This window comes from Platichthys flesus, chromosome 24, assembly GCF_949316205.1.
Source record: "Platichthys flesus chromosome 24, fPlaFle2.1, whole genome shotgun sequence".
Lineage (NCBI taxonomy): Eukaryota > Metazoa > Chordata > Actinopteri > Pleuronectiformes > Pleuronectidae > Platichthys > Platichthys flesus.
In genome coordinates, this window is record NC_084968.1 from 954,910 (window position 1) to 1,099,088 (window position 144,179).

The 144,179-nt window shown below is 40.5% G+C and overlaps 7 protein-coding genes and 1 long non-coding RNA gene across 11 annotated transcripts in view; 1 reads left to right on the top strand and 7 right to left on the bottom strand.

Annotated features, from left to right (window-relative positions):
• Positions 1–479: 479 nt before the first annotated feature.
• Positions 480–3,346, bottom strand: LOC133949799 (uncharacterized). 3 transcript variants are annotated; one of them, XM_062383789.1, is made up of 6 exons: positions 2,782–3,346; positions 2,204–2,362; positions 1,874–1,960; positions 1,643–1,748; positions 979–1,126; positions 480–748 (listed from the first exon to the last, which is right to left on the bottom strand). In XM_062383789.1, exons 2-6 carry the CDS (start codon positions 2,234–2,236, stop codon positions 601–603), a joined length of 522 nt encoding a protein of 173 aa, XP_062239773.1. In that variant the 5' UTR covers positions 2,237–2,362; positions 2,782–3,346; the 3' UTR covers positions 480–600. The 3 variants fall into 3 exon arrangements, 2 of the variants coding, with proteins under 2 accessions (XP_062239773.1, XP_062239772.1); XR_009920187.1 differs by lacking the exon at positions 1,643–1,748; XM_062383788.1 differs by lacking the exon at positions 2,782–3,346 and having other exon boundaries at positions 2,204–2,739.
• Positions 3,347–6,954: 3,608 nt separating this feature from the next.
• On the bottom strand, positions 6,955–46,131 carry ehbp1l1a (EH domain binding protein 1-like 1a). Its single transcript, XM_062383663.1, has 25 exons — positions 45,896–46,131; positions 38,629–38,686; positions 38,274–38,369; positions 38,112–38,165; positions 37,826–38,004; positions 37,521–37,666; positions 36,152–36,220; positions 35,689–35,916; positions 34,228–34,410; positions 33,391–33,588; positions 33,135–33,278; positions 32,496–32,576; positions 32,232–32,291; positions 32,044–32,149; positions 16,615–16,789; positions 15,556–15,722; positions 15,429–15,477; positions 14,805–15,317; positions 14,659–14,710; positions 14,434–14,477; positions 13,454–13,565; positions 12,458–12,557; positions 11,796–11,869; positions 10,302–10,416; positions 6,955–9,366 (listed from the first exon to the last, which is right to left on the bottom strand). Exons 1-25 carry the CDS (start codon positions 45,997–45,999, stop codon positions 9,273–9,275), a joined length of 3,201 nt encoding a protein of 1,066 aa, XP_062239647.1. The 5' UTR covers positions 46,000–46,131; the 3' UTR covers positions 6,955–9,272.
• A 9,651-nt stretch (positions 46,132–55,782) lies between these two features.
• On the bottom strand, positions 55,783–58,224 carry kcnk7 (potassium channel, subfamily K, member 7). The gene is made up of 3 exons (XM_062384428.1): positions 57,871–58,224; positions 57,128–57,523; positions 55,783–56,163 (listed from the first exon to the last, which is right to left on the bottom strand). The coding sequence occupies exons 1-3, from the start codon at positions 58,205–58,207 to the stop codon at positions 55,889–55,891; spliced, it is 1,008 nt and encodes a 335-aa protein (XP_062240412.1). The 5' UTR covers positions 58,208–58,224; the 3' UTR covers positions 55,783–55,888.
• Positions 58,225–58,353: 129 nt separating this feature from the next.
• On the bottom strand, positions 58,354–66,698 carry taf6l (TAF6-like RNA polymerase II, p300/CBP-associated factor (PCAF)-associated factor). The gene is made up of 12 exons (XM_062384427.1): positions 66,583–66,698; positions 65,418–65,586; positions 65,189–65,275; positions 64,928–65,078; positions 64,760–64,810; positions 63,867–63,961; positions 63,710–63,784; positions 62,921–63,141; positions 61,434–61,566; positions 60,791–60,919; positions 59,567–60,063; positions 58,354–59,475 (listed from the first exon to the last, which is right to left on the bottom strand). Exons 2-12 carry the CDS (start codon positions 65,562–65,564, stop codon positions 59,127–59,129), a joined length of 1,935 nt encoding a protein of 644 aa, XP_062240411.1. The 5' UTR covers positions 65,565–65,586; positions 66,583–66,698; the 3' UTR covers positions 58,354–59,126.
• Positions 66,699–70,443: 3,745 nt separating this feature from the next.
• On the bottom strand, positions 70,444–72,295 carry cth1 (cysteine three histidine 1). The gene is made up of 2 exons (XM_062384240.1): positions 72,134–72,295; positions 70,444–71,763 (listed from the first exon to the last, which is right to left on the bottom strand). The coding sequence occupies exons 1-2, from the start codon at positions 72,140–72,142 to the stop codon at positions 70,759–70,761; spliced, it is 1,014 nt and encodes a 337-aa protein (XP_062240224.1). The 5' UTR covers positions 72,143–72,295; the 3' UTR covers positions 70,444–70,758.
• Positions 72,296–77,146: 4,851 nt separating this feature from the next.
• On the bottom strand, positions 77,147–106,619 carry mta2 (metastasis associated 1 family, member 2). The gene is made up of 18 exons (XM_062384154.1): positions 106,477–106,619; positions 97,713–97,780; positions 90,127–90,220; positions 83,724–83,844; positions 83,384–83,447; positions 83,161–83,278; positions 82,918–83,020; positions 82,332–82,431; positions 80,672–80,860; positions 80,483–80,557; positions 80,318–80,376; positions 80,125–80,225; positions 79,546–79,685; positions 79,203–79,431; positions 79,006–79,095; positions 78,776–78,894; positions 78,348–78,490; positions 77,147–77,341 (listed from the first exon to the last, which is right to left on the bottom strand). Exons 1-18 carry the CDS (start codon positions 106,502–106,504, stop codon positions 77,188–77,190), a joined length of 1,995 nt encoding a protein of 664 aa, XP_062240138.1. The 5' UTR covers positions 106,505–106,619; the 3' UTR covers positions 77,147–77,187.
• Positions 106,568–108,255, top strand: LOC133950008 (uncharacterized). Its single transcript, XR_009920217.1, has 2 exons — positions 106,568–106,709; positions 108,165–108,255. It is a non-coding gene; the product is annotated as an uncharacterized LOC133950008 (long non-coding RNA).
• Positions 108,256–108,574: 319 nt separating this feature from the next.
• Positions 108,575–144,179, bottom strand: part of eml3 (EMAP like 3) — a 51,158-nt gene continuing 15,553 nt past the window's right edge. Inside the window, exons 2-24 of one of the 2 annotated variants that reach the window (XM_062384152.1) lie at positions 136,034–136,210; positions 134,276–134,390; positions 133,593–134,099; positions 131,339–131,449; positions 131,057–131,085; positions 125,467–125,502; positions 124,831–124,951; positions 124,324–124,473; positions 121,896–121,965; positions 121,639–121,749; positions 120,898–120,993; positions 119,289–119,423; positions 118,289–118,427; positions 116,474–116,625; positions 116,187–116,312; positions 115,101–115,232; positions 114,896–114,963; positions 114,307–114,395; positions 113,296–113,393; positions 111,728–111,815; positions 111,546–111,644; positions 111,328–111,458; positions 108,575–110,217 (exon numbers count right to left, since the gene is read on the bottom strand). In XM_062384152.1, the coding sequence (XP_062240136.1) occupies positions 110,011–110,217; positions 111,328–111,458; positions 111,546–111,644; positions 111,728–111,815; positions 113,296–113,393; positions 114,307–114,395; positions 114,896–114,963; positions 115,101–115,232; positions 116,187–116,312; positions 116,474–116,625; positions 118,289–118,427; positions 119,289–119,423; positions 120,898–120,993; positions 121,639–121,749; positions 121,896–121,965; positions 124,324–124,473; positions 124,831–124,951; positions 125,467–125,502; positions 131,057–131,085; positions 131,339–131,449; positions 133,593–134,099; positions 134,276–134,390; positions 136,034–136,210 (2,987 nt within the window). In that variant the 3' untranslated portion in view covers positions 108,575–110,010. The remainder of the gene's footprint in view (positions 110,218–111,327; positions 111,459–111,545; positions 111,645–111,727; positions 111,816–113,295; positions 113,394–114,306; positions 114,396–114,895; positions 114,964–115,100; positions 115,233–116,186; positions 116,313–116,473; positions 116,626–118,288; positions 118,428–119,288; positions 119,424–120,897; positions 120,994–121,638; positions 121,750–121,895; positions 121,966–124,323; positions 124,474–124,830; positions 124,952–125,466; positions 125,503–131,056; positions 131,086–131,338; positions 131,450–133,592; positions 134,100–134,275; positions 134,391–136,033; positions 136,211–144,179) is intronic. The other variant, XM_062384153.1, reaches the window with a different exon arrangement.

A 144,179-nucleotide genomic window follows, 5' to 3' on the forward strand; every position in this document is an offset into this window, starting at 1 on the left:
AGTGTAGTATTAATGTGTTTGAAGAAGTCAGGCTGCCGATTACCAGCTACTGATTTAGGTGAAACATCTATTGCTATCGTCTGTGTTCATTTCTTTAATGTTAAGAATGTTTCTCATAAGACCTTATCAGATTGCATTGTGAAACATCTAGGTCACCTAATTTTAGTGTATTTTGCACTGATACACAAACTTGATGTTACACATCTTAAACAATATGATATGGGTGTCCCTAGACAACCAGACCTGTGTGCTTTGCTGTGACTATAAATGACTGGAACCTCAGATAAAGAAAGTTATTTTCTGACTTCAATAACTGAGGCATGCTCTAAAGAATGTAATGGGCCCATTCTACTTCAGATCTATTGGATCATTGTGTGTTTATGTTGCTTAAAGCAGAGCATTCACTGCTTTAATGTAATCAGCATCTTATCTGCCAATATCATGGTGTAGAAGTGCAAGGAAATACCATTATGTTATGATCAATGTCATTTATTGTGCAGAAACATTACATTAAGGCATCTGCTGGAAATGTTATGATCAACAATTCTCATGCAAATAAGACTTAAAAAACGACACAATAGTTTTTTGGAGAGGGGGGTTTCAGAGGGAGGGGGCAGCTCTGGAGAAAGGTCTGTCAATCCAGGTCTGCTGCTTGGTGTGGTGTAGACATGAGGTTAGCATCAGGAGTGGAGGCTGCAGGAGGGACCTAGGAGCTGAGGCACACCCATACCGCTTCTCTTGAGAAGAACTGAAGGACACACAAACAAACCATAGTGTTAAATTATGAAGATGGTTCCCTCTGATTTGTTTTTTTAAACATAAACGTCAGACAGGCCGCTTAAAAAATGCTGAAGTTAACAGATACCCAACAGCGAGCTAATGCCTTCCTAAGGCTGCCAGGGAGTAGCAAGAGTAGCCTTGTAGCAAGAGAGTGTAGCTAATCACAGCCCTTACAGTTCTTCATCAGTTGAGAAGTACCTCGCCATGTTTTCATCTTCAGAGGAGTCATCCAAAGACTGTTCTGCTGTTCCAGAATATGTCAGGCCTGCTGCAGCCTGCTGGGCTTGAACTCTGAGCACGCAGAGTAGGCCCTCACGTCCCGTCTCGGTCAATACCTCAGTGCTCTCTGAGAATATATGATAAAAAACAAAACGTCTCAATAGTGCGTATACATACACACATACAGGGCTTGCTTTTCTACAGAAATCCTTTTCCTGAGTTGATGTCTCTGCTTATTGACATCTAGAATGTGAAACCAAATATATATTTTTGGTGTACCCATACAAGATGTCCAATGTAACACCAATAAAATCCAATCTACTACACTAACGTTTTAATGCCTCTGCAATAGCGAGTCGTCGGAGGCATTACTGTTTGTTTTCGGATTGTCTAACTGTGTATTTGTCTTAAAGTCAAAAGGTCAAGGCCACACTGACCTTATCTTATGGTTTCAGTTGTCAAGAGATTACAGTGTCATTTATATGAGAGAAAATATGTAGAAATATGTAGACGGACACTGCACTGGTTAGCGGAGTCATACAACGCAGTGCGGTAATTCTAGTGTCGTTTTTTTTTAATAAATGGGTTATCTATTTTTACAATCTACAAAAAGTTATCTATACATTTGGTCACAGAATGTTACCCAAATAAATTGGCATTGAAGTTGGCATCTTGCTGTCTCGCCAGTCTGACGATGCAGCTGAAGCCTCCATCAAGGGCGTTCTACAGGTAATTTGGATTGTTTGTTTCTTGTGAAGAGGAGAATAACATGAATTCATACCAATATCAGTTTACAATCAAACCTTTTTGTGTTAACCTTGTATAAACAGAGTCAAAGGACATTGTACAACAATGACAAATTTTTCCACAGTACCTGTCGTTCACTACTGAACTTCTGACACCCATTACTGGACTGTCTCTTCCTGTAGAGTGGTGATGTTCTCAACGCTCTTATCACAGTCTGTCAAAACAAAATTAGAGTTACAAATGTTAATGCCCCACAACCCATTGCAGATACAGTTGTATTTGCACACCACATCGGATCAAAACAAAACTGCAGTCTGTGAAACAAGCAGTTTTGGTAGATATAACTTTCTGTGTGATATTAACTTGTATTTCAGCAAGCGTACTTTGGGGATTTAATAAAAAATTATATTTAGCACATTATATAAAATGGTGTTTCTGGTATGTAACTTAAAAATACCTCTTTAATGGTAGGATCATTTCTCTCCCTCATCTTCCTCGTGGTACCCGGCTTCTCTTTCTCTCCAGGCTGCCCTTCCTGCTCTTCATCAAGCAAAACAAACTGGTTGGTCCAAGTTATTGACGTTAATGAAACTCCTGTCGCTTCACTTGGATCATCCTTGATTAAAAAACAGAACATAGCAATTGTTTTATAAAATGAATCGCAACTCCATAACATGGAAACATTATTGTCATATTGCATACTATACATTAAACCAAATTGATCTGATATTGTGGAGTAATGGTAGAGAAATACATTCCTTATTAATCTAAAGCATTCAAAAATCAAATTCATGTTTATATTTATATTGTAGCGTTCCTCAATGATGAGCTAAGCGTCTTGAACTGGTTTCAACAACCATGTTTTCACCTCCCAGGTAGCACAGGCTACCGTGGGCTGAATCATGTAGCTAACAATGGCGTATTAGCTGATGAATAGCATCCATCGTGTGTATCAACGGACTCCGCATCCGCTGTCTCAGCACTCGGACTGTAAATCTAGATCGTAACGATCTTTAAAAACATTAAACTACTTACCTGACAGAACGAAGCGCACCTTGTTATGACGCAGCGCAGAGTTAAAGGACCGGATGTTTTGTTTACAAGCCACACGTCATGTCCGCTCGCAAACTCGGTCCGTGGAGATCTCGGTCCGTGGTGCTCTCGGTATGAACTGTCTCATGCAGGATCCTTCGCATTAGAGGTGTAATCTAGCCTCAAATATTAATATTATATAACGTGAATAACATTCACGATCATTGAAGGACACCATGCAGGGACGGTGATTTTAACAGCACGCTACGCCGTGGTGTTATAGCAGCGTCATAGCAACCATCATAGCAACGATAAAAACATTCGTAATAACTATTAAATATTTATCATAAGCACGAACTGGCTGAAGACTGTGGAAGCAAAGAGCACATTTCTCGCTAGAAATGGTGTCAGAATGTATTTTTATGCCCAAACTAAGTTTCAAAATTATATTTTTATCTGAAAAAACAAGGAATATCCGCCATGTTTTCCTCTCCGCAGACGGTAGCTTGTGAGTCACGTGACGTGAGAACACACCAATGCAAAACAATGGGAGGACTAAGTGTTACCATCTCACAATCTGAGAGTCCAGATTGTGAGATGGTAACGTCGTTCCAAGTGGACCAACGTTGCCACTGAACGTTTTCTGATGAGACTGGGTTGCAACAAACTGCACAGGTTGAAGGTGGCAAACAACCGCAGGATGGAAGTTTATATCGAAGTTGCTTGTTTTTTTTAATTGTCAGACAGGCCTGATCAAAGTGTCTTGTGGGAAACATGCAGCCTGGAGACCAGAGGTTCCTCACTGTGTTGTGAATAAAATCCAAGTACTTCTTCACAAAGCTAGTACCACTGTAAACTGGTATTTTCTTTCTCTCCTCGTTCTTGAAGTGAAGCTGCAGGACTCGTCTGGACCTGAATGACCCTGCTGTGAAAGCAGACATTCTGAAATCAGCAAGTTTCCATAATCCACCCTGAAACACATTCATAGACACAGGGAAAATAACATACAGGGTTTGATGACATCAAATAACCCTGAGGGAGTTGAGTGAATACAAAGAACTGCTGCCAGAGAGGATTTACAATGCAAAGCAGCCAGAACACTGGAAAGAAGAGTTATCCTGTTGACTCCTTTGAATTATTTTTATAATTCTTCCAGGCATTGCTGCTGTAGAGCTGCTGTTTTTGGTTGAGATCAGGAAACACACAACATGCTGGGGCTGAGTTGGTGCTCGGGTCTAGAAGGACTGGATCTGAGACATGTGGTGCAAATTGTAACTCCATGAACACATCCGTGTTGTGAAGATGAACACTGGATACCTGAAGGCAGGCTTCAATATCCAGTGGGGTTAATTGTCAGAATGGTTGTTGTAATGATGGCATTATATTAATAATACAAATAATAATAATATTTTGAATAATACCCCTCATTTATTGTTCTTCTCTTTTCATCTGATCTACATTATGGATGGAATTAGATGTTGTTTGCATCTTTGCCTTTTTGCATAAAGAGTTCAACAGAACACTGTCTATTGTCAGTAGAAGAGGAGGAGCTGCTGTTACATTTCCCTAAAGCTGCACTAGAACTAGTTAAGTTAGGTGTTAGTCGTGAACACTGGCACGGACAGTCCACAGAGCAGCATCAGGATGGAAGGGATCTTCATTGGTGTCTTGTGTCTCTCAGGTCAGTGAATATCATTGTTTGTATGATGTCTAACAGGAAATCTGAATATAGAGATTAATTTGAGTTCTCATACATTACAAAAATAACTGGTTTCATCCTCAGGGTGCCTCACCTTCTCCACATGCCTCCTCCATCAGTACCACTTTGTGTCTGAAGCAAAGACTTGGATTGAAGCTCAGAGCTACTGCAGAGAGAAGTAAACAGACCTGGCCACTATTGAAAACACTGAAGAAATGAAGAAACTTAACGACACAGTTTCTGCCGCTGGTCACAACTCTGAGGTTTGGATTGGCCTGTACAGTCATATTGACTGGAAGTGGTCAGATGGGTTCAACCATAGCGGAGCTGAATATAGGATCTGGAGCCATTCTGACCCAAACAATTATGCAGCCAATCAGCTCTGTGTGAACATGACGAACCTTGGAACCTGGTTTGATGCTTACTGCCATAGAAATAATCAATTTGTCTGCTACAGAGGTAATGATGTGCTTTATATTGATTCTTACTTTACAACATAATGTCTAAGATATGATTTTGAAAACCATTGTGTGATCTCAAAAATCTCTCTTTTGATCTCAAACTTAACTGCAGGAACAATTGAGGATTCTGACTTTGTGCTAGTGAATACAAAAAAGAATTGGTCTGAGGCTCAGAAGCACTGCAGAGAACACTACACAGATCTCGCCACTATGAGGAACGACGCTGACAACCACAAGATATGGAAGTTGGAAGAACCTTTCAAATGGGCATGGATCGGTTTGTACAGAGATCCTCAGATTTACTGGTCCGACAGGAGTAACTACTCATTCAGCTCCTGGTTTCAGGGTCCACACCCACTTGGCTCGATGAAAGTCGTATGTGGTGTTGCAGATTTGGAGGAGGGAGGAAACTGGAGGTTATTTTCCTGTGAAGAAAGAAAACTATTTGTCTGCTACAGCATGCGTGGATGGTGCTTCCTTGAGTGAAAGAGAGAGAACACATCCTGACATTAGAAAAACAGTTGTTGTCTCAATAATGATTCTTATAACATTAATGCATTTATTAATATTTGGATGATGGTGGTTCTGTCAATTTGTTTCTTTACAGTGAGAGAAATTAGAAATGTCTTGTGATGTACTTGTATGTTATCACATCATTAATCTGCTCTGTGATGGTTCTTCAAGACAAACCGACACTTTGGAACATTTTGACTCTGTCTGGTTTCAGACTCCTTAACCAATTCTCCTTGTGAATGATATTTCAGCTCTTAGTTCCCAGCAGTTTTTTTTGTCAAATTTAAAAACAAAATTACAATGTCTCCATGAACACATCCAGTTGTGTATAGAGTATTTGAAAACCAAAACAGTCTAGTTTTGCTCCATGCCAAATTTCAGACTGAATAACAAAGACTGAACTGAACGAGCTCCTGCATGAGCAACTGGATAATTCTAAAGGAAATAAATGGATGGGGAATGCGGTTTAGTGAGGTCCCCGGTCGACCACGGCAGCCCGATCTTAATTACTGACAATAACTCCTCAATTGTCATGGCTGCTCCCTTCCTCTCTATCAGACATTTTCCTGAAAATACGTTAAATATGGAATGGAATGGCGCTTTTCTAGTCTTGATGACCACTCAAAGCTCTTTACACTACAGTTTCACATTCACCCAGTAACACACACATTCATATAGTGCATCTACTTGCATCACTTTTGTTATACTATGGGGGCCATTCAGGGTTCAGCATCTTGCCCAAGGACACTTCGGCATAGAGATGGGGATCGAACCGCCGACCTTCAGGTTGGAGGACGACCACTCTACCCCTCAGCCACAGCCGCCCATAACATGACTTCCATTATGTTACAAATTTTTTCTTCTAATCGAAGTTGTAAATACTGTTATATTGTTGCATTTTCCCGGAGTTACACATGGCATCTATTACACTTTTGTCCGTCCTGGGCTCTCTCTGAGGTTTCTAAATGTTTAACTCTTGTTGAGGATTAAGAACAGAGGATTTCGCACCTTGTTAAGCACTATGAGACAAATGATTAATTGATTGATACCAAAATGCATAATCTGGAACACCCCCATTTTGTCATGAATTAATCAATAAGATTACAATACATTGATTGTCAACTTTCATGTTTCAAAACATCAACAGTGAGGAGTGTTGCGTTTTGTATGTATTTTTAGTGATTGACTTCTCTGGACACTATATAACCTAAACACAATCAAAATATTTCAGGTAACAAAGCTTCTTTTCCAGCTTCTAATGTGCCTCTGTTTTGCAGACAATGTGGCCTGAAAAAGTGCAATCGATCAATTATAATCTAAGTCACGTTATGCAAATTAACCCTCATCATTTGACCTTCCTCCAAAATCAGGAAGTAGATCAATATAACTTCAAAGTTTTGCTTTCAGAAACTAACATAAGCCTTTAAATCCTACATGAATTAATATATTCATCGAAATATAAGAAAAGATTTTACAGAAAGAAAAATGCACAAGATGTGTAAAGCCATTCAAAATGTTTGTATTTGTAAAGGTTTACAACAGTCTAAATATAACGTTGAACCACAATCTGCAACAGCAATCCTTTTGACAAACTGTAACTAATTCACACAGGTGATGGTCAAAGCTAAGACAACCAGCAGTATAACAACAGGAGAACTGCAAACTTTTACACACAAAAACATTAACATCCAAAAATGTCAGTGTCTGTCACATTAAAAGCTTTTTGGAAAAACCTTTCATTGCAAAGACAAGGACATGTACTTTATTTATTCATCGATGTGCTGGAAACACCAGTTCCCTTTTTTAGCTGATGTTTATTTTGGCTTTCACCATACACCAATATTCACATCTTCACCTTTGTGAAATGCATCTTCCACAATATTGTCATTACTCAAACAGGAGAAGAAATCCTACCACACATGCATTATCTCAAGGCACTTTACATAGGTTGGGCGGAGACCAGCTAATGTTACATAGAAACCCAAAAGTTTCCAGAACAAGCAAACCCTTGCAACCGTGTCTCTTTCCTACACAAAGTATCTCCACAAAATCTGGTTAGTTAAAACCTCACTTTTCAATGTAATTTTGAATATAGCACATCTTAGAGAACTGCACAGAAGCCGGGGGCGTGGAAAGAGAGATTTCTTGCCAGAATCATTTATTTAAGTTTTTTCCATCAGTGAAAACAGGTAATTCAGTCATATTTTAAACTTATCATCTCTGGCAGTGTTTGTTTTTGGCCCATACCCCACTCTTCCTCCAAGTTTCAATAATCCACACAGACAAACATTAATTGGAAACATTACTTCCTTATTCATGTTGTCTTTGGGATTTTGAAAGACTAAAAACAGTATATATTATGTTATAGCAAATTCTACTTAAAACATATTGCCTAGTAATGTATTTCAAAGATAGCTTTCTGTCGGAGAAGTCAAGTGGGATAAGATAAAGAGTGACTAAGAGCATGTTGTGGTGGATAAGTGGGTCAAACATGGGTATTTACCTAAGAGACAGGGCTTTAAACCCGACAATACTTATCCATTTAGTTCACTTATTATTTTTGGTTTTTCTCTATTTTTATTCTGCCATACATCCTTGAAGACAAACCTTGTGAGAGCTACCCACTGTGCAGTCACACATGCAGACCAGTAATGAGATAGACAGGGATGGTAACCTATGAATCACAAGAATTACAAAAAATCTTTTGCGAGAGGCACAAAGAAAGATTATACAATTTTTTTTAAATGATCCTGGACAAAAATAAAAGTATGCTTGCCTTTCACGACTTCTGTGGAAAGACAATTGTGCTTATTCATTTTATGTTCAAAATGTGTCACTAATATTTTTGGTTTACCACCTACAACAACATTGGTTTTAACCAGGACCAAAACCTATAACCTTATCCAAGTATACAAGCCACAGTCTTTCGTTACCTTTACTCCAACACCAATAAAGCAGTTTCAGCCCAACAGTGAAACCTTTTTGATGGTGTAACGCTGGAAGCACTGGTAGATTATTGTCCTGCTGATAGGAACAGTAGCTGCAAAAACATTTACACATTATATTCATATCAGAGGAAGACAGTGGCAGAGCATATGTCTTTACTTGTTGGGTCCTTTCTCATCCTACCATGAGTAACAGTCATCAGAAAACAATTAACTCTTGTTGGTTATTAGCAGGTCCAATCCAAACATGTGAATATTGGTGTGAGGCATTAAGAAACCACAACGTCATCCCTCCTGTTTTTGGCAGCTTGTATCTTTACGGAACTTTCAATCAAACAAACTTCACATTGACAATCAGTAACAGGCACTACAAACACAACACAGGAACAGCAAAGCAAACAGTCAAAAGGCACAGGCAGCTCTCTGAGGCACCAAGCCTCTTTTGTAGAGTGGGTAAGAATCTTGGTGATGAAACATCTGTTGGGGTTTGTTAATGGAAGTGACACTAAGCGCAGATCAACCACCTCGATCTTCATCGACATGCTGACATGCTCTAAAGGAACACTTGAGTTGATTCAGAGCCTAAACATAGCTGATATTTCTCAGAGCCTCACTCCAGTTTTGGACCCCCTGAGCCTCAATTGGAAAGGCAACCCCACCTCCCATTGCTTCAGTGGGCTTTCTTGCAGGAAGGCCTATCCTTGGATCAGCTATGTTGGTGGTCTTGGCCTAATTGGCTCTTCCTGCTGCCTTAAAACCACGCAAATCCATCTGACTGCAGGTGGAAGAGGACCAAACACATCTGTCCCATTCTTGAACATTCTGTGCCCATCGTCTCTCAGAGAAATGACCCAGCGTTTCATGGCTTCTTTTCAATCACTGCATCACACACTTCTCTTTCTGCTGCTTAGCATATTTCCTCCTCCGCTGCTCCAGGCCTCGTTCCAGACGCTCGTCCTCCTCCAGGGCTCTGAAGACAAGAGGACGAGTCTCAGGTTTCAAGAAGCAAATGATGTTTGTCTATCTTTAAAAAAAAGTGTCACAGAGCACATATACTTCTACTTCCAGATATCGACACACACAGCATAACAATTCACATATTCATTATGTAATTTGCATCCTCAGGAAGGAAGGGGTCGTTAAAGAAGTTAAACAAAACCTCAGGAACCCATCCATCTAACAAAGCCTTCACCACTGAAAGCAGAGTCCCTCACTCTCTGTAACAATTAATTAATCTATTTTAATACAGTTAGGACATGGACAGTCACATATTTAACATTTAGGCTGACTTTCCCAATATCTCACTGTGGGGATTAAACAGCGGCAGGAAAAAGGTTACCCCTTCGGAATTATTTGTGTCTTCATATAAATGTGTTTATTTTTGTGTTTGTTTTGCATGATGGTGGAATCGTGTATAGTGGTGGGAGCTGAACAAGACTCATTATACACATTATGCCTATTGTGTACTTTACCAGTACTGGCAATACCTCCTACATTTCAATTATCATTGCTGCTCATCTCTATCTTTTCTTTTGTATAAATACTTTAAACAATTATACACCTCTCCATTACGTTGCAAACTGTTTCTTTTTATCAATGTTTTAAATATTATCATTTTGTTGATGTGTTCAGCAACAGGTGGCATCTACTGCGCTTCTATCCATCCTGCGAGAGGAATCCCTCAAATGTGGCTCTCTCTGAGGTTTGTACGTTTGTTCCCCTGTTAATAGGTTTTTAGTTTTTCCTTACTCTTGTTGAGGGTTAAGGACAAAGGATGTTGCACCTTGTACACAGTGTTCTTCAGAACTATAGGTAAATAAACTACTACACCCTCAGTTGTAGAGCAAATAAAAGAAACAGACAAATTTGAAAAACACTCCAACCAGCAAAGGGACTGTATCTCACCCTCTCTCTTTGGCGTCCATATTGTGAACCAGTTCGTCTCTCTGGTTGACCAGTGACACCAGCTCCTGTAGCAGTAACTGCTCTCTGTGTTTATGGGCCTGCGTTTTCTGCCACTCTGCACCAAAAGGACAGCAGAGGCATACAAAGGAAAAGAGGTGAGAGGGATTAGAACGTTCTGGAGAGCTGAAGAGTAAAACAGTAGTGTGAAGGATTAACCTTTAGAAGCTATAAGGAGGGATTTGGAGGTTCAATTTGTATATAAAAAAAACCCTCAACAAATCATTTTATATTTACCTACACTGTCAAGTTGATTTTGCATGCTTGGAGCAGCACCAGACAATAAACAAGCAGCTTATGTATATCCTGCAGAGGCCTAAACAATAAACCCCACAAATATGTGTAAAATATCTTATATAAATCAATAACTACATTTATCCTGCACAGTGATACATCTTATATAACAGCATAATCCACAGTGTAATTCCAGTCAAGGACCTTCATTTCACAGTCTAACATAAAAATGGCATATGAATGTCTAAAGATACAGCCAGAGGGTCCCAAATGATCTCATGGTATTTCACCTCCTGTTAATATCTGATCAGATAAGTACTGCATCGTGCGGAAAAGTTGTTGCTGAATATGTAGAAACAGGTCAGTTCTCCGGTACAGATCAAACCAACAGTTCGCATGTCAGTATGGTTCAAACCCCTCCCTCCCTCTCTCCCTGCACTGTTCCACCTGTTCACTTAGAGGGCACAGTCAGGGAAGTGAAACAATCCAGGCTTCCACTAAGGAAATAAATAATAGTCTCTAAGCATGTACATCTTGAAATCTGCATTTAGCGAATAGCACTTTCAACACCTCACGCCTTTAATAAAAATACTTTTTGTGTTTATTGTCCAATATGTCATCACTTGCCACATGCAGTGAGCAGATTTGTGAAAGTACTTTGTGAAAATAAATTTACTTTGAGTAATTATAGTTGATTAAATTACAAAGTGTTCTGACAAGAAACAATAATTCAATATATGCAATGCAATGTATTATTGTTTTCCGATTTTGATGACACAGCCCACCTTATGAGTATCTCACACTGAATCACTCTATACTTTAAATATTATTATATCAAAGTCACAAAATTGGATTTATTCTCAAAGTATGCAACCAACAGTGAACGCTGGTCCATTCCCCATAGGCTGCCTATTTCACAGATTACACTCACAAAAGAGTTTCTGTTGCTATTGTTAGAAGGAGAAGTTAAACTGTATGTCTGAGCTATGTCCTTCAGGAGGAAAGCTGCAGTCACGCATATTTTTAAAGGCACTTCCTCTTGGCCTTCTGTGCTTTCATTGTATGTGATCTTATTCAGTGCATTGAGAAAGCAGGTCCTGAGCCCTAGACTGAAATCCCAGTATTCAACCACAGTGTTTTAAGGGAGTACGACTATGATATGGACCATGTTGAAGCGGAGTATGTTTAGAGGCCAAGTTGTACCTTCAATCGCCATCATGTCTCTCAGCTCTTCATTTAACAGCTCAAATTTCTTTTCCAGGTCTTGTTCTTCCAGCCTGTCAATCAGAAGAGATGCATTTCAATGTGATACTGGACATTTATGGATGGGGGGTTGCATTATAGTTTAAAAGTGAATATAGGTTACAGGTTTTCAAGATTATGTTATGGAATTTCACCAAATTCGTTTGGTTTATATCAGTTTGACCTTCAACTCCACCTGTATTCGGACTAAGATGTGTATGCCTCTGTATGAGCGTGACACATGTATGACTGTATAGTGTTGCCTCTTGAATTCTCTTCTGAACTCCAAAATGCACAACATAGAGACACTTACACTACATATAAGCAGGTGCATCCCACAGTTTTAACACATGCTAAAGTATCTCCCTACCAATTTAGAACACTCTACTTGTTGATGAAAATTATGTAAATTTGAAAGGGGGAACTCTTCAGGATTGTTAAATAATGTACATATAAATCTTGTATAGCTCAGCCTGTCTTCCATTCAGTAGCTGGTCTGGTGCTTTTGTATCACACATTTCTATAAAGCGATGACAAGGGGATAACAAACAAACACTAAATACTACTTAATGGAAAGTACATTCTACAATTTATACATGTGTCCATCAGTGTGGATGTCTTACATTAGCTGCAGATGGTCTTGCCTCCTGATTAATGCATTCTTCTTATTAACCAGTGTAAACCATTCCTGAATCAACCTCTCCTCCTCAACCTTGTCACTACCTGTGAGAGAAAATCACATCATTATATAAATCCTTTCAGTTTTCAGTTAGGTAAGTGTTGAGGGGAGTTACATTTTTCCATCAATATAATAATCAATGTCCTGAAATCAGAAATTACTTATTTTTTTTCAACTCAATAGGCTTTATTGGCATAACATTAAAATGTTTTGACAAAGCACAATAACAATAATAACATTAAAACTACAATAATGTATGAAGATAAAAACTAAAGAAAAATTAATGAAAAACATTGAATAATGACATTTTTAAACATTGAATGTTTAAAAATGTTTAAACAAAGAAGGAGATGTTGGTAAGTAACAATATATGACATGTCCCACTGGTGTCCCTTTTCTTGTGGCAGGAAGTGGCATATTTAGCTGCCAGACCTGCACATTCTTTTTTTCCCCCCTACAATGCAGGGTCATTTCTCACGTTCCATCTTACTTTGGAATTCTGAGATTTTTTCTTTGAATAAAATGTCACTGTATTTATGACACTGTGTGATAAAGTGTAGTTCTGTCTCTACAGTTCCGACCTCACACTGAGAGCACAGCCTCTCTATTGCCAGGCTGTGCTCAATGTCTTCTTCAGGTTTGTATCACTTACTGTGTCTGCCACAGTTCACTGTCTGTTTAGGGCCAAATACATTTCTAATTTGTGCTTATCTTGTAATTTCCGGCCAATGGGTGATTTTTATTTTTATTTAGTTATAATTTGGTTAAAGGTCAGATATTTTGAATGATGGTTTGTCTGCTCCTAGGCTGGTTGGGGTTTGTCATGTCATAAGTTTGACTCCTTTCTAGGTTTAGCTCCTGCCTACTGTGCATCCACCTGTGACCATGAACTCCTTCAACGAGATTTCTTTAGTTCCTGTTAGACATTCGACCATCTTACCTGTTTCCAGTAGTTGTCTGAGTTTCCTCTCCACCACACCTGCTCTGGTATCAATATGATTTTGTTCTGCTTCAAGGGCTTCCATCTGACTCAGAACATACTGACTGGGGTCCTGGATAAATTGTTACACACAAAATCAGTTGAAAGCATTACTTCATACAACATTGTATTAACAAGAGCAGTGCCTGGCAAAGCCTGCCCAATTGGAATGGGCTGATTGATGGCCTTTGGTAATGATGGCTGCAGTTTTATTTTGCACAACTTGTATAGTTAGTGTATATCATGAAATTAAACAGATTTTGCATTCCTTCTGTGCACATTTGTGATTTTTAGTTTGAATAATTTACTGCTGATATTTTTTGATCACTTTATGTCAGTGGTGCTTTTACTTTGTAGATGAATTGCTAAAGAGGAAGTGATTCTGTAAATGTTGCTGCCATGATGGAGACCAGCAACTGTGATTCCTGTGAATGTCAGTCAGTACAATATGGTGAAAATAAAAATGCTCTGGTGGGATGATATTACTGCTGGCAGGCGAGTTTTGAATTACAACAGCGGCTGACAACTGCTAGTGTTTTATCTGATTTATCTGAGAATGTATAAGAGGACTTTTTCAACTCAGTCCACATCTAAGCCCGCCCCCCCCTGACTGCAGAGATGTATGCCTGTTTAATGAAATTGTATTAAAATTTAACATATCATGTGTCAAAATCAGACCAAATTTGAAACTGCGCTTTCTCAGGCAATTTATCGTCAACATTCCTAGTGTAAAGCTGATAAGATGAACAGTTCGTGAGAGGCATTCGACATACAGTTTATTTTAAATGGTTAAAAAAAAATACTACCACAACTACTTCATGTGTGACCAAAGAGAAGAGTTTCAAAAACTACTTTCCTATGGAAACCCGAGTTCATACAAATTTGGACCAAGTAAAGGAACAGTTCTAGAGATTCAATCCGACAATGGCACAAATGGTTACCTGGCCTTCGGGTCTTCCTTCTTCAACTACTGTGTCTGCTTTCTCTGCAAGACAAACATATAAATTCACTGTATTTCTTTGTATACTTCACTAATTAGATTGTTGTAAACAAATGAAATTATTCCAAATCATCAGGTCAAATGTTGACAAAAACAAATGCCAGTTTTGTAAAGGTTTAGTCAGTAGTGATAATGTTTTTGAGTCCCAAAAACAACAAGAATTTACCCGTATCCAACTTTCTCTGGCTAATTACACTGTCTTCTTGGCCTGCAATGACCTACAAAGACAAAAGAGATAAAGGTTGTCCTAAATAAGTAAAAGACAAATGTAAAATTAAAAGTATCAATGACCTAGGCAATAAGGCATCATACCACTGATATCTCTCCTTCATCTAGCGACCCACTCCTCCGCTGTGACCTTCGTTTCTTGACCAGGTCAGCATCTTTGACATGAGAGAAACCTGTCTTGGATAAAATACTTGTTCTTGGTGGTGCTACGGGAGACTGAGCCCCACCTGCCCCAGCAACCTGCAACCGTTTCGTTCTTGGCGGTGGAACCACATCCCGACTGGTTTTACTCTCCTTCTCTGTAGTGCATGATGTCCCATTCGTCTCAAGACTTATACCCTCTTCCTGGAGCCTTTGGGTACAGTAGCGAACAGTTGCTTCTGGGTCGTCTTGGGTGTCCCGGTCCCCTGCTACTGCATAGCTGGACTCGCTGCTGTCTTTCTCTATGTGAATCACACTGAGCTCCTGGCCTGTGAAATGGGTGCGTATCTGGTTCAGGTAGGTCATGACGATAAGGCGGTCAGGCACTGCTAGCATGACCATGTCTGACGGCTCCATCAGCCTGGAAATTCCAAGTTCAGCAAAGCCATCAAAAGCCTGTAAGATGTTCACAAATTCAAGAATGAATGAATATATTATCAACATATCTTTGTTGGAATATAATATGCTATTACTGTAATGTAATCAACAAATAACTTGATTAATTACCTTTCTGTTGTTGTGCTTGATGTCATATGGGTCAAGCATTTCATAATTACTATAAAAAGAAAAAGAAGATAAAATGAATATATAAATCAGTTTATGCAGTGAAAGCAGGATTTAAATTGTTCCTTACATCTTTTCTGGTTGAAAGTGATGTAATATGGCACAAAATGCCAGACCATTCCTCCAAGAGGTGCTAAAGTTGGTGATCTTCATGCCTTTGTGACCCTGCGTGGCTTCTTGACACCATTCCAGTAGAGACTGGCTCGACATCACTAAGGTGGGACTGGCCATTAGGCTCTATAAAACACAAAAGACTTCTGTTATTATGTGTTATCCATTTCGGTAGGAGTACGGTAACAGAAAAATAATGTTTTATAAACACTGAACAAGCACTTACATAAGAACACTAGTACACCTATTTATGCAATTATCCAACCGGACAATAATGTGGCAGCAGTAGTAAATCATGCAGCACCTAGGTTGATGGCTACATCAGAATGAGGAACAATGGGATATCAGTGACTTTGACTGTGGCATTATTGTTGTTGAGAGGTTTGACTATTTCTGAAACGACACAACAGTCTTATGAGTTTAATCAAAATGGTGGAAACAAATTTGGGAGGTAAGGAGCAGTTCTGTGGACAAAAAAACCTCGTTGATGAGAGAGGTCAAAGTATTATTGGTCAGAATTTGCTGGAGCTGACAGAAATGCTATGGTAACTCATATTACCATTGTTGATAACTGTGGCAAGCAAAAAAACATTTTTTAGAATATGCTAGGTTTGGTCAGAATTAGGCGTCAACAGCATGAATTCATGGAACAAATCTGCCTTGTGTCATAAGTCTACACTACTGATGGCGTATTAATGTCGAGAAAGTTACTTGATGCAATCAGTCCTGGGTAAAATGTGATTCATGTGCACCCTTTGATTGCCACCAGCATGATACTGCACCAGGTCACAAAGAAATAGTATAATAATTACAATGAAAATTAAGATGATAAGAGCAAAGTTCACCAAATCAAAAAATAAGTTGAAAGAGGCTACAAAGCTCGTTAAAACTGAGGGGAAGTGCAGCACTGGTGATAGCTCTCTGGAGGCTTCTTTGTTCCAAGCATTATCATGCACACAGTTATTAGATCAATTACTAATACACAAATATTGAAAGGTTTGGACAAACTGTAACATACCTCCGAACAGGCAGCCCCATCTACAGGTCTTTTTTGAGGTGTCGTCAGTTCTCTGGTTTGGTGAAGGCCAGCATCTTGTGTCTTGCTGTCATCTAGATTAGACCCACTCAAACGCTTCTTGCCACGAGTCACAGGTACAGGCTGACCTAAAGAGTCTTCTGCTCTCTCCCTTTGCCTAAAAGGACAAACAGAAAGTTTCTTTCAAAACAAGTTTATCCTGAAAAAACAATCTGGTGTTATTGATTTTCCAAACTATTTGGTTTATGTAACATCATTCAAGGACAATATTAAATATTTTGTAATAAGGAAATGGCAATGCTTATTATAATATATCGAGAGGATATTCAATCAAATAAACACACATTACATAACCTATCTTCCACTAATCTTACCTTTCATCCTCTAAATAACCAGCCGCTACATCTACAGACACAAATCCAAAGTCCAACTCTTCATCTCTCATTTCCTTCCTTGGTGTTATTTCCATCGGTTCACTGTATTTACCATCCTCTACATGAAGCCAGTCATCCTGAGAAGATGCAGCATCTGTACCATTTGCTGAATAATACGAAACAACATGCTTATCTGTAAAAGTCCAGCCTTCACTGATTTCATCCAGTGGCCCCTCAGTATCCTCTGCGGAATCTGGCTTTGAAAAATGGTCTTCTTGCATTGCTGCTAGCACATCCTGCTCTACCTCTGATGCCACGTAATTTTCACCTTGGATTGTGACAAAGCCTCCTTCAGAGCCCAAAGCTAGATCCAGGGATGGTGACCATTCCTTTGTCTCCTTGCATGTGACAAATGTATCTTCTGGCTTACTTAGACATGATCCTAGGGAGGGATCCACAGGTGGCGTGCCGTCTAAATCAGGCAGAGGAAGAGACAAGCTTGACTGTTCATTCCGTTGGACTGTTTCTTGACCAACCAAGTCAGCTATTGTGTCTGAGACACAGGGAGGTGGTGAGCCAGAAATTGAAATGTCATCTGGGAAGGAATCACTGAGACGCTTCTTTATTCTTGGTTTTGGTATGGGCAAGCTTAAGGATACCGTGGTCTTCTGTGAAGCATAACCATCCTCTACTTGAACACTGCTGTCAGTGTTCGATCGGATTTTCCTCAAACACACACCGCTCACTTCTTCTATCGATGAAGAAGGCTGATGAACCAGAGGAAGAAGGTCTTTGCTGTGTTGAACCATTGATGAAATGAATATGGGTCCACCTTGCCTTGCTGCCTGTGCCCCCTCTGCCTGAGATGTTCTCACTGTAGCTGTGAAGTCATCTGGGAAGGAGCCACTGAGACGTTTCCTCGCACGAGGCCTTGGGATAGGTTGACTTGTTTGTTTGTCTCTATCTGCCTCTGCTATCTCTGGGGCATTTTCTGATTTCTGAGAAAATGCGATGTTGAATGTATCACCAACTATCTGACCTGCTATTTTAGACTGATTTATCTTTTCTATATCACCCATCACAGTGTTGCCAATCTCCACTGGTGTTGTAATGTCCATGGTTGCAACGATAGGTACATTTTGATCCAAAACTCCCTTGTCATTGACAATTTTGCTATAATTGCTTGAAGGATATTTCTTTCCACGTTGTGGAAGACGTATCATCTTGATGATTGAGAGACTAGCAGTTTGCTCAACCTGAGATATCTCTGGTTCTGGCTTTGGGGTGATGCTGTCAATTCCCTTTGTTTCCGAGGAAGTAATTATTTGAGTTAAGACCTGCAAAGATGTGGTATTGCTTTTCTTAGGCCAATCTGGGTCGCAATAGATTTGTTTGTTGTCCTTTGAACAGACCAATTCTTTCTGTGCCGATGTACTCCCAAGAGATTCTTGTTTAATACTTTGTTCTTTTTTTTCTGCAGGTTGTGCAGAGATCATTTCAGTGGCAGTTTGACATGGTTTGTCAATGATCTGTAAAGGCTCAATTACTCCACAGACATCAGAGCTTCTCTGACATGCTCTCTCAGTGGTAAAAGGAACATACGTTTCTAAAGCAGGACCAACTTGATCTATAATATCTTGTTGGTGATGAGTTATTTCAACAAATTTCTCTCTCGTGACAGAGGTTTCTCTCCTTTTCGGCGGAGGTTCAGGTGGCAAACTCCTATCTCTTCTTTTAATACGAGGAGGAGCAACATACATGGATGTTGGCACAGATTCTGCTTCCTCTTTGTGTCCATGTTTACCTGTGGATATTATCTGAACACTTTCTGGGTCATGGCATTTCTGAGATACAAGATTTATGCTGCAAGATGGCGTAAGGTCAGTGGTCTGTTTTGCAGGATCATCAGTAGAGTATTTCCGAACAGACTTGATTGGAATAGCTTGATGCTTTTGTTTTCGGTCTGGTGTTAAGCTATCCTTTCTTCTAAGTGGCCGTATTGGAACAATGCCTTTTTCTTGTTTAGATCCTTTCTGTTGAGGCTCTGGAATGCCACGCTTTTGCTTTCTGCCACGCTGAGGAACCACAATGTCAGTTTGTGGTCTAGCTGGACTTATGTTTTGTTCATCCAAGGGTTGGCCTTTAAGTACCCCTCTGTGCTCATCTGCACCTGTAAAAGACTCATTTGTTCCACTGCACTGCAGGGAAGTAGCAGACATTTCCTCCAAGCTTGCTTGTTCAGGTCTTAAGGAAGAGAAAGAAAAGACTTTAGAATATGCTGTTTTTGACTTCTTCGGACAGTTGTTCCATGCACTCCATCCCCATCAAATTCATAATCTCCATTAATTTGCTCCACTTAAAAGACAGCAACTAAATCTTGTTTTGCATCACAAAACAAAAATTATATAATTTTGAGTATTCTAATTTAGTTACTGTATGTACACACAGCATGACACAGGAGCACATACAGGACAAATAAACAACGTTGACCTTAGTTTACAACACCTATATATAAGACAAAAAGAAAAAGCAGCTTGACCATACCACATCACAATGCCAATCCATACAGCTATTACAAAGACCTGACACCCAATTTCCTGACAAGTAAGCGCTCCTCGGCAGAACAAGAGACAATGTTACGAAACAAAATGCCGGACGTGTATATTGTCACGCCATGCAACCAAATACTTGCATGTCATAGTCCACCAGCACTCACCCTTTATCCAGCTGTGAAGAAGTCAACACCGTTCTAACCTCATCTTGTTCTACCGGAGTCTCATGCCTTGGTAATAAACTTTCTATGTCCTCTGATGTTTGAGCAGAGTCCTGCCCTGTGAGTGATCTCTCATTTGTATGCCATTGATCATCAGTGACACCTCGTACATCTATTTGTTCACCATCTTCTGATATTTCAGTGATATCTGCCTCCGTCAATGGTGGCCATTTCTTCATGCCTGCACAAACTAAATGCCAGTCGTCACTGTCCGTAGTTGGCGATGGAGATGCTGATTGATCGCATATTAAGTTCCTCATATAAGGTTCCGGACTTGTTGGATATTCAATGTTTGAGTCATTGTCAATTTCTTCGAACTGTCCCTCTATCTGCTGCGTAGGAGTAGTTTTGTCTGCCACATGGAGAACGATCTCATCTGAAGGGGTGTCTGTCTTCTCCTTCAGGTCCATAAAGGAGTTACCCCTGGGTTGATGATTGTCTTCCACTACAGTTGAACTAGATGGCCCCAATATGGATACTACTGTTTCATAACTGTGAGAAATGGATAGTGAAATTTGTGAGTGAATTCTGAAATCATGCAAAAACAACGTTTTCAATGATCATGTAGCAAATTATAGCAACCACTGAGTATTGAAATATAGAAATAAATGCGATCCAGTTTTTAATTTGTTTTAACTTATACAACAACAAGCCCGATAAAGCAATGGCTATAACGTGTAATGAGCAATATAACCTTAACATTTGTATAACATCCATTCATTATTAATAAAAGAGATAAATAGGGGAACGGGGAGGTTCCAAATTCAGATTTCATAAAATATATTTTTGACCCTTTGATGCTGCAGGTGCCAAAATGTTTTATATCGGGGATTACTAATATTTGATGCACACACCATGTTGCATGCTATATTAATGTAATACTAGTCTCACACTTACCCCTTATGGAAAACACCCACAATAGCCTTTACTAATCCTTGGGTCTCTTCCTTATTTGCTGACATAGAGTTTTCTGCCAGTTTTTCTGTTACTGTTCCCTCTGCCTCCAACACTTCCCAACCCAAGACTCCTACTGGCTCTGATGTGTCCAACGTTTCCTTCACTGTTCGGGTCTCTTCTGCTGCTATTCTGTCTACTTGCGATACGCTGGGGACCCAAAGGTAAAAGATTATAAGGCATGAGCCACATAAATAATACTGCAATGTAATACAAAAAGGGATGAAATACAGATTTAAGAGATGCTGATATTCACCATGCACTCTATAATCAAGATACTAAAGCTACGGTTTAATAGTTCACAAAGTCCATGTTAGGCAAGCACTAGATGGACCCCTTTCACAGCAAACAATGCCAGATTACCGGGCTCTTACACTTACCCTTTTTGTATAGAAAGGTCTACGGTTTGCTTGGCACCATCTTTGATTTTTTTCACTGTCATAAGAGCAAACATAATCAAAATGACAAAAGAAAAGACACAGAAATAAATTGATCCTTCAATTTGACCATAACACTGTAAATCTCACCATGTATAAGTTCTGTGCTTTGGCTGCTGACAGATGTAAAGGGAACATCAGGAATTTGTGTGTCTTTAGGGCATGACTCGGCTGACTCTCCAATAGGCAACTCTGGAGATGTAAGCTTTTCAGTAGACAAAGACAATGGAGTAGCCATGGTTTCTTCCGCTGTTTGATTACATTGCAAAATGCTGGGGAAACCAGGAGTTTTAGTAAAATCTGGACATGATGGCGCCATTGCTACCATTGTCTTAATTTCATCTTGTATAAGTTTAGCTGGAAACATAACAATAAGAACAATCTTCTCATTCTGCAGCTTATTAAACAAGACCTTTTGGTGTGGTATCCTTGTTTGTATTGCGTTATGTTCATAACTAAGCATCCTTGCTGAGGGAAAACCTGGGACAGATGAAACACACGGGGTAGATGTGTATAAATCGACCATGTTTGGTGGTCTGTTTACAACTTGAGCGGAAGGAAAACCACATGCTCTGGCCTCTTTTGGGCAGGATGTCACTAATGTTACCATGCTTCTTATATTGGGGCAAACTAGCTGGTCCTGTCCATCAAGTGTCATAGTCACATCTGTCTTCTTCTGCTGAGGTATTTTCCAAATTGGCTTTGCTTCATGTAGCCATTCTGTGCTTGGGGTTGTCGTCATTGATGCAAATCCTTTGAGACTCGAAACACTGGGGCAGCAAGGTACCAAACTTGTTATATTGGGTTCAATCTTGGATTTGGTTTGAGGTGCAGAGGGGAACCCAGGGATCCTTGACGCCTGTGGGCAAGATGTTGCTAAGGCCAACATTTTTTGCAAAGTTGCCCCATCTTGATTTGGCGTATTTATCAACAAAATTGTCTCCTTTGTAAGAAAATCACACAAAGGGTGGGGATCTAAAAGCCAATGGAATTCTGAGGCCCCTTCACCGGATGCACAGCCTGGGAAACTGCATACTTTTGGACAAACAGGTAAAAGACTCAGCATATTGTATCTGGGGTTGGATGGGAAACCTGGAATCTTTGACGCTCCTGGGCAACATGGAACCAAAGAATGCATGTTTTGTTTGTCTATTTTTGTTGGTGAGCTGTTAATCCTAAACAGAATTTTCTTTTGCGGTGTGTTCATCAATGAACCCAGTTCAGAAACCCATCCTTTTTCCTCATGACCTTCAACTGATGGCCATCCTGATATGGTAGAAACTGCAGGGCACAAAGGAAGGAGGTTGACTATATTTAGGCTATAATATACTGTTTTTGGATTTGGGATAAAGGGGAAACCAGGAATATGTGCTGCCTTTGGACAAGATGGTACAAGGGAAATCATATTCGTCATTATCTTTTTGTTGTTGTTCGATTTGTCAAATATGACCCCCTTCGTTGGTAATCTCTTTAACAGTGATCCCTTTTCTGTTACCCATCTTAAACTCATATCCCCAACAACTGATGGGATTCCAGGTATTCCAGAAACTTGGGGACACAGCGCAGAAAGGCTGATGATATCTGGTGCGCAATACACACTTGGCGGATTTGGATGAGAGGGGAATCCTGGCATCCGTGCTGCTTTTGGACAGGATGGTACAAGGGAAATCATACTCATCATTATCTTTTTGTTGTCGTTTGATGTGTCAAATATGACCCCCATCGTTGGTAATCTCTTAAACAGTGATCCCTTTTCTGTTACCCATGTTAAACTCATATTCCCAACAACTGATGAGATTCCAGGTATTCTGGAAACTTTGGGACACAGCGCAGAAAGGCTGATGATATCTGGTGCACAATACACACTTAGGGGATTTGGATGAGAGGGGAATCCTGGCATTCGCGCTGCTTTTGGACAGGATGGTACAAGGGAAATCATAGTTTTAATTGCTCTCTTGTCTCTTTCATATACGTCATTCAGTGACACTTGCTTTACTTTCATTCTTGGTTCAAAAAGTGGCTTCTTGCAGATTTTCCATTCTTTTGAATTATGAGATGATGAAAATCCTAGTATTTGCGACTCTTTTGACATAGAGCATGAAAGACTGATCATATTTGTCATGTCAATACCATAACTCAATCTTGGTTTTGGTACAGAGGGAAATCCAAAAATGATGGATTTACTCGGGCAACTTTGTGCAAGAGAAACAATTCCTGTCATGTCTTTGTGTATTCCATTGCCCTTAAGTATAAAGACAGATTCCTTTTTAAATGGCTTCGCCCGTAATGGATGACGAATAATATTCCAATCTTTGCTGTCAGCTTTCTGTATTGATGGAAAACCAGCTATAAAGGAGATAGATGGGCAAGATTGAAGGAGACTGATGCTACTAGACCATTTACAGATTACTGTAGGTGGCAGATCAGATGGAAATCCATGCACTCGAGTCTCTTTTGTAAACGTTTGGCCTACTGACATGGCCTTCATTTCTTCATTGTGAGGTATATCTTCAATTGTGGCAATGTTTATTTTTGTCAGCGTTTCCCCAAATGGTTGGTAATCTGGAGCCCGGCTTTTGTTCAACTGATACTTCATTAATGATGGAAAGCCTTCAACACAAGAGGTTTCTGGACAATACCTTAAAAGGCTCATCATATCTGATTCATGATTTACTTTAGTAGAAACTGCCATGACAACCAGCTCAGTTTTAATTTTCTTATCTATAAGTGGTTTCTGTTGGGATATCCACGATCTGTTATTAGCTCCGCTGATAGATAGTACGCCAGGTATACTTGATACATGTGGACAACAGGGATGTATGTCCACCATACTTTGTCCACGGAAAAGAAAACTGTAGTGTGATAAAGATGGGAACCCTAGAGTTCTGGTCTCTCTGGGACAGGACGGCACCAGTAACACCATTTCTTGCATGTTCATTCCATCCTCAAAAAATGCACATCCTGCAAAGATTCCCTCTACTTTTGATTGTTTCTCCCAGATTGGCTTATGTTCGATAAGTGAATGTTTTTCTTTAACAGATAATTTAGATGGCATGCCAGCAATGTTTGACATACTGGGACATATTAGCATGAAAGAGGACAGTTTGTTCTCAATTTCAGTCTCAACATAATATGGCATACACTGTGGACTAGGATTGGAGGAAGTCTTATCAACCGTTTGTTTATCTAAATCTGCCTCTTCTTTTAAATGAAGAGCACAGTCACTGATTAGAATTCCCTTATTCTTTGGTGGCTTATTCCTTGTAGACTGGCTGTCCAATGGGCATTCCTTCATTTTTTCAGCAGTAGCAGAAAATTCAAATATGCCACTAACTGCTGGGCATATCGGTAACAGATCTGTCATCTCAGTTTCTGTCTTTGTCGTCAGTTCATCATCAGTGTTTAACATCATGGCAGCACCAGGGAAAATTGGCAACACCTTTGGCAGCTCTTCCCACAATATGGTCCTGTTTGTAGGATGTTTTTCTAACATCTGCTCAGCATTAATTATTTGGGTCTGGGATTGGGGTTCTGCTGCACCAGCAACAACTGGGCATGATGGTTGTAGTGAAACCATTTGTGGAGGTCTAAAGAGAAGGTAAATACAATGCTTTAGTCAAAAGTTAACAAAAGGAATGTGCCAAAAGAAATGCCATACCAGCAATGTAATTCTACATATTTTCATTCCAATTGAGTTGTACATTGCACACCAGTCAATCAATGACAAAGCAATTAGTGCTCCATGGTAAAAATACAACAAATGTGTATATGATAGCAAAGATATAAATTACAACTATTAAAAATTATTGTTTTAGTATCATGCATGCAAATAAAAACCACACCACACTTGCTCAAGTCTGTATTAAGAACTCTTCCCAAGAGCTAAAAGCTGCATTCCTGCAAGCAAAACATCATGCAACATTTGCTTAGGTTGAATCACCTACTACTGCTTTACAGCCAGTGCTGTAAAGCCCATGGGTGAGCTGAAAAAATACTTCCTATCAAGTCCTTCATAGCCAATTCCTCAAACACTTGCTCAAAAGTTGTACCGCATATGCTCTATATAAAAAGCTCAGAATAAATATAAAACTGTAGCTTTCAATTAACATTAATTGTGATAATTCTTTAAATTAAGATTTTCCCCCACACAGATGCAGAGGATTATTTTATACACATCTTTGTTAAGTTAGTACCTCCACTGATTCGTTAAAAAATAATTTTTCCCAAAAATCAAATGTTTCTTCTGATACTGCACCAAGCATGGTGTCTTTGTTACTTTTTACTTGCGCTCGTGCCTGTTTTCTGCAGTTGTTTTGTTATTATATTTGTTCTATATATAAGTCCAGTGTTAACATAAAAATGAAGTCTACCTTAAGAGGGCATTATCATCATGCAACACATAATAACAAATAAATTATTCTGACAGAAACAAATGTCACGTGTTATTCTCTCTCTCACTTACTGACTCTCTCAAGTATTGCACATACCCTTGGTTCACAATGCCATGGCATGTAGTGAAAAGGTTTCAATTAGCTCTTCTACAGGCATGAAACTGTGACCCTCCACAATGACCCGTGCACCCTCTCCTAAGTCCTCATTTCAGTATATGTTCTCATTTATTGATATATTTGTTTTTCCGGACTTTCTTTCTGACCCATAGGGTTGAAGCAATGACAAGGGACAAGACAGACATCGTTGTATTAATTTGGGGACCGCACAGCAATTTAAATCTCCACAGATGACACGCACGACAAAAGCAAATGCAACACGTAATTGCACCACTGTGCAAACCAAGGCAACCCACCTCTTTTTAACACTCAAGAATAGTGGCGTGTCAGGAATGGAGTGCCACATTCTGCAATGCAAGTTTCTGAAAACAGAGTCAGAAAGCAAATGTTTCAATTTCCACTGACTTCGCAGACAGATGCCAACTCTCCAATTCCAACCCACTCACCCTTTTTCTAGAAGAGCTACTCCTTTGGCTTCTGTCCAAAAGCCCTGATCATCTTTATCCATCTCTAAAGGTGAGCACACATCCAATCTTGTTTTCTTTGCGTCAAGATCTAATCGGGCTGGAATTGCCTCACCATCTAACATCACAATCCCATCAAATCTTGAGGATGGCTGATCCACTTGAATTTGCAAACTTGATGTTGGTAACTCTCTGACAATGGCCTCAATGGGACGGGTTGATGACTCAACTGTCCTTCGTTGCACATCCTCCTGTTCATCTTGGATGGGGAATATAAACTGCATTGATCTCTCTCTGACATTAAACCTACTAAGGGATTGTTCTTCCAACGCCAACTGATTACTCATCAATATAGATTTTTTGACTAGCCACCCTTGTCCTGACTGGTGCACATGTGTTGATGGTGCATCGAGAACAGAAGCTTTCTTTGGGCAAGAAGGCACAATATTCACCATATTGGGAAGCTGGTCTATACCAGGCAGTGGACAAGAAGGTTCAGGAGAAAGAACTGCCTGTATTCTATCTTTGTAAAGACAGTAATGCTTTTGGTGAAATTGAAGGCAGCCTTGTGTCTTTACTGTCGCCACGGGCCAGCCCACTTTAGAATCAGAAATAACTGATGCTCTTGAAGCAAAACCAATGATACTTGACTGTGTCGGGCAACATGACGTCAATTCTACAGAGTTGAGATTTCTTTCTAGAATGGCAGCAACAGCTTGGGGTTGTGGAGCAGATGGAAATCCAGGATTCAGGGCTTGTCGTGGACATGATGGAAGCATACTCAGCAGTATTTCTTTGTCCCAGGGTGGAAGTTCCCTAACTGTAAGATCTTGGTTAACAAACTTATGTCCTCTATTAAATGGGGTTTCCCAAATTGCATCCCTGCCCTTAAACCAGCCATCAAATTCATTTGTACCATACTTTGAAGGCTGACCTGGAATTTGACTGTGTTTTGGTAAAGTGGCAAATGATTTGAACATGCTCGGGGCCTCTTTAATTAAAGTTTCCACTGGTCTCGCTCCTAACTTAGAGGGAATACCATGAATATTAGAGTGTTTGGGACAAGATGGTAACATGGATACCATTATTCTGACCACCCCCCTCTCTCTGAAATACATATTTTGGTCATGTATTACTGACATCTTTCTGGGGTTTGTTAATGGGGTTTTCAACACTGGCATTTTGTCCACACTCCATTCTACTTCATCAGACTCATTGTAAAATCTAGATGGAATTCCACAAACTCTGGAATGTCTTGGACAAGTAGGCAGCAGATTGATTATGCTTGGCATATAAGCCAATGTATGACATTGTAGTGATGGAAAGCCAGGTAAACAGGCTGTCCGTGGACAGGAGGGCATTATGGATACCATAGATATGTCACAGTCACCATCATGATGGAACACATTAAAATCATTTGAATGTGACAGTGCAGACCTTGTTTGTTGCAGCCACTTTGACGTCATTGGCCACGTAATTCTAAGGTCTAACCTCCTATCATCTGGCCAAGCTGTAACTTGGGATTGCTTTAAGGATGGCATTCCAGGAACTCTGGATTCCTTTGTACAACTAGGCAACAATTTTACCATAATTGGGCCATTAGCTAATGTCAGTGTTAGAGCAGAGGGAAACCCAGGTACAATAGCAATCGGAGGGCAAGAGGGTAATAATGCACTCATTCTTTTTACAGTGCTCTTATCAAAACATGAAGCTGCATTTAGAATCTGCCCTTCCCTTTGGACAAATGGACTATTCCATTGCAGACTTTTATAAGCAAACCATTCCTTGCAGGTGGAGGGACAAAGTTGTTGTCCAGTCTTTGAAGGCAAACCAGCGATTGCACTATATCTGGGGCATGTGGGCAATACATTAACCATACTAGGCTCTTGCCTTGGAGCAGAGGGTGAGCCAAAAACCTTGGCCTTTTTAGGGCAACTCATTAACATATCAACCATTCTACCATATTTAAAGGTGTCAGTATCTTTCTGTATCCACTGAACAATGTAAACACATATATTCTTCTTCGGTCTCTTGTTAATTAATATCCTCAAGGAATGCCAGTCTTTGTAATCTGAATCGTTCTGGTCTTGAGATGGCATACCAGGAGTTTTGGTCTGTTTAGGGCATATAGATACAATACTGACAATATTTCTTGTCAGCTTATGCGGTGCTGTGGGCATACCTGCATAGCACGATATCGCCGGACATGATGGCAACAATGCCACTGAACTGCAAAAGTCTCCTTTGCCTAGATCTTGAGCAACACTTGGGGAAATATCATGAATCAGGACATTACGTTTACAAAATGGTTTTGCCATCACAATATGCCCGGTTACAAGAAAACCTTCATCTTGAGTACTAACTGGCTCCCTAGAGGGAAAACCAGGGACTCTGGTTTTTCTTGGGCAAGTTGGAAAAATATCAACCATGCCAGGATATTTCCTTGATGGTACACAAGGTTCTTTTTTCTGTGGCACAGATGCAAATCCAGGAATGGTTACCTTACAGGGACAAGATGGTAACATATTAACCATATGTTTTATGTGTTCCTTATCCTCCTGGGACTTTTCCAGGACAAAGGACAGATTTGAAACCAATGCTTCTTTTATCTGCAACTTCTTTGTCCATAGAGAACATCCGTCCCAAACATTTGTATCATATCCAAGCACTGGTCCAACAGAGGCTAAACCTGGAACAGTGCAAACTTTGGAACATGTAGGTAAAAGCAGAGCCATATTAGGTTCACATTTCAGAGCAGATGGGAATCCAGGTATACTTGCAGACTTTGAGCATGATGGTGTCAGGTCCACCATTTTTGAAATTCCTACACTACCTGCATAAATGAAATTAAAATGATCTATTAACAGGAGCACTGGCAATATCTTGCTGGGTAACGTCTGAAAAAGTAAACTGTTCTCATCTGGCCAAGCTAAAACTTGTGACTGATGTAAAGATGGCATACCAGGAATCTTGGAATATTGTGAGCAACTTGATAGTAAATTAATCATTCTTGGCATTCTCAAAGTTCCTTCAATCTGAGCTTCATACAGTATATTTGATGGTAAATGAGAAACAGAACTCCCTCTAGTACCCAATAGACCAAGTTCTACCTTGGAAATGAACACACATTGTTCCTCTATACTGACTGTAGAGCTTTGTAACCCAAGCTCTTGTTTAACTCTACAATCTCTTTCACACGATAGCCTCTTATTTATCGACTGAGCCACATTTTCAGTTTTCCCTTCCTCCATACAGTAATCTGAATCCAAACTACAGACAACAAAGTTACTAGTAGGAGGCAATGCCATAGATTCTTCTGTTTGATTTGATAAATCCTTTGTTGTGGTCTGCTGTCCAGAGAGATACCCAACATGAGAGTCCAATCTTGAAGTGACTTGGTCCAAGGCAGCTGTGATGCATGTGATTTTCTCATCTACAGCAAGTACTGAAACAGTAGGGTTGTTTCTTAGAGGGCCTCTTTGTGGCTCCTTCCACAGTGAGTTTGTTGTAAAGGACTGTTCTCCAGTCTGAGTTTCTTGAATTTTGTTCACTTCCATTGAAGAAAAAGTAGAACTGGTGCCTCTGAGACAAGATGGCACTGAGACATCAATACTCTCATTTCTGAAGGAGTAGAGTATACCAAAGATTGATGTCAGCACACAAATTTGGACTTAAGAAAACTTTGAAGGAATATCTACGTGTTGATAATTTACTTGATTTTATAGGAGCTCAGAAGCATTTATGAGACTATATCATGGGCAGGCATTAACTGACAGAACACCATGCCACACTTACCCAAAATCCTTAGTTATAGGTTCTTTTTTGTTGGTCACTCCTACCCTTAATATTGGTGTTGTGTCAGAAGTTGTAGCAGTTTCAGGCAAGTGCAACAAAAGTCTCTGAAGGGATTTGGAATATGCTTGGGGATTAGTAGGAGAATGGGGTATATGCTGAACAGACTCATGTTGAGCTATTGGACTCCCTAACTGAATGGACATCTGAGACAGGTGACTCCTTGATGTAACCAGAAGCTCCTTGATTGAAGTGGATGTTGGATCATGAAAATCAGGGTTTTGCTTAGTTCCAGACAAGTGGGGAGGAAGCCTTTCCTGGATGTTGGGGTTTATCCTTGTCACCCTTGATTCTGTCTGATCCGTCTGTGTTTTTGGCATCTCAAAATATTTTAGCCCTGGGGCAATGGGTGATCTGGAGCTAATGGTCAGAAGGGAAGCAGTGCTCTTAAGTCTGAGGGATAAATAGACAGTAGGTTGTAAGGAAAGTCTCCATCACAGGAATTATGTCACACCCAGGCCATAGTCACAATGCTGAACAGCATACAAGTCTGACAATAATATGGCAAAACAATACTACAGGAGATTTAAAACAGGAAGTTATCAAAGAAACATAAACTTTATCATAAACCACGGAAGAAATTACCAGGTCTTGGCAAGCTGCAGAGTGCTAAATATAATAATACAAATATAATTTCCATACAATGAAGGAAATCTACCAGATCTGACACTTGCTTCATCAACATGACTTGGACTAAGTTATTTTTTGATCAAATTTGAATGCAAAAATAATTACTATATGCAGAGGATTTTTCATGCACAGCCAAAGAATATATTTTTTCTGCAACTTACAAACATAGACATAAGCTGTGGAGGCTGCTCAACAGAGGGCACCAAGGTCTTATTCTACAAGATTTTCAAGTGAAAATAAAGGGGTATTTCATATACACGTGACATCAATTGCACTTGTGTCCGTCCTGGGAGAGGGATCCCTCACATGTGGCTGTTGGCAATATGGCAATCCTGGCTTTTTACTTTTTCCCTTGAGTCCTGAATTTAACCTATAATGTTTTGTAACATTCCTTGAACCCCTTCAAGCTAAATAAATGAGTTTGTTTGTAGGCTAAAAATGAACAGGTTTTTTTCCAGGTTTTTCAAGATGGCTGCCACTGGCTATACCAGCTCAGAAAGTCCCTACAAACTATTACTAGTTCCCTCTGTTAAAAAGTCAATCATTGCCAATTAATTGCAAAATATTAATGTTCTACTATTACCCCATAATGTTTTCCATCCTTTAAAAGTTTTTTGTCATGTTTTTTTTTTTCAGGCCTACAATTGTTTTATTGTGAACCTCAAGATAAAGAGAGATTACATTTTATTATTTTCTTCCACACTTTTTATACAATTTGGGGGTGCAAATTATTGAGCTCATTTCAAAGAAACTAGAAACAAAGAAATTAAAAGGATGTTGAAATTGTGATACATTTTTAGTGTACCCTGGAATATTACAAGGGGTGGAGGAATTTGAGGGTCAATAAGATTTTCATTCTCTGGTAATAGATAGATGGGTAATATTGATAGTTTGACAATTGAGATTTATTCTACAAAATGTTATATACTCTGTATATTGTGTGTATGTGTTTGTGTGTGTGTGTGTGTGTCGATGTCGGTCTCGGTTTGAGTGCTCGTCTCTTGACATTAACTGAAGATCACACTTATTCATTCATTTATTGATGATGTCTGATTATGAATCCGGATTTTTCCTGTCACCTTATCCGGATTTTTCCTGTCACCTTATGTCTGTGTTCTATATATATATATATATATTAAAATATAAAGTAAAAAGTATCAAAGTCCCCCTATTAACAAATTTTTAAAAAGTGTTAAGCTTCACCCACTGATTAGAGCTTCCTCAGTTGTCCAAAGCTACTTCACGAAAAACACGAGATTCATGCTGAAATATTTCTCTTAAATCATGAACCGCAACTCATTGAAAATATTTGCCGCCACAAATTCTGGTGTGTCAAAAGTTTCTGGGGTCAGTAATTCTATAGCAGCCATGCCAATCACACCATTCCTGATAAAACAACGTAGCCTCATATTTACTCACCCTGCTGTTGTCTTATGAACCTCAATTCCAAAATGCAGATCTCTTTTCTGATCTGAAGCCCTGGATGTCTCAGTCATCCGGCTGGTCGGAGCCCTTGGATCAGGCGCTGAGCAACGTATTATGAAGTTGTAGTCATTCTATGTAGGTATCACTTATTCTAATTTACCTCATTTTGTGTTCATGCTCACCTGTAGATGTTGTGCACTGCTTACCCTCTTCGCTCAGTGTGCTCAACTGTCTTTTGAAATCTAAAAGAAAAGGAAATGTTATAAATTATAACCTGTAAATTTGTTCATATGCCACTACAGAATGAACAGTGCATAGTTTTACCAGCAAATATAAACAGCCAGCAGAGGGAGACGTGAGCTTGCATGTCAGATGGATTTGGTCAATTATTTTATTGCTGGTAAACATGCAGGAACAATGAATCTTGTTCCTTTTTTATTCTGTACCTGTATCTTGGTCACTGGGGGAGACTATCACAGTTTGTGTTTTTTTCTCCAAAGACTGATCAATGGGCAGAGAGGATGAAGCTGACGAGGAGGAAACAGTGGGCATGACAGGAAGGAGAGGAAGAAAGGAGACAGGAGGGAAAGAACGGATGAAGGGATATAAATAAGCAACATTTTGAGTATGCTTTCCAAAATCAGTTCAGTGGGCATTTTCTCCCATGTTTTTGCATTGATGTGTCAAGTAACAAAGAGCAAGAGTAAAGGACAGTTTAAAAAAGTTAGCAATTTTATCAAATGTTAGCCGATGTGATTATTAATGTGGTTGTTCAAATGGAGCTTTTTTCGATCTGCGATCACACTTACATACTGACATGCATGTCTGGGGGAAGCTTGACAACAAAACCAATATAAGTTGTCAAGAGACTGATCTCGGGTCAGATCATTTTTACGAATTTAAAAGCTGAAGTAGTGAGAATGAACCAAGGCAACATACAGTATTGGTTAATTACATGTAGGAGCAGGAGACGAGGTAGTGGGTTTAGGCTAGAGCAGACAAAATAATGAAAGGGACAAAAGTAAAACAGGGAGGCTCAGGTGGATCAGTAAGGAAGGATGTCAGGGTTGAAAAAGCAGCATTACATGGCATCTCTATTCTCTGCTTTTTCGGCAGCACTGCAGGCTCTCTGGGATCATTAGCAGAGACGTGAAGAAACTTTGGAGAGAGGTTTTTCTGTGCTAGAGGGGCCTGAGATTTAGGAGGCCTCCATTCACTCTGCCAGGGAGCTGGAAAATAGATGAGAATGAAAAACATGGGAGGATAGAGAAACTTACAGGTTTGTGAAATTAAAAGTATGAACTACTGTAGTAGGGCCACACTGTATCTCTCTCCCTGTACCTGTCTCAGGGGCAGATGGTAGACTGGTGGGTCTGGTGAGGCCTGACCCTAGCCCTCCCCCAGAGGTGGGATGAGATTTGGGGTGTGGAACAGGAGGTGGTGGAAGTAAAATAGGAGAGAAGGTGGGAGTAGCTGATGAGGAGGAGGCGACAGAAGAAACAGAAGGAACGCTTTGCGCTCTCCAGATAGTAGGACATGCTGAGAGAGGAAGATGGGAACAGATGGTAAGACTACAGCTGTTTAAAACTTTTCATTTGAATAGTTATAAGCTTAAAATCACATTAAATAAAAAATGTTGGTTTGTTGCATTAAAAGCTCTCGAGACCTCCAAGATGCAGGAGAAGCAGCTCCTCCATTTGGTGTAAGGAAGCTTTAAATCTAGCTCAAGCAACTTAGGAACAGAGCTGTCATCAGATATCGAAACGTCAAATATGCAACCGTAGCCTTTCATGGTTTCACCACGATTGCTAAATAAAGGCAATATAGTTAAAAATGTCTTACGAAGAACTCACTAGTTCAGCATGTTCTCCAAAATAACAATCTACATTTATTTGTTTGACTATTCTCCAATTGACTGGCCCAAGTAGGACCTCTAAAACAAGTTTACGATAATGTTTTGCAAAAATATGTTGCATAGAAAATAAACTCAATGTAATACCTAATGCAAGTATGCAAAACCAACCTGCACCTAGAAAATTAAATAGTCTCTGGCTACAGCTATCAACGGTGCAGACGCATACATTTGGAACTGTCTCTTTTAATAGAAGCTCGGGTCTCTTTTACACTGAACATTAACACAGAATTAGTGTTTACTTTAAATTTGGAAATACAAAATACCTGTTTGTGAAGCACCAGAGAAAAAAGGGGGATGAAGAGATTTATCAGAGGGTGTAGTAGAGACAGAAGAGATGGAAAGGGCTTCAGGAGAACTGCAGGTAGAAAAGAGTTGGGCCTCCGAGCCCTCAGCTGGACAGGAGTCACTATGGAAGCTATGGGGCCTACGAGGAGCTGAAATGGGAGCTAAAAAGAAAGGAGAGGCAGGAAATGGCAGAAAGGGGAGGGCAGGAAGGAAAATTGAAAGATATGAAAATTGCGAAATAAACTAAAAATACATAAAATGCTAGCAGCCAGTAAAACTGCAAACAGAAACAGACAGATGCAGAGAAATACATTAAATCCTCCCAGAGTGCTTTCTCACACTAATTAGAATTATAGTGTGGCATTGCAATTGATTGATGCACTTTCTAGATAAGCTGGTGTCCTTTATGATACATTTTTTGAGTCACATAAATAGATAATAAAAAAGTGTATTTGACAAAACATCAAATTCTATTGCCAAAAAAAATTCACAATTTGCTTAAATTATTGACAATTAATGTAATTGTAAATACTACCAACAGTTAACAAGAGACAAGGCTTACAATATAGCTATTTTGTCATGGGGAGGATAAGGGACATTGGACATTTAACATTTGAGATTAACATCTGATTAAACACCTACTTAATTCAGGTGATGTAGAAGAAAGTGTTATTTAAAACTGTTTGTAAAGAAACTGTACAGTAAATGTGAAAGGTCTAAGCTAGCTTCTAAAGTAAGCTTGTATTGAACTACTCTGCAGGGCTGTGCAATGTTTAAAGTCATGGGAAGGTTATAGTCAGAAGAATAAACATGAAAGGAAAAAAGAATTACGAATATATCAGCCTTATACTGTACGTACTATTTACTACATACATATAATCAGTATCCCTAAAATAAAATGACTCATGGCTGTTTCCCTAGAATATAAACATTCTCAATCATTTGCAGCCACTTGACCCCTCCAACAGAGATCAGAGCAACAGCACTGTCTGGCTGCCATTGGAGACACATTCCTGAACACACAATTACAGTGACTGTGGAACACTGCTGTGTAAATGGAACATTCAGAAATTAGCCAGTAAATCTCACATGATGAGGAATCATTTGTCGGCCTGGTGGAAGCTCAAGGATTAAAAACAAGGACATTCAATTTGTTCCTTGGCGGAGATATGATGCACACAGCAGAGGGTGGCATGTTCCAATTAAACATGAGGATCACATTAAATAACTACACACCATAAGTTTCACTGAACACATACACTGACTTCTTTTTTTTATATAAGCCTGATTGAAGATTGACCACACTTTACTGTAGACACTTTGTCCAAACCTCAAGTGTAACTCTACAATACAAAAAGGTAGTTATTTAATATCTACCAAAACAGTCTGATCCGAAAGTAACAAGGGACAAAGGATGAGTAATATCTGCTCACAGATACCTGATCCAGCAACTGGCTGGAAGATTTTCGGAAGCGCAGGAGGGTGAGCACGTGTAAAGGCCGGTAATGAGTAGGGGGAGGGCCGGGCCTGCTGGTTAGTGCTTGGTGGTCGTGTATGGGTTTGCAATAAAGAGGATGGAACAGAGGGGTGTGGGGGTTCAGGCAGAGGAGGATAGAATGGGGCCGAGATGGTGGAGGAAATGCCTGAAGATGTTTTGCAATCCATCACTGGTTCAAAGATAAGAAAAAAAGAAGAAATGAACGAACGGACGACTGAAATGGACAGTGATCATCAGACTAGTGTTCTCCACAATAATACAGACAAGAGAAAAAAATCTTCACATTACATATCTGATTTACATTCTATATGTCAATATAATAAGTCTTCAAGAGGGAATACTGTGACCAATCAGGATCCCAACGAAAAGGTGGGAGAGTAAATCTGGAAAAATAAAAAAAATACCTGTGGGGCCTGATTCAATTGCAGGCCTCCAAGCCAGGTCATGTATTCTTGCAGTAGAAAGAGCAGAAGCTGTTAGAGGAAGATAAAAGGTTACAGGGCACAGAAAGATTGAAGAAAATAGAGGTAAATATGAAAATAGGAAGCATGAGAGGAAGCAGCAGTTTGAGAAAAAAACTTCAGTAGAATCATTGTTTTCTAACTCGTTAATCAATACAGAGGTGAGGCTGAAAATGACCCCTATTAATTATAACCTAGTGTGTACGTTGCAAACCGTACTGAGTTGCTGTGCTGTATTCAATGCAGCAGCACTTTATATAAGACCAATCTCTAAAATCACATGTTCAAGTTAATGCTGGTGATCTTATGCTACTGGCGATGTCTATTGCTACATCCATACTACTACGTTTTCGTTTGCAAATACATCAATCACGTCTGACGTCCACACTACTCCAGAGTTCTAGAGCCGTTACAATGGAGATGTTTGGAAATTATGCTTTCCCCATTTTAGTTTGACAATGGCGGTGCTGCATTTTAGTCTGGACGAGCAGAAACAGATGTTTGGAAATGATGACACAGACACTCCAGAATGCTTGCTGATTGGGTCTTTTTAGTCCCAACATAGCCTTCACTGATTCGTCAGGCTCATATCACATGACCCCTTCCTCATTAGCCAATTTAGTAAACAGTCAATTCAGTTGATTAATTGTTACCTTCCAATCATAGGAAATATTGATCAATGTCTTTTAAGGCACGTTTTCCTCAACTCAATCACCTCACACTATTAGTCACATTCATATAGCACACACTAACACATGAGGTGTTCTGGATATGGAGGAATAGGGAGAATTGAGCCAGGGATTGAACCTCCAACCTTATCATAACTGGATGATTCGCTCTACCTCCTGAACCACAGACGGTCCGATAGTTGTCCATTTGCCCACTAAATATATGATAGCGAATCCACAAGACCATTCAATTTCAGTTTTAATTGTACAGCGCCGAAGCACAAGATATATTATTTCAAGGCACTTTAGGTCAAGACCTTATAAGAGAGAAAGCTAACAGTTCCCACAATGAGCAAGCACTGTGGAGAGAAAAAAACTCACACTTGTCGAAGTGTCCTTGAGCAATATACTAATGTACCATCAATGTGTGAGTGTGTTTGCTAGTGAAGAGCAGTATGAAAATCTATCACAATGTGAGCACTGATGCAAAGTGCTCTGTGTGGCCATTAAGACTCTAAAAGACATAATCTGCCAGTCATTACTTTTAAAGTACTAATCTCCCAGATTAAAACAGTTTGATCTTAGAGTGTTTGTTAAGTTAATGTCACCATCCAAATGATCCTCAAACGTGTTCCTCTTCTTACCAGAAACGTGAGCAGCATGTCCAGTTCCAAAGCTGGCCCTTCGCTCCTCTCCCGCCTCATCATCGCTGTCAACAAAGTCATCCAGGTTGCCAATGTCGCTCTGTTTCATACTCATTAGACTGGCCAAACTCTGCATGTCCTCGTCCCTGTGGGGGTAGAAAAAGATTGATCTTAAAACTATTTTGATAAAATATCATTATTGGTCGCTAAACCTTTTCTGGGCTTTAACTGCTGATAGAAGTTCTTAAATACAACTACACAGCTTTGAGGTACAACTGTTTCCAATAGATGAGTTGAGGACATACGTGGCCTTCCCCTCTTTGAGAAAGATACAGGACAGGTTGAGTTTCAGCGTGGCTTCCACCACTTTGACGGACATTGGTTTGAGCTTCAGTGTTACATCATACTGGGCCGAAGTGGCACTGGCATACTTCTTCATATTGACATCAACTGATGCCAGCACCTTCCTGCAGCCTTTTGTCTCCTGTAGAAGAAACCAACTTTGTCATCATCTGAGTCTACCAATTAAAAGTTCATTCAATAAATTATATGAAACCACAACTAAGGATATCACGGACGGACCAGACTCACATTTTCAATGACAAAAGTCCAATCTTTGTCTTCAAACTCCTCAGCAGTGGGTTCCTGTTGAAGAACATGATTGCTTGGTGTCTTAGCCATGCCATTTCCTGTCAAGAATAATAACTTACCAATTTCACATTAGGAATCAGCCACAACTAAGAAGAGACTTGCCTTGAAGAGTGTGACAGAGACGTCTAAACTCTCTGGAACCTGCCAAATCACCAGACCTCTGTAGGGGTTCTGAATCCCTGGCTGCCAACTGTGGAGCTTGCAGAACATGAGAACAACAGAAACAAAGGATTCAATCTCAGAAAAACGTAGGCTAACTTTTCAATGAATTGTCGTTTAACCTCTGCACACTTTAAATTACAAAAATAAAGAATTTCAACCTCTTGATCCATCAAAATCAAGAACAGATTTCACAGTATTTGAGAGTACTTTCTACTCCGAGAGCCATGAAAAGTAAATGAGCTATTGAATGAAACTTGAATTCTATTGTATGTCTCACTTTTCTTTGCTTTCTTACCTTTGTGCTGTGACGTCGACTCCTCCTGATCCACACCACTCTCAGTTTGTCTGGTTGCCTGAAACCACAGAAAGGCACAAATGTATATCCATTTCTCTATCTTTGTTCACTGCCTGCTGTATGCCAGTGTGTCCGTAGATTACTCTTCTGCAAGTTGGAATATTATGATTTTTAAATTTTTTTGTAAATAGTTTTTCACACTGACACACTGAGTGTCAGCAAATAGCAATGTACCACTGATGGTACATTTCCATTTCCATTAGGTAGTACAACGATTATAAAAGTCCAAACCAAGAAACAAAATAAAGTAGGACAAAGTAAATGTAGTATATTAGCAAACGGTTTGTGAATTTGGATGGACAGTTTGACCACTGAGACTTATTGGACAAATCATATGTTATTTGAATACAAGAGAGTCACAAGTACTGCCCTTATGAATATATTGGTCTATTATTTGATTTACTCATTGTCTTAGGAAGCATCGCACATCTACTGAACTTTAAAGAAAAATAAATAATTTCTGCGCCCATGTTACATAACAGACTAGAGTGGGCAGGGAAGAGTGTGTGTGTGTGCGTGTGTCTCTTGACATAAACTGCCGATCACATATTCAGTTATTGATTGATTGAGTGATAATGAATCAAGATTGTAACTGCCACCTTATGTCTCCTGTGTGGCAGGTGAACATCGTGAACGCAAAATGTGTTTAAATACCTGTCTCATAAACTCCAAAGTGAATTAGACAAACTCAAAGTAAATTGCAAGTACTATAGGTGTCTTTAAAACTTCTGAATAGTGATGGTGTTTATTGTTAACATGTTAAAGTGAGGACAGATCAGCGGGGGTGGCAAGAGTAAGAAAGGAGGACATGCGGCAGGGTAATTCAGCACAGTACTAGGATACCGTGCCTATAATGTGGATCTGCCGCAATCCTGAAGCAGCGGCAGCAACAATTTTACAGCGGGGGGTCACTGTAGTGCCCTGGCATATTTTTGAGTGCATAACGTTTATTCAAGGAAATACAATTGTTTTTATGTAGAGTGCACCAACCAAACCATGGCAATTTCCAATATATGCAAATAGACGTGGCAATAAAAATAATTCTGATTCTGATTCCGGTTAACCAGAAAATTACAATTTGTCTCATAGGGCTTAACAAGGTATGACAGCCTTTGACCTTAACCCTCAAAAAGAGTAAGGAAAAACTAGTATAACATTTTTTACATGCAGTATTTTGGTAATTCATAATAATAATAATTCATAATTAATTAATAATATATCATATTAGTAACTAATATGATCCATCACCAGTATCAGCAATCAGGATCCACCATCAGGATCCACAATCGACCATTACGATCCACCATCAGCTGCCATCACGATCCAATGTCACAATCTCTGATTCAGGACCAATCTTCATGATCTATGTTCCATGATCACAATCTACGATCCGACCATGACGTCATTGAAATTGAATGAATCACCCAGTCCTACCTGCGAGTATGAGGATCACCTATCTGCATCTACTGTGTTGAGTGAGTGGCATAATGGTGGGGCAGCAGCTGTTTGTGACACAGATAGAGACAGTGCAGCCTGCGGCAATACTTTTGGATACGCACGGCCATTTTGAAAGTATAACTCAGGGAGAGGTGTAGGTGAGAACATAGATGTCCAAACTAGCTGGAACAGACATTAAACAGACTACAATGGGAGACATCCCAGTGCAATGTCAATAGAGACTGTTTTAACATAAATAACTCCATACATATTGCAAATATCTGTAATTAAATTATTCCTAATCAAAAAGAACATTTCAGATATGAATATAATAATGTTCTACTTGCTGCCAGAGACTGCAGGACTATTGTATTAATGTGCAAGACCTTTCTACAAAGACAATTTTTTCTGCTGCATAAAACCACCACTTTTTCTTTCTCTCACTCATACGACACATGTACAACAACAAAATAAGTTCCCTACTTCTTCTGTTTCAATCAATTCTTACTCAGCAGCAGCAGCAAAACCTGGTGGCGGGAGCCACTTGTAATAAATCAATAAATATAATAAAAAATGATTTAGCTTTATCAAAAAGCTATAAATAAACATAATTAATGGATGGATGAATAAACAGCAAGTAAATGACGTAGTACAAATTGGACATTGATGCAAATGATCAAATACCAGCTGCTTCAATACAAAACAGACTGAATCAATATTGTCACATTGTCGTACTGGTCCAACTGTCATGACAACAGTGTGCCTGTAGGCCTCGTTCTTATGTCACATGGCTCGGATAACCAATCTTTGAATTGGTGAGAAAGTTTGTGAGCAACAGATGAGTGAGAGTGAGACAGTGAACATAAATAGATGCCTGCCATGCTGATCTTAACAGGGACTTAAAAGCAAATCCTACACCTGCTGCGCTATTTATCACAGACATGTTTCGATGTTGCAACAGGCTGACCTACTAACGTACAAAGTGTTTTTTCAGCTCATGTAGACTGTAAATTAGTGGTTTGTAGAGTGCAGCCTCCCAATACAGAATACATGTCGTACATAGAACGCACTAATGTCGTAAAGGGCGTGCGTCCAGCTGGTCCACATTTTACACATTCTTGTCATAGCCTGTCGTTATCACAAGTGCACTCTTTGTGTTGTCTCCTGTAGGTCCCCAACAAATGTATATTCCTGAGAAGCTTCAAATCCCAACAAACCCATTCTTCTTTTTAGGACTTTACAACAACAACAAGACTGCATGAGGTCACGCATTCTCTTTAATTATTGCACATCTCCCTCCTCTCTATGATGGCTGGAGTTTCCCTAAGGCTGCGAGTGTGGCTGTTTGGATCTAATACTCACATATAGTAAATAGACTATATATATATATATAATATCATATAGCACTGGTCATTTATCAACAACTCTATGCACTTCACATTGCAAGTCACATTCACCCATTCACAAATTCATACAGTGCTACTATGTGCTGAACTTGTTCTATCACACACGCTGATAAGGTCGTCACGGGCAATTTGGGACTCAGTATCTTGCCCAAAGTCACAGAATGCAGACTGTAGGATCTGGGGAGCCAACGACATTCTGATTAGGAGATGACCTGCTCTACCTTTTGAGCCACAGCCACCAACCCACAAACGACTGATAACAAATACATTACTTACTGAGTCGTAATCACAGGATAGTAAATCTAAATGAAGCTGTATTTATGTGAAAATCCTTTAAAGTTATGAGATAATTATAAATCCTGGTGACAGTTGTGCTGTGATTTCAGCTGTATTTACTTGGATGGATTTAATCAATATAACGCCTTCATTCCTTTAAGTGGAATATTTTTCATTAAGCTGGGGTCTTGTTTACATGAACGAGCTATCATGCAAGTTGATCATTGTGGCGAAGCGAGAGCCTCAGGTACTGGCTAAAAATAATTGTATTTTACTAATGTTTGGACTTAATAGCTAGACTTATGAGACATGCAGTCAAAGGCAACTCAAGGACGACTTTATTTAGGTCAGGCAAGGTCCCTAATAACCAAGTAAATCAGGTGAGGAGAAGGCTAAAAAGGTACAGACAATGATCTAAATTAGGTAGGCAAGATTTGTAAGCTGGACTGGAAAGCTAAAACTACACGAGTACTTTATATCCTAAAAGGGTAAGGAGGGAAACATGTATACAGGCAGACGAGGTAAGCTGATGCTAGTAGTGGGAACAACAAGCTACCTGCAAGGTAAGTGGATCTACAACCAGAGGCATATGAGAGAGAATGCAAAAAAGAACCTTGACAGAGGTGGCTGACATGATAGTACATCCCCTCAAGGCACTGCATTGGAGAGTCCTACCAATTTGGTGCGGACCACAGACTTCCCGTCTTCTCAACTACTGCTGTCCTCGTCCTTAGTGACCTACACTGACAAATAGAGGCCAGGTGCCTCCCTTTAACTGGTTTAATTTTGGACACATGGAAGGGACAGGAAAAATGCTTCTCAAGTTCCTGGGAAGGCAAACACCAGTTATGTACTGATAACAACCAGATCCTTAGGCCGCAGCAGAAACTGACAGCAGGGACCTGGGCCCAGTCCACCATCCTCTTGTATAATACCAAGTAACGAAAGAGGACTGAGTGGGCATTTAACTAAGTACGATGCCAACAGTGGATGAAAGGCTTGACGGAATGTTGACCATCTTCTCCAGGACAGGGAAAACAGCAGCCGGTAACTATACACACGTTGGAACACGAACACGTGAGGGATTCACAACTCTAAGATCCCTCCACAACCAAATGACAAAATAAACTTAAGCAACAAATTAAATTGTGCTGTCTATCTTACATTCACAGGCCCATTTCAGTCTTGCTTAAACATTTTATGTGTCAATCCTTGATTTTTTATACCTGATAGGGAACATAACTGTAGCACAGACCAAGCAAAGTATATCAATACAAGCCTACGTGGTTAAACACACATTGTGTCGTAAGTAACAGGAACAAAAACATGTTTAAACTGGTCGCTGTGTATGATACGTCATGAAAAGTGCATAAACAGAGTGACAGGAAGGTGGGTCACTAAACAAGCCAGGGCTGGAGGATTGGAAGCACATGCTGACTGTTCCTTGCGTAATGATAAGGGAATTAAAGGAACTCCTGCCTCGCCAAGACTGAGGCTGTCAGCCAATCAGCTCAAACACTAACCACACAGGACAAGAGGTCACATAGTGAGATGTGAGTGGTCATTTCAGATTGTGACCATTTATAATGCCTGCAAACCCTGTTTTTCCTCCATTTTAATTATCCATTATGCTCTCTTCATCTCTATCAGACATTTTCTTATGTATAAATACTTTAAGATTGACACATCATTCCTATATAGTATAAACTATTACGTCTAATCAGTGTCGTAAATATAGTAATTATGTTGATGTGTTCAGTTTAACGCAGCATCTATTGCTCCTCACATGTGGCTCTCTCTGAGGTTTCTACATTTCTTTCCCCTGTTTTTTGGGGGGGTAGTCTTTCCTTACTCTTGTTGAGGGTTAATGACAGATGATGTCACACCTTGTTAAAGCCCTTTGAGATAAATTGTGATTTGTGAATATAAGATAAGCAAATAAAATTTGATTGATTGATTGTTGACCCCCCCCAACACCATGTGCACAGCTTGCTCTGTTGGTCAGTTGCAGTTTTTTCAGTTTATTTTGTTGACACAGTCACACTGACTCTTTTGTTTAAATAATGACAAAATATTTGATCTAAGAAGAAACACCACATCATCTTCTTCCTACTCCTGGTTGTTTTGAGGGTTTAACAACCATGTATATGTCTGGACCGTGTGTGGTCAATGTTTGGAATTTACTAAGTTTACTGGAGCGTATCTATACCCTGTTGGGAAAGACTGGTAAATGTAGCTAGATGATGTTATAGGCTACTTAGTATATTTATATCATCATCTCTTGCTGTTTAATGTTAGCTGGTTTCAGCCATTTGTCTCCTTGCTCCGCTGTGCTCAAATATACAATATATAAAAATAAAAACGACAAATGCACAGTGAAGCTGTTCTTTTAGACATGTTTTTCTGTTGCTGTTGTCAAGACAATGGAACAAGTATGAAACGGTGGCTGAGACATGGCCCATTAACACAGCATGTTAACCATCAGTCCCTTCACAACCATATCCAAGCTGCTGCGCTTATAGAATCCTAATGACAGCTGTGCTCTGAATTCAGCTGTATTTACTTGTAAAATGATCACACATAAAGACAGGTAGGAGCTCGTTAACATCAGTCAGTCACCAAACATTCACGTTTAAAGGGTTAGCTCTTCTGTAGCAGTAATCTCATCATAGTGTCTCCTGACGCCCCACAGGCAGCAGTTTATTGCCATCTGTTATTCACCTCCAGTTGAAATAAATGGCCTTAAATAAGCCAAAAATGGTATCAATTACAATTTTTGTATATCTGTCCAGGCAAAAGTTCTGCTGCTTGTGTCTAACTATAAGAAAGTGTATGCCATTTATGTCAAAATGGAAGTTCACAACCCAACGGGTGACGCAAGAGCATATGCTATTTAAACACCAGGGGAGCTGGACAGGGAACTAATAACAGCGTCAGTCTGAAGCTAGCAAAGAAACTTAGATCAAGCTTAATGCTGCACTACATTACAACAGATTATTAATTTCATTGCAAATTTGTTTTTCAATTCGTTCATTAATTATCTTGTCGACAAAATGACAGTAACCAAGCCCCGAAAGCCAATTTTTGTTGAATTTTAAATGTGCATATAGATCATGTTAACAATTACCCTACTATGAACATTTTTCTAATTCTCCTGTTGATAAGACTAACCGACTAGCACAAGTGAATAACATGTAGAAACCAGGATGTGATAATGTGATAGCTGAGTAAAGTGGGTCAGTACTCCTCTGAATCACCACATCCCCCCGGGACACTGTGGGATCCCTTTTTATTTGTAAACAACAAATAACTAGCAACAGTGAGAGACAATTATCGGCTAAACAAAAAAAAGTTTGAACCTGACTTAACATATATTTAAGTCAGGCCGTGTGAGGGGGGGCTTGACCACCTTAATCTGAAATCCTGGAGGTGCTGATGATGACCACATCCTCCCTGCACCTGACTCGGACTGTCCTCCCAGATATCATCACTCATGCCAATACAACTTGGTTACAAGACTCCCAGTACACAGGGTGCCATGTCACATAGTGACAACATGCATTGGCTTAATATTAAAAGCAACAGACGCGGAAGTAGTGGGGCGTGCTCTCCCTAAAGGGAAGTATAAGGTTCCTTCTGAGGGAGCGTCTGTACAGTTCGATCCAATCTACTGATGAAGTGAGGATGCAGACTTTTTAAGAATATTGTCCTATAAGCAGGAGATCCAGACACGATCGTGAATATCTGTCATGAGGCTCAAGTGGCAACTTTAACGAACACTTCAGGACTTCGGTCCCGCCCCTCTGTGAATGTATACCGATGTAATAATGGGATAACAACTCAACCAACACCTTTCACTAACAAAAGTCCTGCTCGTTGTGTGAGCTGGAAAACGGAACAGCGTCCAAATAGTCCCTCAAAGGCCATTTTGTTTTGTATTGCGCACATAATTCCGCAGAAATAATTAAATGTTACTATTTCTGAGTGGAGTTTGGTGCCACCGCAGAAAGACGACACGGCTCTCAATCCATTTCACGAACACAGCACGGCTCCACCATGCTAGATAAAGAGTTGTGACAGTTTCTCACCATTTATCAGTGCATTCTATCATCAGCTCCTGGAACGAGGCGGCGAACTGGAACTTGGAAGCCTTCTTCCCGACCCGCTGCAGCCGCTTCCACACAGACGTCATGGTCAGACTGGTGGTATCATTGTCTCCTCTCGGTGTGAACGTGTGTCCTGCAGAGAAAGTTGGATGGACAGACGGCCACCTGCTTCTCTGACAGCTCCACTCTTCACCGGGGTCCGACCCTGTTTCACAGTCCGTTGACCAAACACGCACCTCTGTGCAGAGCTGCTGCTGTCAAGCGCCCCGGAACACACACAGCAGCACGGAGGACTTTCAAAATAAAACACTCACCCACGAAGAGCGTTCACGTCAGAGGTGTTTTAGCAAAGCACTTTTATTTAGCAACAAAATAAAAGCCAGAGCTCTGTCCACAAGACGAAAGGTGGGGTATTATAGGCAAAAGTGTTAAAACCCCAAAAGACTCAAATAAAAGTTGTAATATTCATGTAATCCATCCGTTACATCGTACGACAAAAGTGGAATACATTTGTACAAATTCCACCTCGTTCAAGACACAATATTACAACCACCAGGCAAAGGCGAAAAAGAAAATGAAAAGTGTTGTCTATATCATTCTGATGACAAATTACCTTTTTTTTCTCTAAAGTTACTTCTACATCTTGCATACTGAACCGATGAGTCAAAAATGTATGCTTAAAGTTGACCTAATTCATTGTTTGATTCGGTCAACTGAATATGAAAACGCTTGAAAACTGATATTTATTTTCAAACTTGAAGGTCTAGACTTCCTGTTTCCCCCAGGTTTGTTAGAGCTGGCTTGATGTAGCCCAAATGGTTTGTGGGCAATATGATTTACAACATTTCACATAAGCAATAATAAAGAGATACTGTAAATATGTGATGTTGTAGTCAACAAAGCACCAATAGAGTGATAGTAAAAGGTTATTTAGCTAATATTCACAACAGTAAGTCATCAACACCTGCAATAAACTGTTTGTTCCATCTTCTAAGGCCTAATTTTAAGAAAACGGTCATTCATAACTGAAAAAGTTCTATTAAGTTTTAGGTGATTTTGGTTTTTGCTTGCTTATAATGAAGCTAGACAAAGTGAAATGGCATTTCCTCCCTGCCTAAATCTGACTGCTGCAGATGACTCATCTAACTCAAGGAAGTCATAACAGTAACATGCACAAATCCTCTTAACCCAAACAGTGATTACAGAGTTCCCATGAAGCTGATGTTGAGGGTTATTATTGTGGACTGAGCACAGAACAGAACTGTACGGGAAAGTTTCCCCTGTCATGGGTCCCTCTCAGCTGGAGGGACTTTTCCAGTTTAGCTCTGAGTCTAATAATAATTTGACACACAGAGCAGCTGTTAATATAATGTTGCATCCTAACACAGACACACACAGAGGGGGGAGGGGGCTGGCACCATGTTTACACTCTGGATGATAAACATTCATTTAAAGAGTTCCTATCAACAATATATATTTTCATTTTCATTTAATCTGTTTGTCTGTCTGCTGGGCAGGCCTTTGTGTTTCTTGCGACTCTGGGAAGCACAGGGTTGACCATGAATTGTTTTTTTAATCTTGATCTTGAAATTTCATCTCTTGACTCTGTGGATCCCAGTTTTCTTACTAGCCATCTGGACGACCGGGTCAGTCTCTGAATGTGTTTTTATCTGGTTCCAAACATTCTCAGTTGTCGCAATCCCCAGTAATAAGACTTTTGTTTTGTGGTTGCGTAAAGAAGCTGTCATGGTCCACTGCTTTACTCACTGCACATGCTGATATAGTCAGAGAATACACTGTTTATTCTTCCCCACATTTGCGGTGGGAAGATACGGCTACACTGCATGGATGTCAGGCTACGTGACTCTCCTTGTTGGCAAATAATAGATGGATGATAAATAATGATAAACTCAACACAGAAATGCTCTTAGGTCGACAGAGAATTACATTTCAAGCTCCACCGGTATGCACTAATAGTGTGTCAGATATGCATATAAAAATATACTAAACTACAACATTTTTCAAGAAACATGCATGAGACATCACTAAATACAGAGTAATACATTTAAAAGAAAGTACAGGTGTTCCACACTGCTGGATCTTGAATGTGATCTAGGGAATATGAAACTTCTTCTGTGAAAACAAAATGGAGACTAGGAGATATATTGTTGTATATACAAGGATTTTTTTTTTTTGTAAAACATAGTAAGACTGTCAGAACAGAATGCGCAACCAAAACAAAGGGGTATGGGAAAAGGAGAATTCCTCCCATCTTATGTTTGTGGTAAGTATGATCAATGAATACAAAAAGAAACAGAACAACAAGAGCATTGTTACAACCATCATCTCAACCATTCATTATATGGAGCTGTTTACATGTTGGATGTGTTTATCCTGGTAGAGTAGGCCAGTTCCTCAGTCCTGCAGTTTTTTTACAGTTATCTATTTAGGTTGGATGTACCTGACCTGGTTGCACCCAGACTCTTTTGATGGTGCTGAGCAGTAGTACATTGTCCATCTCCCATTGTGAGCAGAACCCGGACCTTCAGGGGGGGAGTCTGTTCTCTTATAGTGCATGTAGTGCATGGCTGTGTTTTTGGGAGCATTGTTCAGAGTTGGATCAAAATACTTCCTAGATTTGTTACCGAATGCTATAAGTTAGTTGTCTGCGGTCCAAGTAGTGAGACAATTGCCGAAACTTTGTTAGTTATTTCTTCAATCAGAATTCAGTTGCAGTCATGGTAGCAGTTGATCTGTGGAACCTGGAAAGTGTTTTAAAACCAATACCAACATTCTGACTTCTGGCTGCTTTCTGTAGTTTATCTACATGCTAAAACTATGGTAATGATAATAATAATAGCTGTTTGTAAAGCTCTTATTTAAACAAGGTTAGAAAGAGCTTCACAACATACATGGCAATAAAAAATAATTGAATAAAGAATAGAAGATAAGGAAATATTAGGGACATATTTAACTTGAGGTTGTATTGGTTGTTGTAATGAAAATAATAATATTCAGTTGTAGTAACTACTGGTTAAGGAAAATAGTTTAATATATTTGTGTCCTGGATAAAAGCTAGACGGACACAGTCAAGATCCTTCCTTTCCTCTCTATTTCCTTGCTTGAATGTAAATTATGAAGTAGAGAATTGTCAAATAAGTATGTTGTATTTCCAACAAAAAATGGGTTTGAACACAATTTTTTAAAAGATATATAACATGGCCAAGACACAGCATATAGGCTACAAATGAAATACCACCGGGCCAAATATTGAGCCTTGTGGGACTCCATATTACTTTAAACCACAGGAAGAAACAAACTAGCAGTTACTGTGACAGTATAATTCTGGAGCTCGAATGGTTAGTATTGGACAGTACAAATGTGTTATTTAGTTTAGGACTCCTGGCAGAGCGTTTGCACTACCCAACTTCTTCCTGCAATCAGGAGTACACTGATATCTTTTATTAGTGCTTCCCATGTTTGAGGTTTTGTACTATCTTCATTAGTATCATTGTTTTCATATGAGTAAAAATAACAAAAACAAGGTATGCATTGAGGACACCTGTCAATATTGACCTTCACTCTGTGGACATTGTAATGCCCTGAACTCCAAAGCAGGATGCACACCAACTGGTGAGTGGCCTACAGGCAGGACGTTTACAAATAACTTCATCTTATAGGTACTACTATGACAAACCTCCAGCCTCCTATTCAATGTGACACACACAATTCATGTCCATATTAAGAGCTGTCACTAAATCATTAGGGACCAGGATAGGCAATTCCCAGAATATTTTCTTGGATAACATCACCTCAACTTTATGTACCTTTGGAAAACATCAATTCAACAAACTGCTATTCCCAGATGCGGACTCACCTCTGCTCTTCCTTCATTCTTTCTTTATTTTTACCCTACCCAAATGCAGCTGTCGCCCAGTGGGCCTCCAGTGAAAACAGCTGGAAGATAGGGAGGATGGAGGGACATTGCATCACTTAGCAACGGATGGATACTGGAACAGTGAATGTGGGATCCGACTGTGTGGGACTGCAAGTATAAGTAGTACATCCGGTCATATCTGTCGAAGGATTTAGTGCTTGTGTGTGCGTGTGTGTGTGTGTGTGTGTGTGTGTGTGTGTGTGTGTGTGTGTGTGTGTGTGTGTGTGTGTGTGTGTGTGTGTGTGTGTGTGTGTAGGTATAAACAACTGAGAGAAATTCTGGGTATGGGTGAACATGCGCTTGAGATTTACCACTGGGGGAGTAATTAGATCCCTGCTGGTATCATGCCCCACAGTTTCATCTATGACCTTTGTAAATATAGCCTGGCTAAGCCAAGCACCTGTGAGCTGTCCGTCCCAAGCGCAGAGAGTGTGAGAGGCAGCACAAGCATATGCAACAATATTAATAAGGTCAAAGATCATGCTGTTCCTGCAACCATGACACAACAGTCTACAGAATTAGTAGTAGTAAGTCACATGTATGTCCTCTGAGTGCACAAGACACACACGGCAAAAATGTGGAATCATATGCCAATCAAAAGTCATGCTGTTGTATTTTCTCAAACTGTAGAACAGAACAAGAATAATATGCTAAATTATATTTGCAAATTCAAAGAAACAATGTCCAGTGGGGAAACGATTAAACCAACCATTGCACCAGATTTATATTGAGATAATTTTTCTTCAATAGATCTTTCTGAGCTGACTTCACCACTTCATAACCTCTGCTTAAAAGACCCACTCTTGATTCAGATGTTTCAGTTCATTATAGACCTGTATCAAACTTTCCCTTCATTTCCAAAATCTTCGAAAACCCTGTTGCTAACCAATTGTGCAATTATTTAGACTTTCAGTCAGGATTTAGAATCCGTCACAGCGCAGAAATAGCACTGTGAAAAGTGAAAGGAATGACCTTTTCACGGCATCGGATGATGGACTTGTCTCTAAACTCGTCCTGTTGGATCTCAGTCCAGCCTTTGACACCATAGCTCATAAGATTCTGTTACAGACACTGGAACAACATGTAGGGATTAAAGGAGCAGCACTAGGCTGGTTTAAGTCATATACCTATCAGATAGATTCCAATTTGTTGACATTAACAATTACTCTTCCCTACAGACACAAGTTAGTCATGGAGTTCCGCAAGGTGCTGTACCTGGGCCGATACTTTTCCCTTTATACACGCTTCTTTTAGCCAACATCATCAGAAAGCACCACAGACGGTTCCATTGTTACACACCAGACACCCAGCTGTACATATCTATGAAGCAGGATGAATCTTATCACTTAGTTCAACCTCAGGAATGTCTCAAGTACATCATGGCCGGCATGACCAATAACTTTTTATTTCTATATTTAAACAAAACTGCGGTCATTGTACTTGTACCCTAAACATCTCAGATAAAGACCTTGTATGGTGAGAACTTGGCCTCCAGCTCCACTGTGACGAAACGTTGAAGTTAGGCTTGACCAGGATATGCCATTTGACCCACACATAAAACAAGCCTCTAGGACAGCTTTTTTCCACCTACGCAAAATCAGGAAAATAGGAAACATCCTGTTTCAGAAGGATTGTGAGAAACTAGTCCATGCATTTGTTGGACTAGACTGGATTACTGTAATGCTTTATTGTCAGAATGTCACATTAGGCCTTTGAAAATCCTCCAGCTGGACAGAAGTGCCATAGATGCAGCATTTTATCGAACATGTCAACATGTTGTCATACAACATTGATTTGAAGAAACAGTTTGTAATATAATGGAAAACTGTGTCAATGTTTAAAGTGTTTATGCACAAGAAAATGTCTGATAGAGATGAAGGGCGCAGCAAAGAAAAGTGTCTCTCTCTCTCTCTCTCTCTCTCTCTTTCTCGCTCTGTCTCTTTTTTTTTTGTCATATGACAACCAGTCTGAGAGAGCTGAAACATGATGGTTACACAACTGTTCCTGGTCTCTCTCCTCTTTCACTTCTCTGTCCTCCTCCCCCTCCCCTCTCTTTGCCATTCACCTCTCCTCTCGGTCAATTAGTTGGGAAGTTTTGGCAGTTTGATTGGTTGGTAGGTTGGCTGGTTTCACAACACTGCACACATGCCATAAAAACATCAGAAAGCATAAACAACAGAATAACACCTAGCAAACCGTCCATATCAGCAGACAATAAAAATAAAAACAAAAACAACCAAGGACATTCATAACTGACTGTGGCTGATGTGAACTAGTTATGCCAATGCTTTGAGTCATTGTTTGGCATTTTGTCTCAGAGGCATGGCTGTTGATACCAGTTGTCAGTGGCATTTAACTCTGCTCTGAGGAGACTCATGTGTCTGATGACCGGCCATCACAAGACTGTCATGACCATCAGTCACATCTCCATGAGCCCTAATCCACAGCATTCATATGGAAAGTGCTGACTGGAAGAAGGAAGAGATGGAGGCCCTCAACAGTGACTCAGGTGAAAACAGAACATTAATGTAACGGTTCATATTCAAACTTTTCTTTTCTGCCATTTTGACTACAAATACTTCATATTTATCTTTCTGTCATGCAAAACACTTTTACAATTAGATTTCTTTGTTTCACTCAAATATCCCCTTACTGGGACCAATAAATGAAATTATATAAGTTTCATCTATGTGGCTACAATATGCAGAACTTTACAATCCAATTTTAGCACACAGGTGGAAAGAGGAAACTGGTAGCTAACCTCCAGCAGAAGTGAAAAAGCTTGTGGTACTTCAGCTTCCGCCAGCACTTCACATATCATATTTTGGGCATAACACATTTAATGCAGCATAACTACATCTGCCAAAGTGAGTGTCAGAAAGTTGGTGTAAAGAACTAAAGGAAGTCTGCCCCCTGAGCTCCTACAAGTCACTCACTCTTCATTTCTTGAAACCCCCATGGCACTCTGCTAAAGCTGTCTGTTCTCTTCTTCCTGATTTCCTACCTGCACAACACTCACCTGGTCACTTTGTTGAAACATGCTGCAACTCCAGCTAGCAGGGAAATCACAGATAGGCCCAACGTCACCTGCAGGTTCAAATAATGTGTTAAAAACATTCTAGAAGATGTTTTAAGCAATGATTTTTCATAAAACATTCTGACAACATTGAATGATAACAAAGGAAGAACGATCTCAAAGCAAGATTTAATGAATGCTTGGATTGGGCTTGACTTGACAGAACATTTTGTTTAAAAAATTCCTTTAATGTGTATTGTTGACAACGTTACCAATTTTTGCTTTCCAAATTTGAGGGTGTTCTGATGGATTTGTTCAACAAAACAATGTTATTTAAATATGATGATAATGATAATGTTAACTAAAAAAGTTTTGAGGATGTCATCCAGGTGTAGGATATTCCTTTATAAAACATTCTCATAATTTTACACTTGGATCTATGGGACAAAAAGCAAGTCTGCGTAACGTAAATCAATAATTAGTTAGTGAGTAAGCTTAGATTCAGGTTCAATTAGGGTTGGGATTTGGCAAGTGATTGTAGGTAAGGGTAAGGGGCTAGAGTTTCTGGTTTCAAACAGCTTTCCTCCCTATGAGAATGTTGGCCCTCAAAGTTTATAAAGCGAGAGGGGTTCGGGTCAAGCTAGGACAGTTAAAATACCCTCCAGACCTTCCTCCACTGAAGAAACCATGTTCTTATGACAGTGTATATTAAACATTGGACAGAAAACTCTCTAACACTCACTAAAATGTGTCCTTTTTCACTCATCAGCTTTATTCCCTGAACTTCACAACATTATCCCATAGGCAGTGAAGGCAACACATTGCTGTTCAAATGGAGTAATGAACTACAGTGATGAACTACAAGTGAACCTTAAAGGACTGATGTAAATCCCTCAAACTGGTTCGTTAATGCTGGGTGAATGCTCCTTTAACGAACCATCTAATATGAAGGTGCACACTGCTTTACTGGGAGCTGTAACCGAGGCCTGTTGTGTGTTCTCCTACTATGGCTGTGTTTGTCACAGAGGACTATCGTAGGAAGCTGTCATGAATCTGAGCCTGTGCCCAGCACTACCAGCTCTGGCCCCTCCCTAGCAACACACTTACACAAGCACACTCATAAGCACACACACACACACACACACACACACAAACACACGCACACATACACACACACACACACACACACATTGACATATGACATTACAATGGCTATCCCTATAACCTTAAACTTACCTCACCCCAAATTTACCAGAATCTCAACCTTAATACATGTTTAAAATCAAGTTATTTGCATTATGGGGAACTGCTATTCATCACTTAGGAAGAAGGAGGAAGATTTGGGTCCCCACTACATGAGTGCTGCAGAGAACACACACACACATACACACACAAACACACACACACACACATGCATACATGCACACAACATCACGTCCCTTTTGGGAAAATCATTAGAGACATGCCTAAATTTCCATTTAGAGTGAAACATACGCTGTGTATTTAAACAACATTTTTTGCGTTTTTAAAAATGAAAACTGAAAATCCAAACAATACACAGTCCTTGTACAAACAGTGTGAGGGTCATTCCACACTCTTCTTATCCGTACAAGCCGCACAAAAGCCTACAAGGCCTCAGTGACTCAGCACCTTTTACTTGGCATTTACAAACATCATATTTATGATTAAAATGGAGAGCTACTCTTGGAATTGGTGGTTAAATTTGTCAACTCATGTCGTCTCTCAATCTGTACACTAGTAAATTGGGACACCTTGTTGTCAGTCTTTTACACGCTGCCTGTTCTTGTAAGCAAGGTCGATCACATTTCAAAGGCTTTGAGGCAGAAACGTAACACCAGATACCCATTCAGCAAAGAGATCATTTAGAAAACTGTCAGCTGTAGGTTCCTTTAACCAACCATTACCGATAATCCACAAAACTATAAAAAATATTCTACGGATTATCCAGAATAACATGGACTCTGTTTCTGGAGAGGGAGGACAGAGTTCATCTGTATCAAATTTATTAGGATGATGAGGAAATTCCCTTTTTAGGTAAAAAAGTAAGATACCCCCTCTCTTGTCTTGCAGAGCTTCTTGATACTGCAGCAACTCTTCTCTCAGACACCTTGTGTCTAGCAGCAGCAGGAGCAGAAGTCCAGCAGGAGAGTTGCAGAGGAGGTGCAGACAGGTGCATGCCAGTATATTATAAAAACTATAGGAGATTATTGTATTTGGACACCAAATGTTGCATACGCAACAGCAGCTGTGGCTGTGACAAAGCTCTAAGAGGCCTTGAAACGATTTACAGCCCAATTGATGCAATACGTGTTAAAGCTTGAGTCATATGTTCGTAATTCAGTCAGATCAATATTTTGTATTTAGTATGACTTAGTTTTCAAAGATCATCCTTATCTATTTTTATCATGAATAAAAATTCAGATACTTGACACAGGAGGTACAGCAGGTCGTCCACTAACCAGAAGGTGGTTTTGTCCCAGTCTGCCTCATTCTCCATGTTTAATTGACCTTAGGCAATCTACTGAGCTCCAAATTGCCTCGGATGGCTGTGACAGCAGTGTTTGAGTGATGTGTGAGAGAGAAAGTGCTGCCCATAGATTTACTGTAATGTGTGTGTGAATGGGAGACTGGCAAAGCTGTAGTGTAAAGATCAAACCTGTACCAGTTTAAAACGCTTCAGAACTTGACAAATAATTATCCTGAAAGTTTTCTTCAGTATCACAGTAATGCAGTGATACTTAAACATCCATGAATGTAGCGCTATGAGGAACTGCTCACTGTTAATTCAGCTCATTTTAATGTTGCCACTTTACCAACATGAGCTACAGTTTGTTAGTGGAAGACTGATGAAGGTAAAACTGAAATTCAGAAGTCATCTTCTACGTGTATGGTGGCCTAAACACAATGATATAAGACGAGAGCATCAAGTCTTTCAATATTTTGACATTGGAGTTGTACGAGTCAGGTCGTTGATATCATGTAGACATTATATGTGTGAAAGTCAGGTGCTTTTGAGAGTTGAGGTTCTGGGTCTCTGAAAGTCTGAACACGGGCTCATCAGCTGTAATGGAGTGGAGGAGATAGTACAGATGGATTGGGAGTACTGGGGCTCCTCCTCACAGTTGTCTTCACTTAATGTCAATTCACTGAGATGGACACCTTGCAGCTCTGTATACTGCAAACCAGAGAAGCGCCTCATCACCGCACGGACCCGGGGAATCTGCAGGATAGTATCCTTGAGGGTCATGATCACCACCAGGCCCACCAGCAGATACCCTGGACAGAAAGAGTTTTGTTTTTTTTAGGTTTTAAAATGAATGTCTTGTTTGTCCACAGGCATATTCAAAAAATTCACCTGACACCTGTTTTTCAAGACTGATTCCTACATTATTTGTTCATTATCTTCACATTACTATGAGGATTTTAGGCTGCTAAAAGTTCCACCATGTTCACCAGCTGCTCTCGGAATGTGTGTGTGTCTGTGGTTTGTAGGCAGTGACTTCATCAAGATGTTTCACTGTTGCTGGAAACATCGTGGATTAAGAGTCCAAATTAAAGTTAGGGGAACTTTGATAGGGGAAGAGATTGTGATGATTATCTTTGAATTGATCAATGTTACTTTACTGACTTCTTTAATACTGTGAACAAATATATATTATAGATGATAATCATCAGAATGGGGGCTCTAAATACCCAATTTTAGATTGACATAAAGCCCTTCCATATTGTTTTCATTTATATTATACCATAACCATTGACTGGTTAATCTAAATGTAAATCTCTGCTGTAGATCCTGTCTCTTATCTTATTGAATGCTACATATTGCTAATAAATAAACCCCCTTCATGACATCATTCTCTTCCTTAATAATGATGTCATAATACCTTATTATTTTTACTTTACAATTATTAATTATACCCTGATAAGTTTTAGGTTGTGTCTATAAACCTATATGATTTAGAAATAGATTATACTTCATTTGGGCTTCTCCATGATGTCACTTGTCGTGCAATGACAAATCATTTTCAAATCAATATAGACTTAAGATTGTCTATATTATCTTGGAAAAAGAGTTTTCCAGACTCTCCCTCTCCCACACACACACACACGCACACACACACAGGCACACGGGTGACAACAAAACTCTACTTCCAGCTTTTTGGAAGGATAACCATTTAATGCAGGTCTATGTAAGAATACACAGATACACACACACACTTAAGCATGTTCTTCTTCTTACATGTGGTGAGGAGTTTGAGTGTGTCATTGGCCAGCGGCCCCCAGTTCTCCCCCAGCGACTTTCCTCCCTCACTAATGGTGCTCAGGATGACAAAGCAGGAAAAAAAAGCATCCAGGAAACTCCAGTCTGGCTCCACTGTACAGACCACAAGGGCAGGGAGGAAGAAGAGGAGGAGGAGGACGAGCACGGAGAGGAAGCTGGCGTGGACGAGGGCAGCATGGCCGTAGGGTAAGCCCCAGTAAATCTGCAGGTGGTGGACAGGGGAGTAGGTGACAACAGGGAGGAGCAGGTTGGAGAGGACTGAGAGGAGGAACAGGGTGGAGGGGATTCCCAGGGTGCAATAGAAGATCAAGAAAAGTTTGGCTTCATCTGATTTAGGGCTGTCAGAGTCAGAACCTAGGGCAGAAGAGAGGAGAGACTGGCATTAAGTCTCGAGCCCAACCATCATAAACTTCCATCACAAGAGAGACAAGTGACCAAACTCAATGAGAAAGATTGAGATGAGATTAAAAGCTTTTAAAAAGGAGTATAAAGATATTTCCCAACACTCATTTATCAGAAATGTCAAACATTGACTGGTTCCAGCCCCTCGTATATGAGGATTTGCTGTATTTCATGTCTTGTATTCTAAATTCAGCATATTTGGGCTTTGGCCCCTGTTAAAGGGCATTTCTATTACAATAGTTACACAGATAATCAGTCATTCATTCATTCACTGACAAATTTTCTATGCTGCATCTCACCCATGGTGGTCAGAGTGAGGATGACAAAGTAGAGAGATGAGATGAATTCATCGTGCTTCTCATCAGCGTCAGCCGATAAAACTGCTTCACGGCTGTGGTGAGCGGAGAGAGCTTTCCCCAGCAGCTCGCTCAGCTCACTCTCCTCAACACAAGGGTTCTCCTGCAGGAAGGAGCGCTGCAGCTGCTCCACCTCAGCTCTCAGCTCCTTCTCCAGCGGAGCCTCCACCACGGTGAACACCGCGCCTCCCAGCAGGATGAAGAGCAGGTAGCAGACAGCCAGGCAGGAGAAGACATTGGCCTGAATCAGCAGTCCCAGTGAGGACCCAATCTGGGCCATTGTGGCTTCTAGCTGCTCGGTTTCTCTACAGACTGCAACCAGATACTGGAGGCTGGTGAGGCTTTAAATATTTAGAGAGGTAGAGAGAGTCACAGACAAAGAGACAGATCAACTGACAACCATTACTGGACTCAAAAAGGACAAAATAAAGTTTAGTTTTATTCTATGACAACAACTTTTTCTTGTCAAACAGTAATAAATGCTGTCCATTTGTTCCAACACTGCTCAGCAGGTGATCAGTCTCACTGCTTCAGTCCATAGCAGTTTCATGTCCATTTTTCTGCTTCTCACGTCTCCTCTGTGTGTAGTCTCCAGGTCAAGACGCTCAGCTCTGGCAGGCTTCAGCAGAGTCACACTGAAACATTTTGCTCAGTTCGCTCCGTTCATCATTGCTCATTCAAGAAAATAGTGCCATTGTTTGGGAAAATATACCACATCTAATCCACAGTCTTGTGCCTCAAATATTTGTTCAGTAGCCAAGTAGTTGTTCAACTGGAAACTAGTTGAAACAGTTTTGATAATTAAGTTACTGATTGAGTTACATTTTCAACACCTGCATCTCTTCGTACAAAAACTCCTGCATGTAAAAAATTTTGTCAAATGTTTCTGATGGCTTCATTTTGTAAGTTAGACCATTCCAGTACAAACTGGTGCAGTCTCCTGCTCAGGTACATACTGGGTGTGGAGGAGTGCACGGCTTTCTGCCAGAGTTCGGAGATGACAATGTCATTCAGTTTTTACACACAGTGGGGTTTAAATCAGTTTGAATAGTTTTCTATAATGAATCAAAATCCGTACAATTTTAACTATGAAAATATCATCACAAAAGACTAAATATTGGGAGTTAAGGAGGAAAAAACAGAAGTCCTTACAGTCCACTCTGCAGTGATGCAGTCTATTAAAGTCTGTTTCCTCTGCTCTACAGAGGCAAGTGAAGAGAGTAATGGGAGCATGCCCAGCGGCGTACAGGTTTGCCCACCCTGCCGATGACAGGCAGTTTGTGGGCGTAGGCACGTGGTGGGATGGCAGCGAGAGGTGGAGTCGGGGCAAAAGTGGTCTGGAAGGGGCGCCGGCCTTGACAGCGTCGGCCCATTTGCCGACCACCAATTAGAAAGGTGATTGCCGGAGGGCTGGCCTGAGGAGATGTGAAACGAGCTTTGGGGAAAACGTCACGAGACAGTCCTGCAGAACGCTGACCTGGACGTGATGAGGAAGATCTGGAGTGCTGGACCGAAGAGGTGGAGGATGTGGAGGAGCGAGTCAGGGACCTGAGGGAGAAAAGGAAGTCAGAAAGATTTAGAAGTGCAAACAGCAACCGAATCATTTATGTTTGAAAAAGAGGTGGAGTCATTAGTTCACCTTGTTGCTCCTGTAGCAGCCAGGCTAGGTGGGGCCGGGTCAGTGCGAGGACTCCCATCGTGTCTAGGGCTGATGTTGAGGTTAGCAGTCAGCTGTGGCATCTTACGGGTGGTGTCAGGGGTGGAGACGTGGCCGGGAGGTTCCTTCCTGGTTTCGCTGAGCTGGAACGGGGTGCAGGGAGGGTAGCTGCCGAAACCTGGCCCAGTGCTAAACCTGACAGCCAGGCTGTCTCCAAAAAAGGAGTAGAGCTCAGAGTACATGGCAGGGAGAGGGACAGGGGTCCACGCCTCCCAGGGACAGCCCGCCCCTCCAGCCTGGAGGTGGCTGGCGATTCCAAGGGTGGCCTCTGACAAAGGCTCTGGAGGGGGGCTGAATCCAGGGGAGCTTACCCTGTAACCCATAGCACACACCACAGAGCCTGTCTGACCACTGGAGCCCCCCTCTGCAGGCTGAGACAGGGACAGCGCCTTCATCTTCAGCAGGCGCTCCACTGCCACCTGCAGGACAGACAGGAGAACGGTCTGACCATGTACGGGAGAAAGGTTGTGATGTGTTTCCAGTCTGTCAGTAATGTGATGACCTGGAGTCCTCCGAATATTTAGTTCTTAACTATGAAATCTGCTTCGAACATTCACAGTCCCCAAAAGATAATTTTTCTACGGTGACACACAAGATGCAGTATTTCATTATGAAAATATAAATAGCTGGGAACATTCATGCTCCAAAGAATATATAATTCTGACTTGAAGTCTGGAGGATGTGAGCAGAATTTGATCTGTACTTTCTCTGCAGTTTGCCTTTCACACGTGGAACAATGCAGCAGGAGAATCTTTGCTCAGACACGTTCAGAAAAGCACAGAATTCTCCGGAGTGTTCAGGTTAAGGGGAGGTGAAGCAGGCAGACGCAGGGTGTAATGCATTCATTCCGCTAAGGAGATCAGGTGATTTTATTTACAGCACATGGACACTTGTGTCAGCTCTTATTATTAAATGTCTCTAGCTTCTACAGGTATGACACCACTGCTTCTTTAGATATTTGCACTCTTTTTGTGAATCCTTCAAGGATCTCCTGCTGCGTTCTCACATCGGACAATTTTCTAGGGGGGGTGGTAGGAAAAGAGTTCAGTGCATGTCTGAAATAATTTTGATGAGGTGACCACCTCATTAAAGCCACTTATTATAAGGAAACCTTGCAGCCAATCACAGTGTCAGTGCAGTACTGACCAGAATGGCTCCATAGACCTTGTGTCCATCGGCTTTGACCTGAGCGTTGGAAACAGAATAATCGTCTAGCACAGCCTGAAGGTTGGCCCAGTAGGCAGGAAGGTGTGGAAAGAGAACTCTCTCAACTGCCTGCAAAGAAAGACATCGTTTTAGAAGAAGGACACAAGACAACACTTATACAAGTACTCAGGAAAATACTAAATATATATTAAAAGCAATGAAAAGGAGCCAGTCTAAAATGCCAAAGATACTAATTATTCACCTTTCAAAATTCAGCAGAAATTTACATCAAATGATGCCCAACAAATGTTGAATATTTCAATTTCATGATTGAATCATGTTGAGATCTTGAGTTTGAATAAATGACAAGAGGATGCTAAAAAATGTACTGTAACAGGCATGGGGAGAATATAAGTCATACCATGAGTCTCTGTAAAGAACATTCCAAACCAGACTCTGAAAGTTCTATAAATTTGTAATATTTTGTAAATCGAATTGTATTCATTTACTTTGTGCAATACAGTTTGTTGCAACTACTCATCAGTCACAATCTCAACTGTTTATCTGTAAAGTGACAAAGACGTCAGTGTAGACAGCTTTAATGCAGAGGTACAAGATTCCTAAATGGAAGTGGAGAACATACTTTCCATCCAAGAGCATGAAGCCCCACGACGGCTCCATAGTGGGAGCAGAGCGGTCTCACTGGATCAGACAGGACCTTCTGTAGCGACAGCAGGATCTGGTGATAGAGACCACTAACCAGGTCACCATGGGTCCTGGAGGGAAGACACAGATAATAATACAGTTAATAACACAGGATAAGACCCACAGAGGTCAAATACCTAGATAAGCCTCTAGGACGACAAGTGAGCACTTCCTGTTAGCCATGTGAGTATGTACAACTCCTGAAGATAACAACACAACAGACTAGATTGATCAGAATATGACAACTTCCCCAGCGCCCAGAAAATGACTAAAGAGCAGATCATTAGGTCTTGTCTCACTTATGTGAAGTCGTAATATATCTCTCGATGATAAAACAGCTAACTGTTATTTAACAAAAAACACACACACACACACACACACACAGTAAGTGAACATACGGCGCAAATACAGTAAGTAACATACAGCAATAAACAAGAAAGGCATGTACTATTTTTTTGAATCATTTAGATGAAAATAATCACTGATTGTTGCATGCTAGTTTCCGTAGTGCAGGTTTTGAGTAGTCAATGATCCTGTAATTCAGTGCCAGCAATGACAACTGAATCCTTTCATATCCATGCACTGTACAATACTGTGCGACAGTAGAGCTGTAATGATTTTCCAACCAAGACAGATATCACGGTCCAAACGTCCAAATGTCACGATTCCAGAAACCGTCACACTTCTCCCTGCCCGATCCCACACGCTGCCACCACTACGGATATACAAGCCCGGGTACAGGTAGGGCCTCTGCACCAGGATCTTCACCATGTGGAGGAGTCTGTTGGGCTCTCGTTAGGTTACTACTTGGTCACACTGGCTGCAGTTGAGTCACAGAATGACTTCTCGTGGTGGAACAACTGCTTTCATTGTTCACATGTGTCTGCTGCAGTTCTGCAGGGTTTGCCTTGAAAATGGCCATAAATGTGTGAGTGAGTGAGAGTTGAGTAGAATTTGTAATGTTTTGTATCTTTTCTTGTGTTTTGGGACATTTTTTGTTAACATACTTTATCTATGTCAAGTCAAGATCAGCATGATGAATGGAGAATTTACTGGACTTTTAGCAGTCAAATGAACGTTAATGCTGCTCTATGTTTTCTGAATAGGCAAATGTTTGATAAAACGTTTGCTTAATTAACTTTGTAGTTAATTACTACAGCTTATTAATTTCCATTTTTTTTTCTTTATATTCTAAATATTGTCCATAAAGTCTGGAATCAACCAGAAACAGAAAATTAAGCACATCAGGAGTCATCCAGTGAGTCTGAACTTATTAGTGATCTGCTCATTTAAGACCTATGTTTTAATACATTACTTGGTGTTCTTCTGCATATTACAAATCCTGCTTATATAAGTATGTACAATATATACAATGTGTTATTAGGCTCCCATGTATGTGAAAGGGGCTGACTGTGATTTGCTCACCAGAAGATGTGGCTGAGGAGCAGCGCAGCATAGTCCCTGAGGGTCCAGTGGTCGTTGAGCGGGTTGATGGAAGCTGCTAGTGGCTCCAGGATGCAATACATGACACTGGAGACCAGACTACGGACATACGAGCCCAGGTACAGGTAGGGGTTCTGCACCAGGCTCTTCACCATGTGGAGGAGTCTGTTGAGCTGCTCCAGGTCATGGCTGACTGACTTCACCTGGACGGACACGATCAAAGGATCAACATGTGGATGATGCAGACAGCAGCCTCAACAGAGGGGCCATTCCCAAGACATGGAACAGTTTGATAATTTGATAAATGTTTCTGTGTAAATTGAATGAATTAAAAACATTAAATAATGAAATGACATGAGAGCACATTGTTCTTGGCTAACAAATGTTCCTATTTTAAGAACTTTCAGGGCATTTAAAAACTTTCAAATGATATGTTACTGTTCAAATCAAAGATTAAAATGCTAGTTTATTAAGGACATGATCTCAGTATCCTCAGAGGAAGACAACCCAGCTACAGTGCCCAGCCTCTGCTTCAGTACTGCTCATGTACAGTCAGACCCACAGGGTTCTATTGGGGCTGAATGTCGGTATGTTAAGGAACTGAGAGAACAGCCGAACTAGCTCTGGTCTATAAACGGCTGTTAAACTTAGCTGAGGCTGAGAATCAGCATCAGTTAATAAAACTTAACTCATATCGGTCCAGTGTCGATATCAGTGGATGCTATTAGTTGATGCATCTAAATATTGCATGGGTGCATCATGAAAACGTACCCCGCTGATGACATAGACAAAGTATGGTAGTAAGGCAGCGATCCTGGAGTTGGACTGGAGGTCCAGCAGAGCCACCTGAAAGACGCAGGAGGAAAATATAAGGTTGTAACATTGTTTAGCTGCACAGAATGTGAGCCTGTGTTCAGCAGCAGTGTACCTTCATAAGGTGGGGGTCCTCTCCCAGGATGGCCCGAGTGATCTGCTGGTAGTACTTCAACAAGTCATCTGACAGAGTCTGCACTGCAGTGGGTACTGAGACAATTCAACAATAAGGTCAGAGCAATGCTCCCTCCACCTGGCTTACACTGACCCACTTATCAAAAGGCAGAAATCCATTCAATAAAGGAAAAACTGTGAAGGGCAAAGTGGACAAGGGGAGCAGCGCTGGATTTGAGTGACTGTCCGTGACGTCCTTGGGCCATAAAAGAAATGCAGAGTGACACATATTCGCCAGGCACCTTTACCACAGAGGGTTCTTTAGAGGTGGAGAACTTTTTCCCTTCAGATTCTCCTGAAGTGAGCATTAGTGTGGGGGAGGCCCATGGGGGTCCCGAGACAGATCGGTTTGAGACATTAGCTCCAGCTCAGTTATGCCCTAAGCTGGAGAACTGGGAGCCGAGATGATGCAAGTGCCAGACAGGGGGGACAGTCTCAGAAGGGTTAACTTAATGTTAGTCCGAATATTAATGTTACCGGAAAGTTAGAATATGCTGTAAAGCTCTGTAATTACCATGAATATGTTTTCCACAAAATGTACAACAAATAAAGAGGGACACACTGCCCGCCCTACAAATAATGTCCTTTACCCAGGTGTGTGTGTGTGTGTGTGGTGGCACTGACTACCAGTGGTGAACGCAAATCGTTACTTCCATTAACCGTCAGTAACAGTTCAACCTGATCACTGCACTGAGTAAATAAATGCCTCCTCTTACCATTGTACGTGAATGGGTATGTGATATACAATTCCAGGTGTGTTAGTATGGAAGGACAGTTTAAAATTGTGCTGTAAAACATTTGTGTAGATGTAGCCATAGTGTGGTAGAGGCTCACCGGTCCCTTGAGGCTCCAGGTTGCCTTTCCCATCCAGGTAAGACACATTCACTGACAAGAAATCAGAATAAAACGGAAGAAATAACTTGTGAGATACACATAACATGGACTTTCAGTAGTGTCATGGCCAAATCTGTCTGCGGTTTGTTCAAGCAAAGTGGGTCATACCTCGTACCATGGTCTCAGCACAGCCTTTAGGAATGTTAGTGGCCAGAGCCAACTCCACCAGGTTGATTTCCCGATCCTCAACGAAGAACAGCTCTCCTTCTTTCACTGAGCGGAAAGGCAGTGCATCCTGAGCCCCATAGCCACTGACGACCTGGTGAACAGACAGAAAGAGAGCGTGAAGGCAGAAAGACGTATAGAGCGGACACATAACTGACCAGAGGAGAGAAGAACCACTGTGAACATTACAACTCAGACACTTACCTCCACATTGCTCCAGTGCAGAGCTCTGTTAAAGTCTTCCACCGTCAGCTTCCTCCTCTTGGCGTGTCTCATGAACTGTGAACTGCTCTGTGTAACCCAACAACAGAGGAGCGACGTGAAAAACTCACAATGAACTCCTTATACAAGTAAACACTTTTACATATTTTCTGCATTGAATATGAACACCTGACGAGGCACACGTTATCCAAGCTTGTGAGGCAGCACCGACCTGTGTCGCCTCCCTGAGCCGGTAGCACACATCCTCAGCCAGCAGAGCAGCCACATCGTCGCCGAGCTCCACGCCGGAACTCTCTGCCATGAACTTGACAGACTCTCTTGGAATCTCGGCGAAGCGGCGCTCCTCCCGGTCCGCCATGCTCCCAGCGACCGCTCAGACACTGGCAGAGAAAACACTTCACTTTAAAAGGGTCATGGGTAGAATTTGTGTGACATCTAGTAGGGAAGTTGCATTTCTCAACTGAAAAGCGCTATGTTAATACAAAACCTTACCAATACCCCTCACCTCACTCTGTGGAACCCTTGATTTGCCATTAATACTCAAAAGGGTTTTTAGATTGTCCAGTCTTGGCTACTGTAAAAAACATGGAGGGCCTCTGTAGAGAGGACCCACTCCTGATTTAAATATAATGTATTAAAATATAAAGGGCCCATTCTAGGGTAAAGAAAACAACAATTCGTACAATTGAGATGAAACACACAGTGTAAATATCACTAGGACTAAATACATATAACTATTTAACTATATAACATTTCTGCCAGCTAAATCCCTAAATCCCTTTAACCTAAATCTTACACACTGGACCTTTAATAAACGCTGCTACTCTTCTTGGGCCAGACCAAACCTGGCTGGTGTATTAAAGTTTGCATTAGAACTGCATCACATTAGTGAAACACCATTTCCCCCCGATTCAACCTAATCTCCTTAAGGATTCAATAAAACGTACTGACTTCTAGTGTATACGCTGCACTGGAGACGATATGCCAAGACATTCTTCAGTTAGCACATTTTGAGACAGATGATTTGCACACTCCTCTCTGGAGGAAAAAGCCAGCGCGGACTTGCTATGTAGCATGCTAGCTAAATAAAACCTGGGTTCTGACTAGTTCCTGGAAGAGACAGGTTATAAGTAACTGAAGCACTAACTAACTAGATTTATGTAACAAAAACGACAACCACTGATCCTTGTGTCAATGACTTTTGAAGTATTAGCTATACTGAGTGGGAAGCAGCCCATCAATAGTAGGTCTGAGCCATTACCAGTTTGCAGCTAGCTACTACCTCCTAACGTGAAGGTGATGAACCAACGCGAAGTGGTCTATGAACTGCAAAGAAAATCTCATAGAATGAATTCTTTACTTGAATTGGACTTTACCTTCTTCACGCAAAAGGTTGAAGATGGAAATGATTCAAGTCAGAGGGAGAGTTCCCATCAGCGCTGCTGCTGTGCTCTATGTTCACGGTGCCACAACAAAACAGTGTGAGGGTGGCAAACATCCGCCAAGGACTTCAAATTAAGACACCCCCTGGAGCACTTCCGGTCTGCATTTGGTTTGTGGGTCATATTTACGCGTTGAAAGCAAAATGTAGCAACCTGAATTGACTTTCCATTGAATTGAAATGAGTTTGATTAAAGCCCCCGTCAAACAGATTATACTACAGCACAGGAGCTCATTCAACAGTACTGCAGAATGGAGGGAGAAAACTTGCAGTGTTGCCAACTCCTCAGTAAGGAAAGTAGCTATTGGCTGTCCTAAAAGTCATTAGATATAGCTAAATGACGTCATCGTCTAATTTGCATAATGTAATGGTCGCTATAGGACGTAAGAATGGTCGCTAAGAACTTAAAATAAGCTTTCTTCTACAGAAGCGTATTACATTCACTTTCAAAAAAAAAAATTCTGTTTTTCTGGGATACTTATCTCGGAAATTACGAGACAAATGCCCCAAAAAATAATAAATAAAAGTGAATGCAATACGCTTCCGTATTCTTCTGTTGATTCTTTTTTTTGTTATCTTGCCATTGAAATAGTCCATCGCTTCTCAAAATAACTTCATGACTTTAATGCTTTATCTAGACCCACATACATAAATCGATTTTTTCGTGTATTGTTAAATGTTAGAATATCAAATTAAATCAAAAGGCTGTTATGTGGGGTATAATAATTTTGCCGGTCACATCCCTCCTCCTTTATTCGGGCTTGGGACCGGCAAAATGGACCAAAAGAGACACTCTGGCAGAGCAAGTTATTTTTTTTTTCTTCTGAAGAAGCTATCAAGCTCCTCTGCTGTGGAATAAACTACCACTTTCAATTCGAGAGGCAGACACCATCTGTTCGTTTAAGAGTAGGCTCAAAACCTTTATTTTTGATAGAGCTTATAGTTAGAGCTAATTAGTGCGGCAGAACGTTACTTGTTCTATTTTATAACACATGACACACGGAGCTTCTTTTTCCAGCTTCTCCTTCCTCTTCTCCATCCCTATCCCCCTTCCCCGGAATCACTTTGCTTTATCACCCGCAGATCCAGGGCCTCTGTGGCCGCACCATGGATTGCGGTTTATTGATCGCGCACAGGGGGTAGCGGTGGTGGATCCAGTGTGGCGGATTCTGTGTCGTGTGGCCTGATCGTGGTGGTGGTGGCGGACCCTGTGTGGCGGATTCTGTGTCGTGTGGGCTGATCGTGGTGGTGGTGGCGGACCCTGTGTCGTGTTGGCATCGGGTACGGGCATTGGACCAGGACCGCGGCGGTGGCTCGTGGTGGGTGGCGGTGGACGGTGACTGAGGACTGGAGTGGCGTTCTGGTCTGGATGGTGGATCGTGGTCCTGCTGGTTGCTGACCATGGACTGTGATTGCAGCGGGACTGCTTGGCATGTCATGTTGGGGTTGTCCTTCGGGATGCTTACCCTCATCAAATGCTGCTAGAGACTTTAATCTTTAATCTTGAAGACTTTAATCTTGATGATGTTTTCCTGCACGTGGCATCTATTGCACTTCTGTTCGTCCTGGGAGAGGGATCCCTGACATGTGGCTCTCTCTGAAGTTTCTACGTATTTTTACCCTGTTAAAAGGGTTTTTAGTAGTTTTTCCTTACTCTTGCTGAGGGTTAAGGACAGAGGATGTCACACCCTGTTACAGCCCTCTGAGATGAATTGTAATTTGTGAATATGGGCTATACAAATAAAATTTGATTGATCGATGATTGATTAAGTTTTGGTTTAGTTTTCAGGGTCCTGAAACGGTTCAGTTTCACCACGTTCCTCACGGGAGATGAGGACTCTGTATCGATGAAGATACTGATTTCCATGACTCATGACTCATATTTTCCAGTGACAGTGATGATACATTGACACTTACATCCCGCTCTGTAAGACAGGGCAGGATCATCGTTGGCTTTGGGCATGCGCGATTCAATTGCAGTCTGGAGGACGCGGAGTGCGGGTCACGGCAGCACCCGCTGCTCGTTGATGAAAGTAAATGCTGAACGATATGTGCTTTCACGTCAGTCTCCAAAACACCAGAAAGGCTCTAATCTCACCAGAAAAGTCGCAAGATTTGTCGCTAGTAGCTTTTGACAAAAAAAAAGTCGCCATGAGGGTTTGGAAAGTCGCCAGATTTAGCGACAAAGCTGACAACACTGAAAACTTGTTCCGTATTCTACCAGTGACGTACCAGGAGGCAAATACGGTGGCCGAGAAACTCACAACGCAAATCAAAGAGACGCGCTGTAAATAGAGAGAAACGACACCGGAAATGTTTCCCAAAATAAGTGATGAACCTGGCTCACAAATGCTTGGGGTTATTGTTGTATTGGGGTTATTGAGGTCTGCAGCTTCGCAGTGGGGATGGGCGTTTTTTCTGAGAAGCTAACAGCCATCAGTTTGCTTGCCTCTTATAAGTCCACCTCCAAAATGTGATATTGCTGAAGTCCTGCTTGATGTCATGATCAGTGAAATGTTTTCCAGGGAGCAGAAGTACTTCTCATTGTCAAACTGCATGAACATTATAATCTGGAATCCTGGAATCATGATCAGTCCACATAACTTAGAAAAGGGAAAATACAAATCCATGGCACATGTTACTCCAGATCTGGATTCTACTACATTGAATTGTTTTTTTCACGATCTTCACCCAGAAGGTCATAACAATAGGGTTGTCCTCTTCTCCATCAGACCCTCTGCCACGGCCAAATGCTAATCCATGACCCCCGGCTTGCCTTTTCCCAGTCCAAGTCAAATGTACTCTCTTCTCCAAATTTGACCTCTTTACTCACTATTTAGTTTTAAGATGAAAATTTTACATAATGGATCATATAATCAGTTTTTAAAACAATTCACATTTGTAGATGTTATTCAGAGGTTTCCAACCTTTTTGGCTTTATAAATCAATGACTTAACAGATCTTTAAATTGTTTCCCTCTAACCTTTGTGGTTTGTTTAAATAAATCATGCAATTACTCTCTCAACACACCAGTAGATGGTTCCCTACCGAAGCATAAATCTGCAACGATCAATTACCCCAAATGTCAAAAATGCAGACAAAGCATTTAGAGACGCATTTCATTTTGATTGGAATGGATGACATCATTGGTATTTAATTGTTCACTTACCGATTGTGGTCTCTATGTTGTGGACAAAGTATGAGCATTACTACTGTGAATTGCCCATAATTGACACTTGTCAACTACCCAAAAAGCAAAATGGCCATCCAACATTATAATTGAACATGTGAGGACCTCTGCTGGTCACTTTCTACCATCTTTACCATTTGGTCCATGTTAATATATTAGAGTACGAATGTGTGCTGTGCCAGACATTTTATGGCTAAATGAGAATACGATACAAAAGTTTGTTGATATTAAAGATTCATTGGCACAGTGATGATCAAACGAACTATTTTGTACTAGTGATGTTCAATATTGATGTTCTCAGTTGCAGTTAGTGCTCCGTGGAGACCAGTCAAGTTCTCCCAAAACCCTATGGAACCATTGTTAGAGTTCAGGGGTATCGACATGTTGAAACAAGATAAGTTAATTTGACTAAACTGCTGTAGTGTTGAGCCTTCACTGCAAAGTTCAGAGAACTTCTAGAAATCCATATTCGAATTACCAGCTTGAGATACAATTTGTTGATACAACCATCAATACCACTTGCTTCCGGGCATTTTGTTGCACAAGCAAGCGTTTTCTGGTATCAATGCATTTATACAGCACCAACATCCAAAAAGACACATCAAGTTAGAGATTAAAATAGTTTATTCACAATGCTGAGGTGAGACATTTCATTTATCAAGTTCATTAATTATGTATGTACAATAGTTAAAAGATTAATGACACTCATAGCTGAACCTGAAACAGTAAGTCAGGAACTATTCCATACCTCTGATCTACTACTAAACAGCTCAAGGCCTGCTTGACCTGCTAACATACACTCAAGTCAAACTCCCACAACTTAAGAAATTGCCCATGGAACAAGGGGTAAAAAAATAAAGATTAAAAATATTTCATTGAGCTGGGGAGTGCGGGGCTGATGCGGATTCCAACCACCACCACCTAAACGGCCCTGTTGTCCCATATCTGCTGGGCCTTGCTGGTCTCCAGCTGCTGCAGGTGAAGAGCCAATGGCAGCAGCAGGTCACTCAGGTGCTGGCTGGAGAAGGTGAAGGCATTGTGGGCTATGGCCTCTGCAGGCGGGGTGGTGAGAGGAGAGGTTGATGGAGGAGACGAGGTGCTTGAAGAGTTTGGGGTGGAACTAAAAAAAGAGGGGGAAGGTAAACCTGAACTGCCTACAGATGGATTGGTGTATAGGGATCCTCCTGGACTCTGGTCAAAGGTTTTGGTCTTGTTGGGGAGGCCGTGCTGGAAGCGGCAGCGTGTACCATACAAGCAGAAACCGAAGGAGCTGAAGGTACGGCACAGAGCTCCTCGAGGCTTCCACTCCTTGGTCAGTGGTTGGAGTTGGGGGCTGAGAGCAGAGGGAGTCTTCACAAAAACATCAGGAGTCTTGACAAAAACATCAGGAGTATTCGGACAAACATCAGGAGTCTTCAGGCCACTGCTGACATCACCAGCCTCTTCTCCCTCAATGTGCAGGAAGTTACAGCGAGTGCCGAAGGGACAGATGCCAAAGGAGCGGAAGGTGCGGCAAGGGATGTTCCTGCAGCGGCGTAGGACAGGGCGCTGCTCAGTGGAGTTGTGGACAAACAGACAGCGGCTGCCATAGTAGCAGTAGCCAGTCGTGTGGTAGCTGCGACATAATTCAGTCTTGTACTTCGGGTGGCGGAAGGGAATGTGGAGCTCGGGGAGGCCGTGGGCAAACTGGCAGCGCTCGGCGTACTTGCAGGAACCAGTAGTGGAGTAGCTGGTGCAGAGCTCTGTCTTGTAGCGGGTGGAGCAGACCCAGGGGATGGGGGAAGTGGAGGCACACTCGACCAGGGGAAGGAGGGCCTTGGCCAGGGAGAGGCCTGCTTCGTCCCCATCCAAGTCCTCACTGGCAAGCAGGTTGTCAACCAGCACCTCATCTTGGCAGGTGGGCAGGAACAGGTCATCACTACTGGTCTGAGGAGGAAAGACACAAGTTTTAGTTTGGGCCAGGCCTTGTATCAAGATCATGATTTGAGCCACACAGAACTCAATGAACATTCAGTGCACAAGCAAATTCCAGGAACACATTGATAAATTGTACAGCCTTCATCCACAGCTTATTCAGTACAGTATCCAACTTTAAATGCACACATTTTGGGAGTTTTAACATCTATATGGTGGTATCTAAAAATGTAATCTACCAATTAGTTCAAAAAGTCAAGACAAAGTTAGAGTAACCCATGTCAGCCTCCCCTGTGCAGAGCGTCTGCATTCACAGTGAACAGGTATGAGCCTTTTAAACCAGCAGTGGTTGAAGGACTTGCTGCAGGTCGTTGGGACTTACCTCGAGCATGGCTGCAGACAGGTGGGAGTAGCTTGCGGCGGTTGAGAGTCTGAGGGACCGGTCCTGAGTACAGAGGCAGCCGCTGAGTGTCAGTCACCGTGCGTGTGTTGGGGGAGAGATGGCGCTTCTTATCCTCCGCTCTTCTCCAGACTCTTCAGCGGTGTGTCTCCGGTCGGCTTTTAAACCCGGCCCCGGCTCCCGCGCTCCGCTCCCAACGAGCATCAGGTGTGCGCGAGGTGACGTCGGGGGGGGGGGGGGGGGGTTTACGGATTAGATATATATATAAGACCTATTGGTCATTTTTACCTATGTATCAGTAATTATAAATCATGATTATTCTCTGCTTTAACAAAACGTAGTCTAGACTTTTAGTGTAGTCTATAACCCCCAATTTGGAATTGCATGACAGGGTCAATGATAATTGAAATACATTCATTATCTTCTCACCACTATTCCGATGGAGGGGTGGGTGAAGTGTTTGAGTGCAATGTAGGAGTCTCAGGGGTAAACAGCTGCAGACAATTCCAATACAACTTAAGGAAATAAAAACATTTATTCAAATCTAAAATAAAATGTTTTAGTTCTTTATTCTTCTTATTTTTTTTACATTAAAATCTGATTGATAATGTGAGACAAAAAGTTTTGGGTAATCTGTTACAGTCATTTAAATTCTCTTAATGGGGTAAATATGTATTTAGTGTGCATTGGACTACTGGGGTTTCATACTTCATACTACTGGACTGCTTGGATTTAGGCTAAGTAAATTCTTTAAAGTATATTCTTCGAATACGCTTCTCTGCTAGAATGCTATTGTATATGCTCTCTAATGTTAACAAGATTGCTAGTTTGTACTCTTTTTGTCTTACACCTTTAATAGAATGTTTTTAATTAATTTACAGTTTATTTGCTAAGGATAGGGGCCTTGATGAAATACATTTGTGTGTGTAAATATGAAAATAATGCAATTTCTATGAATCATATCCATTTTCTTATTCAGCTTTATCCTCTTAGCATAATGCTTTTAAAAATGGACAACATTGAGCTTAACATGCATACAGAAAAGTGATTTGGGCTATTTCTTTAGAGACTAATATAAGTGTCCCATATTATCAAATGTAGGCACAAAGAACACACAAAAATGTGCCATGTCTCCCCTGAGCATGATCTCTCTATTCATTCTGGTGTGGTTAGAAATTATCTTAATGATTACAAAAAGGTATGACATGTTGGTCTAATGTGTAAATTAGAAATCAAAATAAGTTGCAGAGTCAAAATTGCACATTACCCAAATTCCCCCTATAGGCTTATTAGTAACTTCTTTATCCATTTATCATTTACTTATTTACCTAATATGTTTTCTTGTATAATGTTTGTTGTAATATTTTTTTTTATCACAACTGTTAAATAAAATAGTGTTTGTTTATGTCCATGCTGTCAGCAGTTTGAACCCAGTCCTTCAAATGTGATATGACATTTGATACAATATTTGTATTTGATATAAGGAAAATGTACTGAAGAAAAACAAAATAGGGTCTTAGTGATTTTCTCCACCGTCATAGATGAACAACACGACAGCTCCAGGTAGTGAGGCCCAAATACCTTGGCCATCCCCTATTGGTTGTCTTCAGTATAGTATATATCACCGACATCTGGAAATTAACCACAGTCAAATATTTACGATAAACTTATTTATTAATTAAAAGCCATTCATGTACTCTAATGTACAAGACAGGTCTTTCTTTTAGTTAATTAAGTGATGATTGCAGTCAAGAATACTTAGATATGTTTGTCATTGATTTCTAGTAGAAAAAAACACAGCAAATTAATCCCAGGGATTGATTTCAATCTCATGCTAATTTAATTTGGATTATAAAAAAGCCATTAATATATCAGTGATAAAACCACAGTTATTGGTTCACCACATCAATTTACAGCAATCACCTCATAATAAAATAATTAAAAGATGTTTCTACCAAAATCTGATACCTACTGCTATTTCAATCATTTCAATCAAATTTTATTTGTAAAGCCCTTATTCACAAATTACAATTCATCTCATAGGGTTTTAACAGGGAATTGAAATGTCTTGTGGTGGAAAAAATGCCCTTTATGGTTCCACAGAGATTTTTTTAAATATACATCTTTTTGTTCTTCTCTAATGTAGCAGTTGATTTTTCGCTAAAACTATAAACAAAGCTAGGAAATATATGATCAAAGAATATGAAACTGAGAGCAAATGCAATCTTTCCGTATTTACCATATTGACACAGATTAAAAAGTACACAGTAAAGAAGTACTGCACGTTGACACCCATCTGTTTAGTTGAACCATTAAAAATCAGTCAAGAAGCAGCAATCATGTGACCACAAAGAAAAAAAAAATCTTTATTTCTTTTCTTATCAAGATACATTAAAGGATACAGAGACATTGGAATAAAAAACACTTGAAAAAAACTTTTAACTTTTAACATGTTTGTCTCTCCGCCCATAAAAAAAATCCACACCCTGTCCCTTTTGAATGTTGCCCTAGGTTCAAATGACCAGCCCCCACCCCCCACCCAATGAAGGAGAGCAATGTTTCACATGTACAGTAGCCTATTAGAGCCATCTCCACAATAGTTGAGAAATACACATTTTAGCTGTAAAAAAAAGTTTCCAATATGCCAGTTTTCCACTTTTCTTTACAATGATTAGTATTTGCTACAAAGTCAACACTTCAGTTCTTTTTTTAGGGGGAGAAATATTACAAAGCCCACATTGGGACCATACTTGCTTATAAAACCAGATTAGCCCCTCGCTGTTTTGAGGCTAGGGAACACAAAGGAGTTATAATTATCCAATTAACATCTTACTTTTAGTATTTACCCTTTCATAATGGTACAGACAGGGGGAACTAAAACAAACAAAGCAAATTAAAGCACAAGTTGACAGGTTCTTTCATCATCATACCCAATCACAATCAGAAACATCACTTCTGCTTCGCATCAGCAAACATTTACAGAAGATTAAGGCCATGGGGAAAACAAATTCTGAATCAATTAATTAATATCTGGAGAAAAAGTACGCATTCAACCTCAGACTCACTTTGCTTTTTTTTTTAAATAATTTTTTAAGAACAAATTTTTGGCCCTAATTGTCCTCCAAACATTTACATATTGCGCTTTATTAAACAGACTTTCATCAACTGGTCAGTAACATAACTGCGACGGTTTCATTCAAACCAATTAAAACACTACATTTTCAGAAATGCTGTGGCTAAAGTCCAACATTAGCTCAGGGTGAGAACATCAACCTTTTTCCAACATTATGGCTTCACTTTGGACTCAAACATAGTACCTCAAAGCCAAATGTGTTCTCTCAGCATCGCAGGTCACACAGTAACTCGTGCAAATTCAAGGTAACCACAATCATCTGAATGTCATTAAACACACCACGCTTCCCTCCTACAGACGAGGATTCCAGACCGGCTGTTCAGACTCCTCAGAGTGAGGCGAAGAGAACAGGAGTCAGGGTACTTCTCTCTCCAAACTGTCTAAAAGGGGCTCCAAAGGCCTGGCAATCGAGTGACAGGAGATGTTCACCTTCTTTCAAAATGACCAATGTGATGCCTTGTGAAGGCTCACACAATTATAGAAGATTATTAGCCACAAAACTATCAAGTGAGCACCAAACAAATTTGAGCCAGGATTAACATCAGGCTCTACAAACAGTAGAAAAACCACATTGGTAAAATCACAACTCAGTAAAATAAAAAGTAAATCACAACAACCACCACAGTTTGTGCATTCTCATTCCACTGGCTCTAATTTTCCACTTGTCGGTTTAGATGCTTCATGTCATCACTGGTTGACATTGACAGGAACTGTGGCTGTTAGGACCATCTGTTGAAATAATCTGACCTGCTCTAACTTGATCAGCGGTAAAATCATTAGCAGAATCATCGATAAGGAAAATGACGGCGAGCTGCAGTCCTGACACTGGCACTACTTCCACAACACTGTCTGAGTGGAGCTTCAAGCTTTGAGCAAAGAAGCTCCTGCTGTAAAAATACTGTCACTATCTCCTGCCAACTCCAAACATGTAATAGACTCTACATTCTGTCCTCACTTTCTCTACAGCTGTGTTCTGTACTCACACGTGCCACTGCAAACTCTCAAACCTAGACTTTCACACTTCTCAACTTGTTTTGTGCCCACTCAATATTTTTGACACCGAAGGACTTGCACAAGACGGAGGATGCAGGTGGGATAAACCAGTGGTGTGAGGCCGGAGCTGTTTGAACACCAGCAACAGGCTCCTGACGGATGATGGGAAGAGCTGATGAGTTACAGGCTCATTAAAAACTTAAATGTTAGCAGATGGATCGAACGCGGAAGTCTGCTCAGTCAACCTGACAAAAGAGCCTGAGCACAGCCTACGACTGGCAGTTGTCAGTTCATCCGAGTGAAATCTACAACTCAGATCAGATTCGATCTCCTGCCTGTTACAGCTGTCCCACACTGAGTCTCCCATTGCCATCCTCCCACACATTCTCCTCACACACAGTGGGCAAACACCCCTTCAATGATGCATATATTTACACAAAGATAGCAACATGGGAGGAAAAACAGTGTGCTTCATCACCATTGTTTCAAGATGAGAAATATGATTTAAATTACACATTAAAAAAAAAACAGGCGGCATTTAAAAGTGGAGAAAAGTAATTCATCAGGATTTGGAATAAAATACTACAAAGCCCAAGGTATTGAGTGAGTTCTAGTGAGGGGATGTGTGTCCATGTCTTTATTATGAGGAAAATGTACAGTCACGTAAGCGCTTGTGTGTTTGTGTGTATGTGTGTGCGTATGTGTGTGTCTGTGTGTCACATCAACTTTTGGGAAGTAACAGAGGACTACAGAAAAATGACACTGAAAAAAGGGAAAATAAAAAAACTACTGGTATGGCGTACTTTGCTGCCTGTATTTGACAGCCTGAGCACAGACCCTCCCCAACTCCCTCCCTCCCTCCCGACCCCTTTGTCCTGTTAAAAGAACCCTGCCCCTTCCATCATCCCCTTCAGTCCTCCAGGACGATGGGTTCGCTGGTGCTGGAGGGAAGCAGGGGCATGGCCAGGGAACGAGGGGGTGGCGGCAGCTTGATCCGGACCAGCAGATGAGGTTTTCTTGCTGCCCGACGCATCTCTGACTGGGTCAGATGTTTCCTCAGAGCCCTGGGTGAAAGAAACCAGCAGGAGAACACATCATGGTCTGTACATGAAAGGTGGATACATGGGGAGGTAGTTAAAAAGTTGGTGGGAGCCTCCACTGGTGTGTAGACATTTCTTATCTTCTGGTTGTCATTGCTTCTGTCCAGACCCTAGTGCTTATTATTTGGGTGTGCATGCGTTCTTATACTTTCTGTACATTAAACAACCAATTACCGTGGCACAGTAGTAAAACAGCATGTCTATGCTTAAGTGAACTCAACAAGCGGCAGACAAGCGGTTGACGTGCTGTTGTTGCTGCTACATGTTATGACCCAATTGCTTGTTTTTCTCAGCCTGCTGGAATAATTATTAGTGATGTCACTGTGATCACTGATGTCTGTAATTTATGTTGATGTGTACATTGTTATCGTAACTGTTGGATGATCATGGACATAGCTGAAGAAAAGTAGAACAAAAGTTGGAATAGACCAGATTTTCCAGCTCTTAAAACATTCTGGACAGATCAGACAAATTTCAAACAACTTATTTCTTAGTGAGTTTCAAAGGTGCTTAATGAGAATATTTATACAGGTTAGATGGTTCCTCTGCTTCCGGACTGAATGCTAAAAAAAGCTAATCAAACTAAATGTCTACTGGCTGTGTAGAGATGTGTGGTAAAGCCTAATTCATGCTTCTGCGTCAAAGCTACACTGTAGGCAGGCACGCAGTTAACGTGAATGTGAGTCTTGCTGTTTCGTGAAATTGAGTTTCTACGCTGGTGTCTTCCTGTTTCTGGTCAACTTATTTACAATTTCTCTGGTGTCTGTTTGCTCGTTCCTTTAACTAAATTTAAATATGGTGGTGAGTTTGTTGGACCATGCGGACCAATCACAGAATAAACGGTGGTGGTGTATATCACATCAAACTACAATAATTGAATTCAGTGTGACCGATGCAAACACAGTCAGTGTATATAGACTGATGGCAGGTGCAGCGCAGTTTATGCTACCGCCAGAGACAGCAAATGTACCTAGTGTCCTTTGTAGCCACAAACACCACAGGGTTGGGAGCTTCGCCCTGGCTGACCTTCTGCCGCTTGATGACCGATTGGGAGGTGGTCCTCATACCTGACGTATACGGCCTCCCATTGGCTGGGTAGGGCACTCCTGTAGCCTGTGAACCAATGAAACACAAGAATAATTAATCACTTGTGTTGTTCATTTGAGCAACAAACAGCAAGTAAGTAAAGATGCTTATGTGAAAATGACAAAAGATAGGCTGAAGAAGATGTTAGAATGATATGGCCAGGTTTACTTTGAAAACACATAAAATTGCAGAGGAAAATGTGCTCAAGTTGAATGTCAACAGTCACAGTTAAGTTGTTGCTAGGGTGTTCTACTGTAGCACGTAATATCTAAAGATAAGCCACCCATGCTGGGGTCCTTGAGAAATACTGACGCTGTCAAAGCCCCTCTTTCCCAGGAGGCTTTGGCCCACTCTAGGCTGGCTGGCCTGGTTCCTGTTGATGGGTGTCGGGGGTCCTCTGGATGCCTTCAGTTTCAGAGGAGCCGAGATGGCTACAGAGACACAAAACATTTAATCAGACTAGAGGACAGTTAAGGCAGGAACAGCTGTTTGGTATTTAAAGGGTCGCAGAAAGGAGTGGTGATCTCATGACGTGGGCTTACCTAAATCCTTCACTATAGTGGCCAGTGACGGTCGAGGCACCACCTTGGTCTTTAGAGGTGTTTTTGGTGCTTTGGGAAGCCTGATCATACCTGAACAAACACACATGTCCAGTCACTCACTGACCTACAGTACATTTAGACTTAGAATTGACTTAAGACATGCATCAGGAAACAAGTGAGAATCTGTGTACACATACACTCGGCCTTGACTGCGTTGGAGTTGATGGAGGCGTAGGGTCGCCGTGCAGCGCGGCGAGGCTGCAGGATGTCCTCACACACCCGCCGAGCGATGCGGGTCAGCTTGGTGGTCTGCAGGATGAACGTCTGGCGGTTTTTAGCCAGCAGCTTTGCTCGACCCTCATTGCGGGTGAATGGTGACAGGCCCTGGACCTCCTGGCGTGTCATGTGCCCACGGGGGCCTGACTCCTGGACAGAGGACAAGAGAGCGAACAATACGCATTCAGAGTGCATAGTTTATTTTTGCAATGTTTTAAACCAATATCAAACATCTAAGGTGAGATCTGAAAAAAATAATCTTACAGAGCCACCCCTGGCAGCGCCCTCTAGCTGTGTGGGGGTCTTCAGGCCCCCATACTTCTTCCAGTAGATCCAGCAGGAGGCACAAAGTCTGCACTGCATGTTGGGAGGCCCCCAAGCATACCACTGAGCAGACTGGGCCGCTGGGTTAGAGACAGGGCAGTTTTAGTTAGGGGGGCATCTCTAGATGTATTTTTGTCAAAAATAAGTCTGCTGCTTCATTGTGTGGAACTCCAACCACCTTATTCCAACACTGTACACTTGGAACTGAGGCGATTAAAAAAAAACACCCAATGATTGTACTTTAAACACCATGTCTATGTACTGTTGATTTTGAAATGTACTTGTCTGCAATAGTTATACCAGGATGTGAACATTCATTTTGTCTGATCAAAACTTGGACTCAAAGCACAAATCATTAACAACTGACAATAAAAGCAACTCAAGTTTAGCAGTACAGCGATATGATATATTGGGTGTCACTACAAAATAAATAGAAAGAACAATATTTTCAAAGTGTTGTTCTAGAATAAGTATTTTTTCCTTTTTTTCCTTCAGATCTCTCATCCTGTGTGTACTTACTGTGGCAGCTCTCACAGCTGAGTCCTTTCTGAAAACCAGTGGCCCCGTTCATACCAGGCTTGCTTCCAGGAGCCATGATCTGGTTGGGGTTGGGTTTGGTGCTGGTTAAGAAATGGGGAGGACAGAAGGTTATTTTGACAGCAGTTTTATGTCAAGGTAGATGTGTGGTGTAGCAGTTGACAGTAATACTCACTAGGTGGGGATGTACACCTGCTTCAGCTTGCTATCTGCCTCTGCTGCCTTTAGTCGTTTCTGAATGAGAGACAACATTTAGGGTTTTTGAGGAGCTTGATAGAGATATTTTAAAAACCAAATCAAACAGTGATACTTGGTATTTTAAGGATGGGTGAGGGCCTACCTGTTGGATGTAGCGGTCAGTAGTCTTCCACATGTAATAGAACTGGACCACACTGGCTAGAGACTTCCAGGGTAACTGAGGAATAAAACATCTATTGAGCTCAAGTTGTACATAAAGAATGTGTACAATACAGCACTATCAAAGTTTCCACATCTATGGTGTAAGAGACATTAGAGTGGGAGCGCTTACAAAGTCCTGACGAATGTCGTTGAAGTCTTTCCCGTATTTCTCCAGAGCCTCCTCAAACAACATGGCCTCTGAGGCACTCCATTCCTCCATCTCATCACGGCAGAGCACTGGACCTCCCTGAGGGACGAGGGTGGACATGGCTTTGGCCAGGTCATAGCTGTTCTTCTGCAGCGTGTCCATTGCATGGAACTAAGATCAGAGAAAGGTCACAGACAACATATGAGCTTCAGCATCCAAGACAGTATTTCTCATGTATGAACGGCGACTCTGATGTGGCCCATTGAGATAACATGTGAACCAACAGTCACTCTACAGCAGGGGTCTTCAAAGTTTTTCAGGCCAAGGACCCCCGAACTGGTGGAAAGATGGAGCAGGGACCCCCTACTATATATATTGTTTAAATTGTGTTTTATATTAAACTGGGCCTAGTGCCATATATAAACATGGCTACCCTGTTATTGTGCACTCAATACGAAGCTATTCAAATATAGCACGGGTTCATATATTCATATTTTTATTTTAAACAAACATGTAGAAGAGACAGTGAATCCTCAAGCCATCTGCGGATGGCACACATTATCCCACATTGGTGAAATGTCAGGCCTTGATGGGTAGCACACAACTTATCTAACCTTAAACGGATGGAGGTTGTCAGGTAGAGGGTCAAATCAGCCTCTCAATATGTTGGATGCATGTTAATGTGTATTTAAAGACATTAAAATTTGTGGAAAATAAATCAAAAATTAGAAAAAATATAAAAAATTGATTAATCTACCAAACATTTCGCAACCCCCTGCAGTACCTCCGCGGACCCCCTAGGGGTCACAGACCCCTGTTGAAGACCTCTGCTCTACAGCCATTTACAAACTGCTGTTCTGGCTCCGATACAATCCTGATTTTATTAATACAATGTAATCTGACAAAATCACCAGACATATAAATGGCAGGCGACGGCAGTGCTGGGATTTCAGCTGGATTTACATGTTAAATGATCAGTGAGAGAGAAAGGTGTGAGCGCTCCATGTAACCCATCACCAATTAAGATGCATTAACTGCAGTGAGCCAGTACAGACTCTCGGACAAACACTTCAGCGACAAACAAAGTTTCCAGTTACTGGGGCTTTCACCCCATCACTCAGCTTTTTTCTTGACTATAAAATACGCAGACCTAAACAAAACTGTCAGAAATAACCACCTGTCAATATACAGTATACTTCACCATGCAGGATAATATATTACGATTATAAAGATGATTGAAGATTTTGGGGTTTTAATTATTTAGGAGGTGAAAAGAACAATATGAGAAAATTACTATTAATCAATTTCTATGCATCCAATTAAGAGAGAATGGACCTGGGGCTTTTGGGCGATCTGGGGGACAGGAACAACCCTGCTGCTCCTGTTTTTTTATCCAGCATTTATTTGTATAATTTTACACGATGTACAAATGTTGTCAATTAACTAGTTTTGACTCTGTTATTATCTGGACTTTCTTGTTGTTAACTTTACAGAAAGGACACAAGATATGGGTCATTGGAATGAGTACCTATTTCAAATAAAACATAACAAACATGAATAGGATGTTTTTCCTGTCACCTATTCCTGCTGTATAAATAAATAATATTATTATCATTTTTAAATACTTTCAATAGGGACTCACCAGTGTGATATCTCTGGAGGCTGCTGCTGCACTCATATGGAGGCTGGGCTGGCGGATGGAGCTGCTGCAGTCCAGGGCCCGAGCAAACGTCCCCACAGCTCTGAAACAAACAAATACTGGTTATCATCACTGATCTGTCTCGCATTTTTTGTAAATGGTCTGTATTTATATAGCACTTTTATAGTCTAGATGAAAACTCAAAGCAGATTAGAGTCCAGTTTTGCTACACACACAAACATCAGTCATATACTGTTGGCATGGCAGTCAGGGATACATTGGGGTTCAGTCCCATGACACATCGGAATGGGAGAGACGGGGATCCAAGCAGCTCTACCTCCTGATCCTCCGAAATGCATACCCCAAAACTCATGTGTGAAATAATAAAACATGTTTAAATCTTAGGTTATCCTCCCATAAAGGATTTTGCATGTTATTAACTGTGAAATGTTTATATTTTGAGATTTAAATATCTTGGATTTTTTTCTAGAAATCTGCCCTGCTGATGGAAGAGCCATAAATTGTCATGGCAACAGGATCTAGACATGAAGATGCAGCAACTGGGTGACAGATCGCAAGGGAGCATTACCTTGCCACCACCAGAAACTGGTCGATCTGGGGGTCTTTGAGCTGGTTGTTAGGGTCCCACACCTTGGTCTCCAGCTTCTCCTGCATCCGGTTATCGGATTCACCTGAAAGAGGAGGAACTTGTTTCAACATTATCTACTGGACACTCAGGAAAATCCACTCTGTACTGTTTATGGTCCCCCTAGTCTTTTTATGGGTGTTGACTGAATTCAGGAAACATTGTCTGCTTTCCATCTCCACCCACCCTCAGCGAGCTTGTCAGGGATCTCTGCCTGGTACTTGGAGCCCACACGGATCTCGCCCTGATCTGCCAACAGAGTCTTCTGGAGAGGGTCGAACACCAACGAGTAGAAGAAACAATCCTGCACAGAAATTACAACATATTACAGCTGCAAACCAAACAATGGTGTTCTTCCCGTTTTTCTTTTTTTTTTTGTGGTTGCCCTAAGTGACGGATGTTTTCTTACCTCCTTCTCCAGGTAGCCAACCAAAACATCTGTTTCATTCAGGAGGGTGACATTACATTTCCCTCTGAGGAGACAGTGAGCAGACATTTAGAAACCAGGATGTCCGATGACAATGATGAAAAGACTTTCCACAAAATGATATTTAATTCTACAATATTGCAGCCAGTATAGCTAGCTGCACTTCATTTTATTGACTTAAAAAGGAGGGACAACTCTTAGGAAAGGAAATAGGATGACCTAAGCTGGGACACAACATATCAATGTCATAACGGCTGTGCATGGTAGGTGTCAGGGTTCAGAACAAAGTGCAGCATTGTCAGAGGCTCCTGTGAACACATACCGTATGTGGGTAGCAGGTAGAGATTCAAACTGTCGAGACAAGAAGAGCTCTCTGTGCTTGAGTTGGTGTTTCTGTTGTTCTGTTGACAGCACTGGCTGCTTTGACTCCTCTTCAAATTCTCCTACAAAGACAAACATCATCGCATGACGTTACACAAAGCCATCACACGTAAAACCTGATTCACAGAAAATGTCCTGTAGGCTTAAACCTAAAACTGATTTTCTTCGCGTGCCAGGTAGACAGGAAAATATATTAAGATTAATGTTGCTCAAAAAGTATTTGGTGTGTTTGACACAATCTGCTCACATAGTCCCGTGGCCCCCTGGTGGCCACGGGACGTGAAGCAGCTTCTTAGTTCAACTCCAGCAGGTTTACAAAAACTTTCTGAACAGATTATTGGTCAGAGTAATCTGGAGTTATCCACCAGTTGTGAAAGGGTCAAAACCTCTTTCTTCAACATATTTAATTATTGTAACACATTTCAGATATTGCTCCTGTACAGAATCATCATTTGTTATGTATATTTACAAAGTAACCGCAATAAAAGTCTCAATGTTTCTTTACGGAAGAGAGGATGAATTCCCCACAGATCAATACGATTATGGGGTTGAAAAAATATGTTTATAATACTATGAGATTAGGGATTTTTCCCATAAAAAGACCAAAACAACAGTAACAAATATATCCTGGTAATACATATACTGTAGTCTGCGTCCATTTTATTTCTTAAGTACCATATAGTTCGATTGTTGTTCCAAAAAATTTAAAATTAAAAGACTGTTTAAAACATGGCTGCACAGTTACATGGGAGATTTGTATTTCTTCATTACGAAATACAAGGGCAGTTATGAAAAAAAAAGTTGTTTAAAGTTATAAAGGTCGTCAATTTATCAGAGAGAATATTGGGCCTATGAGCTCTCTGGTGTGAATTCTTGAATTAAAAAAGAAATTAGTTTTTGTGCACTTCAACTGTTCCATCCACCACAATGCAACGCAACCAACAAGGTTATTAATGGTCTTACAGTGATATAATGCTACTCTCACACTAATTAAGGCATGAAGAAACGTGAAACAATTTAAGCCACAGGCACCTATCTGTGTGTTAGTGTGTGCCTATGCGTGTGTGTGTGTGTGTGTGTGTGTGGCCACTAAATTCTACATTCCCAATTTCAGGCGGGTAATTTGTTGCAAGCTGTAGGGGAGGGACTATATCACTCCATCTCTGTGGACTCCGCCCCTGCACTCAGCCACAGGAAACCCTGTCAATGAGAGCAAGGAGGGAGAGAGAGATAGTGAGAGACAGAGAGAGGGACTGTAACTTTAGCCACACCCCTTTTCTGTTAACCTCTCAACTCCCCTCCCCCCTCCTCCTCCTGTCCGGCTAGTCCCTGCCAGACAAAGTAGGAAACCCTGTGTATCAAACCTGAGGAGCCCATCCCCCCTCCCCCTAACATGTATCCCCAACACAAACACGCACACAAACACCACACGCACACACTATCGTATTGACTTAAGCGCACACAGTATAACATTGAGACACTCCTACACTGGCACACACACACTCTTTATTTGCTCAAAGACGCAAGGCAAGTCAGAATTAACCCGTTTCGTGGCCCTCAGGGACAGATCAAGGGCCTTTTGTTCTGCACAAAGAATTGATGCGAGTGTAGAAGGAGGAAGAAGAGGAGGGGAGCAGAGATGAGAAACCGCGAGGAAGATAAAGCGAGGTTTATTACAAATGAGCAGCAGCAGAGAGAAGGGGCCTCTTCACCTCCTCATCACTCGCACAGGATCATTGCGATCTAAGCCAGACCTGAGAACTGTTTCATGAAGCAAGACTGCAATGTAGGACCAAGTTTACTTCTGACTTAAATCAGACTACTTTCATGTCAAGGTATAAGTGATAAATTAGCATGAAAACATCTCCCTCCAGACTAGCCTGGTCCAGCTCATGTCCACCTGACGTTACAGTCAAGCTAGCAAACTGACTGTATTCTCCCAAGTTCCTCCCAGCAGGCCCAGAGTATGATGTAGAATAGAATTGCATACTCAAACTGCTCCAAATAAGAAAATAAGAAAATACATGAACACCCTAATTTAGAGGTCAGACCTTAATCAGTCTCCAGTTTTACTTTCAGCAGATGTTTTGTGCCCGTTACAGTGCTCAGCAAGTGTCTTATTTGTGCGCAAGAAAAATTCAGCTCTCAAAGGAATTATTTACATGCATGGATTGTTGCATTACAAAGTTTGCACTTGCAAATTACTTAATCTGGCTCACGAATCAATCGAATGCTACACAATATTGAGACGTTGTGTAACAATAGATGTTCAAAGATGACAATCATTTTGTAAAATCCTGAAAATATGCTTGTATATTAATACGAAAAAAATGCACTGAATTCAAACGGTAGATGTTAATTAGCTTGTCAATGGTCTGATGACTACATTATTCCACAAATATACCAAATCCATTAGAATGAAGGTTTTAGAGGAACCAAAACACTGACTAATATGAGGAAGGATTTAAAAACTCTCAAGAGTTATCATGGAGAAGCTATTTAAGACTCTTCTCCATGATTGAAATGTAACAAATGAAATTACACTATTCGCATTACTAATCTATCAGGAATGTGAGTTGGCATGTATTCGTTCCAGCATCCTGCCAGCTAGTTGAAATGTACTTTGACCCAAGTCGAACCAGCTTGTGTCTGATGACTGCCTCTTTGGCTGTTAGCCACCAGCATGTCTTTATTGGCTTATTCATTAAAAGCTATAAACTACAGCAGTGGTCATTTTGAAAATTCTTAAATTTAAATTTCTGATATGTTAGGGGTTCAGTAGTTGAAGTCCACAAAGAACAATCAAATCTTAATCAACTGCTTAATATTTTTAAAAAGATATCAATCATATTACTCGTATTTTAGCCACATTTCATTAGCTCCCTGGGTTTTTTAGGTTTGATGTTGAGGATCTCACGCACATTTGCATAGCGTGAGATCCTCACTGTTACAGACACCAGCCGAAAAACATAAATGGAAAGAGCTTTGCAGTCAGAGCTCAGAACGAAAGACCACTGGAATGACTTGTCATTGGAAGTTACACTGAGAGCCATTGCCATTTTTTTTAAATTCCATCCTAAAATGCCAGGTTTGTTCATTTTACCTATTTTATTAATACTGGTGGCAGTAGATCATAACATATCTCTTCCAGAAAGCCTTTCTTGTTTGCCTACTTGATCATTTTATCCAGACAGACACTGATAAAAGGACATCAAAACATACTTTTTCGAGAAAACCTTTCTAAAATATTATCTGGGATGTTTTGTCAATTTGATTGATTCGCTGTTTGCCTAATGTAAAGCATTTTGTAGCAGTGTTTTGAAGTGCTATATAAAAAAAATATTATCTTTTTTTAAATATTATGATTAAATGTTACCCTCAATAGTCAGCACCAGAAACACTTGTTCATTAAACAAATGTATTTTTTTCAATGTATACTGATGGCTTACTGTCTCAAAGGTTGGTAGCCACCCACTTCTAGCTGGTGCCCTGGCAGACAGAAGCCCCCCCATGCTAATGCCGGATGTTGTAAAGGTGCTAACTGCGACAGATGACAACTGATCACACCAGCAGAGTTTGGCAGCATCTTGATTGATATATTGAATTCAAACGTGGTTGTAGGTAGGCTGTAAGAATAGAAAGCCATATAACCAGAGCAATGCGTATGTTGATGCTACCGCGCATGGTAAAAAGACTGTTGGTACTTAATTGATTAATGTTAGCCAAAAAAAACGAATATGACATTTTTACCCTCCGATCCCTTGATCTTGATTAAATTTTAAATCAATGATGACTTTTTTTTTTTTTTTTTTTTTTTTAAATCAGTCAGCTGGTCCAAATTTCCATTTAATCGTCCATTTTGTGTGTGTGTGGGTGTGTGTGTGTGTGTGTGCGTGCGTGCGTGCGTGCGTGCGTGCGTGCGTGCATGTAGATGTCTTTGTCTGAAGTGCTGCAGCCCCAAGAGTAGGGAGGGGGTGTGGGCCGTGGTGTTGGGGTGGGGGTAATGAGTCAATGTGATCAGGCTTTCAGTAGTCTGCATGCCATTAGCACCACCCCACTACCTCCACCCTCCCACCTCCTTGGCTCTCTGATCACACACAAGACACAGAAAGGGCTCAAAGGCTGATCAGAGAAGAGCAGGGCACGAACAATGAAGTGAGACATTATGAGACGATATTATTGATGCAAAGGTTGGAAAGGTTGGAAAGACTAAGAAAATAATAATTTATTTAAACATTATTATTATCATTGTTATTGGTGGTGTATGCATTAAGTTATTGTGTTAATTTTGAAATGTCCCTGACAGATTCCCAGGCATCAGTTTGGCTACATCCATACTAATATGTTTTAAAACAAAAATTATCTCTGTGTACATGAGTATTTTTGCTCCATATCAGTAATACTCCCCATTTATACCAACATGCATAGAGGAACGTAACATGAACATTCAGATAAAGATTAAGATTAAGATGCATTTATTAGTCCCAAACACATGCACAACACGCTCATGCAGGTAGGGAAATTTAATCTCTGCTTTTAACCCATCTGGTGCAGGACACACAGAGCAGTGAACGACCATGTACGGCGCTCGGGTACATTCAGGTACACTAGGCATGTGTGTGCCAGTGTAAACAGAACGCAGTTCATCTACTGTGTTGTAGGTTGCTTACTTAGGCTGCTTTCTGAGCGCCAGAGATGCTCCACACATTTTTCAGGGGGAGCTGTATGTGTGAATGCAAATGCCTTACTGGGAGCCTCCTGAGTTTCTGCTGACTTTTTCCAGCAATCTCACTCATATGAAATCCACAGAAACTCCAGAGCTTATGTGAGAACACAGCAGGAGATCCTCCACAGGTTTTACCCCGAATTTGTTGATGTTACTTACATGTGACAAATGGAAAGAAAAGAAAGAAAACTAAAAGAAAATCTCATGGTTGAAAAGCGGTGCTACATGCAGAAGACACTGACGAAGACTCCAAGAGAGCTTTTGGTGATAAGGGCCTACACTGGTGTCGATGTGCTGAAAACAAAAACATGTGATCTCCGCAGCTAAATTAATATGTTATATCCGGCATCTGCCTGCTCCAACACCCCTCATCTCAACACTCTGGAGATTTCTGTGTTTTTGTCAACGCGTCTGAGAAGGAGAACCTCCTGCTGTGGGAAAAGCAACCTCCAGAAAGCGGCCAGACACAATTGTCCGGAGGTAATGACTGAAGACCGCTTAACAAAAAGAATACCATGAACAAGAGTAAACAATGGTGAACAGTAACTTTAGGTATTTCCTTCTCTTGGATCGTTGACGAGGTGAAAGGGTGAGCGTTTACTACATTTGCCTTCACCGCTAGTAGCAGTTTGTGACCAATAAACACGAGGGACATGATTGCATTGGATGATTGATATCAGCCCCCCTCACTAATACTCTTTTAACTTTAATCAGGGCTCCAGACCAAGGTCGCCCGCTAAATATGGTCTTCATATAAAACTTTTATATATTTCAACCTTTTTCTTTGAACTGAACAAAGTGCTGACTAGTCACTACATCTGTGTCAAATCACCATAAAAAACTTGTTATCAACAAAACTGTAGTGCATCATCTCATGTTTTTACAAAAGTTGCTATCATTTAGCCTAAAATATGAAATGTTGCAGTGCAAAACACTGATTCTACAGTCTTGCTTCAGGGACCTTTGATTGACCATATGAACAGCCCAGTGTGGACGGAGTCTTTTACTTACAGCGGCTCAAAGCTGCAACCAGCATCACCACAGGATAAGCATACAGCCCGTTAACATACAAATTATTATAAACACAATTTAATATCTAAAAATCCCTTTACTAGAAGATTTTTCCAAACTATCCTTTTTGCACTGAGCCTTCTTTGTTTCAGTTTATTGGCAGGGTCAAGGTGTATTAACCCTTACTACTGTGGTCCTCTCCCTGTTTGAGACATCAATTTAATATATCTAAAAAAAAAACTAAATCAATTTAAATGCAAAGCGATGATCTTATATTAACCCTGAAACTGGCCTTGGTAAAATTTCAATCATAAAAGCTGAGGAGGTACTTTGAAGCTTTTATGTGAAACACAATGAGGAACAGGTTCATTAAAGGCAGTGAGCTATATCCTACCTCCTCGCAAGTTGTACAAAACAAGGGTAGATATGAGGTGAAATTGTTGTGAGTAGAATAAGAAGAACCAGATCCAGTATATGGTGGTAATGCACCTTGATGTTTGTTGCCACCCGCCAATAAACAGAAGGTAAGGAGGAGGCTTGTGGGCCACGGGTCAGTGGGCCGAGCAAAGAAGAAGAAGGAGGCTTGAGCTCTGTGGTTGCTACTCACGTGCATTGCTGTCAGCCAGAGTGTTGAGGTTGCCAGAGATGTCTCGCCTCCTGAACAGGCACACCACCTTTGCCTCCACATTTCCATTGGCTGTCTGTAAAAGGAGTCAGTGGTTAAAAGTTAGCAACGCAATGAATCACTGGTTTTACTACCATTGAAATTTACCGGGACAAATATCTGAGATTTTGAAGCAGCTACTCATTTCTTTATTCATATAGAACTTATCAGAACATGATAACAAAGTTCTTCACAGATCAATGAGACAAAAAATAAAGAAAAAGACAGAATAATATGAAGTAAGAACATTACAAAGAATAAAAGGATAGGAAGGATAAAAACAGACCTCAGGTAAAACCTGGGAAAGCAGTATAAAATTGTTTTTATTTTGAATATGCCAGTGGATCTCAAAGTGCTAATAGGGTTATACAGGGATAAGAGATCCAAAATATGTCAGCCCATGCATTCCCTTATAGGTATTCAACAGTACCATATGATCAATTCTAAAATGTATTGGAAGCAAGTGTAAAGATGCTAAAACCGGGTTGATATGTTCAAACCTGTTAACTTGAGTTAATAGCGAGGCAGCTAGATTCTGTCAAGCCTAAATTTGACCCTTCTGGAACTCCATACTTGAACATGTAGTATGACTATTACAGGACACGTAGAACTTTCTATCTGTAAGAGAAGACTTGATCCAAGATAGGAGCAGTACCTGATACTAGGGCTGCTCGATAATGGAAAAAATCATAATCACGATTATTGTGGACAATATCAAAATCACGATTACTTAAACGTTAATAATATGTGCCCTTATTCTGAAGTCTGCTTTATTTTTTTTAATCACATCCGGTTCCGTTAAACACCCATGACAGCTGCGCGTCTTATTCTTCCGTGAAACCAGGATATCGGTGCCCGGTTATTCAAACCCTTAATGATGCTAACCCTAACACTCTATGACCGACTGACCGGCGCAGAGAAATGCGGATCCAGTCTGACCGGTCTGAACAGCCAGGCGGGAGTGCGCTTGAAAATAGCGGTGCCCGGCGCGGCTGCTACATGATATGCTGCTGCCCTCCCTGCTTTCCACTCGCGCTGTTTTTTTCACCGCTGATCACCGCATACACAACTCGCCCGACTGAATTGCGCATGTGCGTCTCTTTAGAAAAAAAAAAGAAGACAAATAATCGCCCTACCAGATACACCCACCAAATTCCTTATTCTATTAAATAAGATGCAGTTGTCAATCGTATCAAAAGCAGCAAATCGAGAAAGGGTTGGAACACGTGCCAGCGTCGTTGTTCATTAAAAGGTCACTTACTGTAAGTCACTTTAGATAAAAACGTCAACGTCTTCTAGGGATAAAAGGTAGTTTTGAGATGGGTCTATAACTTTCTAGTCATGTGATCAAGCGGTTTTAAAATAACCTGGTAAATAGCTTAGTGGTAGTGAACTGTTAACAAGGGCACAGAAGGAGGCATCATTCTGTTTATTTCTAGTAAGTGTATAGTCGAAATGGTTTTTAAGCCACTTTACCCAAAGAAATGGTTGCAAAATGTAGCCATAAATGATCGCCCTTATCCTAAGTAAAATGTTATATTTTTATTTCTGGGGCCACTAGAAAATAAATATACATTCTAATTTTACGAAATTTAGCATTTCTGCAAGGCTAAATATCTTATTTTGTAGACTGAAGTTTAAGGTTCAGTGTGAAGAATTTAGTGATATCTAGTGGTTGCACGTTGCAGCTGTATACCCCTCACCTCATCCTCCCCTTCCAAACATGAAAGAGAACCTGTGGTACCCTTCACTTGTCATAAAAACTCATGCTGTAAAAAAAAACATGGCGGACTCCGTAGAAGGACCCGTTCCCAATGTAAATTTATATAAAAAGGGCCCATGTAAGGTGGGTAAAGAAAATATTATTTTTAATTAAATTTATAATCTTGTTGTAAGAGTCTTTGGATAAAAGCGTCAGCTAGATGAAATGTAACGTTATGTCATTTCTGCCAATAGATCCCTTTCATCTAAATCGTAAACACTAAACCCTATTTCAGATTCTATAAGACAACGGAAAGTCACACTGGTCATCGTCATTCGTGTTCCCGTTGATAGTACCCTGATAATTTGCTGATGCTGCTGACTGCTGTGATGTTCAGGCGTACACCTGAGTGAAGCCTGACACCCACAGTGATATTTTGCTCCACTGACTGTGAAGAGAGCAGGAACACAAACACAAGCTCCATCATATCACTCAGATCATTTGTAAATCACACAACGATATTAAAACAGGTCCCATATATATATATATTCATATATACACTGTACATATGCAAGTCAGTGGGCTGCATGCACCACATTGATATAGTCAGCCACTCATGGCTTTGCTCTCTCCCTCCCCTCTTTCGAACTGCAGACACACATTACACTTCCTGGCGAAAAACAACCTAATTTGGTCTTTGTGACCAAAAAGTATGTATGTGTGCATTTGCATATAGTGCATAGGAAGAGAGACCTTATGACAAGCATTATTGGGGGAATAAGGACTGTCCACAGATAACAAGCTTATTTTCGTCGAAAATGATAGAAACTACCCCAATTGAAAAACATCAATAGTTAAGCCTAAAAGCATGTGACATAACTGTTGAGCCATCTAATTGGTGTCTGGATTAAGTTATATGATCACTCTTTTGGTATCTACATGTAAGCTGGGGACTACTGTTGGTGGAAGTTATGTACAGGCAACTGACACTAAGCTAAGACTAAACGTTTGTACTGCCATACTTACAGGTTTAGGTTCTGATTATACCAAGTAGCCTCCTTTTTTTATGAAAAAGGGACCTGACATTGGCAAATACTGCAATTTAATTGACTAGCATCAATATTCCACGATATTCTGAATTGAATAGTTGCAATAAAGCCTCTCAAGTTAAACCCTAATCTTAAGGTAGAGGTAATTGTGCACATTTGATATGGATCCAAACCAAAGATTTCCGGTATGGGCTTTTCGGTTTGTTATTCATATGTACTGAACTAATGCAGCGAGTTCACGCGAGGGACTTGTTTGGGTGCGTCTCCAATTCAGAGGGACAACATCAGCGAAGGACCGGATCTGCTCTAGGGTGTGAAGACCACAACATTTAAGTCTGATGTGTGGGAACACTTTAGTTTCACACTCACTATAATTACGACTTACAAATACAAGGGGATCGTACAAAAGCATACATTGTGCAATTGCAATTGGAAATGTAGCAGGTAGCACATCGAACATGCCAACTCGTTTGAGATGGCACCACTAGAGTTATGTCCCACTAACATTGGAAATAAAAATCGCATTAGAAACAAGTTCAGTGCAAACCCAGCTCCCAGCAGCATTAAAGCTGCCGCTTGCAAATAATTCAGACTATGTCGAAGAAATAACATACGACATAGGTAATTTTATAATATTTATCAGTGTTTCCCCTAGGTTTACAGCTTTGGAGGGGGGGGGGGGGGGGTAGTAGTCACAGACTCAAAAACTTAAAGGAATCATGATGTTAATGTGTTTCTTTTAATGATTTTGAACTGTACATTGAATTTCTGAACTGTACATTGAACTAAACTAGAATTATCACGAATCCCTGTCAAGAAAACACAGAAATGCTGGAGCAGAGTGGTTCAAATCGATGTAAAGCGTCATGGATCATGCGCATGAAGTGAAAGAAGACGAAAGTCGAGATCCTACTAGCTGAACGACTTCTCTGCCACCTGAAATCACTGTTACCTCAGCAATCAAACAGGACTAGTTAGAATCGAGCTCTTCGCCATAACCATCGTTTGTGTTAAGTTACCGTTTTGAAACTTCCATCTTTATTACAAATCTTTTCACGTAAGATTTGCCTGTTTTGAACAATGGTCAGATGAGAATAGATTAAGCAGTGATAGATTAAAGTGTTGCTTGGTAATGTCATCCCTTTCCTAACCAGATTCTTAAAAACATCGATATGGTTTATGTTGTTGCTATTATGAAAAGACGCAGCGGGATTAATAAGGGTTCAGGCTGAGGTTGCGAGGGGAGCATTGTTGCCAACTTAGCAACTTTGTCGCTAAATCTGGCGACTTTTTAAATCCTCATGGCGAAAGCTACTAGCGACAAATCTAGCGACTTTTTCTGGTGTTATGGAGACTAGCTCTGCCAGAGTGTCTCTTTTGAATAATTTTGCTGGTCCCAAGCCCGGATAAAGGAGGAGGGCTGGACGTAGAGCTAGCAGTTCCACCCCACATAACAGCCTTTTGATTCAATTTGATATTCTAACATTTAATAATACAGGAATACATGTATTTATATATGTGGGTCTAGATACAGCATTAAAGTTATGAAGTTATTTTGAGAAGTGATGGCATATTTCAATGGCAAGATAAAAAAAAAAGAATCAACAGAAGAATACGGAAGCGTATTGCATTCATTTTTTATTCATTGGGAATTTATCTCGGAATTTCAGAGATAATTATCACAGAAAAACAGAAATATTTTTTAGTTTAGTGAATGTAATACTCTTCTGTAGAATAAAGCTTATTTGTAGTTCTAAACATATTTAAGGTGATTTTTTTCTCACTTTTTGTATGGCCTACAGCGACCATTACATTATGCAAATCAGGCGATGGCGTCACTCAGCGACTTTTAGGAGAGCCAATAGCTACTTTCCTTACTGAGGAGTTGGCAACAATGGAGGGGAGGCGTGGTGCGTTCACGGTTAAATACAACAAGCGGAGAAAGCAGAATCGCGGGCTGAACGGCGCTGAGAAATGCGCGTCCCGTTTTAACAGCCAGGCGCCTGCGCGCTTGAGAATTCCGCGATGCTGCGCTTCGCCGTCTTACCGAGATCAGTCTTGTATAGCCAGGGGGAGTATTTCCCCTTTAACAGCCAAAGTGGGTCTCATCCGGTGGTGACCGGACAGATGCTTGTCTGGGGCAGGGCGTGCAGCACTTGGGCTCTTCTCTGCACTTGGACCCGGAGCAGGAGAGCTCCTCCGGCTGCTACTCGCAGGAGAGTGGCTGTTACCATCATAAACCTGGGAGCATCTAAAAAACGCGGATATTTTTAGCTGCTTCTCAGGTGGTTCATGAGAAATGTTCTCAGATGCTCTCTGTCTGCTGGTGGGAGGTTGCTCACCTGTGTGGGCTCGCACGTGTCAGTGTGTGCGCGCATCTGGATGGAACTCCGCCGTGCGCGATACAAAGAGCAGAGATCTAAACGCGCGACCATGTAGAGACAGACATAACATTCCTCTGGTGATCTGGCGCTTTATTACAAAATAAAAAAATCAAATAAATAATTAAGTTGATCTTCCAGGGGGGACGGGAGGTGCCGTTGGCGGGGCGGGGCGCCCCCCTAGTAGAACGGTAGGGGAAACACTGTTTATACATTATATTAACGACGTAGTTATTTTTCTACATGCTGTAATTAATGGATATATATTTAAATATTTGTATTATTTGGATATAAGAGAATTTTCTTTTTTTTTTTAATCAAATTTACTTAGTTAAGAAAGACGGCTCAGTTAACCACGGTTGAATAAAAAAATAACAATCAGTTTAATGTTTTTGTTCCATCTGTGACCTCAATACCGAGGTACGTATCACACCGTGATTTTTGTGTACCTTTACAACCTTAGTAATCATTAATACCAAATACTTCAGGTTGCTATAAATGTGATTTAAAATGTTCACATTATTAGATCTCCAACAGCAGAAACACTTTCTCTAAGACACTGTTGCAGTCCTGGCAGGTCATACTTTGTGTGCGTGTTCTAAACCTGGAGCTGAGGCCCAGAACGGTGGTATATTTATGGATTCAATAGGGACATCTAACATTACAACAGTATAGACATGAGCAATAAATTACAAAAAGCATATAAATGTCCCCTTTAACAGTCTTGCACTTTATCCAGATCATCTGGATTATCATTTCTTTATTTGGACGTGATCTTTTTGCTCCTTTAGACTTTTTCTAGTGATGCTGCATTGAAACTACATCTCTGCTATCCACTTGTAACAAACAGGAATTGAAACAATAAAAACTTACAGCTAGCTATAGCAGAGATTATACTTTAAACGGTAAAATAGAAACTTTAAACCGATAATAAGCAAACTCCAGCCTGCTGTTTGGCTGTTTGTGCTCTCCTGCTTCTGCACTGAGATTCTCCTCACTCAGGACCGTGTAATCAGGGCAGTGAGGAGATGACTGTGTATGTGGCCTTTGTTGTGTGAGGCCGCTCTGTGCTCTTTTTATCTTAAGGTCAATGTTAACAAACTACTTCCACAGCACTGAAGATGTTACTTTACTTGGAACCAAGTCCTCCTGTTATATGGTAAATAGTCAGTATATATACAGTTCTTTTTTTAGTCTTGATGACTACTCAAAGTGCTTTACAGTACAGTTTATTGCCATCCACACACACATTCATTCAGTGCATCTATGGGCATGCAGATGGGGAAGACCGCATCAACATCAATTATTATTAGTCATTCTCAGAAAAGGACATGGTTTTGCATCATGTGACGAAGTCATGTTCCCAGAAATGAAACTTTAATAGTGACACTGAGCCACAAGATGAGCTAAATTTAAAACTATGCAAACAATACCTGGAATAAACAAAACATTTGTGAAGATGTTTCTCAAATTCTTTTTAAACCAGGCCACTGGTCACCCTGATGTCAATGTCACCTGCATGCTAAGAAAGGCTTGGGTGCGGCTGTGGCTAACCAGGAGGTCAGTGGTTTGATCACAGTCGTCCCCATCCGAAGTGTCCCTGGGCCAGACACTGAGCCCTGAATTGCCTCTCATAGAAAAAAGCGCTGCCCATAGATGAACTTTATGAATGTGTGTGTGAATGGCAATTACCTGTACTGTGAAGCCCTTTGAGTTGTCATCAAGACTAAAAAAATAACTATATAAATACAGACAAATTACCATTTAATGTTGCAGCCCAATTTTCATCCCCCCCCCCCATCTGCACCAGGGCTTTGAATATTTGCAAGCCATTTTCACTGCAGCTTTGGAGCCCCAATCAGCACTAGGAAGCAGCAACAGGACATATGCAGTGGTTCCATCTACGTTCCACACTGGGCCTAGAGAGCAGGTAACTGTCTCTATTACGATCCATTCATTGGGATGAGCAGCATTAACACTCGAGATGATGCAGTCCTCCTGGTGCTGAGCACAAGCTCTTCAATGTAAGAGTATTACATAAATGAGCTTAATCCTTTGACTGGGAAACAAGCCTGTGTCATATGCTACTGCTGTTGCATAAGTGGTGGTCGCTACTCTAGTTATGGTTTGCAAACATGTGACGAGGACTGAAGGAAATGGTGTTGTGCATAGTGCGTTAACTGGAACTATATTTGACGTGTCCTAACACATACTTTTATTGATGTCTGCCAGTCAATCGGAATGTTTTGTGGCTGTTGTAGGAGCTGTGAAACACATTTGGTTGGGGTGTACAGCTGAGCAATAAAACCTTATCAAATCACTTAAAACAATGTTGTCTTTGAAATATGTGATGAGAATGTTGAAAGACTGTTGAAAGATGAGGAAAAGATAACCAACCTTGTTGAGCTCTTCGATTCTGCGGATCAGGTAAGGGTTGCTGGAGGAGTTCTCAAAGTACACGTAATCTGGAAGAAACAAAAGAAAATAAAGATTTGACATTCATGTCATGTTCACAGGGGAAATCAACACCTCAATACATAACCAGACCTTATAAAATAACTGTATTAAATATTCGTATAATAAAATATGGCTTGACCCTCTGATAGATGTCTCCACATTTCAGCTATTGAATCCCATCATCTCTGTGAATTATTTTTGGGTATCATGGCAGAACTGAAAGGATTTTGACAAACTGGATGGAAAGGAATCCATTTAACCTGACACAGAGCTGGTACTTGAGGCTGGCCCATACAACTCTGACAAGCTCTAAGGATATATAACATCCATTGATGAAATGTGTAAGGGGTAAGAATAATATACAAGTTAAAACTACAGGTCACATGTTTCTGCTAACAAGATATAGTATTTAATCAAATGCTTGATCCACACTAACACGTTTTCATTTAAAAATGCATTCTGTCTGGACAAGCTCTTTATCTCCATATTGGAAGCCCCTTACTACTGCAACTGAAAAAGTGTATCACTTGACCACTCATTTAGACATGTCATGTATATAATCAAAAGTTATTAGGACATGTCCTGTACTTAAAGGGACTACTCTCCGTTTGTGTGGTTCACTCAAATTTATGAGGCAAGCACTTCCCATAAACACATTGGAAAAAAGTCCAACATTTGTGCACACACTAAACCTACCTCACACCACACAAGACCCATACAGCAAGGACATTTGAGTTTAAGTGGACCCCAACGATCGTGATAAATAACTAAAGAAATCTGATGGCTAATTTGTGTCTGAAGAGCGATAGCTAAGATCAAAGAGACATTGCGGTTACAGACAGGAGTGAAGTTCTTCCTGCAGATTTTAACTCCATTGCTGTAGAATAAGCGACACTCCACTGATACAGTAATGGCTTTAACCTGTTTTTTCTTCCATTTTAAATTACCCATGACAAGACTGGCCTACTCACACTACTCGAAAATACTAGAGGTAGAGAAAGTAAAGGCTTCTTTTTGTGGCCAGACAACGACATTATTAGCAGGTATTAAGGGCTAATATCTGACTGCTAAAATCCAATTAGAAAGTGGATGTGTGTGCCTGAAGTTTGTGGCAACTGCAATGGTTTTACAACTGATACTTGCTGGACACGGTAAATTATCATGGTAATGATATTGGCCAATTTCAGCTATATCGGTTTCTATTTGTCAAACTACATGTAAGCAATTGTAGTAAATAAACGCTACACTGGGTTAAAGTTCATTTAGAAAGAACATCTTTACATAATTCATAAACTGCTTAAAATTAAACTGCTCTAAATTGAAAAGTTAAAATGTGTGCCAAAGATCAACAAACATGATGGGTTAACAATTCTGATCCAAATGGTGTAAAAAATTCCAAAGTCCAGTCAGTCCTAAGCCATGTGTGAAACCATCACATTGTACCAACAGGCCTCAAATTCCTCCTTCAAATCCTCAACTCTTAACACACCATTATGCTAACCAAAAGTTAGCATCCACTAACACAGAACTGACAGACCTTTTTCATTTGCGGCAGAATTAATGTGGCAAAGGGGGCAACAGATCAATTGCAGCATGGTTGAAAGGTAATGTACAGAGAAAGCTCTAGCCTCATGATGCAGCATCAAATATCCAACAAGCTAGTCGGAGGAAATCCAGGAGCTAATTTTATTTTCCTCTATTAGTGGTTCAGGGTCTCGTATAAATAAGGTGCAGAAGGTCATGTAGAGAAGCTCATGTAAACCACATGTTCCAACACAGCTGACTCGAAGGTGCCCAAGGGGTCTGTAGTCCAAGGGTTACTATTCATCTTAAGCTAATGCAATTGCTGCAGTCGTCACACAGTTGAAAGGAAATATATTTGGTGTCATCTGTAATATTTACAAAAAATACAGATCTACCTTGAATATAGTTATTAAGTATGAATTTTGAAATGTTACATTGGTGAAGTCATGAGAGCTCAACAGGCTGCTCCTGTAGGGATGGCACCAGGCTGGGATATCGCTGTTTCGTCTTCCAGTGTCACAGTATGAGATTGTGGATGTTTGTATCATGGTCTTGGTTTCAGAATCCAGAACCCAACTTTGGACAAGTGATGATCACCACAAAATTCCAACTCTTTGTGTCACTCTGCTTTACATCAGCAACACCTGGAAGCTAACTGGGGAAGTGTTTTGTACATCTTAATGGGACCATACCTCATGCTAAAAGACTCATAACCTCAGATGTGCTCTCATGGTCCTACCCTATGTGCTGAGCTTAACTTTTTTTTTCTCCCTCTTTGTCAGCCTCTCTGGTAGTAGGGGGAGGTGCAAAGAATATTTAGTTTGTGTCTCTCTCAGTCTCTCTCCCATTGGCTTGGAATTAGGCCTGAAAGTTTTAGTTAGTCAGAAATAAAGAAAAGTAAGCAGAATAAGAAGGTGAAATGTCCTTTCTGTCTATAATCTCTGTGCTAGTATCAGTGAAGAACTAGAACTAAAAAGAGAGAAAGGGGAGAGAGAGATATTAACATCCACCCTGTGAGACTGTTCACAAGTAGCCAGCGGTAAGTCAGTGTGTTCACACCTGGCATTAAAAGGAGTCCTGTGACCACTGGTCGGATCTCACGTCAATGCTACATGCAAATGAAACATACATTTTTTGTGGTGATCACCGTGATATTGTGGCGGTGGTTACAAACGAATCAACGAAGAGAGGGAACAAATATGTTACTGCAGCAGCTCAGAGGAAGTCAGCTGAGTACGACGTCCTTCATATGTGGCCCAGGATGGATCAGGTATTTACAGCTTTCCACTTGTGATGGGATCACAAAAAAGCACATGTCAATACCAGGTGTGAACGGGCTGGAGAGATACCATGATAATACACTGTGTTGTAAGGGTCTGTTACATGTGGGTGGCTCTGGTGAATTAAACCAACTATGCTGGACAGAGAATATTGTGGGTGACAGTATGGGGCAGCGAAACCGTGTCGTATTGAAACCTCGGTTACCGTAAAACCGGTTAATCGCAATATCTCTAATCTACCCCCTAGGACCTGTATCCTGTCTGCACCTAAATTTTATTTTGGGGGAAAGTGTCATTATAATGAAGGTGTAAAGAGACTGCAACCAGAATGCAGTTCCACCAGCCAAACTACTCAAGGAGCTTTACAGGTAGGTAGGGCTGGCCAGTTGTTAAATATTTCTAATATGGATTTTGGACTACAATGCTTATGACAGCAATCAATCAAGACAACGATAATTGTGCCACACTGATTCATCATTATGCTCTTGTTTACCTTGTTTTATCAAATCCAACTTAGCCGTTTCCCTTCCAGCAGTGCACTTTCACCCTACCTGAAAGCTTACAGTCTCGCTCAACCAGGGTGAGGGCAAGATGAGATAAACTCGGGGAGAGGTGATGGCAAGAGAGCATGTTTTCAAATAGAACAATACTTATTCAGATTTTGGAAAATGTTTGTGTTTTTAAGTAGTTGCATTACTTTGTTATATAGTCTGTAATACAAAGCAATTTGACCAATTTGCAAAATTCAATCACTAGGTAGTCTAAGGCCAAACATTAAAAGGAATAAATAACAGTAAAGCTCTGTCAACTTCTTAAATTTTACCTTATTTTTTACATTTAAACTTCAAGGATATCCCCAAGTTCAATAGGCCCATGTTTCCAATGTCAGTAAGTTATTATGTTAAATAATACGTGATCTCATCATAAAACTAAATAATTGTGATTAGGATATTTGCCAAATTCAAGCTACATAACGCTGCTCCTTCCTGTTATTTCTAACAAAAAGCTACAACCAGTCTTCCACTTCTAAGAAAAGTTTTTTTGAAATGAATGAATGAAAAAACCCAGCTGCATCCATTCCCCTGATGTGGAAGTGGAAGTCCACTGGCTCCACCCTTATCATTTGCATTTTGTGATACCATCAAGACTCTACATAACAAGATCACTTGTACACGCCAGGTGTAGATGCAAATTCCTGAGACCTGATGTCACATGATACACATATATGACAAATACATGACACATGCAAGTGTGCTAAATAGTTACGAAATAACATCATGTTATGTGAATTTTTGTTAATATTGTTTTATATATTGATCTGTTGTTAGTCAGTCTCTATGGCAATATTGTTCATAATTTGGACCACTATTTGCATTATTCCACACAGCATAGTTTTAGGCAGGAGACTTGCATGTTGAAGACTGAGCATGACACACAACAGAAGAAAGACTATACATAACCAGGAGTTTGTCTCTAAAAGAGGAGCTACCTCACAAAGACGTGGTTTGACGGACCTCTGACCATAAAACTGTTTTGCAAGCAACAGCCCCAAAAAACTCAAAACTCATCTCAACTCTTACCTATGCAGGAATCAGTTAAAGGCTAAAAACCAACCAAGGGCTTGAACATTGGAAGACTTTGGCCCATGACACACATATTACAGAGATGAAGATGGAAGGAGAGCTGCCGTTACAACCTAATATCTGCAAAGACATGGACTCTTAGACATGGTTCAGGTCACAAATATTAATAGGTATTGTTATGTGGAAATAAAATGACTTATTGATCAAATATAAACAAAATCTTGTATCATGAGGCCCAACACTAAGAAAAGCCCACTGCATCCATATCTCGCTTGGTGATAACTGTTGCCTAACTTAGTTATTTAGATTTAGCTCATTAGATTTAATGATAGTGACCATGACTTGAAATATCAACTGTTGACAGCTTGAACATATGAGATCAGCCCTTAAACCTTGTACCGATCAAACCCCCAGGCATTTATCACTCATTGCACCACTAGTTCACACAGAGTGCTTCCTTGTATCTTTTGATGCAGTGTGGTTTCACGTCAAGCTCCATCTGGTCCTCCCACAGGCAGGGACAGAGAGGCTCAGGAGGATATCAGTGGCTTTCTGATGAATCACCAGCAGCGGAGATGGAGAAGGAAGGATTCATACAGAGAGAGGATTTCTTGCTCTACTTAACACACTGATGGGGACTCCGACCAAAGAAGCTCTGCTTCCTCATTCCCAGTGAAGGAACACAACCTCACCACATTACATAATACCGGATGAAGCAAAAAGAGTGAATTTACACTCTGATGTGCTTGACATGACAGACATACAGTAGAGATGGTAGCGGAGGGAGTGGATTGTTCTTTTATATTGCGGCAGTCTATCTTTCACAATGGAACGAAGTAATGGACATCATGTTCCACCAGCACTCGCATCAGAGTGTATCAATGAGAGGGATGGATTCGATGGATCAACCAAACAGAAAATACATATAAATAAATAATGCGCTTGAGATAAATCACACAAACTCCCCTTGAAACAGACATTTTAGCTTAATAATCTTGTCAATGGTGAAAACAGATTAGCAGGTTCAATGCTAATATATGAATATACATATAAGTGGGTATAGAAGAAAAGACCTTAAGACAGTAAATGTCTGCTGAGGTAGCTTGTTTGTTTTGGACGTATGCGGCTGGAGTGGTGCAGTATGCAGGGTGCTAGAGTGTGAATGAAGAGGAGGAAGGCCTTTGACTAATCTCTGGGGAAGATAATGATCTTACATCCAGGCTCAACACTGTGCTTCTGAAGGACTTGTAATATAGGCACTCACTCATACAGAACTGTCTGTACCAGCCGGCTACAACAAAGAAATCCTCATTGAGTGCAAAATCCATAGACACTTGCTTCAGGAATATGAACTCATTCCGACAGATTAATGTCCAACATCATTACTGGTGGAAGACAAGAACTAATGAGATCCGTTTTATCAGTTCTGTATTATAATACAAAACAACGTAACCTTGTAACTGTGGGATACTTAAATGTCAATTTGGAAGTCATTGAATAATCATTTGCTTGTTGCTTACTGTAATATTGTAAGGGCTAGACTTAAAATGATACTTGGGATGGGGCAATTGACGATGCTATTCTCCATCTCTGATGGCTGACTGTCTCACTCACTCACACACAGACACACAATCATGCATCTTGTCCCAAATACTAAAGGTCATGTGTGGACAGTGTGTGGACACAGACAAACTGAACACCATTTAATTTACGACTGTCATTAAGTTAAATAGTTACAGAGGACACAATGGACAAGCACCAGCACATTTGTTATTTTTGCCAGCAAAGCTCAGGACCAGCTAAAAATTTGACGCGCAAGCTGAATGTTTTTACACAATATTGCTATCTGTAATGAATGTTGCCAGGTTGTCCCTGTGTCTCATTATCATGACATTGATATGACATGACTTTAATGTTTGCACTAAACAGCAATAATCCAAAGGATGGCAATACCTGAATTTCTCATATCAAATTATAACTGAAATATATAAATTATCACTATTATTTTACAGAAACAAAACTAAATGGGCATGTACTAGTGCTGCCAGTAGAATTTGCTGCAATTCGTTAAACTGACATTCACCCGGTATTCTCTTGCAGTTACTGTACCCAAACATATCTATAAGGAGCGGTTACTTGCTGCCTATTAGCTTAACTCTGCACTTGTGCACACAGGTGTGCAGATTTCTTTACTAGTTATAGTCCCTATAATTTCTCCTTCTACACATATGTAGAAATCCCTTCTCTGCATATCCACATGACTAATAGTGTGGAAGTCGAAAGGCCACTGAGCCTAACAGCCATACAGAAGGTCACTGGCTGTGGCAGCAACAGACACAGAGACAGACAGCGAGGGAGACCAGTGAATGCACATGATGCAATTTCAAATGTATGGAAAAACACATCAGTGAGGCAAATGTAACCCTAATACACTAACACTTTATAAAAAAGGTGACTAAAAGCTACTGAATACATAAGCAGTATTAGCCAGGTTTGACTCTTTAAATTGAATGTTTAACCATCACAGGACATTGAGATGAACCAATGAAAGACCAGTTGAACAACTTTTAAGTGTCAGTTGTCTTTTGCAGAAAGAGCCATGATTTACATGACCAGTACACCATGAATGAAACTGAAAAACTCAGAGCCACTGTATGAATAATCAACACCTGATATTTCCCTAAAAGCCCTATATCATCCCGATCTGCAAATTTACCACTAACACTGTGCTGCAAAAATATTCTCTGAAAATATGAGTTTCAGGCACATAATACCAGCTTAATAACCAATGAACAAACTGAAACTCGATCCAGAACAAAACCATCATGTCAGAATACAACCCTTTACATTGTGGCATGCTATTCTGAAATTGGACCAACCCCAACTATTAAGACAGAATTTTGCCGCATATTTAGCAGTGTAGTGTTTAATCAGGATGAACTGTATCGACCAAAGACTCCTATGTGACCTTACAGACTTTCACAGAGTCTGCCTGCCAATTCAGCCATTTCTGCCGCCACAATACCAGACACAGAGATGGTACACAAAGTCCTAAAGGCGAGATGACAGACCTACATCCATAACGACAGAGTGCACTGGTTCTTATCGATGAAACTGGGGCAAAAAATATGATGAAGGCAATCCAGCGGGTTGCTAGCAGTCCCTACCGGCGTTTCTTTCCTATCCATGATGAGGGTGACATTTAGAAACCCGGTGTTAGCAATGATGAAGCGTGCAACGCTGTAACTGTATCGTTCAAAACACTTGGCATTACCAGTTGAAATGAAAGCTAGTATTCATTGTTTTATTTGTTTTGGCTGAGGTGCTGAAGTTTCCCTCCAGCAGCTGGACATTCAAAATGGGAAATCGCATGGCTACTGCAGTTGCTATCCTGGTAGCAAGTTAGTGTTAGCTAGCTAACTTAGTTCATCTTATCCATGGATTCAAGCTTAATTATGTGATTCACTTATATTTCACCGTTCCCGATGGTGTGGTGGTCTTCAGCGAACACCTAACTGTTAGTATTACGGGGGGCGATCACATTGACTAGCTACATATGGTGCTTAAGGCTAAAACTTAGCAATCACACTAAGCTAGCACGGCTAACGCTATTCGTTGCATATGAAGTGATATGGCGGAGGCGATAATGAAATTAACCCACCGACAAAGCCAGACGACCAGCTTTAGCTAGCTGCGGCAGACGTCGCTAGTTCGATACTGACCTATCAGCAGCTAGCAGCTAATGCTAACTAGCATTGTGTTCACTTCCAGGACGTTACCATATGTACAGACTCCACGTCAGACAAATGTGACAATTTACGTTTGCTTCGCTTACTTGAAACTACAAATACGACTCAGCAAACTCCCCCGATCGACTAGGCGCCGTTTATTTTGAATTAACTGCCAACTTTCGGAACAAGTTCGCACTGCTCGGCAGGCAGTCGTCGTGGGGTTAGTCTGGATTTCACACCAGTCGTTTTTAAAAGTTAATGTATCCTGGCTATAAACTCTACTTAGTTTAAAATATCCATACCGAATACAGGATCAGTTTTGGCAAGTCACAACTGAGTATAAACAAAGAACTAACGTTGGATTCATTCACATTTGCCCATTTACCATAGGCACATTACATTGTTGGATGTTTTAACACATTTGACGTTGTTCCATGCAAGAGTGGACGCACGTACAGGCGCTAGTAAAGAGTTAGCATTAGTTAGCGGCTAACGGGACAGACAGCTAGCGGCTAGCTAGCCACCTTGTGTCGAAACGAACAATCACGTTGAGGGGGGTGTCTTAAAAATGTAAAACATTCCTTACCTCCCACTCGGTACATGTTAGCCGCCATTCTCTCGAAACCTTTGTCAAAAAGAGTCCCGGGGTATTCCCCGCTTGGGTAGAAAATGGTCGATGGTGATCTATTTTATTCCTTCATTTATCGCAGACACCCCCGCCGCGAAACAAAGCCGGCTCCGGGCACAACAAGCCGAGCTGTGGCGGGTAAAAAGTTGAAAGTTTCCGCAAGAAACGTTCCAGCGGTGAAGCCAAAAAATGTAAGTCTTTGTTTTCGGTCCCTCGGACGACCTTCCTCTCCTCTTCCTCACTCACTCACACATTCACACACGGCTAGCCTGTCTCTTACTCCACTCTTCCTCCCATCCTCCGCTCCCAGCTTCATCCTCCTCTTCTTCACCTCCGCTCAGTTCAGCACACACACAGAAACACACACACTCACTGGCCGCCGTCGCTCGTGTGCTAATCGTCATCTTCGGATGTTGCCGACAATCTCCGGCATCTCACAATTAACTTCCACACTGGCCTCGGTTTATTAAGCGACATACTCTGTGAAAGGTGAACTCTCACGCACGATTGTGATCTCGATGTATGTGCAACTTTTGAACATTTTATAGTGACGGAATAGCCCCATCGAGAGCCATATGGTTTATATACATATACTGTATACGTCACGCACTCATGCACACAAAGTAAGGAAAGTTCAATTATTTGTAGATATAGACAGATAAGGAAATTAGGTACGCACACACAGATGCGCGCGTGCACACACACGAACACGCACACGCATTCTGACACTCAAACAGAAAGCAAAGAAAACCCGGTTCATTCGAAATGAAACCATTAAATCACCAGATCAGTCTCTTTTGTCATAAGGATTATGTTATATATATATTATAATGTCTACCACTTCACAGGAACCAAGCTGCACATGGACTGAGCTTCTTCACACGGTCACCAGTTTAAGGTTAAGATTATAATAGTTATTGGAAATACCCTCCTTTATTTCAACCCAGTGGCGACTGCCTTTCAGATGACATCTGAGAAACGTTTACAGGCCTGTACAGAAACCCATAACCAGAAAGATATTTAAAAAGATGGAATGTTGTGAAGTCTACTCATTTTAAATAAAACTATCAGATGCTAAGTCAATATGATAACACGAAAGAGCCTTTTTAAATTGATACATACTAAGTAGTAAGACTTGCCCCGATCGTTTTGCTTAGGACGTTTTAAAAAGTAGTTATTATCCAATTTTACTTAACTTAATTACCTAAAAAGAGGCAGTTGTAATCTAGTATCTCATTTTTAAAGTCAGAAAAAAAAAAAAATTGTCTATCTAACAAAAAGACACCTGGCGAATATGATCAAAATGACATTGCTATCGGTTTTGTAGGGATAGTGTCAGACTTTGGTGTGTTTTTTTTTTACATCAAAGGGTAAAAACATAAATGCAGTAGAAAGTAGACTCAGTTTAAACATGTTTGATCTGTAGTTAATCTTTATACCTTAGTCTAATTATTAAGTCTCACTTGCTGTCTCCTTGTTACTGTGGGCTGCTTATTTTTTACATAAAGTCAAACGGTGTACTATTTGTAAAATAAAACTTCTAAGTAAATGTTTTATCTACCATGATGTTAATTTTGTATCTCAATTTAGGTTTTCATATAATTTCTTCATTTTGCATTAATCATGAATATTTTGTTTTTTTGCAGAAATTGGTTTCCACACGGATCAGACAAAAATAAGAAGACAAACAAAGATTCCACAAATGAAAAATACAAAAATAAATAAAACGCTGTGCTACATACTTGTTATTTTTCCAGTCCCCACATGTTATTCTGTTCTTACCCCTCACATTGAGGAGGTGATAGCTGTAAATTATTGCATTAACTACTCAAATATAGCACGTCAATACAATTTTGAGGGACTTGTATTTGATTTTGTTCATTTTTTATGCTCCTAAACCCACTACATTTCAAATGGAAGTATTATATTTGTATATAATTTACAAAACATGAACACTTTATAAAATACAGTGCATTGCTATATACGTAACTCTACCTCAACCAGATGGATGCATATAATCTTTAAAAGGGGCCACTCAATATGATCATACTTTACGTTTTAAACTTCAAATAATTTTTTTTATTCATAATAGTTATAATATATAATAGTATGATACATTGTAGTATTGATTAATTAAAGGATCTGATTACTTGTTGGATCACTGTTCAGGTTTAAGGGATACTAACTGACTTCAACTGTGAAATGTCCTTTGTCAGCACAGTTTGAACTGAACGTTTCCAAACCCTTTTCACCAATGGGGTTCAATATGAGCTCTTATGGTCTGGGCCATGAGGGGGAGGAACATGTGTTTTTCCCTCCACTAACAGAAACAGCACAGCACATTGTTCCTGGAGCAGCACTGCCCACTAGTGAAACTTCCCACACAATACACTTTCCAGTCTGCAGAAATTTAATGGGAGCTTGACAGATAAAATATCACAGTCGTCTTAATGTTCTTTTAAATATATATAAAACTGTACTTAAGTAATCATGTTCAAATGTTACTATCAACTGTAAGGAAGTCAAATAAGCTGAGGGTTGATTTCAGTATAATAGGTTTGTCACAGTCTGTCTAATGTAAAGTTAAAACCAGCTTCAGTATTAGCTGAGATGTCAACCAAACAGTTAAAAATATGAAAATCATGTTAAAAAAAACTTTAAGCAAACATCTTGATAAGCACAATGGCCTATACCAAAGTGCACAGCTCTGGTTAAGTTTGGTAAGAAACATCAATGAAAACATAGGAATGTTCAACGAAGAACTGTTACTGAATCAACCTGGACTCCTTTTCAATGAGAACACCTCATAATCTTGTCTTTTCTATAACTGTAAATGCTGCTCATCACACTACAAGTGCTGCTTTCTTTAAATGCTATTTACAGCCTGTGCGTGTACATTACTTTCTATGAAGTATTTTTGCACTCTCTATTTATTTGTTGCACTATTCCAGTTTGCACTCATATCATCCTAGCCACAGTGTGCCTTTGACTGCATACTTTGTTGTATTATGAACTATGTTTTGAGTACTTAATATGTTGCGTACTTATATGTTCTGTCTACTAATATGTTAACACCGGGGATCAGAGAGAAACAGCATTTCAATCCCGTCTATGTCCTGTACATGTGTCCGAATTGACAATAAACTTGATACCGCAGAAGTCATGTTCTGTACCAGCAAACATACACAACCACTTCTCCTGATCCTCACCAAATATCCAACAGAGTGACAGATAATCTCTGCAGTGAAAAGTATCCCACAGTTCAGTTTCATAGGAATTTACATTGATATGGAGGCATGCATGTGGAAAGTGAATATGGCTGCTCCTCCTGAAGAGGTTTCCTCTACATGTCGTGCATGAAACGGGACCCAGCAGTGGCATCACAGAGGCCAAACCGAGACGACAGCTGTGGCCGCTGTCCACTGACTAACACGTCCCTCTGTCTTCGTGTGAACGACTCCCTCTCTGTCACTCTTCATAAACTACTCCCCCCTAGCCGGTGGTGGGTTCTGGAGAGCTGGTGGAGGTGGATGAGGCAGAGGCCAGTCTCTCCCTGCTGTCGACTGCACAGCCTCCGACCACCTTCCACTGAAGGATGCAGGTGTCCTTCCCGCCCATAGAGAGCAGGTGGGAGTCACTGTGGGTGAAGCAGACGTTGGTGACGTGGCTGCCGTGGCCCTCGTACTTGTGGCTCGGTGCCTGGAGGGAAAAGAATGAATCCACTTCAGGTCAACACATTGGAAATCTCATCACCTCCTTTCACCTCCCCTTCCCCACTTTGTCTCTACAGAAGAGAATACATTTCAAATGTATAGCCCATTTTTACAAATCCCAATTTGCCTCATAGGGTGCTAGCGACATCCACTGCCCTTAACCCTCGGTAGGAGAAAAATTACTGGGGGGAAAAACGTAAGAACATCAGAGAGCATTGCACGTAACTGATGCGACGTGTAGCGAAGAATATTAATTCATGAGAGAAAACAGTGTCATTGTTTTAAAACTGCATACAATGAACATGTGGAAATTGATGAGGCCTGGAGTTCTGCCTGAAAGCTTGAAAGGTTTACCTCCACCTGCTCTGGAAAAACATCATTGTATAGTGGTGGGATTATACTAATGACAGAGCTGCAGTTATTGTTGGGGTATGGGTTTCTTCAGTCAGTGTTAGCTACATTTGAAGTAACTGGAAATCATCTCAAAAACAGCAAAGAAAATACCTATAGCAGGATTTGTCTATTAAAACCCGAGGTAGGATTGGGTAAAAGAAAAGTTTTTGGAAAAGGTGAACCATGACATCTGATCAAACAATGTTTCAGTTGGAAAGGTTCCTCATATGAATTGGGTAGTTCCCTCTGAGGAACTTAAAGTTCAGATGTTTTGAATAACGTGGGTTATTATTGTCCCTTGTAAAAGAAATGAGGAACTCCTGCCATATTTCAAAACCGTTAAATAGTTAGGAAGACACTTTAGAGGTGCATCAGCACAGACAATTATCATACTGTTAATAATTACACAACTAGTAACTATTTGCAGTGAAGCAAGAGCAGCAGAAATAATAGGCATTACTAAGCAAGCAACTTACTTGCCATCCCTAAAACTAAAACTTAGACAAAGCTGAAGGTATATCTTTTTTCTGTTTGGGTCAGAGAAGGATTTTTCTCTCCCCCTCACAATTTTAAAATAAAGGTGGCAGGCTGTATACGTGAGTCCAAAACAAGTTTTTTCCTCTTTATGTTATGATGGCAGTTTAAGAACAATATTTTCTCTGCATGCAAAGTCAGACAAACATATCTAAAGAAAGTTTTGTACCTTTGGTTTAGGACAGGGGTACTGGAAGAGGTGGACTTTACAGAAGTCATCAGCTACAGCCACCATCCTCTCGCTATGAGAGCGACACAGGGCGTTGATGTCTGTGCCGTCGGAGCCCTCTAACCACACCCCTGGAACAACCACAGCAGCACGGTCATCGTCACTTCACACTTAGAGAAATATCCCAGTATGCACAAAGGGGGAGACGTTGCACTCACCCATGACATGGAAGCCCAGCACACAGGTGTAGGAGGCCCACTCTCTGTCTTTGCTCTCAAAGCGATTCCTCAACAGTTTGCACCCTGCTGCGATGTCCCCTGTGAAGGCACAGAGAGAGGAGGAGGTCATTATGCTGTCTGAGGGCTTCAGTGCAAAAAACGACCTGTATATGCTCACTTACAGTAAAGGATCTCATAGTCGCCAGAATTGGACATAATGTACTTCCCGTCTTTGGACCAATCGAGGTGAGTTATGAAGCTGGAGTGACCCTAAAGGGAGAGATGAACAGATATAGCGTCACACAACGTCCCAACTGTGAATTCAGGTTTAAAAGAAAAGGATGTGTCCTAAATTTTCCCTCGTCTAATAGTAGAGAATTATAAAACTTCTGATACTGATATAGTATCAGATGTTTTGTACTTCTGATTACAAGATAACGGATTGTTCTAAAGTAAACCAAGGAAATGCCACACACCCATACTCCCTGGATAATTATATAATGTGGAGTTGGTATTATTTTTGAGGGTTTCGTTTTATACGCTTCATAAAGTCTGGATAGCATGATTTGCATGCATATGGTCTGAAATAAGCATAGACATGTCCGAAACAGATCTATCACTAAGTAGAGGTCATGGTTAAGATGTCTCATGTTGTAGGGCATTCACAATTCTCCTGTTTTTGTTTTTGTTTTCTCTCTCTACCTCTCCAGCCACCTGTCAGTGTCATATGTAGCCTGCAGAGCGGCAGTTCCCAGTGGGGAGGACATGCAGCAGCTTGGGTGTTGTGTCAGGTTCAGGTGTCAAATTTGAGAGTAGCAGATAAAGGTACGGGCCAGGTTGTGAAGGAAGTGGGACTATAATGGAGTCGTTGATTATTGGTTTGGCTCTATAAATAAATAATAAATATAATATTTTCACATAAATGAATAATAAATATAAAGATTATCAGAAAGCCTTTACTTTTGTTGGTATTCTTTACAGAGTTTATGAAGAAGAAGTCAAAGTCAAGTTTATTGCACCAATGACAGCGTCATCGGAGCAGTGAAATTCTTATGACATGGAAGGCAAACATCTACGCAGTAGGCGACTTTACAAAATGACAAAAAAATAACATACTATGTAACATAACATATAACATAACATTGTAACATATAACATATAACACAGTCAAGTGAATATTAAATTAAGTAATATGAATATATGTATAACATATAACATAGTCAAATTAAAGTAAAAGTTAAATGAAGCAGCAGTTTACAGGGTGAAGGAGTGGGGAATATTAAATTAAATAATATGAATATATGTATAACATATAACATAGTCAAATAAATTCAAATGAAGCAACAGTTTTCAGGGTGAAGAAGTGGGGAATATTAAATAAGATAAGTATATGTGAAGTAAGTGTATTTGTATGATTCGGGAGCAGAATGTACATGGTGACTATTCAGAGGATAGAAAAAAAAAAACATGCTATCTAACATAACATATAACATCACATCGTAACATATAATGTAGTCAAGTGAAGCAGTAATTTACAGGGTGAATGGAATATTAAATTAAATAATATGAATATGAATATATGTATAAATATAACATAGTCAAGTCAAAGTCAAATTAACTCATTACCAGTGACAGTCACCCCGTGGGTGAGAAGGCAGAGCACAAAACAGACTTACAGGAAGTCAGAGTGAGTCATAAGAAAACACGAGGAACACATTTTTAGAGATTGGTCATTTGACATTTAACTCACATTACATTTCCCGAAGCGGATGTAGCGCCGGCCGCTCTCTGTCACATTGTAGATGTAAATGAAGTTGTCATGAGACCCAACAGCTAAAAAGCTTCCATCTGCAGACACAAGGCAATTCAAATAGATAAAGCGGATTCCAACAATGTCTTTCTAGGATCTAGGGTTAGTGCACTGAAATTTTGATTATGATTATGGATGTAGATCAGTCAATATTCCCAATCTGTTTTAATGGTAAAAGCCCTTTCATAAGCGACAAGCATGCAAAATTACAGCCTTTTTTTATTATAAATAAGCATATATCTGATTATTAATTTATAAGTAAATAGACAAAATGACAAATAAATTAATATTTAAAAAAAATAAATAAGAATACTTCAATGAATAATTCACATGACTAAAGCAGACTAAACAGACAAAAGGCAGCAAAGGCAGCAAAGAAATATAACTTGGTAATGGGAAAGGAAACTGCCTTTTGAACTATCTGATTAAAATGTAATCTTAATTCAAATAAAATGTATTTCTTTTTAAATTGCATATACAAATAAATCCTTAGATTTAATTATTATTTAATGAATTCAATAGTACATTTTTAAACGAAGTATGTAATGACATCTTTTATCATATCTTTACTACCAACTCTCAAAAAAAACAGTTGCAAATTCTAAAATAAAAAACATCTGTGTGGTTTTCCATGGTGTAGTGGTTGGTGCACCAGTCATTAACTCCAATATCCCCATTCCCTGAATCCAATCCTATAAGAATGGCCCAAAATGTAACATTTTTTAAATAAACTACATACAGACTAATTTGACAAAAAATACCTTAAATTAATGTCAAGTTACCACATGTTTGCATTTGTTTTTTGTGAAGGAACAAACACAGGATGGTTCTTAGAAACAAATAGCACGCTGACATCACATACCAAAGTCCTGCTGTTAAACCCAGCTGTAATTTCTACAGTTTTATGATTGTGAGTTGTTAGATAATAGTGAGCAGGCAGTGAACTCTGACCTGGGGAGTATCTCATGACAGACAGCTGCTCGTTCCCATCAGTGGATTCAGAGACCACCTCTCTGGTCAGCAGGTCAAGGACCAACCACCTGTAGGAAGAGGGGATTATAACAGATGACAACAGGCAGCCAGTCTTTACAGCAAGGTTTGGCGAAGCTCGTTTTTTCACCTTCTATGAGTCACATTCGGCAAGCACTGTATTACACCTGTATATTCATCCAATTGGCCAATCACGTGTCAGCAGTTCAGTTTCATATTTCTGCAGATACAGGGTTCTCACATGCTGAACATAACAAACTGAATCTATATTCATTGTCTGATATACATTTTTTTCATCCCATAGACTGCTTTAAGTCCTCTAACCAGAAGGTCGGAAGTTCGATCCCATCTGCATGCCAAATTGTCCTTCGGCAAGACGCTGAACTCCAAATTGCCCCTCCTAGAAAAATGAGTGCTGCCCATAGATGTATGAATGGGTGTGAATGGGTGAATGCCAAAATAAACTGTACTGTACTGTTTTGAGTGGCCATCAAGTCTAGAAAAACGCTAAATAAAGACAGACCATTTAAATACAGACCATTTACGTTACCTTCCTGTGTTGAGGCCGACTGACACCACCGATCCATTAGGGCAGAAGTCAGCACACAGTCCATATTCCTGTCAAGAACAAGCAGGGGTATTCAGAACAGAACTGGCAATGCTGAGTATCAAGTATAGTATATAAACACTTACTGTACTGAAAAAAATCCCAACTGCGAATAAAGTTGTTGCATTAAGGAAAATGGTTCTCCTACCTCCAGGCTGATGCACCAGTCCAGCTTATATTCCTCTGTGTTCCACAAACACACCTGCCTGTCGTGACCACAGGTGAGGAAGATGCTCCGGGAGGGGTGTGTGGCCAGTCCCCACATCTCATCTACATGACCCTGAGACACACACCCACATACAAAGAGACACAACATAATCAGTGTTCATCTTTTTCAGTAAATAATGAGTGCCTTAGATTCACTGGATCTTAGGTGAGATGAGGTAAAGATTCAATTCTACGGTGTGAGTGTGCTGCTTTGGAGGATGTGTGTTTATATATGATCTCATATATGAAATCAGTGGAATCAACAAGATAAATTATGAGCAGTAAATATAAATTACCCCTATTATTATTATAAATTATGATTATTAGTAATTTTAATACATTCTTTAACCTTTTACAAATCATTTTGTTTTTTAAATTGACAAAGAAAATTTACCCTTATTTTTCTGTGACACTGAAGAGAATAATGAGCACACAGTCTCTCTAATGTGGCTTATTTAAATGCCAATGATGTACATTAAAGATTTGTAAATTACAAAGCATTAGTGTTTCAAACAACACAATAGCAACACTCTGGTTCCAGCTTTGCTGCTCCTCACTTTCCATGCTGTGTTGATGAATTTATGTATAAATGTATGTTCAATTAACTGATGTATAAAACATGTGAAATGGGCTTTAACTAAGACTACACTAATGTTTTTAAATACTTGTGAATTTCCATCGTATTCTATTCCTATCTGTATTTGTTTTCATTTGCCAAGTCGTTATTAGTCTGAAATAAAACTAAATCAAAGTCAGGAGTAACCAACTTCACACTCTATTCCTGCTTAGGAAAATGAAGCCTAATTATTGCAGTATTTCTCAATAGAAACATTATTTTGTTTGGCCGCAGACTCACCAGCTGTTCACCTGTCGAATTTCTGAAATGTATGTTTGTTGCACTTGTTCTTACCACCATCCAATACATTAAGTGTCTGACAGCTTCAGTCCAAAATAATCGAATCTTAAAATAGCAAGCAGGCATCCAAAAGCTTGACAGTGCTAATACAGAACTACATTATGAGCGCACCTGCACAATGGCCACAAATCCGTCCGAGAAGGTGCCCCTGAGGATCGCGTTTCGTGTCGTACCAACCAACAGTTCCTCCCCATCCACATCGGCGAGGGTGCGGACTGCCCCGAAGTTTTCTGGAATCTGAATTTTTTTTAAATATTAATCAAATAGCATTGCGTTTTATTTGAGTGTAAATTCACTTTCTTAATTCAGACCTGTCACCAGCAACAAGCATTCACGCACGCACGCACGCACGCACGCACGCACACACGCACACACACACACAGAGAGTTGTGGTTCACCTCACACTCTCTCTCAGGTGCCAGATCAGCACTCCAGCGGATGATCTTGCGGTCTTTCCCTCCTCCACTGAGCAGACCGCCGCCCTGCAGCGTGCACAGGGTGAACACGCTGCCTTCATGGGCTCTGGTTTGACGCATTATCTGCAGGGTCTCTGTTGGGAAATAAGAGACAGTCTAAGCTGTTTCATCAGTGAGTAAATGAAAAGCTTGAAGAAGTGAATTGAAAGTATGGACCTTGAACCAAGAAAAGACTAAGAAGAAGACAAAAAAAGCAACAAGCAAGCAGGATTCTGAGCATCTCATAGATAAAGATGGAAAAAAGAAAATAAAAAACGGAGAAAACATCGGGATCCTTCCAGAAAACTGGTTCCAGAATCCTGGGCCTGAGACTGTGGTGACATTTCACTTATCAGCTCCAAAAGGAACTAAGGATAAAGCCAAGATAGCAGTGGATTGTATTCAGGAAAATGTTGAGGTATAGTTGAGGTGCCAAACCAACATGAAAAAAACATTTGTGGATAAACCAGAAGATGGCAGTCACTTTGCATCCAATCTGATCGAGCCTGAGAGAATGAGATAAACTGCACAACATTCCAGATGTGCAAAGCTTTTGGAGACTTACCCAGAAGACTGAAAGCTGTAACTGCTCCCAAAGGAACTTCAACGTTCATTCACTCCCCGTCTCGGTATCAAAACTCCTGAATGGTAGTTGAGCTACTACCTGTGTGCTGGACATCATTTATACCAACATTCTCCAAGCTGTATGTCCCACCATTGTGCCAGCAGTCAAAAGTGATATTAATTGTTTCTGACAGAGTTTAATCAAAAAGCCTTCCCTTGACCTTGCTCAAGTTGAAACCTAATAATCATTCTATTATTATTATTATAATCACTCTATTCTTTTCTAAGGCTATCAAGAGAGTGGTTCTCAAACAGGTCTCGGAAATGGAAGCCCCTCCCTGATCCAAATCAGTTGGGCTTTAAGAGCTGCCACTGCACTGAAGAGGCTCTCTTTTCTGTCTGCAGCTTTTCCTTTAGTTTTTATCTTGTTGGAGCAATAAGCAGCCTTTAATACAATGAATCACCACATCCTGCTATGCGATCTCTCCTATATGGACATCTCAGGAAAGCTCAGCAAAGCACATTCTTGGTTTGAATCCTATCTTAATGGCCATTTTTCAATGTTTTATGGTGTGTACACACGACCACAGGGCAACACCATGGCTCTGTGCCAGGACCCCTTCTTTTTGCAATATACGCCACTTCCTTGGGTCCAGTTATCTGCTCACATAGATTCTCATATCACTGCAACGTCAATATAACCCAACTATACCAATCCCCATTGGATGTAAATATTTACCAATATGAAACATCTACACGTATGAGGGAATGCCACCTTCAACTAAACCTATAAGATTAAATGTAGTCATCCCAATCAATCAACCCAGTTTCTGGGTGTCTTTAATTTGATCATTTTTAATTGAATTTGCAAACATTTCTAAAACATACATCCACTATAGATTATTAAGTGTAGATTGACCAGTAAAACAACAATGTTACACACAACTAAATCTACAACTACGGAAAATGTGTTAATTTCTAATAACAGCTGCATATAGATAGAACATTAAAATGACTATAGGTGACTATATTGAAAGATCTCCTTCTGAAGTTATTTCGTAGGGCTTCATGGTTTCACTAAGTCAAAAACCTCCTGTTACCGGTTTTACCAGGTTTTAACATATACTCTTCCACTCTCCGCTTCAAATCTGAGCTCTACATCTAGTTTTGAAGTGAAATAATTACAGCACTGACCTTTGGCTCCTTTCCCCAGAGTTTTGATATCTGCAGCTGACTTTCCCCACGTCAGGATGTTGCCTTCAGAGTCTCCAGTCAGAACATCTCCAGTCAGACTGAACACAAAGCACTGGATGAACTTGGGCTTCTTGTATTTCTGAAAGGGAAAAAATAGACTATTGTTCATAACCATATCAACATGCAATATACGTTTCTTAGAGTTGGTACTATAACATGAACATTTCTGTCAAACATTTTGTTTGAAATGAATTGGCTTTATTCTTCTTATACTATGGATACAAACAATTCATTTCAGTGTCAGTACTCATTTACTGTATAGGCTAAATATATGTTTTGTATATTATTTAGATGCCAACTAGATATTAAATTAGTTATTTACAGCTCAGAACTGTTACAGTATTTGTTGGGATTTAGGGATGTAGGTTTCTGGTTCAGATGTGTGCGCTGGAAGCCCTCTTAGTTGTTCAAATCAGTCCAGTTAAGAGTTAGAATCTATATTTGATCATAAGTGATGCAGTTGTTTTTGAACATGTGATATTTTTACATTTCTGAATTAGTGTGGTTTATCTTAAATGTAAGTTCTCTGGTGTGTGCCCTTTAAACTGAGGAAGCGGATAACTTCCCCTGTGTTAACAGCTGCAGCATGGGATCGATCATTTTTTTTCCAATTAATCAAATAATTGGTTTCAGTCCTTAGTAGATGTCATCACAGTGATGTTTGTTTAGGTGCTTGTGTTTCTGATAAGTTTGGTATGATATAAAAAGGGGGTGGAACATTATTAGATTGACTTGCTATTGATCAAGCAGGCATAACGGCAGGACCTTGATACCACAGCTCACCTCCATGGTTTTTGGACAGGGGGAGGGAGTGGAATCGCTTCCTCTATTTTCATTTAAAGTCATTGGTCCTTGCTCATGCAATAACAATGTGGGAACTGAGGTGACTTTAAACACTTCCTATTTATATTATCCGGATACAGAGGTCAAATAAACTTACTCCAAAGATTCCTTGTTTCTTGGTGAACTGGCCAGCATTGAGAGTCCAGAAGTAGACGTGGGATTTACCACAGGTGATGATACTGGTGCTGTCGCTTGGGTTAAACTCCACAGCAAACACAGCCTCGTTGGTACTCTGAGGACACACACAGGAAATCAGGAAAACTTTGAACTAATAGGAAAAAAGAAGCAGTAAATGTAAGACAGGAAGCAACAACTGTCCATTTTGTACATTTATCTGTAAGGTGAAAATCTGGAAAAAGTCTATTGTTGTTTTCCTGAAATGTATCATCTGATACAGTCTAATAGTCTGTACCATAACAATAACAACATAATAATAAGAGAGATTACGGAGTATTATTTTTAATTATTTATATTTTATATATTTAAAAATATATATTCTGTATGTACAAGACAGTTTGTGAAACTGATAACGAGTTCAAAATGTGTTGATGTTTCTGTCGCATACAAAACAACCCCACAGGCAGGTCTACAATGTTCATGTACACAACGAATAGAATCATAATTTTCACACAAAAAGCTCCATTCATGGCCGTGCTGTAAAGTGGCATATGGACTCCCGTGCTGCCGTGGAGAGGGGGTTGGGGGTATAATTATCTTGTTCCTGCTGGATGAACTTGTGTGTTGTACAGTCAGTGTTGACCTGTCCCGCTCTGAGCTGCCTCCCCATGTGAACCACGCACAGGGGAGTGGATGATGCCTTACACAAAACACAAGTTCCTGTACAAGCCCATTCAATTCTTGACTTGAGATGATTTACAAGATCGAACGACCTCCTATATATCCTTCCTGCTGCATTAGAGAACACACACTACACACACACGCGCACACGCGCACACACGCACACGCACACACACACACACACACACACACACACACACACACACACACACACACACACACACAAACACACACATTTATATATGCAGGCAGGCGCAGGCAGACAAATTCCCTGTATAAAATATTTACACTGTTGCTATGAGAGCCGTGCTGAAATTGCTCTCAGGGAAGTTGCGGCATTTTGGGATAAAAGCCCGTGAAAGCTTAAGAGAGACCCCCCCCCCCCCCGGCCCCTGCCATACGTCAAATTTCTCCAAATAGACCCTCTTTATAAAAGGCATCTATACATTAAACATGCACCAGCCTGGGCATTGATTCACATACTATGTCTTTAGGGTTTTTTTTCTGCATGGATTCTCAAACCCTGTAGCGTCTCATCATTAATAAACCGCCACATGATGTAAAACAGGCATAAACACAACAGAGCTCTAAGGATCATGAGTCAGATCAGAGGCTTGACACAGAAATTGTGTTTATTACCATAGTTATTTCTTTAAAAACAAGTGCTGTAAAGATTTTATTGGATTACAACTTGGGGCCTGTCATTTACATTGGCCTATTTGCACCAGTAAAACTGCTGCTGGATCTGCTGAGCACGTCTGCAATTCTGCCAATAGCACTTGTTTTTCCTCATGTCTTTCCCACTGAGCATCCCTAACTCTACTGCATTTTCTGTTTTGAATAAAGGCAGTGATGAGAAGTTTACATTTCTTCATGACTAATCCCATCATGACGGTTCTTTTCTTTACCTTGACCTCTGCGTACTTGGTGCCCTTGTTGCAGTCCCATACTGACAGCATGTGCTCATTAGAGTCATCGATCACACACAGGAAGGCTCCAGAGTCCTGGAAACAACATCACAGAACACACAAGGACCAGTCAGAGAACATTCCACAGCACTGTCTCAATCAGCACATCAGCAGAGTCATGTCATACTGGTGAAGGTTGACTGGTGAAATTACAAAACTTTGCGATCATACTTTGTGTTAATTTGCTTTATTAGTGTTCACGTGAGTGGCTTATACATAAGTTTGAATAATTTTATGCTATTTTTCATCTATTGTATTAAAAGGTCTATTTAAAGGTCTGTTAAGCAAACAACACAATCCTCTGAGCCGAGTTCAAAACTTGTCAAAGTAAAAACTCTGTAATTCAGCTGGATATGAAGCACTGCAGCACATGTGCTTTTACTTTTAATGCAAACTGCCAAACAGGAAGTGATTCTACCGTGACGGAGAGCAGCTCTGTGTCTGCGTCTCAGTCAAATATGGGGGAAATTATTAAATTTTCCACTAACCACTGCTTAAGCTTATGTGAACATGTAGAGGACACATGTTCAGCTAGGTTTGAGTGAAGGCACACTGAACCCATCCCCAGTGAATACTCCAGAGCTCTGGTTGCATGTCTTTCAATTCTTATTAACAGTGTGTCCAAATGGCACCAATCAGCCAAGTGAGAAGTTGATAAGTTGTTTGTGGAAGTGTACTCACGGCAAAAGAAAATGCAACTGATCCCACTCCCTTCTGGAAGGTTCCCAGGCCGATCTGCTGCAGTGTGACCAGGGAAGTGGAGTCCCAGATATGAACACAGGGCTGCAGGGGCTAACATACATGCACAAACTTTATATCTGTACAATGGTTAGAGGGTTCAAAGAAAACTGTTCACACAATAAGTTCAATAATACACAAATAAATTGAATAGCATTTAAAAAGTGTCCAGGGGCCTTGCATTTGATTGCAGTAGTCACCTTGCCGTCTTTGTCCACCCCTGCTGATTGGCCAGATGCCACTCGCACTTTGTCAGGATGAAGGGTAAGACTGCAGGAAAAGGAGAAACAATTCAACTCAATAACAAGAAGGGGCTCTTTAGGTCCCAAACATATTTATACATACTGGTGAACAACATAATCTTCAGACTCAAGTTCACAACTTCTCAGAATAAAAGCTCTGTAATTACGCTCAGTATAATAACAGCAACACGATTAATGTTGTGCATTTACTTTGAAGACAAACTGTTAAACAGGAAGTGTGGACAGACATTTGTGGAATTTGTAGGTAGATTGGCTCAATGAAGGAAGTGTTCTTACACATATTTTGCATTGATATATTAACGATGAATGGAAGGCTCATACTTTTTTATAATCTCTTTCTAAAACAAAAAAAGAATGCAAACACAATGTCTGACAGATTATCGCCCTATTATTATACATGTGTAAGCAAATAGTTACCAGTTTACACTTCCAACAGACACATAGCAACATAAGCTTTTCCAATTCTTGTTTTTGTAAACCTGATGAATGTTCATGAAATATTCACTCCTCTATTTGCTCAGTTTTTGTATTCACCAACTCCACTGCTTTATATGTATATATGGCTGGAGTCCATCAGGACAAGGGCATGCGAAGTAGTGGCACATAAAGCTTCTGATTACGACATGTATACTTCTAGAACTCTAGCAGACCCTTACCTACAAACAATAGCTTAACTGTGTCTGTGAGATCCTGGTACTAGGCAGGTCGATTTAGGGGCTTTAGCGAAGCTTTGTCACTGAAAGCTGAAAAACTGTAAAGTAAAAGTGAGGGGACCTGTAGAGAGAGTAATTTAACTCATTGTGTTAATAGCGTTTGCAGCTTTAATATTCAAGCCCTTGTTGTCAGAGCTTGTTTGAAGGCTGTGATAGATATAAGCAGGTGTCCTCCCTGATAATATTCGGTAAAGCCAACTCTATCCCTGCCGAGTCAAACAGCAGATCAAAGACTGTGACAAAAACAGGGGAGATAGCATGAGTTGGCAACTAGAGAAATGTAACATATTTACATAAAATAAATCAAATCACTGGAACAATCAACACAAATGATGAGTATAACACAGGAAAGTGTCAGATCCCTTCTGATCCATCAGGGACAAGAGAACGGCCTCATGTCAGAGAGCCAAGCAGAAATCGTATACAAAGGAGCACATTGACAGACTTAATAATGCTGTAAATCTAATTGTATCAAGCCTGATTGTTATGTCAGTTCAAAATGTAGAATAAAGTCGGTGCTTTAAGCTCAGGAGACAGTTCTTGCTTTCAGATTTAATGTGCTGGGACACTCAAGCACAGAAATAAAAACAGTGTCCCTGCCTAAATAACTATGGACTATAATGTGGGACCAGTTCAACCCTCATTTCGTCCAAGCCATCAAGTATTTGGAAACCAGAGTTACCCCCCCCCCCCATTATTTCAGGAATGCAATGTTCCTGGACTTTGTATATGAATTTGGGGGAAATTATAAATCTATTATTTTTACACAACCCTGACAACCAGTCTGTCACATTCTGCTCAGCCCTGCTCATTTATTTGTCCAAAATGATTATATAAAATATGAAAATGACTATATGGACATAAGTTTACAAAAAATGCTTTATCAGTTTAAAAAAAGCATATAATTGGATTGACGTCGCCCAACTCAAACAAAGTAAGTCTCATGCTCAGGTTGCTCATGTTCATGGCTTTATGTTGTTTTATTATTAGGAGACTGGCATGAGTTTGGACGGATCAGTGTGAGTTGTTGAGAAAACAACACTGAATCCTGATATACACCACTTGAGACTGACTGTGTGGTATTTGGCATCAAAGTGCATAATACATAAAGCCTGGTTTTAATGTGCTACAAATTATAATAGTAGAAGGGTTGTATTCAGAGACCTTGTCTTCAGACTGATGGCATTTATGGTACATGTCTAAGTTGGACAAGTTTACAGATAGGTCAATGCCATCAACTGTATGTCATTGGTACATTTTTTTATAGAAGGGTTTAACCCTAACCCTTGCTTTTACATCTGAAAGCATTCATCGTGTTGATGACACATTCTTAGCCTTTTATCCAAAAGAATCATAGTGATGGACTTTCTCTTATTTTTATCTTTTATTTTGACAACCCAGGCAGGCTCTGCTCAAAATATAAAATATTCAAACCTACCAACAGCTCTAAATCTCATAGACTATCTAACGGTATACAAACAATTTGTAGAATATCATGGTGGAATTTTCTTAAACCCAATATTTTTGTGCAACAGTTCAAGCTGTAGTGCCCACTGTGAGCAGTCAGTCTATCGCTTCTCATCTAATTCTCAGATAATAAGGTTGACTTTGTGGTCTATGGATGCAGATGATACACATGCTCTCGAACTGACCAGCGGACGCAGTCTGTGTGTTGGCGATAGTGCCGCTGTGTTCGGTTGTTGATGTGGTAAAGCACAATGACACAGGCGATGAAGTACACTGCCTCGCCTGTAGGGAGAAAGTACAGGTTGGCCCGACAGTCACGTCCCCGGTAACCATAGCTGACAGGACAGAGTCAAGGACGCACTTATGTTAATCACTGGTCCATTTCATTCAGTAGATGCAGTCTGTGTTATTCAAACACATTAAATCGTATATAAAGGTGGGTGCATTAATGATGCTATTTTTCATTTCTGACCAGTCCCTTTGCAAAATATTGCGACCACAACATTAGAATTAAATCTGTGGTTGACTCTGCTCTCACAGACCAGACTGTTATTGTCCTGGGACACAGTGTGTGGCTTGAACCCAGGAGATGAGCACACAATGCAATCAGCAGTTTCAGAATGTAACATAACATCACCCTCACAAATAAACAGTAGAGGCCAAATACTGCTATGGCTTTTTTGAAAGGATACACCCAGTCAAGCTCCAGTCTCTCCGAGGGCGGCTCCATCTTCAAGTCCTCATAGTTCTGGATGTTAGACGGGATGTACATGGTTATCGGCCGGCCTCGGATGAACATTTTAATTGACTGTCCTAAGAGAAAAACACAGGAGAGAAGGATTAACGTAGCAGTAAACATACAAACTTAATTTTCTCTTTGTGGGTCAGTACCTTCCATGTATTCACTCATTTTCATAGTCTTTTTTTCTTCTTTTTTTTTAGTTGCAGAGAGTTTCATTTTTAGATACAGGACTTTATTTCTATATTCACTATTTATGGACTATCATACACTTCCCTTTGTTAGGATTTGCTCCATTAAGTTTGGTAATAAATCTAACTAAACATTTCCACTTCCTTTAATTGTTGCCTTGGTCAACACTATATCAGGAGAGGGAAATCTCCGGCTTCTGGGCCACATAGTCCACAAGACAGTTTGATGCACCCTTCTGAAGGAAAAATAATAAAACAAGTAGGCTAACATGTTCCTGCCGTCATGTCCCAGTCAGTGTGAGGGAAACACACATGTAAGCTTACACGTGTCAGCCGGCTCTGTTCCTTCCCTGCATAAAAATAGCTTTGGATGCACAGTGATATAATTGTGGGTCTACCTTGGCTGTAGGTTCCTCTTCTGGACCCGGGGGATCCTGTGTGAGATTGAAAGCCAATGTTAGCCAGACAAATAAACACAGACATACTTTGAGCTTTAAATCACAGCAGAGTCCAGCTGGGGAGGCATTAAATGGCGGGTCCAGTGCAATGACACCTTGAGGAGAGATTTACCAAGGATCCTCATTTAAACAACAGTCGGGAGACAGTGAGGGAGAGGGAAGAAATAAGAAAAACTAACTCCTGCTTTGACTCTTAGTTGTATATAGTAAAAGGGAGAATAACTACACCGGTGACCCTATGACAGTAATGACACAAGTCCTGAGATGGGGAGTACTAGAAAAAGGTTCCAGGTGAAAACAAAAAGCAAGGATTTTTACTCCATTTACAAACAAATCATTTCTGATTTCTGAAAAGTTTTGAAAAAGAAATGCTTGAAACCAATTACATTTGTATGCCTCCACACCAGTGACAGCCAGTGGCCAGCAGCATTATGTTTTCAGGTTGTTTGTAATTTTGCTTTGTAACCCAACCATCTCTTGTGAACACGTTCTCTCAAACAAGCCTCGAAGGAGTTTTGGTAGAAACCTCAGATGGACTAAAAGATAAAGTGATCGGATCTTGGTGGTCAAAGGTCAAGGTCAAAGGTGACCTTGGGATATTTCGGGAATACCCACAGGGAATTTAATTAGTGACACAAGCTATTATCAAGCACAGCACTTACTTGGTCTTAAGGATGACCTGATTAGAATAAAAGGTTGAAGCTGCAATGAACTCAGAGAAACCCTTTTTTCCTCCAGAACATGTTCTCTTAAGAACTCCTCCAGAGTATCGTCTCACATTGGCACCAAAGTTCCCTCGGACTCACTCATTAACTGATTAGATTTGGATGGTAAAAGGTCACTGTGACTTTATAAGATTCTTGGAGAAGGGAAAAAAAATGTAAACCGAAACTGCATTTGAGGCATGCAAACCACAGGGCGGTAGTTCTGGCTTCTACTCGTTTCACTGACATTACACCTGAGCTTACCAAAAACCATAACAACACTTTTTCTGTTCTATGATCTGAAACAAAACTAAAATCCTTTTTCGTTCACTCCAGAGCTCACAAATGTAAATAAAATCAAGCTGAAGTTTGCATTGTCATCCCTACACCTCTCTTTAGACACATTACCAGAAAAAACATATCTGCCTCTTTCCATGGAAACAACTTAAAGACCACATTGTGAGAATATGAAGTGTTAACTAGAGAACATCTTAATATAGAGCCTATGAATGATGATGCAAACTCTTTTCCTTTACCAGGTATATAAAGAGGACCCATTACAAATCTTTGTATTCTAACTGGAGAGTTAGGAGTTAGGGGGTAATAGTTGTAATTATATGTTAATAATAACATATAATTAAAACTATTACTATAAATGAAAGAACATTATTAAGCTGCGATATCCGTTGATATTTCAACACATATTCAAGTGAGAATGTCATCAAAAGCAACCAATACATTCTAGACGGACACTTGGCAGCCTGTGCAAACAACTGAAAATTACAAATATACACTCAGTTGTCAGTTTATTAGGAACACCTACCTAACACTAATGCAATTTTATACAACAGTCCGGCAATAAATCGTCTTTATTCTATATATATTATAATATTCAGTTTTGAGTAAAATTGTTCTAGAGGTGTGATCTTATTGGAGGATGTGTGGTGCGGTTGAGCTGCATTAGATTATACAGAGAGATGTTTCTCTTATTTAGCCTACCGTCATTGAAAGATAGGGATGGACAAAGTAACCGCAACACCTGGACACCTAAGTGGGTGTCTATAGATTTCATGTTGTAATTTGCGATGTTATTCTAAATGCTGATACCAAGATTCAAATTGTTACTGTTAATGTGAGTATATCACTTGCAAACATCTGTTACCTGTCTCCTTGATTACTAATAACCAATATGGGTTATTCCTGGTCAACCCCTAATATATATTTTTAAAACCTTATTTTAATTTATGCTGGTCTTCAATGACACGGAGCCATAATTCTTTTACAAAATACAATCTGAAATTTGCCAATTGTTGACTGATCAAATAACAAATAAAAAAAAATTTCAAATCTGACCGGACAGTCACCGTCAGGGACAGTTTTGGTACTTTTTACCAGAGCAAAGTGAAATAGATCAGGGGAAGACTTAAAAAAGTGGTTTTGGGGTTCTCCTCAGCAGAGCTGGCAATCCATCATTCAGTCAGGCGGGTTGGAGTGCTGCGGCAGCTTGGCTAACCACACCACAGTCGATTGGATTCCAGGCAGCGCCCATGGCCCAAACAGGCTCTGCAGTGTTTGACTTCAAGTTGAAAAAGTGATTGCTAGTTTAAAAAAAGGAGGGGGGAAATGTCTCTTTGAGTGATATTTCTGGTCTAAAAAGGGTATGTTAAGTTATAAAAACAGCCAGAAATTTCAGCAGCTATCTGGGCAGGTTTTCAAAAATTATAAGGCTTCCCATATACCCGTCAACACTTCTTACCTACTACTACACTTATATTATCATTGTATTTAAGGCGATGACTGAATATAAAGATGGACGACATGTCTCCACTTCCTCCCACCAAATAAACCAAAATATCCTGGATAAGGGCGCTGACATTTCATGATGTCATTTGGAACCAAGTGTGCCCAGCACTTGTAGCGTGGAGCTGCAGTAACAAGGTCAATAGGCCAATACACCTGCCTGAACAATCACAAGTCAATTTCAGCTGTCATGACATCACTATGGCAACAAATAACTTAAACACTTGAACATACATTAGTGTGATGATAGCTAACAAAAGGACATAAACCATCTCTGGGGGGAAATTATTAAACATTTATGTTTGGTGCATGTCCCCTCTGATAACATGGATGGGGGAGGGGGGGGGGATTTATGTCACCACCAGCCACCAGGGGATGATTGAAATGTTGTGGCTTCACTTTTTGGAGCTACGGTATAGGTCATTGTGATTTGAACACTATTCACCCATACAACTAGGGGCGGCTGTGGCTGAGGGGTAGAGTGGTCGTCCTCCAACCTGAAGGTTGGCAGTTCGATCCCCAGTCTGACCCATCTGCATGCTGAAGTGTCCTTGGGCAAGATGCTGAACCCTGAATCGCCCCCCCATAGAATAACAAAGTGCTGTGAATAGATGCACTGAATGAATGTGTGTGTGAATGGGTGAATGTAAAACTGTACTGTAAAGCGCTTTGAGTGGTCATCAAGACTAGAAGATGTTACCTAATAGGTCTAAAATAGGTAGATTAGGCAATTGTTTTGAACTGACTCCCTCACTCAGTTTCTGTTGTATAGTGTTGACACTAATTTAAATGTAAAAGTAAAGAGGGTATTGTTCTGATGACAATTATGTGGTGGCACAACTAATGCAGCCAACATAATCATAGAATTCATTCACAGCGCCTCAGGGAAAATCTAACATGTCTTCTGATGTTTTGCTATAACAATTTTATTGGAGGAAGTTGCTTTCGAAAAGTCAGCCAAGAACTTTACATTTATTCTGGATATTCTTTTTCATTTAAAATGTCAAATCTAAAGTCTCCTAACCTTACCTCGTAGACTGGTGGATTATTTCTACAGCACAGTTGGCTAGTGAAAAGCATTGTCTGCCCTTTTTTCCCTGAGTGACTCAGAAGCAAGTACTGTCCTGTCTACATCCTTTTAGTCAACATAGAAGCTGTGGCAGTTGTTGCCAAAAGCACTTATTAAATTCAATCAAGTTGTTATAAAAATATTCCATTTATTTTTTTATTTTAAATCCACTTACTACATGTGCAACAGCACAGTCAATCTCCTCCTAATTTGTTGCCAAATTCAAAGCAATGTTTCAAGTTATCACACGTCTGAAACCAGGGTACAGCAGCTAAAAATAATCTGAGTTCAGATTGAAGCCATATCTCTGATTGAAGCTACTATTGCTGCATCTCCATTACTATATACAAGCTGAAATAAAACCTTCCGAGGGGCGACCCTATAGCTTAAAGGTTAGGGTACAATACCACATAGTGAGCCTACTTAGAGCAAGTTGTCCACCAGCTTCAACTGGTAAAGACACTCTATGCTGTAGGAATGAAACCTAAAACAAACCGGGCTTACTATAACCAGACTCATAGCCAACACTCATAAAGCTATGCTAACCACAAATGTGGTTGGTCGGGAAATGACTACATGTGTGAAACAGAGAGAAGCAGCCTGGGCACAAGAACAGAAGCACAGTTCAATTCATGCTTTGCCAATGCCGAAGTCTGGACGCATGAAAACATGGGAAAAGTCCCAAATATAAACAGAGCGACATGTGATGGTTATCATAAATAATAAGGGCTTTTCAAATCTCCAGAAGCCGTTCTAAATCCATGCAGCAGGTCTTTATTTGTTCAACTACAGGTTTTATCGACAACATTCTTTGGACAGAAACACATAGGCCGTTCGGTTTTTGCATTGCACAAATAAATCGCTCCCCTGCCACTCAGAAGGGCCTGCATCAATCCAAACATCTCAGTTGGCCCCGGATTGGAGATACTTTCCTGCAGGCAGGTGGCAAACTGAAGAAATCACTTTTCGTTCTGAGGTGGTTGATTCATGCTGTGTCTGAAATCCCTCACTATATAATTACTATACAGTACACTATATATTTAGTTGGCATTTTGTAGTGGTGTCTGAATGTTTGGTGAAATTTTGTATTCACTATATCGCACTCATTGTTTCCCATTATATTGTATGACAAATATTGTACAATCCATGGTCACAAACAAAGCAACTTATACCATCATGCATTGCGCTAGAGAGGCGAGAGGAGCGAGGGGAGGAAGAACAGCCCGAGCTGATGTACAAATGCAAAATATGAGCAGGGCAGCGCATCAAAGCACAAACTACAACTACAAAACGGTTTATTTCTACATTTAAAGATTGTCATTCAAATTGTTTTTACTTAAAAGTTCAAAATTAACATTTAAAATTTATTTTGGGGTTTTCCACCGGCCAATGTTGATGTACAGTATAATCCTACAAACAATGATGTCATCACCGCCGCAGAGAAAATGCGCAGATTAGTGTCCGAAAGTCCGAAAAAGTGTCATTATATAGTGCTCTACATAGAACCCATAGAGGTAAGTAGGGGTAAGTTAAAGAGTTGGTGTTTTTGGACACAGCCCTGGTTTGGCTGGCATCAGCCTGGACTCCATTCCAATCACTAATCATCAAGATGATGTCACAAATGCAGGCTCCATGCATCATAATAGGGTTGAGCATTATATACTATAATTACTAATTCAGACTAATACAGAATTTCTGCTCATTCTGGATCATTGTGGAGGCTGAAGTTGGTGCTGCTGTTGAATTGTATTGCAGTTTACCTACATGCGTTATTTAACCTTATCGATATAAATGACCAGGTTATGAGAGTTACCCGAAAAATTTGTTCGTGTTTTTTTTCCAGGTAAAGCATTCAAAAACACTTAGATACAGATATGAGTGATGAACACTGCAGTGAGTGAGGTCACTGCAAGTCAAGCTCAGTCTAGACGGACAAAACAGAGAAGAGCACTCGTACCTGCACCGGCAATCATCTCCTTAGCTCGGCTGCGGAGAAAGAAGACAACATGTGAGACAGATACGTGACATTTGATTTCAAACACATTCCAGGTCCTGACTTCAGAATCAGATGGTGTGTGTCTGTCCGGGGTTTTCACGGGAATGGAATTTTTCATATTATTCTTAAGGGCCATCAGTCACTCTGTGCTTTGATGAGATATGTGAGGCTGCAGCGGCCATAGGAAAAAGTGAGCGGTGTGACTGTGTGGTGACAGCTGTGAGTGATGGCAGCGGGGCTCACTTCTCCAAGCTCGGGGAGCGCGCTAGGAGGTTAGCCGAGGACGCCGCCTTCTTATCCAGACGCTTCCTCTGCCTTTCTGGGTTCCCCAGCTTCTCACTGTTTCTACGAACCCTAGAGCGTGACAGGATGAGAATCGTCTTCAGCTTCCAGGAGTGGAAACTCATTTTGTGTCCACACAGTTATAGTACTCAAAGGCATGCAACATATTTGTAATTAAAAAGCAGGAAACATGCAGGAACATGCTTGTTAGTTTTATGTCATTTCCATATTGCCATCCATCCATGGTCTATACAGTATTATGTGGGTTGCTGGGGGGGAGCTAGACGGGGGAGCTAGAGCTAATCCCAGCTGACATTGGTCAAAAGGCGGGGTACACCCTGCAGGGCCGAAATACAACCAACTACAACATATACCAACTACTGACCACTATATTCACACCTACAGTCAATTTAAAGTCTCCAATTTACCTAACCCCAATCTGCATGTCTTTGGATTGTGACACAACAAACGGCGAACATGCAAACTCCACACAGAAAGAACTGGGAACCTTCTTGCTGTGAGGCGACAGCGCTAACCCCCGCACCACCATTCCACTCTTCATTTATTTATGTTCCAAATATTAATCTTGTCCTATCACAACTTGGGTTTTATTTTCAAAGTACAATGCATTCACCAGAAAAATTGGCGGCTCACTTATCCCAGTAGTTACTGTTGCTTCTTTACCTGTCAGGCGTTTGCACAGATCTAGTTTAGAATTAAACCAGAGGAAGATTTAACAGTGAACTTCTTATTTCTAGCCGCCGATTAATTTGCCAGTTGAAATGACATATTTGATCAGCTATAGCTAGTCACCTAATCACTACCTTGCTGTGATGTAGTTTACAGCTTCATTGTTCTTGTATTACAGGGTAAAACTGATTAGCTCCATTAAGAGTACGATATAGAAACAAAACATACAAGGCTCCGTTGTCATGTTTACTATAGAAGTCCATTTTACATGAGAAAAGGATTTTGACATTTTGAACCATGTCTGGGAAGTCTCCCTTATTCTATTAGGAGGGGGCGAACGGAGCTGCTAATGTTTCCTTAAACTCTGGAACAGCATCTCTCCACAGTGTTACACTGCCTCCCACACAGTTGATGCTCCACTCCTACATGGAGCTGGTTCGCACATAAGCTGTAAACTCACATAATAATGAAGTTAAATAATATTATGCAAACTCTCGGCCTCGGCCAGCTGAAGTTGCTGATATCTATCTAAACTACTTAATTTGGTGGGAAAAAGAATCTCTGCACCGCTAGTCTTTAAATAAAGTGTTGAATGTCAATGTGAAGTCACAACTTTCCCAGTACCTCAGGTTTCCATAGAGGGGCAAGACAGAGCTGAGCTGAGAGGCCAGAGCACGTGTTATTCATCACCAACGAAACCTTTGTTAAAAGCCACAACAAGGAAGTCGGCCTACAGAACACCTGCATGCACAAGCAAATACCCAAGTAAACAAAAGCAGCAGTGAGCCAGCACTGTGCTTCCTAATCATTGTTAGAACTGAAATCTCTTCGGTGAAGAATGGAGAAATCACGGGATGCAAGAGATCCTTGTTGATTGAGGAGGACAATGATTAAAAGGTTGTTTAAGAGCAGCATATAAAAAAAAAATACAAATGTTGTGTGTTTGTGCAAAACCCAGTTGAATGGCACATCCTCTGTGTCAGTGTGTACACACTTGTACACAGATTGGACAGATGTTCCAGTAGAAAGAAAATGTCTGACCTCGAAAGGTTACATCTGTACACCCCCAACCTCTCTTGTTCAGTCACATGTGTATACAGTACATGCTGTAACATTAACGTTCAATTTCCCTAGCATCACATTTTCCACCTGGCTCTGTTTGCCATACAGCTAATCTGGGAAGTGTCACTCTGTGTGGACGTTTGCCGCCATTATGTTATGCCGTGGCTTTATGCTTCCCCTGGCCCCCACTCAAACAAATGGAAAACTAACCACATGCGGGTTAGAGTGAACATGATGACAGAGCATGTCATTTCCCTTGGGTTTCCTTCTACAACACAGCATAATCACAACCTGGCAACCTGACGCCGACTGTTTAATAAGAGGGTTTGCGGAACAACTGGGGTTTGCAGTCACAAAAGTCAGATTTAGAGAAAGGGTTGAATTATGAAACAAAAGCCATGCAGTCGAATCACAAGACAGGAGATGATTATGAAGACAGTGGTGGTGAGGCGAGCTCACGCACAGAGGCGCCTTTTGTCCTTCCTGGATGGTGGCCAGGGGTCCGCAGCGTGAGCTCAGGTTCGGGTCGGAGGTTCTGACTGAAGCCGAGGGAGAAGCCACCTCCTCTGGGGAGGAGCTTCCATCCTGGTAGTCATCCCTCTGCAAGCCTCTGATTGTGGTGGGCTGGATGGGCTCCTCTACTGATGACGTCCAACTCAGCTCCTTTTCCTGCTCCCCTCCTGCTTCTTCATCTTCATCCTGCTCCTCGTCCTCCTCTTCCATCCCCGGGACACGGTGGAGCTTGGCCCGTGTCCCCTCAACCGGCTGTCCTGGAGGGAGGGCGTCCTCCAGTTCCAGGCTCTTGACACATCTGGAGAGAGAGATCCCGTCTTGCACAGCGTCCTGCCCTCTGATAATGGGATCTGTCTGGGTTGACCTGTCCAGTGTTACTGGTCCTGGTCTGGGTTCTAGGGACTTCAGGCCTCCTATGTGACCATTGGCATTGGTCACAATGCTCTCTGACAGTTGGCTAGAGATAGTTCAAAGGTTGAGAGCAACACAGAATAGTCATGTCGGCAGATCACACAGACATCATATGAACACAATCAGGCCTCTGCATTGACCAGTAGAACAACATGTACAATAAACTGACTGTGGCCCATCATGATACTGTATTTCTAAGCCCTTGGTCGGTAGGTCTAGTACCTGGCGTCAGCATGGCGGCTCCCATCAACGGCTGAGCTGGACGACAGTTTCCTGCTGCTGGTGCAACCATCGGAGCAGCACACTTGATTCAGCACTCGTGCAGCAGCCGGGTTCACTGGGTGGAGAGACGGTTATTTATCAGTCAGTTTGGAGAGATACAGTACTCTGTATGTTCGTTTTTTCCATGTGTGAACAATCGAAGGCAGGATCCCTTAACATTCTATGATACTGGAGCCAATGCAATGGCTATGGTTTACCAAAATATAATTTTATTTATTGACTTGCCAACTCTTTGATCACTGAAACCAAACTGTTGGTAATGACTCACAATGTATGTCAAGTTATGGGTGCAAAATACGCCTTGATTTGCTCTCTTGTTATTGAAACACGTTTATGGAAAAAAAAAAGTCTGACATTTTGCACCCACGCAGTTCATCTGCTACACACAACATAAGATGTAACCTGAAGCACTCAAGGATTAAAGTAAACAGACCAATCCGTTCATGAACCGCATTGATTATTGGCTAAATGAATGTGGCTGTCAAGAGCGACAGAGACAAGCACACACACGCCGACACACACCTGCAGATAGGAGAGATGTTCTTCTTGCAGATTATTACGCAGCGCTGGGTTTAAACTTCATTGCTGCAAAAGAAGCTAAATAATCAAAATCTAATAATAACGATTTACTTGATTATTTAGTTATCTATCTATCTATATATAATTTTTTCACTGCGCAATTGCCACTGCGTATTAGGAGCAGTGATTATAAAAGTAACGTGCTGCATTTTGACTTGGCTAATATCCTGGTATATGAAGACAATGACATTGTATTGACTTTTTAGATTCAGTTCGTCTGTGGTTTTCCTCATGTTCCAGTTCTGGTTTCATATTACGAATTTACGTGTTGTTTCTTTACTGATTGCTCTCCGCTGGAGACCATTAGATTATTGTTGTCTTGTTCCTCTGCTTGTGACCACATTTGTATTGTTCCTCCCTATCAGGGGCCTATAAAGACTCAAAAGGACTTCCTGCAAGTTAGAGTTACCTGTTGATGCTAATCCTTTGTGAGATCTAGCAAATTCTCATTAAATTCAGAGTGATTGCAAGGATGCAATCATTTTTCCATTTATTTGTCTGATTTAAAGTAGCTTTATTGTCAATTTCTTACGTGTTCAGAACATACAAGGAATCGATACAACGTTTCCCACTCTCCCACAGTGAGACATATAAAGTGCACAGGCACAACAGATAACACAAGACATTTCCTAATACTAAGTAAACATACAGAAATTTTTAGGTACAGCAGCATAAGGTTCTCTAAAAGTGTAAACGTAGTGATTTAAGTGATAAAGTGCAAACAGTACAAGAGGTGTTCCTGTCGGTGAAACAAGGTTGAAGTCAGTTATATTTATTAGCTACATCAATGCATTCTGAGCATCCACTATCTATTGGGGATTTGACAAACTCTTAGGTCAGTGTTTATAGTGTGGCCTGCATGTTGATTCCATTGATTGGCTCAACCTGAGATCCAAAGCTGGGCTGAATGAAGTGATGTCTACATGTGAACCCTCATGGCCACAAGCTGAATAGAATCGGATGAAAATGTAAAGTTGAAGGTTGTCTTGTTCTTTCGAAGACAAAACTAAAAACTGTGAAAAGTGCAGTAGTGCATCTGTCAGTTGTGCAATTAGCCACAGTGACAACATTGTTCTACCATTCGTGAACCATCAGGCTGCAGGGTTGAGAATCACTTACCTGCAATGAGCTGCTGTTTCAGTAATGGCAGTAGCTGATCGTGGAGGCGGATCCTGCGTAGGGCGTCAGCTAATGAAGACTTCAGCAGCGTGATCTCATCTTCTTGTGCCTGCAGACGCACCTCCATCATGGATGCTCTGTCCGGGAACTCAGCACTGCTGTCTGCTGATACATCATCTATAAAAGAGGCCAGAGGGGTGTGTCATAAATAAGGCTCCAAGGGGTCTGGTGAGGAAAGCCTGGCTTCTGTGAGCCTGGATTAAACACTTTCACCAGATTGATCCAAGAACTGCTCTTTCATGATTTAAAATCAAAGGCCCGAGACATCAAGCACAGATCACATCAATTCAGAGTAAGGACAAAACCACACTGTTGACAGCCATAGTGCAACCCCTATTAAACTAATAATATGAAGAATCAAATTTTCAAACAACATTCAAGAAGACAACTTAAGATGCAACATAACCAATTAATAATTCACTACTCTGAATTATCAAGAGGATTTGTGTCAGGAAACACACATACAATGCAGGGTAGGGACTCCGATGTTATGTTAAACTATGATGAATTGGTCATGGGCAGCATTTTGACTGATTTACAATGCATTCTGGCTAAGGTTAGGATTTGGTCTTGGTTTGGTTTAGGGTAAGAGTTGAGAGGTTAAGCTGTTCCAGAAGCTGTAATAGTTAATTTTAGGACTAAGTGCTAGGGAATGCATCATGTCAGTGAGGGTCCTCGCAAATATAGACAGGCTGTTGTCCATTTTGAGGGAGAATTACAGATGTTCAGAGCATTTTACTCACACGGGGGACTGTCCAATGCTTCTCAAAGCCCCTTTTGTGTTAGTAAGAGAAAAACAGTTGTGGTGTGTTTGAGTGCATGTGTAGGACACGGCTGGTTCTGGTCCAAAAAGAGTGTGTATATATGTGTGGAATGCCTCCCTCAGTTCTGCTGACACAGGATGGAAGAAAGCTGTTCATGGCAGGCACCAGGGCTGAGAGGAGGAGGAGGATATGTTGTGCTCCAGCTCCCCTCTGCTGTGTTGGTAGTTTTCATGATTACTCAGCCGCTGAATTCCCATTCAGCCATTTGATGTGTTGTTTCTGCGCTGCAGTCCAACAAAGCCCAGCTGTTAATTGACCGAGAAGTTCTGAGGAAATGGTTTGGTTTATTCAAGTAATAAGTAGGTAAAAGGTCCTCAGACACCACTCCTCTCTGCACAAATCCTTCGAAGCCACATGGAGTCAATTTTAGCAAAGGGCAACAGTAAAGATCCACAACCTGGAATTACACTATGCCAGTAATTGTAGTCCAAAGCTCCATTTCCACACCGATCTAAGTTTTCTGGCATTTCTCAGCGAACACTCCACCAAATTTCCTGCTCAGCACTATCTTTGTTCAAATGTAATCGTGGCCCTGGTGGGAACAAAAGTGGCAACACTGACAGGTAACACACAGGTTTCAATGTTCATATATAAAACTATAAGAGACAACTGTATGTTCTCAAGTAGTGGCCTACACATTTCCTGGCTACGGAGTGTATTAGGTGTTGATTAAAAACAGATTTACATGAGAGGAAGTGCATCAAGATGGTGCTGTGATTAGAAGTGCCACCTCAGCAAGAAGGTCCCCGCTTTGAATCTCTATTCTTTCTGTTTGGAGTTTGTTCTGGAGGTATATTCTCCCTGAGTTAACTCTGGCTTTCTCCAGGTATTCCGGCTTTCTCCGACAGTCCAAGAGATTCTGGTTCGATTAATTATAGAAAGACCTTTATTCCTAATTCATCCTGTTTTAAAATAGCATTTCATCAGATTTATTTAGAAGCTCTTTTCTGATCTGCTCCTGTTTTATTAAGCTTTTAATACACACTCAACAGTTCCTTCATGTTGAGCTTCTGACCTAATTAATTTATTATAATGTATAATGTTGATGTAGATACTTCCACAACACTTATCATCTTTTGATACTCAGGATATTTTTATTTCTGGAAGGACGACTGCCCCCAGCCCTGAGCAGAACCATTGTAATGAGGGATCCCTCACTAACGGAGGGTGTTGGGCTAAGCATAACAAAATTAAACACTAGTATAAATGGTGGATCACACTCATTACAAGGGATTCTTACTGCTAACACGGATTCTGCAGACCAATGCACATCCGAGTTTTCCTGACAATTTATTGCCTTTTACATTCTCTCTTTACAAACAATAGAATATCAATGAGAAAACCTAAAAATGTTTTCAGTTACAGCTGGGAACTAATGTTTGAAATTAGGTATAACTCAGTCCATGTTGGTAGAATGGGGGGGTAATAATGATACACTAATTCTCTTTGTCCACACCAAAGCAGGAAAGGATTTATATATAGTTCTTGTCCATTTACAGTTGTCACTGCCTTATTATAAACACAGCAAAAGTGTTAAAAACGTTGTCACAATTGACATGTTGATTGGTGATTGTTGAGGAGCCATCGCTCTTCTAGAAGCCGAGCTGTGGGGAAACGGTCAAATCAGAAGAACGTCCATCTATGAGGTAGTCGGACCAGAACTGAGAGGATGCATGAGTTGTGACTGAAACTGGAACTGTGATATAAAGCACAGCAGGCCCAGTACAAACAATCAAAGAGATTACCACAACACCAATTGTAGGAGTTCCTACATGTGACACCTTTGAAATCATCTCCAAAACACAATGCATTTTTATGTTTGGTTATTACAACAAAACATGCCATTGGCTGCTAATAATACAGATTTCATTGAACTGCTTTTTCTAAATATTTGGAATGGTGGATTTTGTTGAATGTGGTTGCGGCGGATCATCGACTATGATTACAACAATACTGCTTGATAAATACCATGTGCATACTCACTACTGGCAATAACTCCACCATTTCAATTGTCATTGCTGCTCCCTTCATATCTATCAGACATTTTCTTGTGTAAAAATACTTTAAACCTTGATAAACCTTTCACATATTTTTTACAACAGTTTCTTCTAGTCAATGGTGTCAATGGTGTCAATATTGTAATTTTGTTGATGTGTTCAGTTACACGCAGCATCTATTGCACTTCTCTCCATCCTGCGAGAGGGATCCCTCACATGTGGCTCTCTCTGAGGATTTTTATGTTTTGTGGTTTTTCCTCTCTCTTGTTGAGGGTTAAAGGGGTCGTTCATCGAAAAATTAAAATTCACTCGCATTGTAATCTGAAATGGTCAGAGCATAACCAGAGCATAATAAAAGAAATGTCGCTCTGAAAATGCGTATCACTGAGGACTGATTTAGAGATTTTATTTATTTTAAATTAAATGCTCTAAATGGTCTGTATCTATACAGAGCTTTTCTAGCCCTAATGACGACTCAAGTGCTTTACAGTACTGTTACACATTCACCCACTCACACACATTCATAGAGTGCATTTACGTGCAGCACTTATGGGTTCAGTCTAGCCAACCGGTGAAGGACGAACCAATAATGACATTATAGTCTTAGATAGTGATTTGTTCACAATAATCTTGTGGCAGATTGTTTACTCCAGAATGCTAATTAATTTAGAGAGCATATGAGAAAATATAGACATGTTAATATTTATTTTTCCTCTGGCTGAATATAAAGAACAAATTAAAGTGTCATTTAAGTAAGAGATGCAAGAGCTATATCAGTTAAAGGAAACAAACTCATGTATTCATAAAGAGCTTTTTTTAAGTCTTCACGACCACTGAGAAGATTCTTCATGTTTGACTGCTCATCTGACATTACCTTTGATCATTTGATTGATTGCTATACAATAAAACTATTGACTTGAGAACTTTTAACATTCACCTGAGCCATAGGTATATAGTGCTACATCCAAACAATGCCTCACTTTTGTTTCCCAGTTTTGTTAAAAATTCATATATATTTTAAAATGCCGGAATATCCAATGACAACTTAAGAATAAGTTGTCAGGCTATACAAACGAATGGAATGGTCAAAGTTATCAGAGTAGCAGTTAAGGTGTATTGATTGATTGAAGCTCACTCTATAATGTTAACTAAAACAGAGGAGAGGGGATTAAAACATCAGCTTTGGGATGTGTTTGAACAGCTTGTGCTGCATCACAATGCTTGCTGGGAAATATAAGATTGTTTTCTTAACCTTGGTTAGCCTACACTGAGCTGGATCTCTTCCTGCACTACAACTCATCCACAGATTAGGTTAATACGTTGAAATCATTATAACCACAAACCACTTCATAAGCCTATGCTGCTTGATACCACACTAAATACAACCTGCTACACCCATGGTTTCATCCAACACTGCTTAGCCAGATGTTTGGCACCAGCACACGATCAAATGCTAGACTGACTATAAAAGGTTTCATCAAGATGAGAAAATATTGCCCAGTATCGAACATTTACAACAAGCCACAACTTAACTGTGCATGTTACCATGCGAAAACATCATGGGTGCAGTAATTCAAAAAACAGCAAAGCAATAACGTCAAGTGCATCTTTTTTAAATCTTTTAAAACAAAAGCAAACCAACAAGCACAGTAAACTACATTATGAGTAGATGTGAGGATTTTGAGGTACGGTTAGCTGCATGTCATTTTTTTGTAAAGGTTCCAGATGCTGACACCTGCCGACTCTGATACCTGATGACTGTCAACACCAGTAGATGTGAGTGCCTTTGTCGAGCGAGTGATATGAAAGCAGCCAGAGGCGTTGTGCATGTTCGGGCAAGTCAGCGCTGTGATTCACCGTGACCTCTCTCATTTAGTGCAACCGTTTCACTGGAACAGAGGTTTCATCATCACTACCGTTGCGGAATGCCTGGAGCGGATCCACCCTGGCAGAGGAAGACATTCTCCTTCCACAATTTGGAGATCTTACTTGCGATACATCCCTCACCACATTGATGTATGCCAACTGAAACCCATCCGTGAGCTCCATCAGCTCAAGGTTCACTGTGATAAGGAGCCATGGAGCCAGCTCACTGATGATCTCTAGTCAAAAGTGACGGGAAGTTGTATTAAGAGGCTGACTGCTCCATTGGTCACATGTATGGTCTGAGTAGAAACAGCCAATCAGAGATCGGCTTAATTGTATATTCTTGTAGACATATACGCCATATTTTTGAATTTTATTTGCAAGAAATTATTATTTTTCCAGTGACCACTAATGTGTCATATTAACAGCGATATTATGTGTGTAAACATAGAAATATGAAAAGAGGTTAAAGAAAACCAAACTGGAGCAGGAAAAACTCCTTAAACAGACATGCAGAAATAATTATATGACACTGTATCTTTCAGAGGGATGACACTTAGGTCAGTAATTCTTTCATTATCATAATTTCCATTATCATGTCATAATCAAAACCCTTTCCATGGAACTAACAAAAGCATTCTTGTAAATGGCACATTATTCAAATGAATGAATACAGAACACACCTTAGTTACCTCATCCAAGGAGGTTCGGTTTTTGTCTGCATTTTTTTGCCAGAAGAGAAATTACTAAACAGATTCCCATGAACTTTAATGGACGGGTGGGGCATGACCCAAGGAAGAACCCATGAAATTTCATCTAAATAGACAGGAGTCTTTGAGCTGCAGGTACCTTTGTTATTACACTTACAGTATGGATCATATTTTATGATCAAATTATAGATTTTAATTCAATTTTTTACTATTGCCTCATTCATTACAGTGCACACTTCAGGCCTATGTTTAAAATTAGTAGTATTAGTAATTAGAAACTGTAGAGGCTGCATTCTGACATTTGCATTCACACATGCACCTCCTCCAGAGAATATATGGAGGATCAGCGGAGTTCAGTGCATGTCTGAAGGCAGCTTATCACACTAACTGATGACCATGATTATTTAGTCACTATAATTGTGATCTGAAATTTTCCCAGAGTTTCATCTCCAAATATTACACATTTTAACAGCGACACTTTTTAATATTTGATTCCATTTTTATGATGATGATGACTTCGACTGTATGTCTATGTCTTTATTTGTGATGTGTTGTCTACCAGTGTAAGAAGAATTGCCCCTCTGGGATGACAAACACCACCCATCAAGCCACATGTGCAAAATGGAAAACACCTCCACAGACATGCCGTGGCACTAAGCTGTGTAACATTATGGAAACAATAACAGAAATAACACCTCAGTGTGGTGTGTCACCGACTAACTTATCTGTTCCCTTTATTGAATTTCAAGCTTCTGTGATTCAGAATTAAAAACTATCCAGTAAACTGGCAGTAAAAACATCTGCCCAGTAAATGTGTCTAAAAATCGACAGCGTCTTTCCCTCTGACCGGAGCTGCTCACTGTCTGCTGAACTGCTGCTCGCAAAGAAACCTCCAACCACTGAACAGAACAGGAAAAAGGAAGTGTTCGATGAAGTGCAAGTTACTCATTGGGAATTTCCAGTGTAACACACACACACACACACACACACACACACACACACACACACACACACACACACACACACACACACACACACACACACACACACACACACACACACACACACACACACACACACACACACACACACACACACACACACACACACACACACACACACACACACACACACACACACACACACACACACACACACACAAAAAGAAGCTGGTGGTTTTGTGTCCATTTGTGTTTGGCTCTTTGTTTATTGATGTGTCCTGTGGACTTCAATGCAGATGAGCATCACATGCAAAAACTCACTATGCAATGCGACACAACACAAACCGATAAGAACAAGCCAACGCAGCTTCTTCTAACACAGTATTGAGGATATATGTTAATTAGCAACAGTAAGTGAAAGGAAAAGATGGTCTTTGCACGTTCACAGCTTTTCTGTGTGTCACCTATGAGCATGAAGTTTTGATAGTAGATTATTACATTAAAAAAAAAGCATGTTCCCAGGTTTAATCATACATCCTTATTTTAACAATGAATTTTTAACTTGTTAAACCAATATCATAGCACTCCATCGGCATACAACAAGATGCTGTTGAGAAGTCCTCGACGACAGAGAGCAGGCTATCATCATGTCTTTCCATGTTCGGGCTGCACCACCCAAAACCCACAATGTGTCAAGTTACCTTATCCCAAACAAGACTGGACTTGTGAATATTGGTGTGTTTTGTTACCGATGGACAGAGCTTAACGAGCTGTTTCCATTCTTTATGCTCAGCTATGTAGCGACTGGGGATAGTTTCTATCGTACAGACATTGGAATGCAGTTATGCAGGCTCTTATGTTTTCATGATCATGAGAAAGATACAACGGCAGGATTAAAACGTTTGTCAAACATTTAGAATTATCTACCTTGGTCTTAAAATAAAGTCAGATCTTCTCCTAGGGTATAATAACAAACAAAAAAAGGTAGATTCAATCAGAGCAGTCTGTAGTTTTACAGTCATCCCAAAGAGGTAAGGGTTAGGGTTAGTCCAATGTCAGACTAAAGCTACTTTCAGACATGCACTGAACTCCAGAGATCAGTACTACAACACTGCTACAAAATGTTTGGTGGACTGATTAAACTAAGACTGAACTGTTTGGGAAGAGCAGAGAGCTGCAGTTAAGTGGAGGGAGCTTCATCTTCCGTCAGGGAGCCTGCTGAAGATCAGCAGAAGTTGATGAAACAGCAGGACAATGATCCTGAACTTTAAAGTAAATCTACCACAGAATGACTGCAAACAAAGACAATCCACCTTCTGACGGGTTCCAGCCAGAGTGCAGACCTTAACCCAGGAGAGAAGCTGTGGAACGAGTCGCTCACACCAGACATCCAGAGAACATGTCTGAGCAGAAGCAGCTCTTCAATGGAAGCTAAGATAATAAAAGATAGTGACTGAGGTTGTTGCTGCTAAAGGATGATCAACCAGTTATTAAATCTAACAGTCCACCTTCTTTTTCTGCAGCACCGTGAGTGTTTATGGATCAGATCCATGAAAAAAAATGGAAATACTTATTTGTGTGACGTAAGCAGTAACATATTGTATAATAACTATGATTGCGACTTAGATGAAGATCGGATCACATTTTATGAACAAATTATTAAGAAATCTAAAAGTTCTCAGGGGTTCACACACTTTTTCTTGCTACTGCACATTGAGATGACAGGAACTCAGTTCTAATACTTGGGC

What these genes read in the sequence shown, in the direction of transcription:
- LOC133949799 (XM_062383788.1), bottom strand. Translation starts at nt 2,539, where the DNA reads ATGAATTTGATTTTTGAATGCTTTAGATTAATAAGGAATGTATTTCTC. An exon ending in ATGATCCTACCATTAAAGAG is followed by an intron (nt 1,961 to 2,203) that starts GTATTTTTAAGT and finishes TTGTTTTGACAG; the next exon opens with ACTGTGATAAGAGCGTTGAG. An exon ending in GAAGATGAAAACATGGCGAG is followed by an intron (nt 749 to 978) that starts GTACTTCTCAAC and finishes TGTGTCCTTCAG; the next exon opens with TTCTTCTCAAGAGAAGCGGT.
- ehbp1l1a (XM_062383663.1), bottom strand. Translation starts at nt 45,999, where the DNA reads ATGACGTCTGTGTGGAAGCGGCTGCAGCGGGTCGGGAAGAAGGCTTCC. An exon ending in CACTTTCAACCAGAAAAGAT is followed by an intron (nt 15,478 to 15,555) that starts GTAAGGAACAAT and finishes TTCTTTTTATAG; the next exon opens with TAATTATGAAATGCTTGACC. An exon ending in ATGAAGGAGAGATATCAGTG is followed by an intron (nt 14,711 to 14,804) that starts GTATGATGCCTT and finishes TTGTCTTTGTAG; the next exon opens with GTCATTGCAGGCCAAGAAGA.
- kcnk7 (XM_062384428.1), bottom strand. Translation starts at nt 58,207, where the DNA reads ATGGCCCAGATTGGGTCCTCACTGGGACTGCTGATTCAGGCCAATGTC. An exon ending in CCTCACTCTGACCACCATGG is followed by an intron (nt 57,524 to 57,870) that starts GTGAGATGCAGC and finishes CTTCTGCCCTAG; the next exon opens with GTTCTGACTCTGACAGCCCT. An exon ending in ACTCAAACTCCTCACCACAT is followed by an intron (nt 56,164 to 57,127) that starts GTAAGAAGAAGA and finishes CTTTCTGTCCAG; the next exon opens with GGTATCTGCTGGTGGGCCTG.
- taf6l (XM_062384427.1), bottom strand. Translation starts at nt 65,564, where the DNA reads ATGGCGGACCGGGAGGAGCGCCGCTTCGCCGAGATTCCAAGAGAGTCT. An exon ending in CCTGGAGCCTCAAGGGACCG is followed by an intron (nt 63,962 to 64,759) that starts GTGAGCCTCTAC and finishes GAATTGTCTCAG; the next exon opens with TACCCACTGCAGTGCAGACT. An exon ending in CTCCTCAGCCACATCTTCTG is followed by an intron (nt 61,567 to 62,920) that starts GTGAGCAAATCA and finishes TCTTCCCTCCAG; the next exon opens with GACCCATGGTGACCTGGTTA.
- mta2 (XM_062384154.1), bottom strand. Translation starts at nt 106,504, where the DNA reads ATGGCGGCTAACATGTACCGAGTGGGAG. An exon ending in CCTCCAGAGATATCACACTG is followed by an intron (nt 80,861 to 82,331) that starts GTGAGTCCCTAT and finishes CTCTGATCTTAG; the next exon opens with TTCCATGCAATGGACACGCT. An exon ending in CAGCTGTGAGAGCTGCCACA is followed by an intron (nt 79,686 to 80,124) that starts GTAAGTACACAC and finishes TCTCTAACCCAG; the next exon opens with CGGCCCAGTCTGCTCAGTGG.